Source organism: Carassius auratus, unplaced genomic scaffold, assembly GCF_003368295.1.
Source record: "Carassius auratus strain Wakin unplaced genomic scaffold, ASM336829v1 scaf_tig00014308, whole genome shotgun sequence".
Classification (NCBI taxonomy): Eukaryota; Metazoa; Chordata; class Actinopteri; order Cypriniformes; family Cyprinidae; genus Carassius; species Carassius auratus.
In genome coordinates, this window is record NW_020524488.1 from 683,712 (window position 1) to 805,607 (window position 121,896).

Below are 121,896 nucleotides of genomic sequence, written 5' to 3' on the forward strand. Positions count from 1 at the left end.
ATTGTCCAGATGAACGAGAAGCTCCAGACAAAAACAAGGCCCATCGCTGCGTGCTTGCCCCCCAGCCGGACATTTTTCAGTGGACGACAGATCACAAAATATCGCTCAAATGCCAAGATTGCCAAAGACCACAAAGCCACAATCCCTAGAAACCAAGAAGGTACACCTATCATCACTGCACTTTGTCAGTGATTTAATATGTCCCTGTACTGAAATTTAACAAGAGATGAGAACAGAAGTTCAGCGTAATTTCGACAAATAAACTGAATTAATCAGATTCCAGCTTGCTTTTTAAAAAAATCTGTTATTTTACATTAAAAGCAATGAGCATCATGGGAAACAAGAACTACTAATGGATTTGTTGGATCAATAATGAAGATACAGAGAGTTTGGGGTGGAGATGAAGAGTCTTTTATTACTGTTGCTTACTAGTCCAGTGTCAGATGAGAAGTGGCCCATGAGAAGAGAAGAACTGCAGGGAGCTCAAATAAAACCCTGATTACCTGATTGCAGGTAACTATGGGAGGCATTTAGCCACCACATAATTTTTTTTTTTTTTAAAACATCATGCTTTGGTGAATCACATTCATAAGATAAATGTCAAAATTATGAGATAAAGAGTTGACTTTTCTCATAATGTCACATTTATGATTTACCAAAGTAAGTTTTTTTTTCCTTCTTATGTAGAATAAAAGGGCTGATTAGTCAAACAAAAACAACATGCACAGAATCAGGGCTTTGCAACTTTTCTATCTTGTTTTAAAATTTACTCTGTAAAACCAAATTGTCTTAGATTACTGGTACTCCATAATTACTACACTTATGATGGTGTAGTAATGGATGGATGGATGAAAATTGATGAAAATGTACCAAAATTTACTACAGTACCTATAGTTTAAGTATGTGCTGTGAAACCTCAGTAACCACAGATTTATTATTGTTTTACTGTAGTAACATTATTTTAACAATGATATTTACTGTAAAAAACAAAAACAAAGAACATGCCAATAGAAATGATAAATAATCTGCAGAAAGAAAGAAATCCAATAGTGAATCACATCTATAGAGTTAGTCACTGTAACACATTTTTAACATAGTCTACAAAATTTCCTCTATATTGAACGTTACTAATAAATATACTAGGATAATTCCTACATAAAATATGTAGGCTACTACTTATTTTAAAGTAATACATGTTGCACGTCTTGGTATTGTTATCTAATAACCTACCGAAAAAAGTGACAGCGAATCCTTCCAGCACACACGCCCAGACGCCCAGGAAGAAGTAGCCTCGTGCATTAGTTAGAAAACTTATAGTGCCTCCTGTCAGTGAAACTAGAAAATCAGCAACAGATAAATTAACAATGATGTAATTCAGCGGTTTCCTTAAATGTTTGAATCTAAACGTCACAAGCATAACGGTGAAGTTCTCTGCTAAAGACAGTGAAGTCACTATGAACATCAGACATGCGAGGAAAGTGTAATTCCAGGGCGCAACAGACTTGAGGGGACCCGAGAACGGATCGCCCGGTGTGATGATGTCGGTGGACTCGGTGACAAAAGACCCAAACGATTCCATAACAGCGGTTAGGGTTGGCATTGGTATAAAAAAAGATCAGGAAAAATCATAAAATCATCACTAGGGTGCTTCTTGAAAGTCCAAGACACATGTTTTATACTTACAGACACATAATTTGCGTAATGTAAAAATATGTAAGTTTAAAAATAATTATATCAATTTAAACACTCAAAAAATTTATGTTCTATACGTCTTCTTATTGTTTATTTTCTAAATAAATACTAATAAATAAATAAATAAATATTCCAATCTTTTCTGGTAAAGCAATCCACTTGAGGAAGCAGAAGTCCAAAAGAGCGTCTTTGCGTCACAGGTCCGCTCGCTTTGCGTCCACAGTTGAGCATAAGTATGTTCATGCAGTTCTCCTTTATATATACAGTCGGTCAGCATGGCCATCTCAATCCCTCGAGGTAATGAAATAAGTCTATTTCTAAGTTTACCGAGAGATTTCGGAGGGGCGTCACGCGCTTTGCTCTCTTAAAGGTGCACGCAGTCGTTTTTTGCTAATGAAAAAGTTTGACACAAGTCAAACTCACAGTACCTTTGAAAAACTGTCATTAAAATAATACAAACTCACATGAGATGAAGTCTCAAGGTATATCACTCTTCTAGAAAGAGATAAAACGGGGGGAAAGGCTATTTTTTTAAAATGGAGACGTTGCCTCCTCATGTGTACCTCCATATTTATATCACGTGACCAGTTGTGTCATTACAACCAAAGGTGCATAAATGAAGTATGCAACATATAGACATGTGCACCCAAAAACAAACCAAGAGGGGCATCAGGAGGCAGGTTCCTCTATCTACAAAAACGGTATATGTTTATCCTGTGTGTGTGTGTATAAAATTAAATTAAACAGTTCACTCACCATCAGGCAATCCAAGATGTAGATGAGTTTGTTTATTCATCATTATAAATTTTGAGAAATTTGGCCTTACATCACTTGCTCACCAATGGATTCTCTGCAGTAATTATCGCTAATCAACACGACTTGATGTGTAAAGTCAAATGCTCTGTGTCAGAAACAAATCCATCAATGCGTTTTAACTTTAAAATAAAGTCCATTCTCCATAATAATGCTCCTTCCAGTAAAAAGGTCTATACCATGTTGTCCGCTCACATCAAAATCCACCAGCATTTTTTTAGAATGGTTTAAGCTGTTGTCCCTTTTAAATGGTACTTGCATAAATGGATCTGTGTATATTTCTCTCCTGATTCAGACAAGACCTTTTCACTGGAGATATATTTTTCCCTGCAATATTACTGATTGAAGACTCAGCCAGAAGCAAAGTTTTGAAATGTCTTGATAATGGATTTGTTTCTTACAAACATGTGGCTTTTCACCTCACAAGTCATTCATTGATGGACTGGACATGTGTGGATTACTTGTGGATTATTGTGATGTTTTTTTATCAGCTGTTTGGACTCTCATTCTGACAGCACCCATTCACCGCAGGGGATCCATTAGTGAGCAAGCAATGTAATGCTAAATTTCTCCAAATCTGTTTTGATTTAGAAAGAAATATTTGAATCTCCTAAATATTTTGACATGAGAGATTATTTGATGAAAGCATATCAGAATGATCTTCTCCTATAATTTCTGAAATGTCTCCTTTTCCTGCCTCAAACTGACAAGAAGGGGAAATACCAGGAGTGATTTATCTACTACAAGATTAAACCACATGATTAGCTGTGCAGAATTAATTAAGAAATAATTAAGAAAAGTAGGAAAATGCAAGAAACTGAGATAATATCCAATACACGTGTCTTGTCTATAACATTCCTTACTGCCGTTCCTCTTCAGATACTTAAAAACAATACATTACCACGTCCCTTGTACATTTTAATTTTTGCATCATATGAGGATTGATCATCAGTACAGCATACAAAATTGATTTAGTTCAAGGTCTTAAAATTTAATTGCACAGAACCACAGGCATGACAGAACATAAAAGTGCTCATTTGTTTAGACTAATTGCTACTTTGCTGTAAAGAGAGGGTCAATTGTTTGTGAGCAGGTTTTTAAAGGGGTCATATGATGCGATTTCATGTTTTCCTTTCTCTTTGGAGTGTTATAAGCTGCAAAAACTAAAGTCCCAAACCCAAAGAGACTTTATAAAGTTAAGACTCATCCACATCCTCTTAAAACGTCTCGTTCAAAAACGCCCCCACATGTCTACATCACAATGTGGGAAAATTTGCATGATGTCGCCCAAATGTTCACGCAAAGAAAGAAGGCACAACTTTAATTCTCACTGTAGTATTATTGCTGCTTCCGCCATGTTGTGGAGATTCTGTGTGTTTCGTTGTGAAAGCGAAACTACTATGTTTGGTCATCCCAAAGAGGACACAACTAGAAATCAGTGGTTAAGTTGTATTTACAACACTGTTCCAGAACAGTTTAACCCAAATATTCAGATGCGTGCAGTACATTTTTCAGAGAACTGTGTTCTGTCCTGTGAGAGTAGCCTACAATGACTCAGTGATGTTCTGACTCAAAGTCTGTCAGTATGTTTTCATATTTAAAGAATTTTCCACTGATGATACAAACGCGTTTTGTAAAAAACGACTCGTTTCAGGAAAGGCAAGGCATAGAGGAGAAACAATAATGTACATTATGTGGAAAATAATGTTTTATCTTAAACTGCATAAACACATTTCATTACACCAAATACACATGCTCTCTTTTAGCAACATCATATGACCCCTTTAATTAACTTGAGTAAGGTGCATCTAAGTAGTGCTAGGTTGCTTTGAGGATGGGTCGTTCTCTTTGAGGATAGATTATGTTTGTGTGTGTGTCTGCCTTGGTCATCAACTTTATTGATTTCCAGTAATACTCATTTCAGTCCGTGCATAGTCGCTTAGTGATGTGCCCAATTGAGTCATACGGATCTCTGGACCTTTTAACAGATTTATCATCATGGGATACGTCAAGAAAGCAGTCTGATTTTTTTTTTTTTTTTTTGCACAGCTGCAGATTCTTGGTAGCAGTGGCATTAAAATTACTCTAGTCCCCCTGAGCAGTTAAACATTCTCATTTTCTTTGGATGCTCTTATCAGAATTCTGACTCTGGCTCACCGTTGTAGATGACAGGCTGTCCATCATATAAGCGCAAGCTAATTAATACCAGCACTTTTCAATCGTGGCATTACCGTGGTGCTCTAGTTCATGGATTATTGTGATGTCTGGAAGAGTGATTTATTACTCTCTTATTTTCTTTTATGTGTTTACCTTTTTTGTGGTGGCATTTATTTGACAAGTGGTCTGCTAATTTTATAGCTTTGCAGTTGTCACATAAAAAAAAAAACAAAAAAAAAACAATTGTAGATTAATGCAGTACATTGTACTGCACAAGTCTAATGTAACCTTTATAAATCCAAGAGTCATTTGAGCAAAAGCCATATTGGAGCTGTGAGCGAGCTGAGTGCAAAAATTTCTGTAAACACAGTGATTGTCAGTCAACCTTTTCCACCACAGAAGCATTACACATACAATCCACAGTTGGTTGGCCTTTCTACCATGAAGTTGAAAATGTCAGCCCATCTACCAGGAAGTCAATTGATTTAAATCTTATCTAGTGAATTCCTGTTTATTTAATAAAAGGATGTAAATGCAATGTTTGAAGTAGTTTTTGGGAAAATGTTAAGAGCTCATGTTGTTAAAATTACCATGCTGATCTGGGCAGCCATCCTTTGAGGGACCCCATCTGCCCCCCATGCCCCTATTCTCCCCTTCCCATCTGTCTCATTCTGCCCCCAGGTTTCTTCTGATGACACTCTGACAGTTAGGACCACTTCAGAAATGGCTGAAGCTAGTTTAATCACAATAATATACATGGCCATTTGTGAAACACTTGATTGTGTTGGTTTTTCACATTGGTATGACATGCCTCTGCTTCTACATCTATTTTTAACAGTTTTTATTATTTTTAAGTATTATGCATGCAGATTTATGACCTCATATTATTCTGTCTATTTTCTTTGTATTTATTATATAATAAAAAAAAACTTGCTACATGTACTGTGTTAAGCTAACTGAGACTTTTTATAGCACTTGCATAGTGTTGCTCTCTTGATGATTTTGATTGCTCCATTTGTACTCATTTATATGAAGTGTCTGCTAAATGACTAAATGAAAGTAAATGTAACACATTAAATTACATTCCATTAAAAAAATAAAAAAATAACTAAGTGATGCAATTAGTTCCTTTTTTATGGACTAATGCGATGTTGTAAAGCATTATTTCTAAAAGTAAACTTTGCCCAACACTGACTGTGATAGTGGAAAACTTCAAATATACACTTTTCCTTATTTCTCCCTATAGATTTTAGCCTAAAATTTTGATCAATTTGGATAAAATAAATTTTTGGTTCCTTTTGCTTCAATTAGTTCAGAGTATTGTGGTGTACAAAACATTTGCATTGACTTTTTTAAATTATTTTTATTATTATTATTATTATTATTATTATTTTGTCTTTGTCTGGTTGTTGGAAAAGCAAAGATCAGCAGATTCCAGGACCTCAACATACTTTCGTTCATGCTTTCCCCAATCTCTCTCAACAGCTGTGATTTAGTATTTCTTGTAAATAGTTTATATATTTTTAAATATTTATACCAAAAATGATTTATCATATTTATGTTCATGTATATTTATTAAAACAAAAAAAAAAGTTTTGAGTCTGTCTAAATCGTTTGTGAAATAAACAGAAGTCTAAAACACAGCATCCTTTTAAGAGATTTCGCTTCCTTTATCTGTCACTAGATGGCGCGATATGCTTTTTTATCACATTATTATTTTTTATCAATATTCTACATTTTACATCAAATGGAACGATATACACTTTCAGCATTCTGTACGCATTAGTAATCACAAAATCTGGTCTAAAAATATATTTTTTTAAACTACAGTGCAGATTCACTTCATAGCCATATACACACCCACCACTCAGCCCTTGCATGGTTCATTTTTGGTCACATTTTTAAAATGATTCTCTTACTGTGGTAAATCGCTGCACCATGGTTATCTCAATTTCCTTTTTAAGTGGAATAGCCTAAACGTTAAAGGTTTTTGAAAATATTTGTCATGAAGTACTTTATTTGAACTCTGAAGCAGATAATTATGCACCAACAATGGTTCAATGGTAAAGTGACAAGAAGAGTCAAATCTGCATGATTCATGAAATATTAATCTACACATTTGACCAATTTGATTACTGGTTGATACATATAAAAATAATGATAAAAAGGGATCAAATGCAAAACAGTATTAGAGGGCAACTGTTGAATAGCAGTAAAACAGAGATATATTGTTATTGCTTCATATGGCCACTCATTAAAGAGCCACTGAAATCTTCAGTCATTCCCATTTCTGAAAGAGAAAAATAGTACTTTTACTTGCCAAGAATCACATAAATTTTTTCAGTTTCAAGAAATAAAGGAAACAGATAATTTAAACTATCATGTATGTAATTCACCTTTTAATTGCAGATATGCCAGATGACCTAGCAGTGAGAGAAGATAGGAATCATCTGTGGAAAAAGAAAATAGACTACTTTAGTAAAAAACTATTATTGTTACTTTTTAAAAATACTAGGAAAAATACTAACAAACTGAATAACCAAGAAATAATCATATTTAATAATTGGAACAGATAACAAAATATTAATGTACTAACATTTTGGATTATTCCTGAATATAAATAGAGTTTAGGGTTGTAATGATAACAATAATAATAATAATAATAATAATAATTAGTCATTATAAATGCTTTAAGAACTGACTGTATGAAGAGGCTGGTAAGCTTGAACTCTCATTCCTCTCATCTCTTTTTCCCATAGCTCTGTGTCTTACATTAAGACTTCTGTAAGCATCTGCAAGAGAACCACACAACAGTTGCAATAAAACTAATATTTCATGTACTTGAAATATACTTTTGTGAATGCAATTAACTTACAAGGTCCTAGTAGGTACCCAGCACTGTTCAGAGTCCATCCCTTCTTCTCTGGATACTGTGGGATGAACAGAGAGACCCATGAAAGAGATGATGAAAAAACAAACAACTTGTTGAGCTTCAGAAGAGGCAATAGAAGATGTACCTTGAGGGTCATACCATGGATCCTTGACATATGTGCAGTGAAGACACAGAGTGAGATACAGAGTAAAGCACAACTTGTCTGCATCTGTGAAAAAGACAGTTGAGTCTAGACTACATATAACATACATCTTTATGTATTGTAGAAGAAACAATATTAATTTAAAAATTCATACATTTTTACAATTGCTGTTGTATTTATAGGATTTATATAATTTTTTCAACATTTGTTACAAGGAATTTGATCTTAAAAATAGCACTCTGTTAGCATCCTCCTCTGATTTCAATAATATCAGAAATCAATCAGAAATTACACTCCTAAAAAAAAAAAAAAAAAAAAAAAAAGAGGTTTTTTTTTTTATATCTATGATTCCATGAAGACCATTAAACATACATACAATCTTTCCTTTTCACAAAAGATTATTTATAGCAAAAACAAACTTTTTTTAAAGTGTATGCATATAATTGTTATTATTTAATTTAATCAGTTGTATCTTTGATTTTTTCCCTCAAGCTGTAAATTTCACAGATACAATTCTAAAAAATATTAAAGTAGTTAAAGCATTAAACACAACACAGATAATACTTACCTTATAAGAGGACAGATGCTGTTTATAAATATTTATTAAAAGAAATAAATGAATTCGAGAAAAAAAGAGACAGTCTGTAACCTTCTAATAACAGGTTTGCTGCAGGTGTGTGTCTGAATGAGGGACATTCCGTCTTTTATACACCCCGCGGCATATAGCATATTAACATAATGAAACTCTATTAGTACAACGGTCATTTGTTCATTTCTCATAATTACTGGTGCTGTTTACAGAGACGAGAGAGAGAGGACAGATGGAAAATGATGAGACAGAATTAATAAGAGAGTAAGGTAACACTGTACAGGACAGGAGGAGGAATAGTGCCAAACATATTGAAACAAGCAAACAAACATAGATAGAGTGTAGATCCATCTATCAATCTGTGTGTCTGTCTATCTATCCCTCCACTTGTCTGTCATTCTGTCTGTCTGTCTGTCTATCTATCTATCTATCCCTCCACCTCTCTGTCTGTCTGTCTATATCTATCGGATTGTGTCTCTGATCAAATGAGGCAATACTGAAATCCATTTCATGCCATGATGATTTTCTCCATTTAATAACAGCACTTTGCCCCTAGATATAATTACAGCACCTACTGCTCCTATCCATCCATTAACAGGGAAACCTTAAAACATTCCACCTAATTATCTACAACTAATTGTGCTAAAGCTGCATTTGGGCATGGTAGGGGGAACAGGCTGACCAGGAAGCGTGTTGAAGCAGGGAATGAAAGCTGAAATTTCAGCCTCCTGTGGGAGGTATAATAGTGACCTCAGATGAATGAATCCTGATCTCTGCCTCTGTGTTTCATTTTTATGCACTCATCTTCTGCTAAGAGCAGGTCAGCTCTTATATCTGACATAATTTATTTTGTCCCTTCTCAGGAAGTTCATGCATATAGAAATAGTTGCTAGATGAAATAGATGAAAACAGATGCTTTTTTTTTTTATAAATGTCAAATCTATTAATTGTTGTAAATCTTGCAGCCAGTGGAAAACATGGAAACATCACAAAATGTAATAGCATGACATAATAATTTATATACCTTGTATTTCAAAATAAATGCTGCTAATTCAGAGGAGGAAGAGGGGAGGATATGGATCTAAAATGTGTAAGAGTGTGACAAGGGTTGATATTTTATTTATGGTGGGTGTTCTGTACGTCTGCTTTTTGCTGGAGTTGCAAAGATGCTTTGCTCGCAGACAGGACCTCTCAAGCAATACAACGAATCAGAATTAAGAATTTAGTTTTACATGAAAATTTAGTTTTACATGATCTCATGTGAGGCCATCACATATAATTTACCCTCCGTGTAACATTACTGACTCTGCCCAGTTTATTTAAGGGAAGTTTACATCTTTATTTCTTATGTGAAACATTATTAAAATAGAAATGGCAGTTAGATGCTGATTATTTTAGATAAACACTGTTTATCTAAAACCTTATTTCCTGAGAAACCAGTTATAGAGATTTTATTGCAAAATTTTTTAATATTATCAAAATCAATTCTGGCCACAGTAACATTATAAAAATTGAAAATAACTAAAAACACTGGCTGTTTTCACCATCATACAGGATGTAGACCCTAAAAAATAAAATCAAAATTTACACAACCACTGAAGGATGTATTCTCAAATTGTCATAACAGCAAACAAAGCACTTTTGTCCCATTTGCTAGTGCTTGAATAGGTAATGGCATTCCTGTGTAAAACGATAGCTTTGGTTTTGTTACCATAGGCAAGGAAATACGAGAATACAAGACACTTCCTGTACCCTGTTCTGTTTTTCAACAAAAACGGTCTGATTCAGCTCTCAGGATCACTCCTCTCATCTATGGATACTAATTTTCAGAGAACAGCATTTTCAATTGTTAAATTGTTTTGAGTGCAGAAATCACAATGCTATTTTGATTCTCTCTCTGTTAATTATTATATATTGTAAACTATTAAAGACTTTGCTCCATGTCTTTTACAGTGACCCCTGCTCCATACATTTCCATCTCTCTCTTCTCCTAGTTCCTGATCATCAGTGGATCTGTGACCATGTCATTAGGCTTCTTAGGATGTCTAGGATCTCTGAAGACTGTCAAATGTCTGCTGGAACTGTGAGTCTTCATAGAAACGAAACTTGATGGGACATTTATGTGATGAGACAAACTTTTATCTTGAAACATTTGTTTTTGTTAAGTAGAACTCCTAAAATGTTAAGAGCTTAGTTGTAACCAGCCTCTTGGGAATTGCACATGTTCTTTGTACAGGTTTTTGTAATACAAGAGCACATTTATCTGCTCCACTCAGCTATAACAGTGTGTTAAAATAAGCTTTAATTATCTGCAGTATTTTACATTGCTCACGGTTCTTCTCGCAGCTCAGATAGTGGGTGGGGTTCTTTTCTACACCCAGATGACTGAGGTAACTCAAGCATGAGAATAAGAAGTCCCACCCATTTGGGTGTTTTTGATCTACATGCCTATAAAGCTTTAGATAAAAGCATTAATTGCCAGAGGTGTACCCTTGTATATGCTATTATATCATTAGAACTTTAAAGAAAACTTTGCCAGGTATATTGGGAAGTTTGAAACAAGATATCACCTCCACCATTATATCTCCTCAGGCCAAATGCTGTGGTTGGCATGGAGAAGAAGATTGAGATGACTCTGTACCCCATTCCCGCTACAGCAATGCCACTGTCAATGCAGCATATGAAATCAAATATCCATATAATGGTAACACATTTTTCTTGGATGATATCCTTTCAAATCACACCCGTGAGATTTATGAGCAGGTATAGGGTTTCAGTTTGTACCCAGTGATTATTTTGTAAATTGTGCTCCAACATAACATGAGATAGCTGTAACTGTATTCCAGTTGAGCCTTTTTTTTCTCTCTCTCTCTCAAAGGGTTGCAGTGAGAATATAAAGGAATGGCTGGACAAAAATCTTCTCATAATTTTGGTAGTTATTTTGGCCATTTCTGTGGTGGAGGTAAGCAAGCTGTCACCAAACACTTCAGACCCAACTCAGAAAATCCTAATAACTATAACCCTATACTGTCCAAACTTAAGTTAATGAGAATAAATAAAGTAAAATGGTCACTTCAGTGGATATGCCTCGTATCTTAATGTTGCCTTAATTGCACACACCACTGCTGCCCTAGAGAGTCAAATGACAATCATGTTCAGCTGTCCAGGTCTCGGTTTGTGACTAGTGTAGTGTGTCTGAGTGCTTAATATTTGCATACCGAAATAATGTCAGTCATGTATCACTCTTAAAGTCTGGAATCGACTACACACATTTTAAATCTGAACACATTTTGAAACACTAGTCATCATACACTTGCCAACTTTGTACGGCTACAGACAGGCACACAGCGCCAGCGCTAAGGGGGGGCTAGACCAATGTGTGGGGGTGCTAAGAAAATAAATTATATTGATGACGTCAGAGTTACTTTATAAAGAAATTGGGCTAAACCGGGGCTATTACAAATTCTGATGGGGTTATAGCCCCCGTAGCCCTGGTGTAGCGCCGTCACTGGTTACAGAGAAAAACTGGACATCATTCACTAAACGAATGAGGATCACACACTGCCAGATTAACTGTATTCCAGCCTTTTGTATTTCAGGAGATTATTTTGAAATACTGAGTGAACATGATCCCACTTATAACACGGTTCCTTACCAAAAAATTTATAGGTGGACATAAAATATTGACTCAAATTTATTTTAGAATCTTATCAACTCAATTGGCCTAGTAGTAAGATAAACAACACAACAGCATTACAATCAGTCACTGTGATTTAAGATTGCATTAGTTGCATTTGTAAGAGAGAGCAGTCAAATTAATTTCATGGGCCAAAAGGATCCTTTGTCTGTTGTCAGTAGTGAAGTGATATAGCCTATTAAGCAAAGCTCACAGAGAAGTTACTTTCAAACCCAGCAAAATTCAGATTTTGATTGAATTCCAGCTGGGAAGAATTAGTTAAACAACAGTAGATGTGACGCACCCTATAAATATTTGTTTTGAGTCATTCATATGTGTCTTTTTCATATGATTGTTTTTCTGTACAATATTTGATTGTTTTATACACATTTTCCCCAAAAGGGAAGATTGTTAATGATCCTTGTTATTCAGATGTTAGTAATTTAGAGGATATAGACATTTATTTCATGATTCTCAAAATGCATGTGACTAAGAATGTTCTTGTTTGTTCGGTTTAGCCCTGGGGGAGAAAAAAATATGGGAGGGACAGTATAATATTTCACAATTGTTGTGCACACAAAGCAAATGACCTCAATATTGAGGCAATGTGTGCGATACTGTTCTCACACCATGTCTTTTAGCTGTAAAATATTAAAACTCAATTTGTTTTTAATTCTATGATGTTTAGGTGACAACAAGAGTTACACACTGGCTTTTAAAAATGTTTGAATTTAATTAAATTGTATCATTTTAAGTAAATTGTGTTAGTATAAAAATACACTTAAAAAAAACTGTAATACAACTACTGTTGCTAAATGAAAATAAAACAGTATATTTCTGCATGAAGTTGATTTTATGTCATAACGCCAGGATTTATGGGTTAATTTAAACTGAGGATCTAAATGGTACATGGGACACGTAATACCCCATAGCAAGTTATTGTTAGGGCAGGGAGGAGGACAGCACACTTGTTATCAGGTATCATATATATACATGCTGTATTCATTTCCCTCATTAATTCCAGAGCAACACTGCAGACTAGGAAGGTAAGAAAGATATTGTCAGACTATATTTACAGTAATTTTAGTCTATATCACATACTTAATCATTCATTATACTTCATTACTGTCAGTTTGGTGGAGACATGAAGATGGGATCCCGCACATTAGTTCTGATCTTGCTTTTAGGTGCTTTCTGTGGTAAGTGGGAAACAATTTTGACCTTGTCCGAATCATTTTTCTTATAATTTGTCTATAATACACTTACAGTAAACTGGTTATGCTTTTTAAAGTATTTTAATCATTTTAGATATGATTTTCATGTTAATTATATATATATATATATATATATATATATAAAATGTAAGATCATTAAAGTATAAAGAATTCAGCACACAACAGCATTTTTTTTTTTGTATCAATTATAACAAAGATTTCATATTTTTGATCTTACTAGTTGCACAGGCACTGAAGTGCAACTACTGCCAGAAGATTGACATAGACCATCCCGACTGTGATAAGATAGAGGAGAAAGAGTGCAGCAGTGGTTTTGATAAGTGTATTACCATCAAAATGCATCCTCCAGCCTGTAAGTTGACCGTATTCTTTTCCTCAGATGTTAAAACTGATACAAACCGGATAGATCTTTATTTAATTTATATTGCATGTGTAAACTGAGATACAGGTGCATCTGTTGATGGAGTGCAATGATTCATAGTGAGTATTATTTAATGTGTGCATTTCTTTTCGTAGACGGTGAGGTGCGCAGATGTGCAAACACTAATGAGTGTGATGCTCAGGTGCCTCCTCAGGTGGAGAAGAAGTGCTGCAACACAGACCTTTGCAACTGATCTGCTCTATCCACCAAATGTATTTCACAGTATGGTCTGTGATAATCTTATGCTACTTAAAATGCACCAACCATGCAGCATACTATCATTGTTATTATTTGATTAAAATTGAATATATAGGTAAATGTAAGTAGAGAGTAATATAAAGAAATAAAATCTGGCCAGCAAAACAAAAAACAATTATTCATTTTTTTTTTTTTTATAAAACATTTGTGTGTGTGTGTGTACTATAAGAACTTTGAAATGTAAAATTAAACTGCTCAGTAAGCATTCAGACAAAAATAACTTCTCACCCAGACCAAACATCAACAACAACAAATGCAGACACCAAAGAAAAGATTTCCTTGACTATTTTTGTTCTTGCTTTGTTTGCAAAGTCAATTCAGTTCCTAACATTCATCTGTAATGCAAATATTAATAATAATTATATATATATATATATATATATATATATATATATATATATATATATATATATATATATATATATATATATATATATATACACACACACACACACACATACATATGTATATAAAATACAGATGCCTTAAAGGTACTTAATAGTGCTTTTGTTCAATGGGAACCTTTTCTTAACCATCACAGAGATAGTGGCCTATTTTGTTTAAAGAACAAGAGCCCAACATAGGGAATGAAGGTTTTGTGTTTTTGTCCAGTGTTGAAGTTTTTGTAGTTTTTGAACTTCACTCACAAAATAGCCTGCAGCGGTACGTGTCATCAAAAATGGTTTCTCACATTTATCCACAGTTTTTTTCCCCCTTAACATGGTTAATACAAGGTCTCAAGTAGTTTTGTCCTGTATTTGTCTAAAATATCTATATTAAACTCACTTCAAGTGTGAAATGTTTACTGCTCACTCCTTCTTTTTAGATGATTTTCCAAACTGAATTTAAACATGTTAATTTAATGGCATACTCTACCACTAGTTAACATTTTTGACACTTTTTTTTTTTATAATACTACTTTAATTACAGATTTAACTATTTCCCACATGTATTATAACAAAATAAAGGCTTCTTTCTTTCACTATCTATGCCTACTCATATTTTTAATTGATCATTAAAAAATAATGAATTATAATTTAAAAAAAGAAAACAATTGCAAATATTTTCTAAAGACAGTGATATATTTGTGTCAACAAAACTATCATAGAAAACAAATTTTAAATCAATGTGTCCAAAATCGTGAATGGTGTTATACATCGAACCTTTTTCAAATCATATTACAATTCACCAAACTGTCAAAAATCCATGAAGTACAATGGACCCTTTCCACAAGACTGAAAAACTAGAAAATGTGAAAAAGGTCAATTTTGCTTTAGGACAAAAGAGAAAGAACAACAAGAGACGATATTGTTTAACTGTACAGCATAAAACCATTATATTATGTAATTACAAAAACTTAATTACGGTCATATTTTCCACCACATTTACTGGCTTGTTGCCTTTAAAAAACACTCGTATAATAACAGCTGTTTAAACTTCAGTAGGAGAAAAATTAATTGATTTAAATGGGATTTTCAGGCTTTTTGCAAGATTCTCTTTGTTTTGTGAACAGAACAGCAGTAACCAAAATGTGAACATTGCTCAAATGTTCAAAGCAGCTGACAAAGTCAGCAACAAGTTCAGAGCCCCTCTTCCTTGTCTATATACATATGGGCTGGCATCGTCTGAAATGCCGACACCGGCACGGTCACCGGAACAGTCAGAGAAATTGAGGTGGGCTCGGATCCCGACGGTGACGCCGGCAGGGGTTGGCTGTGCACTATGTCTGTCTGAGGCATGGAGGATGAGGACTCTGTGTCGCGGTGGGTGCGCACATGCTTGCGTAGGTAGGCAGCGAAAAGAAAAGCCTTTCCGCAAATATTGCAGGAATGTGGCCGATTAGTCGAGTGGATGCGCTGGTGTTTACGAAGCCCTGCTTTATTCAGAAAACCCTTACTGCACTGGTCACAGACGTGAGGACGTGGCTTGGGGTGCAGTTTCTCGTGTGCTTGCAGTTCAGCCAGCTGAGCAAACTCTGCCTGGCAGGTCACACAAACATGTGGGCCGACATGCAAAGCTGAAACCACAGAATCAGACGGGGGAGAGACAGTGTGAAGGCTGGTATGGGCTTGCACTTCCTCCCATGTCCCGAATATCATATCACAGTGAGAGCAGGAGAACTGGGGAAGGGTGGGAGGAAACATCTGAGTCGTTTCAGGAGTGACCTGGACCTGTAACGGTCTCTCGGACAAGTGTGTCCTTTCATGTTTGCGCAAACTGGATGACACAACAAATGACTTGAAGCACTGCTGGCATTTGTAAGGACGCTCCCCTGAATGCACCCTTCTGTGTTTGTTCAGACTTGAGCGCTCCGTGAAGGACTTGCCACATTCCGTGCAAGAAAAAGGCCGCAGCCCGGAGTGAACTAGCATGTGGCGCCGCAGATCCCAAGAAGCGACGAAAGCTTTATCGCAACTTGGGCATTTGTAGGGCCGCTGACCTGAGTGCACACGCTGATGCACCGCAAGGTCTGCCGGCTGCCGAAACCTCTTAGTGCACTTGTCACAAGGGTACGGCTTGAATCCTTGATGCGCTCGTTGATGTCGGCGGAAACTCGAGGGATCGGAGAACATCTTGCCGCACTGTGGACACAAGAAGGGTTTTTCACCCGAGTGGGTACGAAGATGGGACTGGTATGAGGACAGCTGAGTAAAACCTTTGCCACACTCTTCACACTGATACGGCTTGCTCTTAGAGTGGATTCGCAAGTGGCATGCCAAAGAGGACGACCGGGAGAAGGCTTTGCCACAGTCCGAACACAGGAAAGGCTTCTCACCTGTGTGCGAACGCTCATGGTTTTTCAAGTCCTTCAGCTCTGTGTATGTTTTACCGCACTGGCCACACGAATACGGCCGGTGGCCTTGGTGATTACGCCGATGCTTGCGGAACACTGAAGGGTCGGCGAAACTCTTCCCACACTCGGAACAAAAGTAAGGCTTCTCCCCGGTGTGTGATCGTTGGTGTACTTTGAGTTTGGATAGTGTGGGATAACTCTTAGAGCAATGAGGGCAAGAATGAGGCCTTTCACCACTGTGCTGTGTCATGTGGATACGCAGGCAAATGGCCTGCATAAATGCCTTGCCACAGTCAGAACAAACAAAAGGTTTCTCCCCTGTGTGTGAACGGCTGTGGTTGCGTAACTCCGTTGGAGTCTTGTAAGCCTTATTGCAGTGGGGGCACTGGAACGGACGCTGAGCAGAGTGGGAGCGCTGATGCTTGGAAAGCTGCGCGCGGCTGGAGAATGTCTTTGTGCACTTACCACAGGTGTATTGCTGCGGTTTGTCTTTACCATGTACCGACAGCTTGTGGCTCTGTAGAGCTGAAGAGCTGGTAAAGACCTCTTGACAGGTCGAGCATTTAAAAGTGTGCAAAGTTTTTGGCGGTCTCCCTTTGCCTCTTCTTCTTGGAGGTTGTTCTGATGAGTTGTCTGGTTCCTTATTGAGCTCGGTCTCAGAAGGCGGTGGTGTATACTGCTCTGTGGTTGGTGGACTACCTGGATGAGGTGAAGCCATCCTGATGATGCTGGAGAGAACAAGATACACAATGAATACCTTTAATTTGTTTTAATTTATAATTAATTTACTTGGTTATTATTCCACTTACATTTGGCGGATTAATTTGTATATACTTATATTTATCATAATTTACATTCTCTGCTGTTAATAATAATAATAATTACATTTAATATTATTATATATGAATTATTAATCTATAATAATACTGTATAATAATTACTATTATTATTTTTGTTGTTATTATTAGCCTATTATTTCTTTTACTTGACCACTGATCAAAAAAATTGTTTTTTGAATATATTTTTTCCCCTGTCATTTAGTATATTTTGTCTTATGACAATTGTGGCAAATTTAAGTTAACACAGATTTATGTAAGAACAAATTTTGCAGTAACTAGCATATTACATTTGGTGTGCTAAAGTATAGAGCACATAAAAAACTAATATGTAGTATTTTGGCAGAAATCATGGTGAATATTTTGTAAAAGAATGTTAAAGGGGTCATTTGACGTTCCTAAAAAAATAACATTGTGTATTTGGTGTAATGAAATATGTTCATGTGGTTTAAGGTTTCTGAAACTTGTCAATTTTCACAAAGCTCATCATTCTGAAAAGCGAGGTTTGCTCCGATTGGTCAGCTATCCAGTGTGTTGTGAATGTGTGTTGTAAATACAACTTAACCACTGATTTCTAGTTGTGTCCTCTTTTGGATGACCAAACAAAGTATTTTGGTTTCGCAACAAAATACACAGCATCTGTTTCCACAACATGGTGGCGGAAGCAACAATATTACACTGAGAATCAATTACGCCTTCTTTTTTTGCGGGTACATTTGGGTGGTGTTATGCAAATCTTCCCACACAGTGACGTAGTCATATGGATGTGTGTTTAAACTAGGTGTTTTAGGGGAGCATGGGCAAGTCTTAACTTTTAAATATAATATCTCTTTGGGTTTGAGACTTTAGTCTTTGCATCATTAGGGATCTTTTCTATTCACGAACAGCTTTAACTCCAAAGAAAAAGGAAAACTTGAAATCACATCCTATGACCCCTTTAATTCGCTGGGATGGGGCAAGCAGCACAAAATGGCGAGCATTAGGACCTCAGGGACAATAGGGGAAAACGCTCTTCTTCTCAAAAGGAAGTTGGCATCTGAGCTGCTTGTGTACAAAACTGAATTACATTTCGATGTTAAAAGAAATTAAACATAACGACCATGACCAACTCGAAGCAATGCAAATGCAACACAGTGGCAATTCAAGGAGCTAATGAACATGTCTTTAACGCATGCAAGTACTCTTTTATTTTGCACTATCACACAAAATGGCTGGCTTTAGGACCGCATGAACACGCGAAGCAATTTGCAGTCGGAAGCTTACTTGGACGCTTGTCACTTCATCATAATCGATGCATTTTTGTGGCCGTTTTTTAATCTCTTTAGTATGCCTACAAAATGTGGATTACGTTACGTACCTTTTGTGCTCTCAGGAGAGAAGGGTGTATGAATTTCAAATCGTTCAATCCCAGGAGGAGGAGAAGAACGGCGGCTTTAGGACCACGACGAAATTATCAAGTGAACGCCGAGATGTGAGCCTTCATGACTTCCTCACTCACCACCTGGGAATGCCTACAAAACTATAGTTTTTCTGTAATTAAGAAGCTTTCAAACCTCTGCTGTGTTGGTGTTCTTGCTTTGTTTCTACGGACTCCAGTGCACGGTGAGTGGGGTGAATGGGGAGGAGAGACTGAGAGCCTGTGGGAGGAGAGATATCTATCGCTTCAATGTACGTGGATGTGCAGTTGTTCTGGGCATATAGAGTTATATAACGAAATCTGAATAGGCTGAAAATTAATGGTGCGGTTACCTGTCTAATAATGTGTAACTGTGTATTTGCAAAGGGTTTATTTTAAGAGTGGACAAATACTGAGCATTTTTTAATAATACAAGCTGTTATTTACATTAATGACAACATTAAAGAATAATAATAATAATAACAATAAGAGGCTTCGAAAATATAATGTTATGGGCCGAACAAATTCCTAAAAGTTCTAATAGCTAAATAATGTTTCATTGTTTAACTTATATTATAAGAGTAGCAATTGCTGTTTGCATTTGTGGCGATATTACAAAACTAGAACATTGTTTGTCACTAGTGAGCAAACTTTTTGCGAAAAGCTGGGACTAAATTAATTCATTAAATTATTCAAATAATTGTAAAGGGGGCTTGAAATTATATAAGTAATGTTTAAACCAGACTGTATAAAAACAGGTTTAAACTAACGTACGGACTATTTTCACCGATGCACATTTCCTGTTTCCTAGCAACAAGAGCAGGAAGTGAGTCGAGTGGGATGGGGGTAAAAGACAATTGGTAGAAAGGAGGACGAACACGCCCGTCCTGAAACTAAAAAAAAGTGAACGGAGTGTCATCATTACTTACACCAACTTCAAACACGGAGACTGCAACATTCAGTATGTATATTACTAGCGTCATTTTTTTTGTATCAGTAGGTTAGTTTTAGCCGCAGGTTCTAGCCGCCAAATGCTAACTAGCTCGCAACGGGATGGGATGCTACAGTCTTTCCCAAATATATATTTTATTCCTTTCATCTCAAGGACAGTTTGTGTACAGTATTAATTTAGACTACGTCTAGAGGACTATTAAAACTATCAAATCAAGATTGTATCTGTGTAGCTAGCTGTTAGGCTAATTTACCGGGGAAGTGTTTACCGTGTCAGCAGAGCTCCATTGTGTGAGGCAGTCTGTCATCTAACTGCTGGAGCCCGTGAGGTGATCCTTCATGTTGTCCACTCATCTGTAGAAATTCTATCTAAAATCCATTATAGTTCAGAGATGCTTTCAGATCCAGACAGATATGCTGTATCAGCATTATTTTATAGAATGGATATAAAATAAAAAAAAGAATAAAATATGTGAGACTGAAGGTTTCATGATTGATGGTAAATAGGTATGAATAGATATAAAAATCAATGTATGGACTTTGTTTTTATATAGCAAGTTGGTTTAATCATTGCTTGTATAAAAACGGGTGTTTTTGTACTATTAATGAAAACTTTTGTTATGTGAACATTAAAAAAGTGTGTATAAAAGGGGCAACTCATCCAGAAAAGAAAAGTCATTATTTATCCTATTAAATCCATCTTATTTTGTCCCAAGTTCTGGTCCCATTTTAATTTTAATTGATTAAAATGGTAACAATAATAGATAATCTGTTTTAACCTTGTCTCAAACTCCTATTTACTCACCCTCAGCCCTGTTTGAGTTTCTTCTGTTCTTCAAACAGCATTAAAGGAGATGTCAGGCACAATGTCTGCTTCAGTCAGCATTTACTTTTATGGCATTTTTAGTCCATACAATAAAAGTGAATGTTGAATGAGATTCAATATGTAAAGAATATCAGAACATGAGGTTAAATGATAGAACCATCAGAATCCTCAGTTCTAGAATAATTTTCTCAACAAACGAGAACAGTGTTTTATTTACAGTAATGTTAGAATACTTCCTTTTATTGATTTCTTCATTGGTTATGTAAACTCAGAGCTTTTTCTGTCTAGACTTAGTCACATTAGAAAGTAATGTTAATGTTAGCTTTTTATCATTTTCTTATGCATCTGCCCAGTGCAAACGTAATGCTAAATAATGTATGGGTTTTCCTGTTACAGATTTCATCCAGTGTCTGCGCTTGCATCATCTTCCCAATGACGTTTTTCCAATGGAATGGAACAGATTGTATTGTCAGCTAATTTTTTGAATGTTGCTTTTACAGTCAGACCTCTCAGAACGGGCCAATTTGATAATAGCGAGGACAGGTGTATCCCTAACACTCCTTCAAACTGGCTCTTGTTGACATTTCTTATTATTATACTATACCACTATAGCTATGCAAGAGCCAGGCCGGACCAAAGGCTTTTTGTGTAGACATTGTGGTGTAGTATGTGCAAGCATGCCCAGTCTTTTGGAGCATACAGAAACTTTTCATCAGTCAGAAGAGGAACGGAAGTTCAAATGTGTTGAATGTGGACGAGGCTATAGGCATGCTGGCAGCTTGGCTAACCACAGAAAAACACACGAGGTTGGCTCCTTTCAGTGTCATATATGCTCCAGGAAGCTCTCTAATGCATTGGCTCTCAAAAGTCACCTGCGCATCCACACATCTAGAAAGAAATATTCTTGCACAGAATGTGGAAAGACTTTTCGCCTTGCAACTCAGCTGGTCACCCATCAAAAGGCTCATCGCAATAAAGAGTCTCAACTCAGGACAAAGGATTCTGCAAATAGTCTTATTGAAAGTAATTATAAAGATGTTGAGATGCTGCAAATAGATGAGATGGATTTTGACATTATACCAGATTTGCAGCCAGACATGAAGCTAAATATTGCTCCAGTGAGCAGCCTTAGTAATGGTGCAGTGTCAGAACACATTTCAAATTCCACCACCGAAAGTGACATGGCAGCTGAAGATGATGCTGGAGACAGACCGTTTAAATGTGACTTGTGTGACAAGACATACAGACATCATGGCAGCCTCATAAATCATAAGAAAACTCATCAAATGGGAGTATTTCAGTGTCCAGTCTGTTTTAAACAGTTCAATAATCTTTCTGCACTTAATAGTCACCAGCGAATCCACAGTAAAACCCACGGTCGTCTCAGTGTGCAGACCTTTAAAGCTGCCCTCACAGACTGCAAGCAAGAACTTGCCCCTCGTGTTATGCCACAGAATGGTGATACTAAAATACATTTTTGTCATCTTTGTCAGGTTGCTTTTGCTAATGATGATGAGTTTCAGAATCATATTCTGTTGCATAACTCCTCCTCTGTGTCATTTGAGCTCCCTACCAACTTGTCAGAGGAGCACAGTTTCGCTTACAATGATAGTGTTACTCATTCTCCAGAGTCTAATCCTTATCCCCCCTCTAGTGACACTCCACCATTGCCTCCGTTACTCGATAAAGCTATTGATTATGACCAATCAGATGGGCCATTGGAAAATGGTCATATTTATCTACCCAACTCTTTAGATGAAAATCCATTGACTCTGCATGCTCAGGGACAGCCAGTGGCTCTACCATCAGAAAACCTCAACCCTGATCATTCAGCACAGGGTACTGATAACATCAAAGTAGAAGATGCTGACAGTTCTGATCGCCGATTCAAGTGCAACATCTGTGGCAAAAGCTACAGGCATGCAGGCAGTCTTATAAATCACAAAAGATCGCATCAAACCGGGATCTTTCAGTGTTCCATCTGCCACAAGAACTACCCACATTTGGCAGCTCTACGGAGCCACCTTCGGATCCATAAGGGGAGACCCACATCTTTGCCTGCTAGTTCTGAGGGTGACTGGCTTTCCTCAGAACCCTTGACACATGAGAACCAACAGAACTGTTTTCCATCAAATGAGGAAGATGTAGGTGGAATATTAGGCCTTTCTCAGGACCTGGTAGATTCTGTGCAGCATGAATCTGATGAGGAGCATGTGAATGAGCTGAATGCTACTGAATTTCATGAGCAGTTTGACAATTCCTTCTCAGATGAGCACCTACCTCAGGATGAACACCTCATGGAGAGGCACATGTGTGCTGACTGTGGTAAGACATTTACTGATATTGCAGGAATCAAGTCACACATGTGTCCCCTCCTGAACCAGCAGTATCAGACCATGATGAATGACTCACCCGGTCACATGGACTTTCACAACACAAAGCATCAACATTTCTTAGGAGAGTCAGGTGAAGATGTTGGTTTTGAAGGACATGACAGCAGTGCAGCGGAGGCCTATTTTAGACAGCAGACCTTTCATGACAACATTCATGGGCTGATGAGTGAGAGTGAAGCTAAAGCTGAATGTGAAGATGATGAAGAAGAGGACGATGGAGAGATGTATCAGTGCTCAGTGTGTGGGAATCACTATACTAGCATGCGTGCACTGCGAAGCCATCTCAGAGGTCATACTCAAACTCATGCGGCACCTTCAGCATGTGGCCCATCATCCTTGTCTTCTCTAGAGGTCAAGAAAGATGAAATTAGTGAAAATCAGCAGGGTGACTGCAGTCTGATTATCTGCAGCACTTGTGGAGAGAGCTTTACAAAGAAACCGGACCTACAAGCACACCAGCTCCTGCATAGCAATATGGAAGGTAATCCACAAGAACAATTTGTATCCAACCACCAGAATGAGGTCAAACCAAAAGTGGAAATCGAAAGTATTATTTGTGGGAAATGTGGCATAAGCTGCAGCGATATTTATTACCTCAGTAACCACAACTGCACAGGACAACGAGATGGACAAGTGGGGGAGAAGTGTGGGGAGAAACCGCTTCTTAGAAGAAGATTTCAACAAGAACTTTTGCAGGAGAGTTCACATGATGGAGAGCGTCAGTACAAGTGTGACCAATGTGGTCGTTCGTACAGACATGCTGGATCATTACTCAATCATAAGAAGTCTCACAAAACTGGAGTGTTTCGCTGCTTTGTTTGCCAAAAGCGTTTTTATAATTTGCTGGCTCTCAAGAATCACCAGAGGACACACTTTGATGTTAAAAAGTAAGTGTTTAAAATATATATTCAAATTAAACCTCAAAATTTGATTGCTTTGAAAACAAAAGTGATTGTATAAGATCATAATTAATCTATAAGTTATTTTTCTTTCTCTACCAGGCATAGATGCACAGAATGTGGGAAAGCATTCAAAATCTATAAACAACTGTTGAACCACCAGAGGGTACATCAGGAAAACAAGGCTAAGATTGAAGAGCTCAACAAACAAATCCAGACGCTCATGCAGATGAGTGGGAATGCATCAGGAAGTGGAATGCAGGCACTTAATTCCAGCAGAAAGAGAATGAGCAGACGCCATAAGCTAAGGCAGACCTCTAACAGTGATCAGTCTAGCCAAGAAAAAGAGTGCCAGATGGGAGATCCCAGGGACCCTCGCCCTTTTGTCTGTGATCAGTGTGGGCGAAGTTATCGGCATGCAGGAAGCTTAGTCAACCACAAAAACTCGCACAAGACCGGTGAATATTATTGTGCTTTGTGCAACAACACTTATTCCAACCAGCTAGCAATGAAGAACCATTTACGAATACACTTTTCTGTCAAAAGACACCGCTGCCAAGACTGTGGAAAGGCCTTCAGGGGAAACAAACAGTTACTCAACCACACTTGTTCAGCCAATAAAAGAAATGCAGCAGCAAGAAGAAAGGTCAAGGGCCAGAAACAAGAAAAGAATTTGACTTGCAAGCAGTGCCATCTTGTATTTCCAGATACTGAACTACTTGAAGGACACACCTGTAGCAAAGAGACTGCCCCTGATTCTGTCCCCCCAAGAGATGTAGATGGTGACGATGATGCAGACCTAGAAAAAGAGGAACGACCATTCAAGTGCAACATTTGTAGTCGCAGTTACCGTCATGCTGGGAGCTTATTGAACCATAAGAACACTCACAAAACCGGCCGTTTCACCTGCTCCTTCTGTGCCAAGCCCTTTTCCAATCCCATGGCTTTACGAAACCACACACGCATTCACACGCAGAAAAAAAAGTATGTCTGTCCTACTTGTGGTAAAGCTTTCCGTCTCTCCAGCATCCTGTACAATCATCAAAAAATCCATGCACGGGATGTAACTCATTACAGCTGCCAAACATGTGGCAAAAGCTTCCAGGGAAAGTCTGGGCTAAAGAGACATCGCTGTTACCTAAATGGCAATCCAAACTCTACTGTAAATCAAGATGGCGTGGACAAATGCTACACGTGAGTCATCTCTTTTCATAAATTGTTTTTTGAACACCTTTCCTTCATCTGATGCCAATCTTTTACTTTGTTACAGGTGTGATCAGTGCGGACGCTCCTATAGACATGCCGGTTCCCTTCTCAACCACAAGAAGTCTCATTCTGCTGACCTCCTTCACTGCACTCTCTGCCTCAAAACATTCATGGACCCTCTGGATTTAGAAAGCCATTCTCAAATGGCTCGCCACTGCTGCCCAGATTGCGGAAAAACCTTCTGTGAGTTTGCACACCTGCAGAGCCACATGGAGGTCCATAGTAAGGGACTCCCCTATTATTGCAACATGTGTCAACAGAACTTCCCAAACCTGGCTAGTTTTCAGCAGCACCAGGAGCTACATGGCAGTTTGCAGGGGCAGTCACACCATGAGCAAGGTATGCAGATGCAGCAGGATTCAGGCTGGGACTCGGCACTAGACCAACAGATAGGAATTCAGAGCCTTCCTAAGATCGATTCAGCCTTCAGCCAAGCGTACGGATTCCCTGAGCCTCAAGACCAACAGGAAAGTAGCAAGGGACATAGTAGGGAAGAGAAAAGTCATGTGTGTGAGCACTGTGGGCGCACTTACCGCCACGCTGGTTCGCTGCTCAACCACAAGAACAGCCACAAGACTGGTTCCTTCTTCTGCTCGGTCTGCCAAAAGGAGTTCACCAATCTCATGGCACTGAAGAATCACCGGCGCATTCACACAGAACCCAAACGCTATCAGTGCCTGGAGTGTGGCAAGGCCTTCCGGGTCTCCACCCAGCTTATCTGCCACAGGCGCATCCACACCAAAGAGAAGCCCTTCTCCTGCCTCCTTTGTGACAAGCGTTTCTCTAGCAAGTCCAACCTTCGGCACCATCAGAAGATGCATCAGAGTACCCAACAGACTTACGAGTCCTCCTTCAACATGGATGATGATGCGTTCGTGGGACTGGGTGTGGACCCTTTCCTCTAAGGCCATGCTCCAGTCTTGCCGCTCCAAGGGAAGATTTCAAAACAATATTATATTGCAAGACTCTTTCTCCGCCTAAGGCCCAAGGCCAATAATCGTACAACATCAGGTTTTCTGCTGTACTTGTCTAGATTGTATCACACACAGATGCTAATCTCGGCATGACTTGCCTCCTTTACTGTTGTGTTTTTAAATATTGTTCTTTAATGGACACTTAAGACTGGCATTGATAAGATACTACCTCTGGCACGGACAGTAATACTCTATAGACATTTTAGAATAAGCGACAGTGCCTGTCAGAGATCATTTTAGATTTTTTATTTTATTTTAAATTGTTTTGTGTCCCCAAACAGTGCACAAATTGTTTGGTATTATGATAGGTCTCAGACTGAGTATTTCTGTCCAGATTCTTACCTAGTGCTGCCTTCAAGAGCCTGACCAACTATTTGGCATAATCGGAGGGGGAACAAAACAAGCTGTTATGATTGTTAAAGGTATTATGGGGATAAAAGGATAGATGCTATCCTTCTAATTATGTTTGTATTAAGTGCTTCCATATTTTCAGGATATCATACTGCTCATGGTAGATGTGCTGTAAGCATTGTCTCATTAAGACCAACATACTCTTTGATGTCCCTGCAGTTTCATAATGGATGACACTGGTAAGGCTGTTAAACAGCAACCTTCACTTTAGGCCTGTCTTGTAGAAAATCATAAATATATTTATTTATTTAAATAGAACTATTTATACCTTATAGTAATATTTTAAATGTAAGCATATTTCTTGTCTTTAATACTATTACATGTGGTACACATTATGCATGGTATTAAATGTGTGATAAATTCTAGATTGGTCGTTTACGTAATTATTGTAGGTAATGAATGTAAACACTTAAGAAATACCTCTTTAAAAGCATCCACAACAGCATTTTTGAAAAGACAACAGAAACGTTTCACTTTTGTCTTAGTGCATACTTTTCTAGTAAATGTTTTATGAAGTGGAAGTATATTCAAGATTTTGGAGCACAAAAAAATTAGACACCCCAACCCCCTCAAAAAAAACCCATAAAAATCCATGATTGGTCAGGCTCTATTAGGCCAGGAATTCACAGACTAAACTCTTCAATGTTTTTTTTTTTAAATGCTCAGGTCTCACTTCTTACTAGATGCAATGTAAGGAAATACATTTAGCTTGATGCTTCGAGCATCAAGGCTTCTGTGTCTGTCTTTGATGCCAGACTAAATTTCAATGTGCCATTTCATATCACCATGTACTTGGATTAAATTATTTGTAAAATGGTATCCTATTAAGGCCTATAGATCGGTGCTTACTGATTATCTAAGAGTAGAAATTGCAAACCTATATGTATTAATGGCTTCAGTGCATTTGACAAAACTTAAACTGACAACTGAGACTCCCTATAATCAGTTGTGTGTATCTTTAATATTAAATATTTATTTTTGTTCACATGATCAATGTTTCTCTTTCTCAAGTAGTGACCTTAATTAGCAGATGATCTTTAATCGTAGGTGTTGATACCCTCACTTTCTTGAACTGAATAAAGACGATATAATAGTGTGTTTTTGCTTTTATTTTTAGCCGCCTTGTATTTTATCTAGCTTTTACACTTTAATTCCTTGCAGTACATTACATGATTATTTTAAAATATGCAAATGAGTAGATGGGTTTATCATTCTGCTGTCCTATTGTTTCTTCAAGTGTGAAGACTACAATTTAGATGCTTTAAGAACACATTTAGGAAAGAAAACGTGAACAGACAAATACAGTACATTGGTTGTCTCTTTAATGCATTAAAATGCATGGTTTCCTCTGCAGTCTGTGGAGTAATTGTGAATGAGTAAAGGCACACAACCATCTTTACTCGAGACTGTGACAGTGCTGTGCTGTGCATGCTTCACAGGTTTATGTTTATCAAGATTCTGGACCAGCTTCTTGATCTTTCTAGATTTCTGACAAACATGGCAGTGGTGAGGTACATAAAGTATTATTGGGAATTGCTGCATAAAAAGTGCTTAGTTTTTTAGAAAAAAAAAAAAAAAATAGGCAATTTCTTTAAGCAAAATATAGTTTCTGGGTTGAAATGGGTCTCAGACCTTTTTCTCACAGGTTCTGTGAGGTACTCTTGCTAAACATGGTTGAAGTCTTTCAAACAAGTTTATTTCATTACTCCTCAGCATCTGCTGCATATAAATATATACATTTCCTAATGCCCATAGCTAGTTAAACAAATCTTAAACATATTTTACTAAGCTGAAAAGATAAAACACGAGAGATTAAATGTATCATGATACATGTATGTAAATATCACACTAATCTATCTAATCTCTTATGCGCATAAAGGTAGGAAAACTAAGATTGAATCTGACACCTGCGGCTCTTTTAAAGAATCTATTAATGTCAGATGGCGACTCTTCAGGTCATCGACTGCTGTGTCTTCGCTGGTCTTCAGTGCCTCCACATCTCCATCAATGCCATAGACAGGTTGCTGAGCCAGTCAGTGCAGAATACTTTTGTACAAAGGGCTACATCTATACAGTGCGTAGTATTCCAACACTATAAAAATAGATAATTAAACTGTACAAAGATAACAAATACATTCAAATGGCTATGTGCCATACTAAGTCTGTTTAGAAGGCATATGTGTAAAAAAGGATAATCTCTAAGTCTGCTATGTTAAACTAGCTCCGGTTATTTGTGTTTATCATGTTCGCAAATCTAACAAGGAATATTCAGGTGGAAATGCATCTACGGTGCACTTTTAAGTGCAACATGAATGGCCACAAATTTGTGCAAAAACCGTGTAACTGTAGCATTTTAGGGGTTCCAGAAAAAAGGAATATAAAATATGCTATCTTGCTGTCTGTAGGATGCAACTTAGCACCTAAGGCTTGCAAACCTATTCTGCACAGTGGGTGACAAGGAATGTCTCAGTGCAGCTTTATGTGCATAACCATTTGCTATGCATGACATAGCCTACTAATGAAATAAATTAGACAAATCCGATGCTACTCATAGAACACTCTGTGGTTGAGGTACCAGCCAGTGTTTCACGATCCGGAGCATTAATTCACTGGAGTAACAGTCCGTTTTCATATGCTGTCAGCTTGAGTTCCATGAGCTGCAAACATTTAAAAGATTGCATTTGAACAAAACTAGATTCCTAAATGCATTTCGAAGCATCCTAAGAAGTGTTGCATTTTTCCAACCCTTACCTTATGAAGAACCTATACTGGATAAAGGGGTCCTGTTGTCTCTTCAATTGGTTCTGAGTTGTGGAAAGAAAAAGTTGAGTTAGTTTTGAGTCCTGCTCTGAAATAAGAGTTTTGTTAAAAAAAGACGCTGTAATGTTAACATCTCACCACGTAAGGTCCTCCTGGACCTGCACTGATGTACTAGAACGCCTATGAGCAAGGCTCCACAAACAATTACAGCTGCCAGGACAGATAAACTGGTAATTGCTGCCACCCTCCACGAATCCGAAGCCTCTGAGGGCGGGCCTTAAAAACACAGGACAATGTTACTGGAAGATCTCCAGCTCTTCACATAATACAGAAAGAATCTGACCACTCCTTTTCTGTACGTAATCTTTGACCTATTGCAAAAGCATCTACTTGCAATGCATTCTCATGAGTGTGTAACCTTAGCAATGGTGATGGGAATATCAGACCATTTTAATGACTTGAATCTTTCAGTCTTGTTCAACAAAATTAACCATTTTTTAAATTCAAGTTATCTTGTTAAAATTTAATTTCCCATTGTCATTCGCAGTCTTTGAAAATAGTAGAAAATAGGAAAAATAAGCTTACTTATAAGCACTAATAGCCTATGTAGGCTGACATTAATTTTAAAGTAGGCAATGCCTCATATGTAAGGATAAGGTATCTACTATTAAGGTGCAAATAAGGTACAAACATGTAGGCCTACCTTTAGTTTTTGTATATTAGGGTTACCGCCTTAGTAACAGGTCTTTGTATTTTTTTTAATGAGTGTTCGTTAACTCTCACTTTTATTCATACCAACTGTTTGACTGAATATACTCACATGTGTCACATGATGGGGTTTTCGGGTACTGTTTGCATATATAACAAGGTACACATTGTGCGACATCTTTGTTCCAGAATTCGGAATTCGAACAAAGGGCTGGACCTGCCAAAATTGAACAAAGAAGCACACACACAAAAAGGTGTCAAATAGCGGTAGCAAATTACAGCCAAAAAGCTGACAAAAACAACTTCCCCGCACGCGTTTCCTGGTAACTTGGGGTGGGTTCGAGATTTTGCACGTTGCTAAATTACTACTGAATAAGAAGATCCAAGAGCTTTCTTCGCCCTGCCTCTTTTTTCATATGAAATGAGATGGGAAATTCCGTTGAAGTGATGCGGTGGTGCTCTCGCGGGGAAACGGTAGGCTATTACTCATGCTCTGTGTGCGTAAGCAAGTCTGAGCTCGATCACGGCCAGACTATGATGCGGACCCTGAGTGCATGCAAAGTGTCCTACTGCGAGAACCGAGGACATGGAAAAGCGACTTCAAGAGAACTAATGGAGTCATCCGTGAAAGCTCAAGCTGCGGGGCTTCCGCACATGCTCGCACTCAGGGGAGATATAAGCTACGTTAAAGGAAATAGCGGTAAGGCAGGTACCACAGACAGTCTTTCGCATAAACAGCTGCGGTCTACATATGATTAACATCTGCAAACTAATCAGCTGCAGTACTCTGTCACGTGACTTCTAGAACACCGGCAGATTCCAGACTTCCTCTTGATTTCTCATCCTTGTGAAGTGCGGCGCTACATGTATGCCTATCAAATGACAATTACTAGTCGGAGCAGCTTAATTAAAATAAATAAAAGTGCAAATTGAATTTCAAATCTATTCTCGACTAGTTGTGTGACGAACAACGTATGGCCCTACTGCTCACGTTGATTTGTAATCTGATATTGGTCAGGCATTATAGCCTAGGCTACTGTATTAAAGAGAAACGTAAAGATCTGCATGTTTATGTCATATACATTAAAGCACATTTAAAAACAGATAACTTCAGGAAGTAGGCTATATTGAATCAGACCTCAGTACATTTTTAAATCATGTGGTGAATGTGGGCAGCTCATCCAAAGGTTAATTCATACATGCTACTGAAATCACAGTCCTCACTGCGCCCTTGAGCAATAATAGTAAAATATCAAAGCCTTGTATGTTTTATCCTGCACACCCTAGCAAGATAAATTATCAGTAAACATCAGCTTGAATTTCAGCCCCCCAGTGTCAGTAGTTCTCAAGCTTTGTAATCCAAGGACCCCTTTTGTCAAAGTTTATATTTGAAGGCCCTCCTTACACAGCCTGGGGTTCCTTTTCTACTTCTACTGAAATGACGAGGTGCCAGGTTTTACGTGCTTTTAAAATGAACATTAATTAGGGTTTCAATAAAATCATGAATTGACAAGGGTTTTATTGATGCGTGAAAAGTTCTTTGTTACGAAAATATTTTTTTAAAGAAAAGAAATATAATCAAATAATTAAAATTTTAATTATTATTAATTATTCTAATGAAAAACGGCACGGTTTTGTTTCCATATGTTGTATGCTGCACACACAAAAATTATACATAGGCTAATATTTTGCAGCCACCTTGGAAGTGTTTGTAAGGCCCCCTAGTGGGCCTGAGGCCCCTAGAGAACTACTACAGTAGGTTATATTGATGATCTAAGCATTTTTGATGTAAATGATTAAATGCATAAGACTTTAAATCTAACTTCCTCGTTATAATGAAACTTTGTGACATGACATGAATCAGTTTTCTTTCTGTATTAAATCACTGCTTAATTAAAGCCAGTGAATACAGGGCATATGGGCACTGTCCAAGACATTGCCTACGACTTTTCCATAACAGACAATGCACTTTTTTCATCCCTGTTAACTGTTCCAACAGTAACGTATGCCAAAGTAACACTACAAAGACACTACATGCTTCATGTTCCTCGTAGAAAGATGAAGCCTCTTGTTCACAGCTGGGCACAATACAACCCATGGAGCGGGCGGGAGTGAAATAAGAGCATTGGAATGCGGAACCGGTGGGAACAGTAACTAGTAAAGGAAGCGATTACGAATGAATCAGTTTAACTCCACTGACTCCACGTCTCTCCATGTTCACAGCAAGAGGACAAATGAGACATAAAGGTTGGGACTTTTCTCACCAGCAGAAAAATACATAACAAACATCACACATACGCTCTGTTATAACATGGGGATATTAAACAAGTAAATGGGAATATTCTTACTTTTATCCGCGTTTATTCCATTAATGAGCGAGGCGATCAATAGAGTAATCCAATAGAGGCAACGCAACATAGCACCGGTATCCATTGAGCTTTATATATATATTGAAATCCCACAGCGATTTCAAAAGATTAAAAGCCACAAATAGGTTTCAAGCATAGCAAAATCGGCGCTTGTGAATGATCCACCCCACACTTTCAGCCTTGTTTTAATAGCGCCCACACCCACGCTTTGGGTTCAACTCCTCTATGAGTCATTTCCTATGTAACGTTACTGTTCTGAGATTCTGTGGCCGTATCTCAAAAGCTTGTGGGCTGTCTGTGTAGACAGCGTTTAGGGCGTCCGCAAGACTTAAAATTGAGTTGAGAACAAACGTCAAGATTTTCCCAGCAAACAAAATACATTCTAACGTTTTACTAACGTCCCATTTAAGCCATGAAACATTATTTCTGAATGTTCTCCTAAGTTCCGTTTTTAAAGTTTCACATTGCATCTTATAATGGTTTTTATTACTGTTCCCATGCAATGCGAATATTAAGTTCAAATTGCGAACATATCCTGAACTAAGACACTCTTCGACCAGTTCATTTTTTTTTTTTTTTTTTTTTGTAAATCAAACACAGCCCGACTGGTACTCTGATATTTCAGTGAGCCGCTTCTTTTTAGTGAGTCATGCGTCCCGTTGCTGAACTAAAGACACATTGCCTATTCATTATAGTGAGTCAAAAACAAAAAGTGACTGATCCGTCTTTTTCATGCAAATGAAACGGTTCTCTTCGTGAATGCAAAACATTTATGAATGTCAGACTGCTGATGGCATCTACTAAGAATTTAGAAATATTTCTAATACTAAAAATATTCTTCCTCAAAAGTAATAAAAGTACTGTTATTGTTGTTACCGTTAAAGATCCGAACTCGTAAAGAGGAAGCGGAATTGTTATTTCTTTATGATGCCCAAAACGATGTCTAAGCAGGCAACTCGCTAGGCTTTGAAACACGGCCCTAGAATCTCTGTATTCACAGCACGAGTGGGAAACCTTGAATGATGGTAAACGCACAAAGCGCCTGTTCACTGACAAGAATTTCGGTTTTACTTTCAAGCACTACATTTACGTGAAAAAGCAAAATTCTCTAGTAATAGGGAATATCCGCTATTATAATATTGATGGTCTTGTCGACGTAAGGAGTTGATGTCAGACCAATCAAGAAAACTCCTTAAATGAATAAACGTTTAAACCAAGTCAATTTGCAAAAAGAAGTACTTTTTGTAAGAGCATGAACTAGAGACCTCAGTCTCCGCACAGAGTATGTTTGAGCAAAATAGGCACATTAAAGTCACCCCACCCAACTACGTAATTCACTGTCTCTGGTCCAAGGGAGCAAACAACAGTTCAGTGTTTGGCAGACACACAACACAGACTGGGAGGAAAAGCAGTGCAACAGTTATTAATACGATCAGAACTGCAAAACCATGGGTGCGGGGAATGACATTAGGTCAATTGCGCAATATAATGAAAAACATTTGCATATATTTTCCGGGCAAGAATTTGCAAGTAAAAAAAAAAACTGGCAGACAACATATATACTGCAATATTACATGTGTAAAGTCCAGTTTCAATTTATCCTTTTGCACCAAGTACAACAATAACATTACAATTAAAATTAAAAGCCAGATTCATCTAGCCAATCAATCTTCAATGCAAAATACATTGCATACATTTTGTCTAGGTTAACATCAAAGCAGAGAGCTAAGTTCACAGATAATTGTATCCAGTTTTTATTTTTTTGTGAAACTGTGCAACAGTTATTGACATACATTGATGATAGATCTGGTATGGGCACTGTATGGTTTGGTATATGGTACCTACTGAGAAATTGTAAAAACTGACTGACTGACTAACTAAATTACTAGATAGTGTTACTTTATGACTCAGATAAGGCCATAATTGTCAAAACAAAACAGTTTCTTTTTAACTTTGAATGTCACTCATTCTGTGGAGTTATGACATTTATGATATATTGAAATCTGAGCAGATACAGATAGATTCCCTCTTTTTTCATGGTCATTCAACAAAATGCATGTAAAAAATTAAATAATAAATCGCAGTACTTTAAAGAACAGACAAAATTTAAGAGACAAAACTCAATGGATTCTTCTGCAATGAAGAAGCACTGCTTGCGTGCTGCAGACCATGAATACTTCACAACTCTTTCCATTCTGTCACTGTCTGTTTGGTCACAAGCACCACCTATAACAGATGGGAGTGAAAGTGGCTCCTCAGAACATTTTAAAATACCATATTATGGTAATATTGTGCTTCAAGACCACTTTCATCCATTCTTTCTCATCCACTTTTTTCAGTCCATCAAAAAGTGCACACTAAATTAGGTGATGTAGATGCGGTGGAAGTCGTTTGCTCCGAATGCAGCATTGCATTTGGGGCACTTCCTCTGGCGAGTGTCGTAGCGCGTCTTCAAGCATTCATAGCAGAAGACGTGGAAACACTTAGTGAGGACAGTCTCCTTATCTCGGGTATTACAACAGGGACAACGTAATTTAGCCTAGAAAAGAGACAACAAATAAGGTCAGCCACAAATGATACAGTATTAAGCTAATCTACAAGGCATTAAATGTGTGAAATTCATTTCATAGACACATTAACTGTGCCTATAAAAAATGTTTTTTTAAAAGGATGAGTTGGACCAAATAGTACAGGAAAAGCAGACAGCTAGCGGCCAGCACACAGGGGAAAAAAAACCCCATCCCAGTTGGATTCCTCAAGATGTTGGCTGGAAGAATAGCCACAGTGTGTAATCTACGCAAAGAGTGGCTACTTTGAAGAAGCTAAAATTATATGACAGTTTAACCTAGTTTGGTCACAAAATGTTTCCCACACTTCCATTTGTGTTTTCATAACTTTGATGACTTCATTATTGTAAAATTGTAAAAAAAAAAAAAATAATAATAATAACGTTCTTCGCACTTAAAAATATAGAAAAAAAAACATATTGTGAAATATTATTACAATTTAAAAAAATGTTTTCTATTTGAATACATTTAAAAATGTTACTTGCTGCTCAATATTTTTGGGGAACCTGAGACACCTTTTTATTCAAGACTATTAGATGAATATAATGTTCAAACAAACATCATTTACTTGAAATGGAAATCTTGTTAAACATTACTGTTTTACGGTCACTGTCGATCAATTAAATTCATTTGCTGAATAAAAGTACTCATGTCCCCAATCTAAAAAATAAAAATAAAACCTGAAATTTTGTCTGACCTTATACTGATTAATTTCTTCTTGCAGAATCTCATCAGCATCTGTGTACACCTCAACTTTCTTCTGTTTCTCCAGCTTACGCCGCAGTCTGGACAAGTCCTCCTGAAAAGAACAGCACAGTAGAAGAGTTTTCACACACATGGTTCTCACTTGTTTCTATCCCAAACTTTTCTACAACGCATGTGCCCATGCACCTGTGCTTTCTTGAGGTTGACGCTCTCCCTCTCACGGGCAGTGCGGTTGTCTAATACTGAGGCTTGGATTTCCCTCAGTTTGGTCTGAGTGTGTTCCAGCTGTACTTTAAGGTCCTCGGCCAACTGGGCCGCCTCCACTGCCTGAGCCATTGTGCAAAAAGACAAGCATTAAAGTCATGGTTGTCATAGACATGAGAACAGAGGTGGGCGTCTGTGATCCGGTTTTACCTTGCGCTTGTTGAGCTCCAGGGCTTGAGTACGCAGTGCCAGCTCCTTCTCCAGTGTGGCCAGTGTGTTCTGCAGGACACCCTCCTTTTCTTCTAGTTTCTGCACTACCAGCAGCTGAGCATCCACCTGGGAGAGAGTTAAAGAGCGGATGACAACTACATCAGTATTTTTGGGAGATAACTTTGTGTGCAAACACTGCCTGCAAAGTCAGCCTAAGCTTTCAGGTGTAGCCCGAGTCATCGCACTGCCATAGAGCCCACTGACTAGCAGATTATAAAAATGTTTGTTTTGCACATTCATAAATTCACATGTGGGTGCATCGTGATTTTTTGACAAATTTCTGTTTTTTTGTTTTTTTGCGAACCTGGGTTTTGAAAGTAAGCACTTGGTCTGCCAATTCCTCTTTCTCCTCCCGCAGAAGCTTGTAAATCTGGTTGGATTTGATTCTTTCACTCATAAGTTTGAAGTTGGCATCGTCTTTCTCTCTGAGCTGCTGCATGAGTCTGCTGTTCTGCTCCTGCATGTCTTCAAATGCCTGTCCTGTCACATCCATCTCACTCAGCAGGGCCTCTTCCTCCTGAAAGGTCAACACGGGAATCAGTTCATCTGCTTTTAACTATCAGTAATCTTCTACAGAGGCTATAATCTAGATTTATTCTAACACAAATGTTGACAATTGTTTTGTTCAACTAAACACCTGTTTAGTAGCAGCCAATTTTTTCTGCAAGTGTTCGATGGTCTCCTCGGCCACACGGATCTTACGGAGAGCATCTTCATCTGCCAGTTTTTTGCTTTCCTTTCTTTCCCTCTCCTCCAGTTCCCGAACTCGCTGCCTCAACTCTTCCACCTGCCAATCAATGTCGATGTTAGCATTAAGACAAGGAGCACCCCAAGTGAATTGCATGTTAATGGTTTCGCCACACAGAGACACAGCAAATCTTAGTGGGTTCACATACTTCTGCTTTGGACTTCTTTTCTGCGGCCATAAGTTGCACTTTATCTCGCTGCTCCTTTGGGGCTGATTTGTACATGTCTAGCAGTAGTTTCATTTCCTTCTGAGATTCCTGAGCTTTTCTGTAGACACGGTGCAAATGATGTGTAGGAGAGGTGACTCAGATGTGAAGTTCATTAAACGCTATACGATATGAGGTGATATTACAGTTGCCCAAAATAGAGAACATTAAAATACAACACAGAAAGTGCTTTCCATCTTCAGGTTTATACTTAGTGTTTGTGTGTGTGTGTGTGTGTGTATACAGTGAAAATATCATCACCTTTTAAAATAATCACATTTTGTCGCTTTGCAGCCTGAAATGAAGACTGTATACACACACACACACACACACACACATTAATTAAATGTCACTTGCTTTGATCTAGGCTGAAAGATGAGACATACTTGAGCTCTCCTCGAAGCATCTTCAGTGTGTCAGAGTCCTTCCTTTTCAGCTCCTCACTCCGCTGTCTCTCCCGCTCTCTCTCTCGCTCCCTCTCTCTCTCTGCCTCCCTCTCTCTCTCCCGTGCCCGTTGCCTTTCCAGCTCTCTCCTCCTCTCTTCCTCTTCCTCCTGGTCATCATCCTCCTCTTTCTTAACTTCCAGTCCTCCGTCACCCACGCTTTCTTCCAACATCAGTGCACCTGCATCTCCACTCTGACACTTCAACTAAATAACAACATGAGTCACTTTACACAGAGAACAATTCAGTTAAACTGTAATTATTCTGAAAACACTAAAAGCCCATATGCAATAACAAATGTGTAGTTAATGGAAGATTAGATAGTAAAAGTTTTGGAGTTATTTATTTTCTTTACAACAATTTAAAAATGATGCTTTTGCTGTTTGAAAACAAGCTATATTCTTTCATAAACATGTATAAATAGATAGATAGATAGATAGATAGATAGATAGATAGATAGATAGATAATCATTGTGATTGAATGTTTCCACCTTAAATTTCTGTTATCGTGGGAAATCAAAAAACAGTCAATGGAGACCAGCATGAGCAATACCTTGTTTATTTCCATCTGTGTCTCACGAAGTTTCCGCTTATATCTCTGCACATCACCTTTCAGCTGATGATTATGGTTTTGAAGACTGCTGATTAAATGTCTCATTTCTCTGTTTATTGGGCCTGAAGTGAATGAGAGAGAAAATATAAAAAAAAAAATAAAAAAAAATACAAACAGTCAAGAGAGAGATAGTGATTCTTATAGTCATTTAAATAACAGTAACAAATGTCTTGGTTTGTGATGCTTAGTAAAACGTAAACCCCAGGCAAAACAATGAAGAGGAGAAGTGATGACAGGATACACCACCCACACAGATTTCCTTGCTACAGCCATGGTTACTGTAAAACAAACGGGCCTTGGGAAATTCACTAAGGAATCCCACCTAACCCTAAACGCGTGACAACCAAAATGAAAATCATTTTTATGAGTGATGCTACCTGCTTGCTCATTGGCTGCAAGATTCTGTTCAAACTCGATCCTTAGCATTTCATATTCCTTGCGCACCTGGGCCAGCGTGTCCTCCAGCTGGATGACCTCAGTGCGTAACTTTTTCTGAAGAGACAGCTCATCACTCTAGAAACAGAGAGAGTGACATTCAAACACTCAGAAAAAAAATCATACTCCGATAGAACTAGAAGATATCTGTCCTGTCTTCTCTCTTACTTCCATGTGCTCGATCTGCCGCAGGTGAGCGTTTTTGGCTGTCAGCAGCAGAGCTCTGGCTTCGTCCAGCTGGGTCTTCACACTTAGAGACTCATTGTACAGCAGAGAGAACTGTGATTGGAGGCACTTGTACTCTGGCGTCTCCTTCAACACATCCTCTGGTATATTCCTCAGATCCATCTAGAGAGATACAGAGGTCAGTAATGCATCATAAAAAAAAAAATCCCTTTGATATGCCCTCACCCAGCTTCCTGCTTCAACAGGAACTCCGTTGAAATGTGAAAGAAAACTATTCTCATCGAATAATGCAACAGGGTCATTACTGGGAAGTTTGAGATGATGTTTTATTATCATTAAACTCGAACACCTTTAATTTCTCGCTCTCCCGAACAGCTTCCTGTAGCTCTTGCTGGAGTTTCTCAAGCTCTGCCATGCGGCTGTTGGCAAGTTCTTGGTTCTGCTCCAGTTCGGCATTCAGAGACTCGAACTGAGAAAAGAGAAATACTTATTGGACAATCTGATGTACAATGAGACTGGAATCAGGTCTACATCATTGCAATAAACAAATTTTATTAAAACTACATATAGACATTTGTAAAAAAAAAAAAAAAAAAAAATGTTTTAGGTTACCATTTTTGAAGTACTTTAAAATATTAAATGGAAATTAAAAATATTGCCTTTGCAACTAACTGAAATAAGTTTAAGTACTACAATTCCTAAAACTTAAAATTAAATGAAAGCTGATGAAAATAGCGCATAAATGACTTTAAAAGAAACATGAAAAAAGCTAATTCAAAATATTAATACTATAGTAGTATGCAAATAATACTAAAATACAGCTGTTTCACAGTTTACCTTCTGTATACTTAGTGTGATTTGACCACCTGGTAATCCACCTGAACTGCCAGTGGCATGGTAACCGGTGTTAAGCTGATTTGGGGAAAAAATAAATAAATGAATACATGTTCAAGAAATCAACAAAACAAAACACATTTAAAAAAAATTATTAATACTCCCCATATTCAAACCACAAAAAGATTAACGTCACTGCATTATAATATGTATTGACTGTATATTTTGCCTGTATGTTGCTTTGCTTTACTGTGTCTACTGTAAATGACAGTTCATGCAGTACAGTTTCCTTTCCAAAGGAAGTACTGATAGACATGCAAACAACACGATTACTAGGAGAATGAACTGCAAAAGAAATACACTGCATGAAAGAAATGAATCTTATTTTCAGTTACGAAGAAAAAGCCGACCTGCTCCAGAGCTTCTGCTAGGTGTTTATTCAGCTTCTGCTCTCTCTTACGAAGTTTTTCAATGTCCCACTGCAGATCCTCCACAGCGGTTTCCATCTCAGACACTTTAGTCTCTGAACTTGTCACTTTGTCAATCAATTCATTATACTGTGGAAGCAAATACACACACACACACACACACATCTTTAAAATTGGAATAGGCAGTTTTATACTGATACTTAAAAAATACGTTTTTATATACACTTCCGTTCAAAAGTTTGGGGTTGGCAAGACTTATTTTAAAAATGTTAAATATCATATGCTTACCAAGCAATTACTTCAGTCTTTAGTTACATGATTTAGTCACATGATGATTTAAATAAGCTGATATTGTTCTTAAGAAACGTTTCTTAGTATGATTCAATGTTGAATATTTTTTATGGAAACCATGACACATTTTTTCATAAGTCTGTGATTAAAAGAACGTTAAAACAAAAACACGATTTATTTGCAACAGAATGTTACGGAAATTTTTTTTTGTACTTTTAATCAATTTAATGTGGATACATTAAAACACTGATCCCAAACTTTTGAACGGTAACATTAACATTTAATCAATATAAATAGAATAAGCTCAAATAAAACTAGGTAAACAGATACCTCCAATGACATTTTGTGGTGTTTCCCTTGAAGGGAGTATGCAAGATCTTGCAGTCGATTATGTTCCTCTAGAAGTGTGTGGTTTGTGGCAATAATCTCTCGCTGACTATCATCCTCACACACTGACAAGAACAAAGTGAAAAACAATTTAGGCAAGCTAAAGCATTTAAAGATGCTTTTTCTATAATAAACAGTTTGTGCTTTGAGAATCACAAAAAATTCATTCTTATTTTACCAGCTGACTGCACTCGGGTACACAGCTCATCAATGGTGGTATGCAGACGGTCAAATATGCAGACCATACAGGCCACAGCACCCTTGCTGAACTGCATCCTGTCCTGTAGATGCAGTGTGAGCTCCTCCTCACTGCTGTTATCCAGAGTGGCCAGGAAAGCCTTTGCACTCTCGCTGAGAGGTGGTGGAGGTGGAGGAACTTACAAAATAATAATAATAAAAATAAATAAATAGACCAAAAACAATATTAATGTGGATTGTAAAAGCTGTTATGAACAGTTTCTGTGTGGCCTAGCAGATAACAAACACAAGATGCATTAATGTTTTACATTTCAATGTTGATCCTTTGTTAACCATGTAAAGCAGGAGTCACCAAACTCGGTCCTGGGGGGTCTGTGTCCTGCAGAGTTTAGCTCCAACTTGCCTCAACAAACCTGCCTGGAAGTTTCAAGTGTAGCTAGTAAAAACTTGATTAGCTGGTTCAGGTGTGTTTGATTAGGGTTGGAGCTAAACTCTCCAGGACACCGGCCCTCTAGGAATGAGTTTGGTGACCCCTGCTGTAAAGGCTGAAATGTGAAATACTAATAGAAAACAAAAAACAAATCATTTCTAAAATAATTAGCATGTGTTGTTTCTTGAGTATCAGATTTGATATGTTAGGATTTTTTATGGCTTATAAAATATGATAATATGTGGATAAAGAATACATACTCGAGGAGGTAAATAATAAAAAAATCAAAAGCAAAAATATGCAATTTGTTGCAGATATAAAAAGATAAGATGGAATTCTGATTTCATCCTTAACGATTACTAATAATATAAAAGTTATTCTAATGTTTAGTTCATAAAAACTTTTACAAATTTCTCAGCGAAAAGACACATCTGCCATGACCTGAAAAGGACATTTTTAGTATTGTATTGTTACTTGCTAAAAAAATGATACATTTTCAATCAGACAACAGAAGCATGCAGTAGATTGAGTACAACTGTTTTTTTTTTTACAGCAAGTTTTGAAAATGTGCATATCAATATGAAACAGTAGGCTTTGCAGGGTTAATATGATTACTAAATAAACTATAAATATCAACATGATATAAAAGCTGTTGTACTCAATCTACAACATGTTTTTGTTGCTTGATTGACAGTATTTTTTAAGCATGGTAACAACCTTTTGTACAATTCTAAAAATGCTTTATTTGACATATTTGTAGATATATATGTACATAGTGTATTGGAGTCTAACTCCTTTCATGTTTACCGGGAATTCCATCCTGCACGGGTTCCTTCTCAGAGTCAGGAAGCTGCTGTTGCTGCTCTTGCTCCTGTGTCTGTTCCTTTTCTTGCACTGGTTGTTTTTCTTCTTCCACTGCCTCAGCTGAAAGTGGAGGCTGGGGGAGACCGTCCTCACTTTCTTTTGGAGCTGGCAAAGGAGCAGAAGGTTCAGGAGCAGATGATGGGGCTGCAGCAGGAACCGGGACGTCTGGAACAGGAGGGGTGGCAAGGGTCTGGACTTGTGTTGGGCCATGCTTAGGCTCCACACGTTGCAGCAGTTCATGGATATTCTCCTCAAGCTGTGGGAACAGAGGGTTCAAATATGCCTGTCTTGCTACTCATTTTAAGTGGTAAAGCAATAGAATAGTGACCAACCTGAGTCCAGCAGCGGTTGACAATAAGCAGTGTGGTGTCATCAGTTGCCTGCCTCTTCTCCAGCTTCTCAATCTTCTCCCTCAACTCATCCTCCAAAGCCTGCCTTTGTTCAAGGCGTTCACAGAGCTTCTTGTTCTTGAACTGAATAACCTTCATGTCCATCTCCTCCTGCAAAAGACAGAAAATGTGGAGAAGTCAATCTTGTTTACAAAGGTTTTCAAGGTTATGAAAGAAACATATACTAATGTTGAAAAGTTTGGGGACTGTAAGATTTGTTTTAAAAGTAATTACACTTTTATTAATTAAGGATGCAATAAATGGATCAAAAGTGACAGTAAAGTCATAATAGCAACATTAAACGAACCGTAGAAGAAACTCCTCCAATGCGGATGGGCTCGATGAGCGTAGTGGTAGTCTTCTCCTCTTTCTTCAGCTTTTTTTCAGGAGGGCCAGGGGGACTATCCCCTCCTGAGGGGCGCTTCCCAGCCCCTGCGCCAGACATGCTTCCCTACAAAATTCACTTAATGTTAGACTCAACTTTAAAGATTATTATAATATCATTAAGACCTTAATCACAGACAAATTATAGGTAGGTAGATAGAATTATTAAACGTCTCTTTTAAAACTGTCATCATATACTCTCACCCTCATGTTGTTCCAAACCTGTATGACTTCCTATCTTTGATGAAATACGAATGGAGGTGTCAGGCACAATGACAGCCTCAGTCATCATTTAGTTTCATTGTGTGGAAATAAATATGCAGTTTAAAGTAAATGATGGCTGACAATGTCACTTCTAAACATTTTTCACAATATTTCCTTTTGGGTTCTACAGAAAAGCAAGTCATACATTGGAATAACATGAGGGTGAGTAAATGATTGAACATTTCATTTTGGGGTGCACTATCACTTTAAGTAAGACAGCTATCAGTTCTGATATTATCAAAAAAGACACTGAAAAGAGATTTTGCATAGATAATATCTACTTAAGTGGCCTAAAATTGGCTTTACATAATCAATATATTACTCTGTTCTCCCAAAACTAAATGGTGAACAATAATGAGATGATTTACACAGAAACAACTGTCACTTAACTCATGAATTTGAGATAGTATGATATTAATGCTGGCTAACGACGGCGAACTAATTTTTACTTATTGGATCTTTTTTTATAATGAAATAAACAATAAAGACGATTTAACAGTCATTTGAACCCTATCACATATTTTAAGTAAAATATTATATTCTTCATTAATTTCAAGCAACCATGGCGCTTTGAATGAAGTTAGCTTCGATGCTAGGTGAAGCCTATCAAGCGAGTTCCAAAAAAACAGCCCTTTTTTACAGTATAAATTACAGTGTGTTATAACTATATGTCATAAGCAATACGACACAGTTTTAGCTACCTCACTGTTAAAAATGTGTATTAAAATATGTCTGTGTTAATGATTTCCTTTGCAACCACAAACAAACCTCCACTCCAGCCGGAAAACAGGAAGGAAGATAGCGTACATGAACACTGACACTACAGGAAAAATATTGTCTATCAAAATAAAAGCGAGCGTGTATAGACCATAGACAGGCCCTCACGTATGTTGAAAGTTTTTGTTTCTAGCACTCATACCTTTTTGGACATTTGTTGTAATCACAGATGTATTTGCTCGATTGTGCGATTTAAATAACGTATGGTTGTGCACTCTTTAGTGGTGGTCTGATACATTATACGTCACTTCCCCTAAATCGCAGGGTGAAAATAAAAGTTATCAAACGTTTTATTTTTAATGAATTAATTATTTACATTAATAATAATAAGTATTATTACTAATATCATTATTAATATAAGTATTGTAATTAATAATTACTACTAATAATTGAAAAAAAAAACTAGCATCAGCTATGAAGATCTGTATAGGATCATCCATTTCAACTCCTGTTTGACAAATTATTCTAAAAGAAATATGTAAATTTAGTTTAAATTTTTTTTTTTAAATCTAACAGGGAGATAATTTAATACTATATGTAATAATTAAAATATTACATTTGAGGGCTATTGTCCACAAAGCACAAAGACAACCAAGAAGAAGAAAAAAATACAATGTTTTTTTTTATTTTTTTTTATTTAAGTAATTTGGAAAACCTGTAAAAATAAGTTGACCAGATTTTTAAAACAGTGATTACATATTGTTTATGCAAGACTGTATGCTCTAATATGTAATACTCACTACATACAACAAATAAAATAAAGGTTTATGTATATATTATGTTTTTTTCCCCCAAAAGGGTCTTCTCTAAATTCTGAGCTAATATGCTAATAGTTTAAAAGGAGATAAAGTGATGCATTTGACCTGTCAGCTACAGCAACGGCTCCAGGACAGTGCTGATCAGCTTTATGATGCCATTACTAAACTGGAGACAAACATTCAAGTGAAGAAGTAAGAAAATATATCCCATGTCTGAAAACCATTCATTTCAAAAGCAAAAACACACAAAATACAGTAATTATATATATATTATTCATATATGTGTACCTGTTTAGAATTAGTACAGTACCTTCATGATGAATGGATAATGTGTAGTCAACTGTGATAAAAGCAACAAGTGGTAAAACATATTTAAAAGATAAAAATGAATAAAACCAGTACACACAACTCTCAGTAGGGTTACACATCTGTAATGCTTTGTTTCAAGTATGTTATCCTTTGAATTGAAAGGCTTAAAGTCCACTCCACATTATTACATCTCCCTTGTCCATTTATGGTTTAGTCTTCAATATCCTGGAATTGTTTTCAAAGCATACGAATGATAATAAATGCAAATACAATCTGCTTTGTGTCAAAACCAATCAAAGGCTAGAGAGCTTGAACAGGAGACGAGCTCCGTTAGGTAATTGTAAATCCAAGTAAATTATTTTATTTATTTATTTTCTTATCTCTTCATATCAAGCTGGTCCATATAATACGCAATATCAGATGATACCACCGATATGTTTGTGATAAAACTTACATTTAAAAAACATAAAATCCACAGTGAGTGGTTAAAATGAGGTCACGTGGCATGGTGCTAAAATTAAAAAGCACTGTAAATGGACAGACGAGGAATATCTTCAGAAACAAAAACATGCCCTTTAGTTTTCAAGGTCTTCAAGGCCCAGTAGAATGATTTTAGCTGTGTTCTGGAATAGAGCAGCTCGGTTCTGTTGCTCCCCTTTCTTGACCCAGTGTCCATATATGCGGAAAGCACAGCCGTCGATCAGCTTGCGCACACCGCGGATGGAATAAGGGTCTCTTGCTAGGAGCTCCTTTGTTAATGGTCTGGCTCGGTAGTAGCGGCTCTGCATTCGTATACAGGCTAACACAGTCAAGATCAGGGCCTGAAAGTGCAAAGAACAGTTTTTAATTACAAGTAATTTTCACAAAAATATATTTTTCAACATTGGTTACAATAAAGAATGTTTCTTGAGCACTGAATACTTTTGAATGGTTGTGTATAAATGAAACACACACACCTTAAATGTCTTCCTAGGGCTAAAGAGCCGCACTTCCTCCTTTTGGTACTGACGGAAGAAAGGATGAGCAAGAGCTTCTTCGGCCGTGAGGCGAAGAGTGGGTTCCAACACTAAAAGCCTTGAGATCTAAGGGAGTTTAATGCACATATAGGTACATTTCTTAATATTAGCAGTTAGTCTGTCTACGCTGTAGGCTGAGAGAATGCTAAGAGAATCTCACCAAGTCTTTGACGGTGTCAGACCGGTCATCCCACTCTGGAGAGCTAAACTGGTACCGGCCTTCCATGATCATTCTCAGCATCAGCAGCTGTTTGCGATGCCAGAATGGTGGAGACCCAGCAAGAAGCGTGAACATGATCACACCACAAGCCCACCTGTGGGAAAACACGGAGCAAAACGAAGAACCCATGTGACACAAAGAAAGGTTTAATAAGGTTTAATAGCAGAACTGAGCTTATTTACTCACAGGTCAACCTCTTTCCCATAACCCTCATGTGTCTCATCCATGGAGCACTTCAGAATCTCTGGTGCCAGATATCCTGGTGTTCCACACAACTCTAACAAGGGAAATTGAAAAAGACCAGTTTACAAACAATGTATGTTTTTAATGAAATAACAAATCTAAAAATCTGTTTTGATTTGCCGCTGTGGGAAGACAGGGTTATTTCTTATTTTTTCTCACCTCTTAGTTTTTCATCAGGCCCCAGTTGGACTGAAAAGCCAAAGTCAGAAAGTTTAATGTGTCCCTGGTCATCTAGCAGAATATTTTCAGGCTTGAGGTCACGGTGTATAATATTTAGTGAGTGTAGATACTGGACAGCCTCCAGAAGAGCACGCATCATGCTCCTAAAAGCGAGAAGAGATTTGCAGGAAATATTTGCGGCAAATTATGGTATGAGGAGAACAGTTTGAACTACCATGGAAACATAGGAATAGAAGCAAGGTCTGAGAATAAATTAAAAACTTACCTGGTTTCCTTTTCACTGAGAGTCACCTTTTCAGTCAAGTAATCAAATAGCTCTCCTCTCCTCATGCTGTATAAAAAGTTGTGTGCAAGATTACAACATATACAGTACTGTTTAAAAGTTGGGGGTTGCTAAGGTACGTTACGTAAATATTATTGTAATTTAAAATAACTGTTTTCTAGTTTAATATATTTTTTTAAATGTTATTTATTCCTGTGATGGCAAAGCTGAATTTTCAGCAGCCATTACTCCAGTCTTCAGTGTCACATGATCCTTCAGATATCTTTCTAATATTCTGATTTGCTGCTAAAGTAAGATTTCTTATAATTTCTTATTTCTTATAATAAATGTTGAAATGTTTGAAGAAAACATGATCACATTTTTTCAGTATTATTTGATTATTAAACAACCAAGAACAACATTAATTTGAAATGCAAATCTTTTGTTAGTTTAAAAAATTATATTTTGTATTGCATCCTTTCCTTCAAAAAAAATAAATAAATAAATAAATTCTTACTGACCCCAAACTTTTCAAAGGTAGTGTATAACAATATAACAATATATATATATATAAGAAGAAAATACATACTTACAGGTCAAATACCAAAAATATGAATGTTGTTGACTCATAAGAATCAATCAGTGTAACTGAAAATGAGCACAAATAAGGTCAGTTACTACTCAGAAAAGATTCAACTGATGTTTAAACATTTGCAGTAAAATTCAGACTTACTGATGGACGGGTGGCCATTCACCAGCTTGAGAACATGGATCTCCTTCAGTGTGGAGCTTTTCACCTCCTCTAACTGCTGTTCTGTCATTTTCTCTGCAGTGATCTCAATGATCTTCACCGCAAACTCCTGCCCCGTCTGTTTGTGTACACATCTGCGCACAACACTGCTCACACCTCTGCATAGGGGACAGTTTAGTTACAGACATCTCAATAAATCACATCAAAACACTTGTTGAAACCAAAAAAATACTCACCTTCCAATCACCTCTTTGGCATCATACTTCTGATAAAACTCTTTTGCCCCGACCCAGTCGGGCAGCTCATCTCCAACAATGATATCGCGAGTCATTCTGATAACCTAAACCAGACACATTTATTTACTTTGAATGAGTGAAGAGAAGGTATGCTATGTTTGCTTCTTCTGTATTAAAAATCTTGATTGCCCAAACAAACACACACACACATGTATACGTATGTATATGTGTTATATATATATATATATGTGTGTGTGTGTGTGTGTGTGTGTGTGTATTAATATTACAAAAATATAACTTCAGTTTCAGTTATATATAACTTCAGTATCTCCAGTCTATATTTTGTGGAGCAAAATAGACATGCAGTAAACTGCACGTACACAAAAGTGCGCGTGTGCGAGCATATGTAGTTGAGGGTTGTGTATGTTTGTGGTGACATTAAGGTTCAGATACGGATACAATCAGCAATATTTTCAGGGATAGTAATTTATTATAGCATGTTATTTTAGTAATAAATATCGTTAACTAATTGTTAGAACGGACACATGCTTTCCTAGTTGCCATTTGTTTTCATTTCAACCCTATTAAATGTAAATATTTCGCATAATTATATCCTTTTGTCTGAAGCAAAAAGAAACTGAAAAGAATTAATGTATAAAAATGTTAGGCAAACTTGCAGTTTGCAGGCTAATCAGCTTAATACGCATGAAATAACAGCAAATTGTAGCAATAACTGAAAACAGTCTAACTGTTCTGGAAAATAAGTGAGCGATCAATGACCTCGTCTGCGCTCTTGTCCCAACCCAGAAAAGCCGAAAGTGTACTTACAAGCACTTCTACAAAATCAACCGAAGTGCACAGCAGTCTGACGGTTCAGTGTTTTCAACTGACCGGCTGAAAACATGCATTTAAAGCTACCGACAATACTGCCATAGCACTGTTGTAAACTTTTATAGAGCTCCCGGGAAATGTCAACAACACCCCCGTCGTCGAGTCGCTCTTCTCTCGCTGCCTTGTAAATGACAGCTGCTATACTGTCGTCATTCATCACTGCCGCCTACAGGATGGAGCATTCTTCTTCTTCTTCTTCTTCTTCTTGTATTTATAATGGCGGGTGGCAACTAATGTTTAAGGATGGAGCATTGTCCTGGCTTTACCATTTAAAAAGATGAGGCAACAGATATAAAACAAAACGGTTTTAAATATAACAAAAATAATAAGCAATATTTAAAATATTTAATCAGACACCAATTATAAATGTAGACTAATAAAAGCTGTTTTATTGTACATAAAGTGGGTTGCCTCATGGGGCCCACCATGCTGAGATCCCATGCTAAATTCTACTTATAGTGTGGAGGAAACATACCAAAGAAAAATAATGGCAAGATATGCCAATCTTCTGAAGGGATGGATAGATTGGGTCCTTGATTTATGTGCTTTTCATTCTCTCATTGAATATTCTGTCACTATGCTGACTTGACCGTCGTTTCCATGGGCACCACACTCACTTCTATGGTCTTGATACAGCCTACATAACATAATCTCTTTATAGTTTTCCAATAAAAATGCAGAGTAAAAGAATAAACCAGTAGACCCCTGGTAGATCTGGACGTATTTATTTATTTGCTTATGACATATCATCTTAACTAAAAAAAAGACTACATATAAGCTAAATATATACCACGTAAAGGTTTATTTAGAAATTCATACATAAATTATGGATATCCCATGATATTGACAACAAGTAGCCTACTGCATCATTCACACAGAAGCAAAGCAGCATCAGAGCCGAATATTTTAGTATGGCTTTTATGCAGCACGTGTAAAGGGTTGCATGGCAGAGTAGGGCTGTTTTAAGTCTGAAGCCCACATTTTCACACATTCCCTTCTGAAATGCATGAAAGGAAGCTAGAATATCTGCAAACGCTGCACAGATGCTGCATCTCAGCCAGATGTCTCATACATCTGCTTCATTGAAGCAATATGGGAGAGAAAGGAATGAGAGGAGAGGAGGATTTCAATGGAGAATGTAGAAGATATTAGGCTGTACGGCTAGTATTGTTCAAACCCAGTCATAATTCCATCCTCCAAAAGATCTAATAAAGCAAATCCACTTTTTTAAGGTTAAAGCAGCTATGGAGATTATTACACCGGAAGTCACCATGTCTCCTCTCTTTTACGGAAGTGGGCGTGAATAACAGCCACATCCAGCAGCATCACATCATCGCAGTATACGTCTGTAATTAATCACTGCAACCTATTTATTTCGGATTTAAATACATGCAGATCAGCTTTTTTCCATCTTTATCTCAGCGAGATACAAGTAAGTGCGTTTGTTTCGCCGTGCCGCCGTTGTACGGGCTCATGCACATAGTGTGTGTTGTGGTAAAATCGCGGCGATCAAACGTTCTGCGGCAAAGATGCAATATGTTTTGACCACAGCAGACTTCGAATAGCATGCTCGCGCACTCTAAAACAACACGGAGGAACATAATACAGTAACATACCGGCCTAACCATCCCATCGAGCACAGCAGTGAAGCATGCAATGTATTTATTCACAATGGGTTTTGTCGCGCGCGCTGGCCTGCAGTTGCAAAGGCATAACAATGTTTGTCATTATGCATGCAGATGCGTACAGCTGCATCCCTTAGGTAAACCAACACACGTTCAGATGAATTGAAATTTTTACATGTAATATTTGTGATCTATAGGCTGTATCTCATAGACAGTATTTTTGTATTTGTTTTATCCGTATTAATAAGGATCTCTGTATATTTCCAGCTGTTGGGAAATATGAGCCAAACGTCAGAGCCTTCAGCTGATGTTGCTGTGACTGAAGGTTTGGATTTTTTATTACTTTACACTGGAAACCATCACATTTCGTCAAAATACAATAGTTACAGATATTATTTGCTAAAAGCATAATATATTTATGTGGCATTTAATCCCAGTATATAAAACGCGTTTCTAATCATTTTGCTTAAAGGGATAGTACACATTTGTTATCAGTGCTGGGTAGATTACTTACAAATTGTAATTCGTTACATTTTGCAAATAACCTGGACGTTGTAAGGTTAGTTAGTAACGTATTCCGATTTCCGTTAGATGACATATTTTAGGTAATGTAGTCTTATCTTGTTTATCACATAGATTTGAATAGGATTATTTTTTGCCATGTTGAAAAAAAAAAACAATATTCCAATTCTTTATTATTAACAACATAAAGTGTATTAAAAATATTTTTTCCCTAAACTGAGATTTGCGATTTGGTATGCTTTTACGATAAAAATGGCACTTGAACATTAAAATTAATAATATTTTTATATTTGGTTGCCCGCATGTCGGTGTGACCATTAACCAACATCAGAGAACTGTGAACATGAAAATGTGTTGTTAAATGATTTAAATATTATTTTTTTTCACAGTCCCTGGGGAACTATTTAAATATTTTAAGACAAGGTGATGTGTGATGTGTAAATAATATATATATATATATATATATATATATATATATATATATATATATATATATTCACACCAATTATAAAAGTAATTGGTAATCTGATTATAAGTATTTTAAATCTTAATGTGAACTAATTGCAAGTACTTCAGATTATCCAGATTACATTTAATCAGTTACTACCCAACAATACCCATTACTTATTCACCCTCATGCTGTTTGAAACCTGTATGGCTTACGTTCTTTTGTGGAACACAAAATGAGTTGATAAGGAGAATGATTTTCAAATGAATGTAAATGATGCTGTAAATCTATCAGCCGCTAACATAATGCACAACATCACATTTTTCTATATAAATGGCTGAAGTTTTGTATTTGAGTGAACTGTCCCTTTAAATATTTCATGGCAGTAGTTGCCGGTATCAAGTTACCACTATTTTGTAGTGGAAACATCTGTAGTATTTTGACATAAACTGTGGTAAATGATTGTATGTTTATGTATTTTTCACCCACTATTCATCTATCCAGCTCCAGTTTCTCAGTCTGAAACCAAGCAATCACCAGCAGGGAAGAAACAAAACAAAAAGAAAGCTGAAGAAGTGGTGGAGGAAGAAGAAGAGGAGTATGTTGTGGAGAAGGTTCTGGATCGGCGTGTGGTGAAGGGAAAAGTGGAGTATCTCCTCAAGTGGAAAGGCTTTTCTGAGTAGGTGGAATTCCTGTGAATTTGATTTTGTGTTGAAAATCCTGGTGTTTATCTACTAATTTTTTTCCTCAGCGAGGACAACACATGGGAACCAGAGGAAAACCTAGACTGTCCTGACCTCATAGCAGAATTCCTCCAGTCACAGAAAACGGCTGAATCTGGAGGCAAGAGGCGGGCAGAGTCAGACGGAGATGGAAAGGAGACTAAAAAGCGCAAGGATGAGGTAAGAGCCATGAAGATCTGAGGATCTGAGATGTCTCCATCATTTCATGTCTATAAGCTGGTCAGGAAGTGTCTTTAAAACAGTAGAAAACCAAAAAAAAAAAAAAAAAACGTTGAATGGCTTAAACAGTTTCTTACATGCCATCTTTCTTAATTTAGCCTGAGAAACTCAGAGGTTTTGCACGTGGTTTGGATCCTGAGAGGATTATTGGTGCTACAGACTCAAGTGGAGAACTCATGTTCCTCATGAAATGGTTTGTATGGAAATTGTTACCCGTAAGAAACAAAACAAGTATTGGATTAGGCCGACAGTTCCTGAGCAGCATTAGGAGAGACTGGGGGCAATTTTAACACTCAACATTTCTTCAAAGTGCATCTATTTAACATAGGCTCTGCATGAGGAAAAGAAGCATAATTGTATCGTTTAGTTTTTTTATTTTGCTATTTAGTGTTTTGATACCTTCAAATTGAAACCATATCGGTCAACTGGTTAAAAGTTAACCAGAATGAAAAATGTTAACTTTTCAACTGGTAGCTACTATGCAACATCACTTATCACTTCTTAGGTCGGGAATACACTAGAGTGAATATTGCAAATGTTTAAGAAACATTACTTTACCATCGTTTAAAAGTTGGGTCAGTAACAATTATTTATTTTTGTTGAAAGAAATTAATAGTTTTATTCAGCAAAGATGAATTAAATGACTAAAAAGACATAATGTTACAAAAGATTACGGTTTCAAATAAATGCAGTTTTTCAGCGTCCTAAAATGTTTTTCATGATTTTCCACAAAACTGTTAAGCAGCACAACCTCTTTGAACACTGATAATAATAAGAAATGTTTCTTGAGCACCAAATCAGCACATTAAGTCACGTGACACTGAAAACTGGAGTAATGACTGTTGAAAATTCACCTTTGGATCACAGAAATAAATTACATGCTCAAAAGAATAAATTATATAATAAAAAAAAATTAAAGAAATTAAAATAGAAAACATAAAATAGAAAATATTTTTAAAACAGAAAATGTAATAATATTTCACAATATTTTTTTTTGTGTGTATATTTTTGATCAAGTAAATGCTGCCTTAGTGTGTATAAGAGACTACTTTTAGAAACATAAAAAAATCTTACTGACCCCAACATTTTGAACAATAGTGTGTCTAGTTTTAGATGAAGTTTTGGCAGATGCTTTTAGCCGAAACAAGCAAGCAAACAGTGTATTTAAGGTATACATGGTTTATGTGATATACTGTACAAGTTTATGCATTCCATAGGAATGGAAGTCATGAACTTGCCATTACTACTTGCTTTATTTTTTGTAAAATGGTTTATTTTAATTTTAATTATAACAATTGCCCCCACTGTTAAAGGGCATTTCATCACTCACCTTCATGTTTCGTGGAACACCAAAAAAGGGTTTTGTGAGACATTGAGACCATTTTTGGAATCTATATTTTTTGTGTTCCTGCAGAAAAAAGAAAATCATTCAGGTTTGGAATGACGACAGATTATGTAAATTATGACCACATTTTCATTTTTAATGTGAACTATACTTTTTAAGTGTGGCCATTTACTTACATTCATACATACTTGAACGCGAGAGAGTGGAAATGCAACCTTCATCTTCACTCTGGATGCTAAAGTTCAAGTTTGGTGAACTCTGACCTGCACATTCATACAGGAAAAAAGACATTTGACCAAACATCACAGATTGATTTCTTGGCTCAATACTAAGAACACAAACTTGCTTTTGAATAAGGTTTTCTTTATTATAAACAGATGTAATCATATCCTGTTGCCAAACTTCATTGCCAGGTCCAAATCAATTTCACATGCTTGAAATGTAATCGTGCCCTTGCAATCACCTCCATTACGGGGACAGTTGTAATGTTATTGACATCAGGTATGGAATTGTAATATTATTATGTTTACATTATAATAATATTAGACTTTTTGGCAGATATGCCAAAAGATGGCTGGTATATATTGAGTTGTCTGTGAGTTGAAGGAAATGTAAATGTTACAGTTGCCCTCAGTTTTCTCTACTCAAGAAATCCATCTCGGATGAGAAGTAGCTGATCAGTATGTTAATGTCGTCTTTTGTATTTTTGTATTACAGGAAAAACTCTGATGAAGCAGATTTAGTACCAGCCAAGGAGGCGAATGTTAAGTGTCCACAAGTGGTCATCTCCTTTTACGAGGAACGCCTCACCTGGCATTCATACCCCACTGAAGAGGAAGAGAAGAAGGATGACAAAAACTAGACAAAAAAAAAAAAACAAGATGTAAGGGACAGTCAATATCAGTCGTGGCCATTGATATGCTTGTTTTGTTCTCCTTTTTTTTTTTTTTTTTAAGATGGTAAAGGAAAGTTGTCAAACAAAATTTGTAAAAAATTGCAAAAGTATAAACTGTAATCTGCATAGGTTTCAGCGTATTTTAGGTTGGGCACCGTTTCCATAGATAAAGCAAATAAAACACTGCTGTCTCAGTGTGCTTGACAGGTGACTTTGCACATTTAATGTACTTTCCATGCTTTCTATTGTCATATTGTCATCTATTTATCATAGATGTGTAGATTCCAGTGTTCAGTCTATCATACTGGGGCGGTTTCATTTAATGCTGTAGCGGTCTCACAAAACGTCTTGATGTATTCCACAAATCTTCATTTTATGTATATATAACTAATGTTAAAATATGACTGCCTTAACAGATTATTAAGAAAAAGATTTTTTTATACATCTGTCAATGCAGGTGGTCATTGAACCTATGACTGTCTCTAGGCCCATGATAAAAGAGGTGTAAGATATAGGCCTTATTTGACGTTTGGAACTGGCTTTGATACGATTGGTTTTATAAAGACATGCCAGCAGCTGTTAATCTTCAGTGTTTGTTTGCCCGTGATGTGTCTGGTCTCACCATAGGTGCTATTTGTGAGTCAGCCCCATTGGATATTAACAGTCTTTCTTGACATTTGTGTTTGTAAATATGTTTGTCATTTCCCAGCACATCAGTATCACTGTGTACAGTCAGTTGACGTTTGGTTTTTACTTTGATATTCTTGTATTATTACTGTCACACAACAAAGTAGAAGAACTGTAACATTTGTTCTCCGGTAGACATTTCAAGTACTTTATGTTCTAAGCTTTAACGATTGTATGCTAGTTTTGTTTAACCATGTTATTATTGCATATTATCAGAGCATTTGCCAATGAAATACCATTTTCAAAAATAAAAACCTTTGTTGTATTTCTGTCAAAACTGGTCAAACTTATTATAACTTATTATGGTCAATGGTCAATACTTTTAATTTTGGTAAATTATATTATCTAAAAATACTGGGATTCCCTTCACAATGCCTGAACTAAGACATTTACACTACTATTTGAATTGGGTTAACAAGATTGTATGTATGCATTTAAGAAGTTAATACTATTATTGAGCAAGGATGAATTAAACGGATTTAGAATGTTACAAAGTATTTGTAGTAAAAAAAAAAATTGCTGTTGAACTTTGTATTCATTGTACTCTTACAAAATATTATGCAGCACAACCACTTTCATCATTGGTAAGAAACGTTTTTTTGAGCACTTCTAAAGGATCACGTGTTAGAAGAAAAAATATTTAAAAAAATCAGTGAACTTATGAAGGGTCATGTGACTGAAATAAATTATATTTAAAAATATATTACAATAAAAAGTTAATTTAAATTCAAATTACTGTTGATTAAATAAATATTATGTTAGTATAACAAACATCTTTAAAAAACATAAAAAAATTATTACTAATCCCAAACTTATGAAAGTTTGTATTTTAAACATTAAACAAATAAACAGATTTTTATTTTATTTATAGTATGCTCATTTATATTAACCTAGATTAATGCTGTAAAATTGCAATGTTAATTTAAAACAAATCACAAATTAAAGTGTTGCCCCACAAATACCATTTTACCAAGAATTGAGAAGTGAGCAGCACACTGAAGCTCATATAAGCAAAAATTGTGTTTCGCTAGCAACAAAGACAAAATAATTCATATTTATATAGATATGAGTTTTTGCAGTATTACAAAAATTGTATTTTGCCTTTTTTTATTATATATATATTAATGCTGTAAATTATATATATATATAAATGAAAATCAAGGAAATGAAACAAATGTTTATTATAATTAATAAAAGAACAATTCCAGATTGCTAGCAAATCTCTCAACATAATTCATATAGGAATACTCTGAACAGGCAAATTCAAAGAAGGTGCAAAAAGGCCTGGCTGAACCAAGCAATTAGGACAGGAGACATACAGAACACAAATAATTTACAAACCGAACAAGACAAACAAAAACAGCAGTGCTTAATGGCAAGTAGTTATGACATTGTAACAGGGATTCAAGGGTCATCTAAGTGAATGAATCGCTCGTCTTTTTTCATTATCTCTACGCCAACGACACAAAGTATTTGTAACCAGTAACATAAAGATTGTCTCTTTTCCATTTCTAAGACAAAAAAAAACTATCATGTCTTGCATATTTATTCATGTCACACCAAAACAGACACTGACTGTGTGTCATGGTGCTATATGAACAGTGTAGATGAAAACAACAGAGAATGACAAAAAGTGGATGAAGATGAACATGTAAATTAGACATTCACACCAGTTTTACTTTTTTTTTTTTTTTTACTCATTCATCGATATGTCAGCGTTTAAGGTCAGCTGTATCCTCAGGCTGCAGTAAAGCACAATCCAGTTGGTTATTGGCACAAGCTTAACCACTTTAATTTGCCAGGAGTCCATTCATGGCTTCACTCAATTGAATGAAGGTACTTTTAATAAAAGTAGTGTATTGGGTAAAAGAAAAAAAAGTCAGGTTCACGTCACATCAAAGCTAAGACACTGGTCCAGCTTATGAAAAGTTGTAGTTTAAATGCAATAATGACCTATTCCTTCTACTATTTGTATATTTTGGTGAGAATTTTATTCCTTTTTCAAATGACAGTACAACTGTAACAAAAGCATCTCTTAAAGTTCCTCCACTGCAACAGACAAAAGCCACTAAGTTGCACTAGCAACAGAGCATTTTGACCTGTAACAAAGGCTAAACATTATGAACTTTAAAAGCAAATGACTCGTTTCAATTAATCCTGTATTCCAAGACACACTGGACTCAATCACATGATTCAGGAACAAATTGCACTGATGCCATTCAGGTGTCCATGTCTGATGACTTATTAAAGTTTATGCACATGGAAGAGAGTTACATTAAAAGCTGTCAGGAAGGCCTGAGAGACCCTTTCTGCAGCAGTAAAGGAAAAAAGCTTATAGGCAAACTACAGTGTTGACTGACAGTGTTGAAAAGGGCACAGAAGCTGATTTATTAGTAATAATGCATCGCGTTTCCATCCTCAGTCTGTACCTCCAATGCTTCTCAACAAGTCAAAGCTAAATTTAAACTCACTCTTTAGTGGTATTTGTTTTGCTGTCCCTAGTTCCTTGGCAAATGGCATTGACTCTCCAGGGAATTTTATCAGGTGAGTTTGCAGTCCAATAAGACTAAAACTTTTGTTTTGTTTTTTAGTGAAACAGGAATTTGGGTCCACGGAGTTATTGGAACAAGACAAGAGCACAACACAACCTTTGGTTAGTATTGGCATGCCTGTAGTTTCTTTTGGCTTCACTTCTAGCATTCAGTAATCTCTTTTTTTTTTACCAGCTCTCAGCTGGAACTTCCTCACCCACCATTGAAATCCAAACACACAGCATGGGCTAATGCTGTATATGTAAAAATGTTTGCATCCTCATGGTCAATGTCATCTTAGTATGGTGTATTATTGTCATCGACTACTTTTTTTGGGAGCATTCCTAAACAGTTCTTTTAATTAAGAACATTTGGTTGGTGTCCCTCATGACCTCACGTTCTTGACAGTTCTTTCAGTTGGCTTCTGAAAGTATCCTGTTCGCTCTGATCTTTTTGTACATCAATGAGAAATCAGTACTACATACAGCACGTCTGCTTTAATGCCACTTTCAGGAGAAAACTTCTGAACCAAAAAGGAACAAAGAAAACCCAATGCAGGAGGAGTAATCAATGATGCAATTTTCTTCTCCTCGCTAGAATCGTTTCAAAGAAAAAGGCGTCCTTTGCCTTTCGAAATACTTTGTATGGTAGTGCCTTTGCGAAAAATAAAAGGGCAACAGTTGGAGTTCCTCACTTCTTTTTGTCCTTCTGCTTCTTGTCAGGCTTGTTGCTTTGTTCTGTGGTCATGTTACGAGGCATGAGGAGAACGCCATCGGTGCCGTACTGCAGAAAGTACTCGCTGGCCGAGTAGGGTCTGCCTTCCTCATCCCGCAGCTGTGCGAACAATTCCTGGGAAAGGCTCTGAACTTTCTGCTTCGTCTGTCTGATGCACTTACAGTATTCCATCTTCTCCTTCAGCAGCTGGGCCTTTTCACGTTGCAGGTCTTGCACGCCCTCCTCGAGCTTGAGGATGGTGTCTAATTTGCGTTTACGGCAGTTTTGTGCCGCCATTTTGTTCTTTCCACGGCGGCGGATGTCACGAATGAGTGAGAGCTGGTCCTCATTGAGATGGTGCTTGGCCAGAAGCTCATTGAACTCCTCGACAGGTAGGTTAATGATCTTTTCATTGGAGAATGGGATGTCCATGGCCCTCGCTCTACGTTCATCACGGCTAGACTGCCTGTCAATGAAGTCTTGTGGTGGCTGGAGCTTTGTCTGCTGCAATTGCTTGTCTCTGCCTTTCTTGCTGGAGGATGTGGACATTTGAGAGCGCTCAGAGTAGGATGATGCCAGTGGTAGATTGTAGGTGTGGTTGTGATTGACACTTTCCAACTGTGGTATGCCATGGAACTGAGAGGGATCTTGGTAGCTCATGCGGCACAGCTTGCTATACTCCGGTTGGTAGCCCCCAACGGCTCCTTCCTCTGCTTCTACTGTGGCCGCCTCTGAATCAGTGCTGTAGCCAACAGCTCCTTCCTCTGAGAATGTAGCAGAGGTGGATGAAGATGATGCGGCTGATGAGCAGGATGTCTCCGAGTTGCTAGGAGAGGCTGGGCTATGGCTGGAGTCCAGTGAAAGACCTGAGTCTGAATCAAGCTCATCCTCGAGCTGAGAAGCCTGGTCTTGGCTGAAACCCTCTTCCATTGCAAGGTCTAGCAGGCTAATTTCATCCAGCATAGACTCTTCCAGCAGGCTGGAAAATGGATCTGGCAGCACCGGAGTGGTGGTTAGATTAGTTGTACTGTTTAGAGGTGGTGGGAGAAAGAGACCGGTCAAGTTAGTAGCTCCAAAGGTTGAATTGATGTTGGAGGAGTTGCTAGAAGAAAGCCTGACTAAGGTAGGCCGCTGTACCATGGTAGAATCCAACTCGGGGTTGAACAATGGGGGAAAGTCCTGGCTGCAGCTGGGAAGCGAAGCCTGGTGGAGACTGACATCCTGGTTAATGAGAGTGGACCGTGGAAGTCCAAAACTTGTGGCTGAGTCGGTGCTGCTGGCATTGTTGTTACTGGGGTCATTATTCATGGTGACATTTACCACAGTACTGTTCACCTCCATGTCCTATAAAAAGAGGTACTAAATGTTAGACTAAGTTTAATGGTGTGATCCTCATGACTATTATCCAATATATTCAATCACTCAAACAATGACTTGGATATATATTAATTTATAAACAGGACTCAAATTGAGGGGGGATGGGGGGCTCCAGCTTGTGGAAAAAAAGACAGAAAAAAGCATCTCCTCTGTAAAACCACAATCGCCCTTTACCATCTAAAAACTAAATTTTTGATTAGTAATATGCATTGCTAAGAATTCATTTGGATAATTTTAAAGGCGACTTTCTCAGTATTTAGATTTGTTTGCTCCCTCAGAGCTCAGTATTAACGAGCTGCGTGCAAGCTCCCGCATGGTTTCATAGTTTTTTTTCACAACTTCTGTCGTTCTTAAATAAAAGACAACATAATAAAGTATGATATTTCTTTGATTAGAGTTTAAAGACATTCCCAAGACATAACCTTAACAGTGCTGCCATACTATGTGTGACTGTGAGGATGAGGGACAAAACTGAGAGAGAGACGAGGCATGTGTTCCATTCAGAAATAATCACCCTGTTCTAATTCACATTAATATGTCAGTGATTTGCAAAAAATTACCTACTGATGGTTTTAGTGTCATACTTATTGATCCATGAGAAGCCAAAACAAGCACAAATACACACTCAGCAAAATATTAACTATATTGTACTATAAAATATATAGATTTCCCAAAACAAATTTATATAACTTTTGTCAATATTGCACACCATGATGTTGAAATGTGCTGTTTTATTTGAACAGTATGCTAATATTTGTTAGACATTTAATTATTTACTGTATTGTTAATTGCAGAAACTACCTTTAATGCATACATTCAAGTGTGTATATGGTGAAACCTTGCACCTAAATAAATGGTGGAAAGACATTAGATGACTCCGACTCCCTGATCAGAGTACTGAAGTGGTTAACACCATCAAAGAACCGGCATTAGTGGGGCAGTCCCCAACAAGTATATTGACGTGTCAGAAAAATCAAGGGAAATGACCCTTTAAAACCAGATGAAATGGCACTGACAAAAAGTATAAACACTGTGCGCAATGATACAGTTCAATCTACAAATCGCCATCGAGCATGGATTTACTGCAGTAACACTAACTGGTAGTAATTAATAAGTATTGGCAGAAAAGTGGAATTTTCATATTAAATATTATTATATTATTAATATAGATAAATATTAAAGGAGTAATGGAAGATAATTACAATATATATATATATATATATATATATATATATATATATATATATATATATATATATATATATATATATATATATTTATTAAGCTATAGCATTTGTGCATTCATACCTAATTTTTTTAGACTACTGTTTTCCATTCTGATACCTAGTAACCAGGTAAAAACAAAAAAAGATGCACAGTATATATAATAATACTAAAGGTACAGGTTGTAGGACCTGCCACGAGAGGGCGCATTACCAAAACAATAACAATCGCGTGATTTGATGACGCTAAAGAGGAGCATGGAATGATGGGATGTATTGTCTTTTCCCCAATCGCTGACGGCCATCAATCATTCGGAAAGATAAATCATGGATTTAACGGGAGTTCAACGATTTGCGCAAGTAGATCACATACAAAGTCAATGCAAAGACGCGATCAGACTATGGATCAGACGTGTCCTCGCACGGGTCTAGAGACACGACGTCCCACATTTGGCGCTCCGAAATACTAATCTTGTTGATCGTTATAATAGCATACGTTTTCTGTAAAGATACAAATCAAAACAACTCACCTGTCGAGTAAAACACAAGCGAGATCGGCATCTCTTTCTAGTTGAAGTTTGTCGCTAAGCTACTTCCGCATTTGTCCATGACACTGTTGTCATGTGGTGTCTACGTCAGTAAAGGCGGTAACAAAGGGTAACTAACGTGTCACTGTCTAGAATGGGACTTTTCTCAAGATTTACAAGTAGTTGAAAACATTAGAGATATTGTTAGTAAACAGCTGGACAAAATATATAACACCAGCCTAGTGGTTTATATTTTACTGCAAAAATCTTACAAATTGTACCTTTAATATTGCAGCCTGCACTACAATCTGTACTGAAGATAAGTGTCATCAAAGTCAGGCAACACAAACCTTTTTCATGATTTGAAACAATCATCACTCATTAGAACAGGCAGAAACTAAGAAATACATTTTTTTTTCTATTAAGATATTTATATTGTTAAAGAAAAAAAGTGTAAAGAATAAAAAAAAAACGTGAAGAGTTTGTCATACGCTGACCATAAAGAGGAGTTTAAAACCATAATTAATGGTTTGGTTTCTACAACTTTCACTTAGGAGTAAAAATCTTAATTTAAAATTATTTATCTGGATAGATATAGAGATGAACTGATATGAAAAACGTTATAGTGATAATTTATTAAGCCATACGGCTCAGCCCTAATTTAAGGTTTAAGGAAAATGGTAATATCCTTTTAAAATTATATTTAATTTGATACTTATTATAACCACTGTCACTGAGCAGAGTATTAGGTGTGTGTATTCCCTTCACTGACTTTGAATGCAATAAATTCACAAACCTGCAGTTCCATTATGGACATTATGTCCTGCCACTGCTGCTCCAGGTCTAGTGGTGTATCAGACTGTGACAGAGGGGCTTGTAGGGGGATCCCTTGTGATGTTGATGGCGTCTCCTCAGTTGGAGCTCTAAGCTGTGAGGTGGATCCAGAGGTCTGGAACTAAAGAAAGAAAAAGACTATATGAAATGACAATCAAATAAAAAAAAAAAGCCAAGTTTTAATTGGTAATGTAGCATGAATTTCAATGTCGCTACCTCTGGCTCTTCTCCAAATGGAAAGGTGGCCTCCAGAAGCCTCAGACATTCCTGCAGGGATAATGAAGTCTGAGCACCAAGACTGGTAAGCTAGGAAATACAACAAGAAATGTCCATGTAATTCCAAGGTGGACTTAAAATCACATAACATCCACAGCTTACCACCTTTTTTGAATAATCTAAAAGCATTATTAACCGAAACCTTGCTGTGCTCCTCACACCTCCCTATATAATCCTAGCACATTACAGCACATACCTCCGTAGGTATTCTCTCTCCTGTCTCTCCATCAATATGAGTTAGGCTCTGCACTGCTTGGAGATTAAGTCCATTTCTCCAGCTTTCCTCTCTTCCACCTGCCTCTTCGTTTTCTTCATTAGGTTTATCAGTCTCACTCTCCTTCTGCCGACTGCTATAGTTAAATACTTCTCGGCCAGCACCAAGGTCAATATCCTGCCTCCAAAGGATGTCTATGAGGTCAATGTCCTAGAAATATATCCGTTAAAGGGGAGTGTCATAAAAGGTCTAAGATTACAGAACATCATTAGATAATTCTAATTAATGAGGGACATGATAAGGATTGCTCAGCTCTTACTTGGCTAATTGTGCCAAGCATGTATTAAAAAATAAATCACAAAGGAACCACTTCGCTATAAAAATATGAAAAGCTACATATTCTATTAGTGACCTCTACTGAAGATACTACAATCTCTGTTTGATTCAGTGTACTATTTCTACCACATGTCAAGCTGTGACATTGCTTGAAAATGTAATATTAACATTACTATTAACATAAAAATATTAACATTAGCACAACTACCAAGTTTTTTTTAAGAGATACACAGCTCTATCGATGAGACCACACCCTTTCCAGCCTCTATTGTAAGGCTCATAATGTAGAGTAAGAATACTATTAGCTCACATACAACACTCTTAATAGCCAGTAGTCACTATGCAATTTGCTTTATCTAATGGCTAGATATAATAGCATAACACAGTTCTCTCTTTAAGGAAATCAGATATGAACCAATGTCAATCTAATTACAGTAGGCTAAGCTAAAAACACACAGCTACTGTACCTCTTTGGAGAGGTCGTCGCTGCTCTCTCTTTCCCCTTGCTCCTGACTGTCCTCAGGGGCCACGGCTCCCAGGCTGTCCTCTCCGCTGAGGCTATAATTGGTCTCAGAAGCACCACCAGCCCCTCTCATGGCCGAGGCTTCGGAGTTGTTCACGTCCTCCAGGCTGCCCCCATTGTCCAGGGCAATGCTGGGGCCGGACTGACTGGTTGCCGAAACCACACTCTCAGGGTCACGATGCACCAGCCAGGCACTCAGCTCGGTGCTGGGCACACGCAGATGATCCAGGGAGTGCACCTGGTTCAGAAGCCGACGAGTGGCGAAAAAATGGTCCAGGTCCACACTTTTAGGATGGATGCCATAGCCGTCCAGGGTGTTACGGAGATTGTGGAACTGCGTCTGGGTGTAGGCCGAACTGGGGCCCAGGATGATCTCATGGAGTGGGGGGAGCTGATTGTTCAAATAAGTGTCCAAGTCCAGCCGTACCCCAATTAGACTCAGGAGGATAGTGAACTGAATAAGACCCTCTGTGAAGTACTTTTTCAAGTAAAGCATTTCTTTGCAAAGGAACAAAAAAGAAAAACCTAAAAAAGGAACTAAAAAGCAAAAACTAAAAATTACACACAAACAAATGTCAAACCCACTTAAGGTAATGTTCAGCCTTGTGTACGATAAAAAAAATCAAAAGCAGACACAAGAAAAAAGGATGCTTGCTTTGTTTTCACAGTCATGTGCTTCTAATAAAGCAGAACTAGGTAAGATAAATCCTCTTTTGTTGTCTTTGAAGAAAGTTTTTTTTTTCACCCAAATTATATCCAGCTTATATATTTGTAAGCATGCACTTTCAAAGTTCACCAAGCCTGCATAGAGAGAGAAGAAAAAATATATAATATATATATAAAACATTACTATATAATAATTAGCAATTTAATTATACATTTCCACTTGCAAGTAAATTGCAAAACTTCAATTAAAGCTTAATCCGTTAAAGAACGTCAAAATGTTTGCATCATAACCTAGTATAATACATAAATTGACTTTCAAAATAATAACGTTAATACGTCCAGATTTATAAAAGAACATCAAAGTGTCTGCAACAGACCCTAATCATAACAATATAGTGACAGTTTTGTATTACTATGAGACTGTTATATTAAACATTAATGACCTCCCACCACATACACCCACCTCACAATCACACCCACCTCGATCCATCCATCCCTGTAACCCTCTAATAACCAAAAGTACCCAAAGAAATCGCGCATATTCGCCACCAATAAATTGCAGATCGGTGACTGAGCTTCGGCCTAATCTCATTCACTGCCTACATTCATCTCCTCCTACTCAAACCCCATCTGAAAACAATTTACTTGTCCAAGCACTGTGAAGTACTGACCTCGTACACTTCCGCTATCATAGCCGAGCAGTCCGTTAGCAACAAGTGGCGCAACAGCCTCTGATTGGCTAAGATACCTGTCACTCATTTTTCTCTGCGCTACAGCCAATAAGGAGGCGGGCCCTGACAAGGCTCTACCGGGGACACTGAATTAATAATAACAACTTTATTAAATACCCAGTTTTTGTCAATTGGTTAAACCCAACTGTTAAAAACGGTTCCTTCAGTTCAAGCAAAGCTGTCTTGTGCATTCGCAACAGCCGCACTGACACACACTGCCATATTCGCAATTTCGAAAGCTAACTTAGCCCGCTAGCATAGCATCTAAATAGTACGTTTTCATACTTACTCAGGAGGAGTTTACTGAAAAATGACTCCGAATGCCTCTAAATGCATACACAGCCACTGTCATCAGTCACTTCTAACTAACTACACACTTATTCCCTTAGATCTCTATATGTTATCACTCCCCTATCGCTATGAATGGCCCACCATGACTTGCAGAATTTCCTCTTGCCGACAACTTGGCCGAAACTGAGGCGCTGAAACATGCTGCCACTACGCATGCGTAGAATATTCTAGCGCACATACGGGATGAGATCATTCATCAAAATCCGCGGTTGTATACAAACTTGTAAATGCAACTTTTGTTTAATAGCATAAAAACTTGTATCTGTCTATTTAACTTCTATTAGTTGTCCCGCCTTTATTTTTCTTCACTTTCTTGATGCTCTCCGTGGGAATACAATATCGGCAAATTTGCAATATTCTACCATACAGAAAGCACTAAAACACTGTGCAGAAATGTTCTAATACCAAGAATAATAAATGGATCATGCTTTATGACAAAAAAAGTAATGTCACACTTTTTAATCAAAGTAAATTTCCCATTGGCACATAAAGTCCAGGCTACATTTCTGCTGACGGCGTTCAGTTTTACATTTTTTGACCTCACCGACTTGATTCTATATTTAAAAAATGTAACTTCTTACATTGCATTAAGTTGTCACATCAAATCGTTTAATAAATAGACTCATCAACTTTTAAAAATTAAAGAAATTATGAAGAACACAAAATAGCAAACAGATAAATGTGACTTATGTTGCAGTGTAAATTGTAGTTATAGTAATAAATTATATCACTTCACTGTAAAATGCGTTGAAATACACTAGATGGCGCTCATTGAACGTGTTTGACAGAGACCAGGGGTCACTTGTGCTCTGTAACAGGGTTCAAGATTGTAACTTCCCTCCTCATAACATTATCTTTTTTACTTGATAAATTTTGAATTACAGCTATTTTGAACTTTAAAGGTGTTTAATGTAAAACTACATCAAACATATTTCTTTGTGTCAGATGCTTGCGTCAGTCAGCCTTGAAAGGGATTGGGAAAAAGAACTGTTGTTCATAAAAATGCTACATGAGTCAGGAGTTACTGAAGAAAATATGAAAGCATAACAGTTGATTACTGAAGAAAAACCTTGAAAATGGAAATGATATTTGTAGGCTGTAAATATTAAACTATTGCCATTCAAGACGTCAAGCTTTTAGTTATCACTGGATCAGTTAGAAAACATTTCATTTACATTTACATTTACATTTAATCATTTAGCAGACGCTTTTATCCAAAGCAACGTACAAATGAGAACAATATAAGCAGTCAGGTCAACAAGAGAACAACAACAGTATACAAGTGCCATGACAAGTTTCAGTCTAGTATAGAACGCATAGCCAGGTAATATTTTTATCTTTTATTTTTTTATTAAATGAAAAAGACAAGAAAAGGAAAAGTGCTGGTGTTAGTTGGTTAAGTGCAGGCGAAAAAGATGAGTCTTTAGATGTTTCTTGAAAATGAGTAAAGACTCAGCTGTACGAATTGAGATTGGGAGGTCATTCCACCAGCTGGGCACAGTCCAGGAAAAGGTCCGTGAGAGTGATTTTGAATTTCTTTGGGATGGCACCACAAGGTGTCGTTCACTTGCAGAGCGCAAACTTCTGGAGGGCACATACGATGCAGTGAGTTTAGGTAAGTTGGTGCCGTGCCAGTGGTCGTCTTGTAGGCCAGCATCAGTACCTTGAATTTGATGTGAGCGGCTATTGGTAGCCAGTGTAACCTGATGAGGAGAGGAGTAACATGAGCTTTTTTTGCTCATTGAAGGCAACCCTCTCTGCTGCATTCTGGATCTGTTGCAGAGGCTTGACAGTACATGCAGGAAGGCCCGCCAGGAGAGTGTTACAATAGTCCAGTCTGGAGAGAACAAGAGCTTGGACAAGAAGTTGGGTTGCTTGCTCTGACAGGAAGGGTCTAATCTTCCTAATGTTGTATAAGGCAAACCTGCAGGACCGGGTCGTTGTAGCAATGTGGTCAGTGAAGCTTAACTGATGATCCATCACAACTCCTAGGTTTCTGGCTGTCCTCGAAGGAGTTATGGTTGACGAGCCCAGCTGTATAGAAAAGTTGTGATGTAGCAACGGGTTAGCTGGAATCACCAGGAGTTTCATTTCAGAGAATGTCTTTATGCTATAAAACTCTGTGATACTTGGAAATGAGACTGTGTGACTAAATTTAACCTAAAAAGTGTCACTGTTTCTTCCATCACCTTATCAATCAATTTATTCACATTTACTTTGAAAACTAATGTGAAGAAACATCCAAGTGTGACTGGAAGGTTTCCTATAAGCAGAAAGCTTTAATTGACCTGATCCTGAAATTGTCACATTTAAGAAAACAAAGTTCAGGAACGAAAATAGTTTTGCTCTTGAAATTAATACAACATAATAAAGGATTTCCTACAAACAGGGTAAGAATCACATCTCCTCGAATCCTTCCTTAAAACTGCATGACGAATCTAATTTTCTCAATTGTCAGACTAAATACTCTAAGCGTGTAAATAAGACAGTAGTTTATGAGCGCATATACAATATTTAACGTATCTAATGAACGGGAAACATGAGTTAAAAGAGCGCCCCTTATAAATATTTACCTCGTTAACCATAGTTTCCGCCGACATACCATAATTTCTGCAGTTACTGTTACTACAATAAAACTATAAATTGGATTCCAGTGCAATCAATAAAAAAACAGTTTGAAAGACGTTATATATACTATAGTTATCAAGATTTAAAAGCAGTAACTAGGGTATTTTGGCGGAAACTAGTGTTACTATGGTAAATGGTTTGCAGAGGATTTCCTGTTGTTGTGAAGATCCGCCGTTAGATTTGCATCTAGACGGGACTCGAGCTCGTGCCACGTTCACGTTACGCTACGGTGCGTTAGCCTCAAATGTGTTCCCTATCATTCCTCGGTGAAGTGCTGTCCCCGCTTGGATTCACTCGAGTATTTGACCTGAAGTAGAATAATCGAAAGGAACATAACGTTAGTTGTCAGCATCTGTAGTAGATCTGCAGCGTCTAAATCTCAGAAAGAGAGAAGGGTAACGTTAGTGTTATTTCAGTCTAATACGGTGCAACTGCATTATGCAGAGTGGAGCCTTTTTTTCTCGCTCGCAAATAAAATAATGGGAGAGAAATGAGAAGGAAAACAAAAGCACAGCGAATTCTTGACTACGAAAATGAAGAGGACGAGGAAGAAGAGGAACAAAAAGCGGACTGCTTCAGCGTAAGATCATCCACGGAGACGTGACTTGAGTTTTTAATGTCTCATTGTTGGTTAGCAACTGTTAATGGCATATGTTTGATCCCAGAAGAATAATCAGTGTCATGTCAACCCTATTGTCTAACAGAACGGTGCACAGAAACGAAGAAAAATGTTTTCCACCAAAGAAAAAGCAGAAGAAAATAGCTCATCCACCGCCAGGCTTCAGAAGTTAACGTTAGACATGAAGGTTTGGGCTTTTTTCTCATTATCAGTGTCTAATCGATGTTTTTTTTTATGCATTTTGACTGAGAAGACGGACAGCAAACCTATCTGTTTTGATTATCACAGTTGTTCCACATCGGTTTTTAGCAGCATCGCACGCTTCAGTATCACCCATGATTGTTACTGATCTTGGGTTACTGCTGCACTTTTCGCACCGTGTAACGGTAGATTTAATTATTTTTATCCTACAGCAGTGGTGTGAGGCAGGGCAGGCGGCCATTCCTGGCCGCTAAGGGAGAACAATAGGGTAAAGCATGGTACAATACACCATTTGATCACACAACTAAAGCCCTGTACTCAATCCCCCCCAAGTACAAGCTCACCAGAGGGCCACAAGTTTTGTAACTCGAAACTTAAGAAAGTTTGAAAGAGTCTCTTATTTTAAATTATTTTGTTTGTACCCTTATAAAAATTCACTTTGGTACTGACCCCCATGGAAATCACCAGTTTTGTGTGGGACGCCCACTGATCTATATATATATATATATATATATATATATATATATATATATATATATATATATATATATATATATATATATATATATATATATATATATATATATATATATATATATATATATATATATATATATTTATTATAGATCAGTGGGGACGCCACAATATGGGCTCATTAGCTTTACTTTTGTATGACAGTAGTGATTACCTTTGCTGACAGCACATCTTGAACTAGCTTAAGATGTTTTGCTGGGCTTATAGTCTCCCATGTTGGTCTTTTGCTGCTTTGGGGGACCTAGTCATGCTTGGAGATCAGCTGAACCATTTAAAATATTATTTTTTAAGGGTTAGGGTTAACAGCTGGTAGGCCACCACAGTTGTATTGTAAAAACATTGATATTTCAGTTGAAGCTGCTTACCGTTATTAGTTTTTGAAAATGTAACAATCAACTTTGTCAATGTAAGCAATATTAAAGTGGCTGATGTTCTAAATATCAGCTCGGTTGTGATTTGGGTGCATTCATATTTGAACAGTTTAACGTACATATCAGAGGAAAACTGGCCCGTTAGTTTATATATTTCTTCTTCACTGACTGCTAGATTATTCCTTTATTTCTCAGTGCTTCAATCTCAGAAGTCATTTCAATCAAGAACGAGGAGTTACCACCCACACAAAGTTCTGTGGTCAAGCTTCCTCAAAGTTTATTGTCCAATCTCCAATTTACTACATACTACTTTAACATACAAAAACAGCATGCAGGGTAACCATCCAATGAGCATAAACATTACATCATATAGGGATATGATGTATATAATGAGAATAATCATTTTTGACAAACAACAGGTGTGTTTTCTGCATCACATCTTATTTTCAGTCTTATATAGACTTGTACGGACTGAGAGCCTATTTCTTACACCAACAAAAATAGTTCAAAGTAATACTTTATTCGTCAGACAAGCAACACAAAATGACAGCTGGTCTGTAACAGCATATGAGAAGAAGAGTGAGATAAACCTCAGTCCAAGCGTTCATGGTGAGAGAAAACACAATCAAATTTCAGGGCTGAAATGAACAGTTGTGTAATTGGCAGTGACAACCGACTGAGTAAATAGAAATGTTAGGACTCTTTCTTGTCATGACAGGTTAATGAGCTGGATTGTTCTTCCGCAGACCTCTATGCTGACAGTCCTCCTGCTTCTGAGTCTGAGGTAGGAAGCGAGTCGGTTGTGTTCAGCATTCGAGACACTGATGTGCTTCTTTGCTTGTGAGACATTTGATTCTAGGCCTGAGCTTGTGTGCTTTTTTCTGATGGCAGGAGGCTCATTTTTTACAGTCCTATTCAAAGAAGGAGCTCATTGCCATAGTCTTATGCATGCAGAGGGAAATGGATGACTTGAAGGAACAACTTAGGTGCCTAACAGGTCAGTAGTGTTTTATTCGGTTAGATATTTTGATTTATTGAATTTTATAAATAAAATCTTCTCATTTGACTTACCTGATACAGCATGTGGAAAGCTAGGAAGAAACCTGGAAATACTAATCGAGAAGACCAAGATGTGGTCAAATGGGAACAACGGTACCTCTCTCGGGACTCAAGGCATGGTACAGGCACCTGCCGAGGTGGATGCTGTGATTCCAGATGTATGTTCTCCTCCAGCTATTATGAATGGGCAATGGCTGAATCAGGGTCCAGGACCACAGAAACCTCACAAGGCCACTCAGAATGCTCTGAGGGATGGGCTCTTCACAGAGGTAGTCTATAAAAGTTAATTAGACCTTACAGTCACAGGTTGCACAATAAATAATCATTATTTGTAATTGGCTCACTATTTGCTCTACTAATTGGGTTGTTCATTTTCTGTCATGCCCTAGTTTTATCCTACTATCCTAAAATGTAATACTTCAATCATTTATTTGTCATTATGAATTTTCCAGCATTTTCTGAGTGTTTAAAAAAAATTAATCCTACAACAGTTGTATAAAAAAATTTTGTGCACAGTTTTTTTTTTTTTTTTTTTTGCCATTTCATCTTAAGGTTTTTCTACGGAAGAGGATTAGGGTCAAGCAATAATAAAAAAATTAAACCATCACAAGATTATAGTCATTATATTGCGGTTTATAGTATTATAAAAAAGTTTGTATTTCTACTTTTTTCCCCAAAAAATTTAACGAGTTTAATCTCGAAACACAATGACTTTATTCTCGATATTTAATGACTTTATTCTCAAGATTGTATTTCGAATTTTTTCTCGAATTTTAACGAGTTTAATCTCGAAACAACTACTTTATTCTCGATATTCAATGAGTTTGTTCTCAAGATTGTATTTCGACTTTTTTTCTCGTAATGTAACGAGTTTAATTTCGAAACACAATGACTTTATTCTCGATATTTAAGGAGTTTATTCTCAAGATTGTATTTCGACTTTTTTTTTCTCGTAATTTAATGAGTTTAATCTCGCAATATAATGACTTTAATCTCGAGATGGTTTTATTTTTTTATTATTGCTTGGCCCTAATCCTCTTCTGTATTTTTCAGTGGTCAATCGTTCTTTTTTTTTTCTCTGTAACATTGTAGTGTTATATTTTTTAAACAAAACAATTAGTTTGGCTGTACTGCTGAGTAATTTGCAAAAAAATTGTAAAAAAAAACAAAACAAAAACAGCTTGATTAAGTTGTTATACAATCGTCATATCGGCCACTCCCTACGTACATAAAATAAGAACTTTGTTTCTTAACAAGCTATTGTGTTTTTTTTTTTTTCTCTCAGTTTATCACTCCTGAACTTTTGGAGAGTTGTAACACAGGCACCACTGCCCAAAAACTGACCAATGACCTTCTCCGTGGACTCTACGAGAGGGAATGCCTGGCTTCCCACTCCATATCTGGAGTTGTGTACAATAAAAGAGGCCAGCCAAAGCCTGCTCTGCCTACCGAAGAGGTCGAGGCAATCCTGAGTAAGATTCTCTCCTGTCATTTTGAATATTGTAAAAATGTAGAATAATTTGAATCTATTATTCTTAATTTTCGGAAATATTCCCATACAGGAACCGTTCACTATTTCTTTCCTGGCAAGACTGATGTAGAGATCAAGGGCTACATCCGACAGAAACTGCAAAACGAAGCCAAGAGACTGAGGAAGAAACCATCACTCTCAGGCCAATACGAGGCTAGTGGTCTCAATGTACCATTAGATATGATCGACCAAAATTGAAACATATGGTTGGTTAGGGGATATCAATTGTATGTTCTCCATGAAGTTAGCCTTATTCGGTGTTACTTACATTTAAGAATCGTGGACTCAAGTGAAGTTGATGTGCATTGACAATAGTCTTTAAAGAAAGTCACAATGATCTCTTGCGGCAACTGTTTGGCTGTTGGCGGTTGTGACGTTACATATGTGAAAATGCAAATGAGCGGTTCCAGATAAGTCCAAGGCCCCGTCCACACGGAGATGCGTTTCTGTGAATATGCACACATTTTTTATCGGATCGGCATTTCGTCCACACTGATCCGGCGTTTTCGCAAGGTGAAACCGCTATTTTTTGAAACCGGGTCCCAAAGTGGATAAATTTGAAAACGCCGTCTTTGCGTTTTTGTCTGGACAGCTAATCCGTATATTTTCTGAAACGATGACGTCATCAGCCCACGTCTCCCCCCTAGTCAGACAGCTCTACGTCATGTAACAGCAACAAAAACATGAACAAACACTGAACGATTGTCTTTTTATTAACTAACACTGATTAATAAATGTATTGTTCCATGTTCGTTTGTGTACCACGCGCAAGGTTTATGAGCATAGTCCAAGTCTTCTTCTCTGTTTTTAGTGTATCTCTGTGGCAGAATTACAGCGCAACATACTGGTCTGGCATGTATACTACATCATTTTGCGGTTTCATGTGGACGCGGATATTTCTTGAGATGAGGAAAAAAAAGATCGGATTGGGGTAAACTCCGTCTCCGTGTGGACGGGGCCCAAATGTTGCATTCATGAATGGCTTTGGCTGAAACGAGCACAGTCGATGCTTAGATATTGAGATGTTTAGATATTTAATGATGTGTCTCTGTGAATGTCTGTTTTTTTGATACTTTGTATTTACCAGATGTAGGACTTCAGGACGTAACATTGTGTGAGGAGTGTAATAGGCTGTGACTATTATTTACGTTGTACATTTTCAATGTATTTCTTATTTGATGATGTTCTTTGGTCTATATGACAACAGCTTTATGTTTGTATTTTTTCGTTATTAAATACTGAAAACACAGGTGTTGTTACTAGTATTAGCTTTTAAGATATTTTTTTTTCTTCAATATGAGATTATGTAGCTAATGCATGATGCAGTGAAATGAATGGTAGAGACTAGAGTTGGCAGGTGTATTATCATGTACAACGCCTTCTCAATGAGGGCCGTTGAGAACAATGCAAGGTACTTTTGGAGAGCTGGTGAGATGGAGAGAATCAATGACTGAGTGGCACAGTCAGAGTGACAACAGCAGGGGTTCTGGGCCAGTTGTCTTGGCAACCTCAGTCTTCTGGGCCACAGCAGTCTGGGTCTCACCCTGGCCATTGCCTCTAAGCATCTGCCTGTTGCAGGGATGAGTGGGCTTTTTGACAAAAAAATAAAAGGCAAAAAGCTTTTATGGCCCAAAAAGAGATTAGGTCTGTCACCAAGTGGCAATTTTAGTCTTTGTTTGATCATCGATAGGATGCTTCAGTGGAATATTTGATAAATGCTTAGACCTTCGTCTTGTCGACTGGGCGGAAAACAAAGTTTTGTAATGGCTGCGTTTTTAAGCTTCCGTTCCACAGTAAATAGGGGCCTGTCTGGCCAGATTGATGGCACAGGCAATGATTGAGCTGAGCGCAACCCTCTACTTATCATAAGCTTCATCAGAGACAGTGGGGGGATAGGCAGAGACTGACGAAAGGATGCGTGTGCATGATTTTGCAAACCAATGTGTGAATGGACCTGAATAATATCTTGGTTAATTGTCATCATGATCGAAGATACAAAGTTTGCAATACCATATCAATATGGTATACAATTTGGATATGACATTGAGCTGTAATGCTTCACTGTTCCTTGCCTTAGTTGTTTTTCAGTATGAGTGTTTTCAGCCTGTTTATTTTTTTTATATAAAAATTCGACATGCAGTTGCATCAAACAATGGTATAAACATCATTCAATGTAAACTGTGATGATCGTAATTAATCGCAATTACAATTTTAAGGGAATAATTGACAATTGTGATGTTTGTCATAAATGTGTAGCCCTAACTATAATGATAAAGATCCACCCAGTGTTTTTTTTTTTTTTTTTTATCTCGTTAAATATTTTCCCCTTTCTCAAATCAAGCCAATCTCAGATGCCTGTCTGTGTGACGTCACAAACAGGCCCCTCCCACGATTGTTTGATTGACCGTAGTGTTTCAGCACTAGTGTATCAACTACTGTGGATACTGAGATAATCTCGCTTGGGCTTGGTTCAAGGCAACCGTGCCGAGTGTGAGTACATCCTAAATGCATCTATCTTCGTGCAAATCATTTATGATCCAGCTTCACCTCCAGAAGAAGGTTTTTTAATGAATCTTTGCAAATTGCCTTTCCTTGTAATGTGCTAGTTAATGAGTTTGATGAATGCGGCTAAAGTTCACAGTCTCCCCGAGAGTGGCTTGGAAGAGAGGGGCGGGGTCATTAGAGCTCATTAGCATTTAAAGCGGAATGCAATAAAACAGCATGCTTTAGACAGAGCTGTTTCGATGGTAAAATCAGTGGTGTTTTACACTACCATTGAGAAATCTTAACCAAACTATGTTACAGACTTTCCAATAAGACATATCAATGATTAATCATATCAACTTGTGGGAAATGGCCTCCGATGACCCCTTTAATATACGTTTACAAAAGAATACATTAAAGCTGCAGTAGGTAACTTTTGTAAAAATTTATTTTTTACATATTTGTTAAACCTGTCATTATGTACTGACAGTAGAATATGAGACAGATAATCTGTGAAAAAATCAAGCTCCTCTGGCTCCTCCCAGTGGTCCTATTGCCATTTACAGAAACTCGCTCCCAGTAAAAAATAACCAATCAGAGGTGCGTTCCGTAACTTTGTTTGTGTTCAAAATGTAGAAAAATGTATATAAGCGAGTACACCATGAATCCATTTTCCAAACCGTGTTTTTAGCTTGTCCTGCCCTTACGAAAATTAACCATGGTTTTACTACAAATAAAACCAAAAAACCATGGTTACTGTAGTTAAACTATGGTAACCACAAATTAACCATGGTTTTGCTATATTAACCATAGTTTAACCATGGTATTTGTAGTAAATCTATGGTTTTACAAATGGCAGTCAATACGCCAAAAAACCATGGGTTACTACAGTTTTACTATAATAAAACCATGGTTATTTTTCGTAAGGGTGAATCACTAGGGTGCACCTATAATAAGTGTTTATATTCTAAATATTTCAGATTGCTTCAGGGGGACCACGGCGGAGTAACCCAGTACCTTTGTGATTCTTCATAGACATAAACAGAGAGAAGTAGTTCCGGCTACGATGTTCTTCCGCAAGACGCAAGCAGTTCTGTTTATTAACCGCTAGGGGTGCTCCGATCACGATCGGCTCTATGTGAAATCACGCACCTGATGGAATTAACCGCTGATTAGAGAACCGGCTTTACTGATGAGATGCGCTTAACGATCGGCCGATCGTGATCGGACCACCCCTATTAACCGCTAGATCGTAAAAAGTTACCTACCGCAGCTTTAATGGCATTAATTTTTAGGTGTACAATACAAGGAAAACATTCTAGGTATGTTCTGTAGTGTTCAAAAGTTTATATAGCCTGTATTTATTTGATCCGAACTATAGTGAAAACAAATCTAATTATTATTTAAAATGACTTTTCTATTTTAAAATTGATTTATTCATGCTAGGCAATGCTGAATTTTCAGCAGCCATTACTCCAGTAGTCTCACATGATCCTTCAGAAATCTTTCTAATATGCTGATTTGGGGTTGCACATTTCATATTATCAATGTTAAAAACAGTGCTACTTAACTTTTGTGGAAACCATGTTACCATGTTCCTTTTTTTCAGGATTTTTTGATGAATAGATTTATTTAAAAAAAAAAAATTATGATGTAAAGTCTTTACTGTTACATTTAATCAGTTTAATGTGTCCTTGCTGAAATGGAAAAAAGTATTTATTTTCCAACAAACTGATCTCTGCTTCATTAGTTTGCACATTTTTTTGTCGCGTACATTAATCTTCCTTCAAAACAGCTGGTAAAAGAGTCGCGCAATAACGTGCGTCATCACTAAAACACTGCATTAGATCTGGCTTTTGTTCACACAGTACTCATCCCGGGACTGAACCCAGAAATGTTACTAGGTCCCCAACCCGGGTTCAATGCATAGACAAAAGAAATGGACACAACGACCCCATTGGATTCAACAGAAAAAAATTAAGTAAATTAGAAGCACTCACTTCCTGGGGGTCGGGCGTACTGCGCCCAGAGTTGCTTCAAAAAAATATGAAACCCTGCCCCCCTGCTTCAATGCCGTAATCAATCCTGGGACATGTTTGCTTTTACACAGAAGGCGACCCAGCAATGTTCCCGGAATTTGCCGGGTCAGACATGCAGTGTGAAAGGGGTTTGTATCGCTTGTATTGTGTTTTTGGAAGAGGTTTGACATTTTATTTCAACTAAAATCATCATGATCTGTTGACATAAGATATCTTTTTTTTTTTTTTGTAAAACATTTTTAAAATCAATTCAAATTCCCCAAAATCTCATATTTAGCTGTTCCCCACATTTGCATGCAACCCTGTTATACTGCATTAATTTAACAATTATTGAGGAACTTTTAGAGTTTTGATAGCCTATTCATGGAAAGTGCCACATGTTTTTCTTTATAAAAAGTAGGGTTAGCAATTGTATATTAAGATGTTGGTTTCTTAAGACGGTTCTCATTTATTGAATTCAGCACTTCAGGCTAATGAGGCCAGCTGTGTAATCACAAGTTATTTACAGCCTTCTTTGAATATTCAAAGTGCTGTGATTGCAACAATTTTATTCCACCATAAAAAGGAATCACCACAAAACAATTAGCCTCCCAATTTTAATGGGAAACATATATTTATGAAAATAATACATTTGTACAGTATGTAAATACTCTTTTTGGTCACACATGAACTCCCAGTAGGTTGATAGGCCGGTTGTTTTATCTTTTTGAGATGTCAGCTTCAATCTGTGTGTGTGTGTGAGAGAGACGAATAGATAAAGAGTAAGCTTTTTTCATATTCTCAGCCAACCCAGGATTTAGTTTTCAATAAATGTTATGTCCACCATTTAAACACATTAGTTTAACTTTGTTTTGCTCTATTAACCTAATTTCCTTTTATATTTAACACTGTCAAACATCTGCTCCTTTTGCATAGTGGGTAATAGTGTGAACCGGGATCTGAAGATTAGCTTAGGTGCCATTTTCACTTTTGCAGAGAAAGGGAAGTAAATGAAAGAGGAAGTATCATATGCTGCTGTAATAGGACAAATATATTATGATAAACCTGTACTAAAACAAATCTGCAAACACACAATTAAAACAAGTTACTGTACCAGTTTCTGGAGCTCATTGGTGCGAGCAGCCAGGAGATCAATGCGGGGCAGCTTGGCCTGTTCCTTCGAAAGACATAAACATACACAGAACACCAGATTTATCAGCTACATCAACAGGAAACTATAGATTTATTTTATTTATTTCTAAATGTGACTAATAGCTTATGTTACGAATAGTTCATTCAAAAATGATGTATGAGATGTAGATCAATTCTTCATCAAAAAAAATATTTGGGGAAATATAGCATTACATCATTTGCTCCCCACTGGATCCTCTAGTCTACAGTTCAGTTCAATTTGGTCAACCATGGTTGTTTTTAAATGTGCTATATAAATAAATTGAACTGAACGGAACTATTTAACTTTAAACCATTGCTTCTGGCCAAAATACAGAGTCCATAAGCCATGCTTCCTCCAGTGAAAAAGTCTATACTTTGTTATCCTCCCCAATCAAAATTTACACACATATTTGCTTATGATCAAATGGTGTTTAATCTGTGCATATTTCTCTCCTGATTCAGAGGAGATGACTTTTTCACAGTAGAAAGCAATATTATGGATACAAGACTTATATTTTAGCCGGAAGCAACAGTTTGAATTTCCTTTACAAGGCTTAAAGGGTTACTTCACCCAAAAATGTAAATTGGCCCATGAATTACTCCCCTTCAAGTCATAGGTGTATATGATTTTCTCCTAAACCTTCAGCAGATCTTTAACATGTGATGTGAATTTAGCCTGTGGGGGAAAACATTGCCTTGGCGACAATTGAAATAAACGGGACAATCACGCCGAAGAGTTGCTGTGTCGTTTTCTGTACCTCCAATAAACTAACAAATTATGAATTGAAGTTCCACATCCTTCCTAATAAACATACAAAGCCGGAAAGGATTACAAAATGGCTACAAGCAATAAATTGTGAGGATGATCAAGGGGAGTTGTGGAATCCCAAGACTAAGCATGTGTGTGTGTGCAGTCGGCATTTCAGTGCACAGGCAGGCTATATTAACATCGTGTTCATTATTAACGCTATCAAAACTGTGTAAGGTTGTTTCAGAAAGTGGAATGCATATATAATTAGCCTTATCATTCTACCTTAAGCAAAACTATTTAACGTTAGCCTTGTGTCGAACATAAACCCACTTAAAAAAGCATGTGGACACGTAACAACTTAGTTTTGTGTCAGAACTTTTATACTTTCATTCATAAATTCACCCCGTCTGTGTTTGCGAAACAATTGAATCGCGGAATCCAGTCAAAAATAGAACTTGTTGTATAAAGCAGAACGTCACAGGATTTGGCTATTTTTGAATTAATACATCTATATTAGGGCTGTAAAATGAATCAAATATCGACATGGACTAGTGTATATGAATATTAAAGTTAAAAGAGACTACAATTGTACTACGTGTCTCTTTGAATGAGTGCTCAATATGTGCATTTTGCCATTCAGATACACAGGATGCTGACAGACAGTGTTTTCCCCCACGCCGGCCACGCCCCCAGCTATGACTAGATGCCGACTGTATCTATTCCATGTAACGTCAAAATAAAAGTCACTTCAAAGCGTTTGTAACAGTTTTACTCTTTTTCTTTCTTTTACAGTCACGTATCTTCCTTGAACCCAAACATTTCTGGAATTTACTGTAAATGTACAACAATTCTAAAAATAAAGAAATTATTTATTTATAAATTGTTTATCATTATTTTTCTTTTTATTATAGGTTTATTAAAATTAATAAATAATAAATGTTTAGATTAGATTAGATTCTAATTTATTTTCATTGCACATGTAAGGTACAAGGCAACGGAATGCAGTTAGCATATAACCAGAAGTGCTATAGCCTAAGCAGTAAATACAGGATATACAGTGTCTAAAATGTTATTACGTGTACTTTATAATTTTATACTTTGCATTTTATCACATTATTTCCATAATGACGAGTCCGGTGTTAAAAAGTTATTTATATCACATCCAAAAAGCTGTATATTCAAACACATTACTAAATTCCTCAAAAAAAAAAAAGTTCTTTCAAATAAAGTGGCAAAAATGTTTTTTTTTTTTTTTTTTTTTCATAAATTGTTTTTATTTGTCTTACTTTGGTAATTTATGTAACAAAAAAAAAAAAAAACATTAATTAGCTCACTTTTAAAAGGTAAACTAATATATTTGGTGTCATCAAATATAAACATATATCAATTATAAATTGATTGATTAACTGAGTGACAAACAGCAGAAGTGGTCTGTCCACTAGATGGAGCGATTTTTCTTTATATTGATACCACTGAGAAAAATAGTGTGGCACTTTACAAAAAAATACACTTTTACAAAAACATTTTTAATACTTATAAGGATGCCTGGCAATAACAACATGAAAATTCGTCCCCATATAATTATAAGGTTCTATCTGACATTATTGCATATTCATATTCTGTGAATTATTTACATCATGTTTTTGTTTTTTTGTGTACATTTTTTCAGACTTTTTATTTAGAAAACAAAAAGGTTCTATCTATAAAGTATATGGAATGCAAAAACGTTGAATCTCAAAAATCTCTCAAAATGCAGACAGAACCTTATTATTCAGAAGTTGTAATTTTAATTTCACCTTTTCTTGCACCATGCATTGCATTTGTGCTTCCTTTCTATTGTATTGCTTGCATAATTCATAAAGTATTTCAACATACGCTTTATGTGGACATACATTTACAGTAAATATCCTGCTCTTTCCTCTGTCTTATTTGAACAAGGTGGTTTTATAAGTTTTTCTGTTTGCCGGTTCACAGCACACCTTATCTAACGTGTCCTCTAAAGGGACTTTAGCTGTAAATATGACTGCAGGTCTCTCAGGTGTTTCCAACAAGAGACTCCTCCAGTATATAGTTGACAGAAATATCTGAGTAATCCTTCTTCTTTTTTATGACAAAGCAGATTAATAAAATCAGCAAAGAAAGCAAGCAGAAATAGTTTTGAAGTTTGAAATAAAGACCTGGCTGTATGACATTATGCAATGTTAACATCAAAGATAGGATTGTAGTTCTGCTTCTTAAAGTTTGGATATCTTGGGCAACATTATAATTAATAACCAACTTACACAGGGGAGGCCATTGAAAAGAAACTTAGGTACATAGTACCAAACAGACCATTTCAGCACCTTGCTGAGAGCAGAAATCAGAATTTTAATCCCAAATCGGTTAAGCTTTTTTATGGTCTTGTGAAGCACGATGGCTGTAACAGTTAAAGGGAACCAAACAGGCAGTGCTTTATTTTCATACATTTTGAATGACATTCAAACCTGCTCCTATCTCAGCTTGGGGATCCAGTATTCATCTGTGATTTCCCCACATTATGCAAATGTGAGCATCATCTGTCTGGTGGCCTTGTGAAATTAAACATCAGAGGCGAAACTGGGAACCTGCTCAGATGGCAAGCATTCTTCTGTTGTTATAAAAGCCCCTATAATACTAAAATATCTCTTATATTTAAAAACCATATTCAAGAATGCAAACAATGTGTGAAAAATAAATAAATAAATAAATACAATAGTTTCTCTGCAATCTGTCTTGATTTGGGCAGGTGAGTATATCTTTTTGGTTGACCATGCAAATGTTAAACCAACTTCACGCTCCCATGAGGTCGTTCACTTGGATTGCCCTCCCTCTTTCGATCACATGTCTGTAACTTTAACTCATGTTGCACTGGGTTGGACCTAATGTTCAACTTGGACTGAAACTGTGTTTGTGTGAGGCTGTATAGGCTGCTGCCTGAGCAGGAGAGGGAGATTAAAAAAGACTGATAGAGAGAGAGAGCGAGTAAGGGAGGGACTGAGAGAGAGGAAGGGGGAAAGAGAGCACCTGCAGCACTCAAAGCAGACATTCAGTAGTGTGGAGGTTAATTAACAGAAGGGGAAGCAAAAAGGTGAGAAGGTATTAACAGCTCTCAGCAGACTGAACTTGAGCGGTAAAGTGAAGTTAGTGAGTGAACATAGGGGGCTGTCAATGCGAGAATGGTTTTATAACTTCTGGACACCTGTTCTTCTGAACCAAAGAGCACTTTTGAACACATCTTTTCAGGTGAGAACTAATCAAATGCTCATTTTTGTGTTTTCAAAGTTAATTTGTTTCTATTTTTTTTTTTTTTTTTTTTTGCATATACAAGAACATTAGAGTTCATTCTTAATTTGGCTGATTTATTTAAAAATGCATGCATTTAAAAAAAAAGTAATGAATAAAGCTAATTCAACTTAACAAAATAAAATGAAACAAAATAAGAAAATACATAAAATAAACTAAAACTAAATATTAAAATCATATAAAGTTAGTATAAAAATATAAAATTGAAGAATCTTTAAATATAGCAAAACTGATTTTATTTTAGTTGGTTGCCAAGGCAGTTTTTCTCACTTTAATTTAGTTTAACTAGATGTACTAAAATAATTAAAACTGAAAGGTCTATGCAAAAAACATATGCATAGACATATTTTTTAAAAACGGTTACTAAAAAAAAATGACAAGAACACACAACAGTATTACTAAACATTACTGAGATTTAAATGAAAACGGAAAATATAAAAATAAACACTAATTCAAAACATTTTATAAAAACTATACTTTCTCAATGATAATAAAAGAATAACAGTGTTCTTAACCATTTCACTATGGACAATGAACTGAACAAACAGTACACAGTAATAGATGAGTGGAATGTGAAATTGTGTTCATGAAGTCTCCTTACAGAGCCTGTTACGAACAAATGATCTAGTGAAGGCCTCTTCTGAGGGGCTGTAGGCTACATGGGAAGCTTGACATGCCATGTTATATGCCCAGATGAGAGAGCAGTAACATTCTGCACACAAACGGCAGCAGTATGATGTCCAGGCAGAGACTTGCAGGCAAACTTGACACCCTCCATGACTGCTCTGAATATGGCAGGGCCTGGCTGCCCTTGAGTTAACCTCTCTTCTCCTCAAACATTTGTATTACCGGGAAGGCTTTGAACTCGGTTAGCGATTTCCTAGGTTTAGATACAGTGTACTCTCCCTGTGATCTCTGGGGTCCTTTACTGCTGCTCAGTCACACAAGGAGGAAAACAAAGTAACTTATTATCTAGCTCTAAGGATATACTCCTTAGTATCAGAGAGTCTTGTAGAAGGTCAGGTGACTTTCAAGAATCCGCTGCAAATTTTTGTAAAAAAAAATAATAAATAATAATATTGTAAAAGTATTTAAGAACAATAAATAAATTGTTAATTTTTAAATTAATTTGTATATTTTACTATGTTTTTGTTGTTGTCATTTTTATCATGCACATTTGTTTAGCTGGTTTGAAATTCTGTAATCCACATCGAGCCTGGCACATTTTAATATGCAAACTGTGGCTCATAATTTGAAATAATCAAGCCATAATCAATAGGCAAGAACAATAAAACCATTAAATGAACCTTCGCCTCCCTATAGCTGAGGAAAGCACCTGACTCTCCTATAGGATTAAACCTTACAGTCATTTTCAGAGTCCAATAGGATATCCTCCACAAAAGTTTACTTGGCCACAATAAACTAAATGCAATTTAGGTGAAAGAGAAGTAGCTGCTTCTAAAAGTGACTGAATCCTGTCATTACATAATTTCAGAGGATCCGTGACAAATCCTGCACAGAGAGACTCTGTTACCCCATAAAATGACTGTATTCCCGTGTGTTGAAAATACCCCCTTATTTTGTATTTGGCAAACATTGTGCCATTACATGAAAATGTTTTATGTGTTGCATTAAGGCTGTTTTTGTTTCTGAGCCTTTATGGTAGGGTTTTTAGACTTTTTTTTATACCAATGACCCCTAAATAAGAAGAACTTCTTTGGCCATCTCTCTAACATGCAGGATATTTTTGCTGTATCTATACTATGTGGAGGAAAAAAACAGTAAGAAATGCACCCACAAGTCAGAAAGAAGCTTTGTCACATTTGCCACAAAAAGTATATACATGTGGCGACACTGCCTTGTTTCTTGCATGAACCCTAGCAATATTCTACCAGAAAGTTTCAAGTATATTGGGTGGCAACCGCCAAGTGAAGGGTGTGTTTATTCGTGCCTTCTAAAGATCACTTCGGATCTGATAATCAAAATCTTATCGCACACCAGTGCTATAAAAACCTGCTGCATTCACTGGACAGACAATCACATTTTCATTGATACATTCAATGATGACCATGACAATGTTGCTAAGGGACACACCTTAGTGTGAAACCAGGCATACACATTATTATCACCAGTATGCAGGTGTGTGAGTCTCCAGGGTATCCATTGCTATGGCTACATCATTGTACATGCTTTGTGATGTGTACAATAGCTATACACGGTCTGTCCAATATTACAAAACAAATGATACGCTATCATTTCGTGGGAAGAAATACAAAGATATCCATCAAGGTGATGTTCAAGTGTCTTGGTTCATGCACTGTTATTTTGGTGCATCTCAGATCTCAGGGGAGTGTCAGGGGATCCAGTGGTGCCGTTCATTAATTAAACAGCTGAGCAGCAGAGTCAGGTGTCCTCTTGTTATTCTAATCTAATCATTGGATGAGGAGACACGCATATGACCTCACAGAGGAATAGTCTTGATGCTTAGAATGTGTAGCCTTTATGATAATGTTTTTTTTTTCCATAAAAGCTCATCCTAGGGCAAAAACCATGTGTTCGTTGGTGTTACGCTGAGAACAGAGAATTAAGGAGCTTGCTGTTAAATTATGATGGCTTGGAAACTATATTTTAAAACATTATTCAGTATCTTTCTTCTCAAGCTACCTAACAAATCTCCATTCGTGTTACAGGTCTACTTTGCTGTCTTCCGTTCGCACCTGTCATGGCCGACCCTGCATGGTGGAAGCTCACCTTCCTGAAGAAAAAGAAGTCAGAGTCGAAGGTCCAGTATGAAATGCCCCCCGATTTCAGCACCAACAATGCAAACAAAGACCTGGGCAACGATGATGCAGACAGCAATTTAGATGCCAGACTGGAAAAAATAGTGGATAAATCGAACACCAAGGGCCGTCACGTCAAAGTCTCCAATTCTGGGCGGTTTAAGGAGAAGAAAAAGATCCGTGCGACCCTGGCAGAAAACCCAAGCCTTTTCCCCGAACCTGCTCTGACTGACAAGAGCCATGTGGAAAAATAACATCCAGACAAAGCACAACGTTAGATGCACAAACTCATTTATACTAATTCTTCTTTGAAAGGCTGCATGTGGATCAGAGTTAAGACTGATGCAGCGAAGATACTGGAACAGAAAATTATTATTTTTGCCAGCAGTACTTTAATTGAAATGCAACCCTGAGATGATTATTAAGGACTGAATGTTTCCTGTGAATCATAAACAGAATATTGTCATGCTCATAAAATGCATTATCATCATTGTGGGAAAAACTTGACAAGAAAGGCACAGAAACTCTTCCAACTCTCATTTATAAATCACACAATCTGTTCACTTTAAAATTTCATGTGGAGAGTTACACTAATCTCAAACCTGTGGGAGACAGACTGTTGCTCAGATTTGCAATTTTATGCGCCCTTTTGATAAGCACTTGATCACGTGTTTTTTCATGTTGCTGTTTTTTGTGGTTGGACAACTCAGTTGTGCGTAGGACTTTATCTCTGATTTTATCATTTACCATAAAAAGGGTTTAAATTAGGGCATGGAGAGTCAAAGTCACAGTGTGTTAGAGATAAGTTCTCCAACTATCACTACAGCTGTAATTTGCCATGTTTAATCTGTACTTGTCAACTGTTTACTGCAGTCTTTAAGGATTATTGTTAAAATATGCAAAATAAAGATTTTTATTGCATTGCTTAGATGTGTTAAATTGTGGAGAAGTGCAAAAAGCTAAGCACAAAAGTTATTTGAATGCCACTGCCATCTACTGGCAAAATAATTTCTAAAAATAAATTATAATTGCTGCAAAATTTAAAGAGTTTATTACTTTGTTTTACATATACAGAAATTCACTAATTCATTGCAGAATTACAGTCAAATATAAAATTACTTTAAGCCCACATTAAGTTTGGCACATTTAGCACAGCAATCTAATTTCAATATTTTTCATCTGTCTTGCTGAATATTTGCTGTATCATGAACACATTTAAAGATGTGCAAAACTTCAAAAAGAGCAACATGCTATTGCTGTTATAGAAGTCCAAAGTCTATGTTCTCTGAAACTACAATTAAGGCTGCAAGTATAACTGTGCTTTTTTAATTATTAATAAACATTAGGCAGTCAACAGACTTTGCACCTACAAGTAATAGATTAAGAATGTGTTGAGGTCAGTTTTGAAGGCTTAGAAATGCTGCACCGAAGCACCATTTGTAAAGCAACATGATTTATATTCCTAAGATCATGTATACAGTTATCTCCAAATAAAATCTCCCTTTTTGTTTTGGTTTAGGATACAGGATGAATATGGAATGATATCTTTACTAGTCAGTTAATGTCCTGGTGGCATTTTTAGTGACAGTCGCTGCTATTTCAGTTAACAAATATTTTTCATAGATCGTGGTGATACTTACTTGTCGGCTCGGTGTTACTGTGCTCTGCCTGCTAACAACAGCACCGATCTGACTGCTTTTGGGTCTTGAGTGGAAATAATCACATTAAATCTCATATGGGATTCTCTCTACAGTGCCTTCAATGCGAATCTAGGATACAAAACAATGAAATACAATGGGCAGCGTGAGATGGAAGCGACCTTGTGTAGCAGGCTTCTCCCAAAATCGGGTAAGATTTTTTCTTTTACTGTCTATGGTAAGATTCTTGTTTGATATTATAGCAAAACATATTATAAGTGAATTACTTAAATAAATAAAAAAAACATCATCTATCAGAGAATACGTGATTCATATTTGAGGTGCTTGGAAAAACATTTTAAACTCTTCTCTGTTTATTTACTGTTGATTAGTTTCATCTCTTCATGTTTAGCATTTTATTATCCATGTATGCATGCCGCCACTTAGGATTTTCGACAACCCGCTGTTTTTATTTTCATGATTAAAACACCACATATGATGCTCTCATGACATTAGTCTATCCTTTGTTGCATCCTTTACATTCCTATTGTACTTTGAATGTTCATATTCTAGCCTTAATGTTATTCTGACCAATATTTACCATATGTCATTGTGTACCTACAGGCCATTAAGCCAGAGTGTTCGTCATTGATCCAAAGCTGTCACTTGTCACAGAAAACCAGTAAACTTCCTCAAGCAGAAGCTGATGGCTGTCACAGAACACATTCCCCCCACACCTGCAGCTCCTCCTGCTGCTCTGGCTCCACGAATCAGACTGACCGAAGAGGTCGATCATTGCTATACTTACAGAACATTATCTCAAGTGTGTCATTTTAATGTCCCATTAACATCTATATCTACTCTCTTTACTTTTAGGAATGTGCTCTGGCAGTTTTGTTGAGAAGAGACCTAGAAACCTTGTTTAAGGGATGTAAGATGATTGCTGTAGTTCAAAGCAATGCAATCAATGCAGAGGACCTCATGGTGCTGAAACACAAACTGAAAAGCCACAATATCAGTGTCAAGTTCTTCCCAAACCAGGTAATACCAAGTTATAGTAATGATTACCACTGTTGAGATGTATGCTACTGCTGTTTGACACATTTTGTTTGTTTCTTTGTAGGGTTGTTTCTCAGTAACAGCATTTACAGTAACATGTTGCCTCTGTTTGTTGGCCAGACTGTGATATTTGCTGGTAAACAGCCAAAAGTTAAAGAGATGCTACAAGCGTTAAAACACAGTTCTCAGATGGTGCTGTTAGGTGAGTGTGTCCTATCAACTTGTAATCTTAAAGTAGTTCACTCAAAAATGAAACCTTTCTGAAAATACACTCACCCACAGGCGTGACAGATGATACAGATGATATGTCAAACAGCAAGGCTCTGGGGACTCCACAAATGCTGTTACAGATAAAGATACAATAAAGGATTAAAGTTGCTGTTTGGTCTTTTTTATGTTAAAGTTGGAGGTAAATTTTCACTGTAGATATGGTGGAGACTGGGGCTACATTTCGCAAAGGCAACATCTCTGCTCTAGCAATGATGTTTGTTTCAAATGATTTGTTCAAAAACTATATCAAATTAGAATAGTAATAGTTCTGTCTTTCAAAGTAAAATTTCATTATATATTTTGTAGTTTTATAAAATTTAAAGGCACAATGTGTAAGTTTTCGCCGCTAGAGGGCGCTTATGCAAAGCAAACAAAGAAACAAAGGCATAGTCTGATGACGCTGTGATTGAGTGTGGAATCATGGGAGTTGTAGTCTTCATCCTGTTCATGGGTGAGCTTATGATTTATAAACGTAGTAGAATGAAGCAGACTGAGGCTGAAAGCTGTTGAAGAAAAACGAGGTTACTGAACGAACGTGACACACGGCTAGAAAGCTGCAGAGCTTTCATTATGCCACAGTCGACTGTTTTCGTGTGTGAGTATTTAGAGTAAAGCAGCTCTGTTTTGTCATACTAGAAACATAAATTAGCAGGCAACACAATGACACTATGGATACTGTACGTGCCACTAGTTAAAATTTATTATTTTTCAGGGTTTAAATATTCTTCTAAACATTTGGGATAATGTATGTACACAAAACTACAAAATATATAAAAGTGTTATAATGTTTTTGGGTATTTTAATAAAAACAATCTTACATATTGTACCTTTTAAGATTAACAATACTTGCTATGTATACTGGTAATAATTGTTGAACTGTTGAATGTTGCTGAAAAACCAATATTAGGCCATTTAACAGCAGGTTCCATTGTGATAACTCACCCCATATCTAGACACAAAATGGCAATGTTTTAGGCAAGGCAAGTTTATTTAAATAGCACATTTCATATGCAATGATAATTCAAAGTGCTTTACATAAAAGAAAAGAAAACAATAATACAAAAAAAATAATCACAACAATAAAATAAGTAATTTAAAACACTGAAAATTATTTACAAGTTGATTTAAAAGGTTTAAAATAAAGTAAAATGAATAGAAAATTATTATACATAAGATATAGCGCAATCAGTTCGGACATTGCACAGTGCTCATTCAAAAAATGCATAGCTAAACAGATGAGTTTTGAGTCTGCATTTAAATGTGACTAATGTTTTCGCACATCTGATCTCTTCTGGAAGCTAAGTTCCAACTGTTTCGGTCCTAGGCCATATAGTGATTTATAAATGAGTAAAAGTACAAAAGTTAAAATAAATCCTAAATGTAACTGGAAGCCAGTGTAAGGACCTGAGGACTGGTGTGATATGTTCAGATTTTCTGGTTCTAGTCGGAATCCTGGCAGCAGCGTTCTGGATGAGCTGCAGCTCTCTAATGTTCTTCTTGGGAGGCCAGTGAGAAGACCATTACAATAGTCCACCCTGCTGGTGATAAAGGCATGAACTAATTCTAATTCTTGCAATGCTTTTTAGATGATAGTATGCTGATTTAGTTACTGCTTTGAAATGACTACTGAAACTACTGTCTCCAGAGTCACACCAAGTTTCCTGACTTGATTTTCGGTTTAGACCCTTGGAGTCAAGGTATGCATTCACCTTGAGAACTTCATCTTTGTTTCCAAATGCAATTTCTTCAGTTTTTTTCCTTGTTTCACTGAAGAAAGTTCTGGTACATCCAACTGTCAATTTCATCAATGCATTGGCAGATGGAGTCAATGGGGCTGTGGTAATTTAGCGATAAGGCTTGGTAAATCTGGGTCACCAACATAGCTGTGATAGGCCATTTGGTTCTTTCTCATTATTTGACTTAGTTGGAGCATATACAGGTACAGTCTAAACAAGAGCGGTGCAAGAGTTGAGCCTTGTGGGACTCTGCATGTCATGGACGTCCACTTAGACTTATGCTCTCCTATACACACGTAATAACCTCTCCCCTCTAAGTATGACCTGGGGCCTGTTCTTCATACGTCGCTTATTACATCCGAGATCAAATGACACATCCAAGATGATATCATCGTGCTGATCATGATCCGGCTAATTGGGTTCTTCGAACACACCCGTTGTGTATGATTAGTATCGCTGGATTGAGTTATCTGAGATAACTGCGCGTTCATGTGTTGGCTTAAAAGGGGATATGTATCGATACTCGAAACCATGATCAGCAGTGCAGCAATTGGCTAGTGGCAAGACGGCCATGTAATGACGTCATATAATTTAAAACGACACCTGACGAAAAACTTGACAAATTTCTGGACTTTTATAAGGAAACAGCCAAGCAAACAAAACTACATAAATGTTATAATAGATACATGAAACAGATAATAGAAACATGTTTTTATTTTATTATAATTTTTTTCATGATTCCCAATTATTTAGATTCGCAATTTATAATAGTTGTGCAGTCTTTACATTTTAATTTTAATGTAGAAATTATCTATTCATTTAATTTTATATTTGGACAGATTTGTTACGTGACAGCATTAATGAAAGTTTCTTAAGGGTCAATATCATGTTATCTGCATCTCCTGCACTCCATCAAGCCACTCTTATAATAGCAGTCATCACTCAAAATAATGCACGACTCTATTATCTGTATAGCATGTGTGTAAGACTCTAATACAATTATGAAGTAATATTTTTATGACAAATAAATATTTCAGTGAGTAAAACTGTCTGTGTCTATAGTAGGCTGTTATGGACTACACAACAATTTTATATTATTTATAAATAATTTTTAAATGATTATTATTTTAAATTATTGTCCCTGGATCAGTATGATACTCTTGTAATAAAGTAGCGGTGGTAGCAGACATATTTTGAGTATCAGTTCTGGTTGAAAAGAAGCGATATAATCCTGTTTACATGAAATAAGCCTGCTCCTGACCAGGTTTAAGCTTACGGACCTGTTGCTATGACAGCAGCTCCAGGATGAGCTTCGAAGAACCAAATGATCCAAGACCGCGCCAAATCGTCAACATTCAAATCCAGCTAACTGAGTTAGCGACGTACGAAGAACAGGCCCCTGGACTGTTTGAGTACCATTCCAGAAAGCCCGACCCAGTCTGTCTAGTAGTATGTTCTGATTGACAGTGTCTAACGCAGCAATGAGATCTAGTAGTATAAGCACTGATATTTTGCCAGAATCAGGAATTAAGCGAATATAATTTATTTTCTTAATGAGTGCTGTCTCTGTGCTGTGATGCGGTCAGAAACCAGATTTAAAATTGTCCAGGTATCCATTTGAGTTTAAGTATTTGTTCAACTGATTAAAGACTAGCTTTTTAATGATCTTGCCTATAAAAAGAAAATTTCATATTGGTCTATAGTTGCTCAATATGGTGTTATCCAGATTGCTCTTTTTCAGAAGGGGTTTAACCACTGCAGTTTTCAGGGAGTTTAGCAAAGTCGCAGAAAGAAGTGAGGCATTCACCACTTCTAAGAGATTTGTTTCTAATTTTTTTCTGCACCCTTTTGAAAAAATATGTGGGAAGTGTGGTAATATAGCAGGTTGACAATTTAAGGTGCTTTAATATTTCTTCCAAGATTTTGCTATCAATTTCTTCAAAAGCAGACATAGTTACTGCTGCAAATTTTGGCTTCAGCATCAGTGGTGGAAATGCAACAGCTTTTTTTCTAGTCTAGACTTTAAAGTACATGCAGAAACTGCCAATTTAAATTAATAAGCACATTGCCAATATTTATACCAGGGGTCTCCAACCCTGCTCCTTTCTCCCAGCGTCTGCTTCCTGCAGACTTAAGTTCCAATCTTGCTCCAACACACCTGCCCTTAATTTTCAGGTAACCCTGAACTCCTTGATTAGCTGGTCCTGGTGTTTAAATAGGGCTGGACTTAAACTCTGCAGGACGGTATAGCTCTCCAGGAGCAGGGCTGGAGACCCTGATTTATGACCTTTTCCATATTTAAACAATTGGAAGTGTGTTTAAACTGATTTAAAAAAGCCATTAGAAAAATGTATTTGTGCTGCTAAAATAAACACCAGCTAGTGGTCACGGATCCTGATTAGTGGTAATCTCTGGATTACTTCATGTTAATCTAGGTCAGTTAGTCCTTTATGGTTATAACTGAGTTCAGTGTAGAAGTTTCTCAGTTCTTCATATTTTGAAACCACTTCACCCTCATTTTAGGCCAGTTTTGCAATTATGTGTGATCTTAAAGGTAATTTGTCAATTTTCAAACCTCACTATAAATAAAACAAATGTTCTCTGTGTTTGGTAATACATGAACCAATAGGGGGTTACCCACTTGAAAATGAGTACATTAGGAGGTTATCCCGTCTCAGTGAACAGGTCATGGCAGAGCAACTCAATAGTTTCAGATTTAATGCATCTGAATGGCTGGCTGTCAGTGAAGTTCCACCTACATGTCTGTAATTCCAACAGCTTTTAAGACAGTAATGCGGATAATGATTTGGCTGCAGCCTTGGGTGGATTTGGAGGATGTTCAGTCACCGGGGAGGATAGTTGGGAGCTGTCTGCCATATATCGTTCTGGTATGCACATGGAATATCTGCATTCTTTCATTTTTAGTAGAAAGTGGTTGAACTGGTTTCATGTTGTGTGAGTAGAGTGACGCATGGTTGTACAAATGGGGCAACATGAAACTCAGGTGCTTGGAGGGAGTCACTCAGAGATACACCACACGCTGGCCAAGAGCAGGAACCTCAGGTAAGACCTTGAGCTACAATACTTAAAGAAACATTGTGGTTTTAAATGCTGGTAGCAGTAGAAGTATGTTTGAAGTGGATTAATATATTTACTGTTTGGAAACAGTGGATATGTATCAAAAACAGCCTTTATTAAGTGCACAGTGAACCTAACTGGAGAAGTAATTCTTAAACACAAGCCCAAATTGACTATAACTATGAAATGTTTTAAATTGTTCAAGCGTGACAGTTTTAAATCAAATCCAAGAGCTAAATGTCTTAGATTGACAATAATTTATTGACATTGGCGGCATGTGATCTTGTAGTGATTTGTAAGAGTTTCAGGCTACACATACAGTTTTCAGTTTTGAGTTCATCATTTATGTCATTTTATATGTTTGCTCTGACTTGGTTACAAAGAACAAGTCACTATTTAGTTTCTCAACACACTTGATGATGCTTCACACAAAGCATTTCACCAAACCTGTTTAACAATTATTATACCTCTTAAAATCATGTTCAGTTCTTATAATTTACAATGAAATCTACAACTAAATAAAATAAAGGACTCTAAACTTCTGATCTTTTTATGTTATAATGATTATTCAAACGTGTACGTCACATTGTTTTCCTGATGCTATAAACCATATTTACTGTGACCTATCAGCATGCTCACGGTGGTGAAAAGCTATTCAAGCTAAGGGCTGCTAAAAAGGGACATTCAAAGCCAATTATCATAATGACGCTAAGCTTCTCCCATAGGGATCGTTACCTTTGTTAGGTTACTAGCCATATGCATGTGCTACAGTGCACATTCTGTCTGCCATATCTAAAATAATTTAAAACTTACATATCAACAGTGATCAGCTTTGGTAATGACTGAATAATTCCAAATACTTTTACTAATTATGTAATCAAATAGTTAATTAGTCAACTGCAAATTAAGCGGTTTACAAAATATCTAATATCTAATTGCCCTCATTCTAGTTTAATGGGCATGTATGAGCTTGTCAGTGTTGTCAAGACAGCAGGAGATTCTAGAAAACATGTTTGGTTTCTGTCACACTCCCTCTGATGACATTCCATTCAGCTTATATGTAGAAAAAGGATTTGTTCGATAATCTTTCAGTATGTGTGGCTATAAAGTACAGCAATAAAGGTGTTCCTTGGTTTTTGCATCATTTAGATTATGTAAATATGAGTGTATTATTTTGGTTTCTTTGCTTTGCATTATGCTCGTGTTTCATATTAAGCCATTTGAAAGGTGTTCATGAGATGATGAACCAATGTGATCTGGTAAAGGGCAGAAGTTAAAGTCCTGCCCAGGAAGTGTTAGTTAAGGCAGGTCCTTAATGTTAGATAACTGAATTAGATTAGTTTTCTCTGGACACTGTATTGCTTCTGTTTTTGTTTACTGTCACTGTGCTAGTTACTTTTGCTATGACTGTGTTTCGGCCTTGGCTTTTAATGGCATTTATTGTACAAAACATTCACAAAGCCAGCTCTGAAATACAAAGGCAACCACTGTTATCAACAATATGGCAGATAGTTTTCCTAACCTTGTTGCATAATATAGTATACAATTAACATGTGCTTGTCTGAATAACCAATAAATGATCTTTGCTTTGCCGACATATCGTTCCTTAGTGAACAATGAGAAGGAGTCTCTAGCAGAGTGTATATTCACACCAATCTCGGCTAATAAGTGCACAAGAGGACATTTTCAAAATGGACTACCACGGGTCTTCGGTGGACCAGGTCCAATCACAGACAAGTGGTGCGGAGAAGGTGTCTAGCAGCTGGCATAAGCCCACTCATTCCAGGAGCAGCAGCACAGCATCCTCACGTCACTCACGGCTGGTTTGTACCATCTGCTTGTCATGAATGCACTCAAACTCTGGTTTCTTCAACTGATATTTGGACACACCTAAATATTTTCCTTAGAAGTGCATAGGTGTAAAGCTAGCATAAAGAGTTCTGCCTTTGGATGTTTGAAACCTGTTGCCCAACACCTAACAAATGTCCCTTATGTCCCAGATAATGTGAAAGCCAAACCAAAGAAATAATGTGTCTTACCGAGCTCAACAGTTGCATTTTGTTTATAGGGGTTATATGTGACACATTTTAAATGGGATACGCCCTGTTGTAAGTGAACTGTGATTGCCTTTTCCCTTTGTTCCTAATAGAACATTAAAGACTGGGAAGTAATGGATGTCTTTCCAGCGGATTTGAACCTCACTGCTGAAAACATGCAGGATGTGAATACTCCAGGAATCTGTGAAGGCTACTTGATGAAGAGGAGAAAGAGGCCTCTTAAAGGGTGGCATAAGGTATGAGAAAAGAAAAATATTAGGCAGTTGTTGGTACAAACATAGAACTGTGAAAATCCAAAGAGATTTAAAGTGATACTATTTTACAGAGATACTTTGTCTTGGATAATGGTATCCTACGATATTCAAAAAACCAACATGATGTAAGTATGCAAATAATTCTTTCTTTACCACCAACTGTAGATTTTGGATCCAGACTCTTAACAATGAGGGATTTACTTTCTCCAACAGTTTTCCAAAGGGAAAATGCACGGTGCACTGGATGTCAGTCTCGCAGTTATGTCAGTAAACAAAAAAGCAAGACGAATAGATCTGGATGCTGGAGACATCCTGTATCACATGAAAGTAAGACATTGTATTGTTTGCAATGAGTGAATGGAACTGATTAATTTTTGTTTTAAAGATATGATTATATGGAAGCTTGGATAAGGTAAGAATTAAATAAAAGGGAACTGTGACTTTGCGTTTATATCTCACAATTCCAATTTTTCTTTTGCAATTTCGTGAGCTATAGATTCAGAATTGCAAGATGGAAACTTGTAATTGTAAGAAAATATAATTGCAAGATGGAAACTCAGAATTCTGAGAAAAAAAAGTCAGAATTGTGAGATATAGAGAACTGAATTGCAGATGTAAAAGAATTGTAAGTAAAAAAGTTGCAATAAAAAATATTTTCCTTAATTGCAATCATATATCTCACAATTCTGAGTTTAAATCTTATTTTTTTTCTGTGACTGTTTTCTTTAAACCATCATCCGGTGGATTATGATATTTATTTATCAAATAATAAACCAAATAAAATTACTGTCAAAAATGTCAGCTGAACCTAATTTACTTTTCTAATTAGGCCAAGACTCCAGATTTATATTACAAATGGGTCACCAAGCTGAGTGCCCACAGGATGTATAAGAAGAACAAGGCTGCGAACGTTCACAATGGCTTCCTCCAGGCCCTGTCCCATGCCAGTCATTTATCTCCCAAAAACAGTCCCATGCAGGACATGGTGAGTAAAATGGTTCCTACATTGACTTCCTGTAGCCCTCTAAATCACCAGGGATTAGGTGAATGTGTCCTCACAGCTTAAGAACAAGAAGAATTAGTGATTAGACTTGGGCTAGTCCCAGATTGTAATTTTATCTGTAAATGCACACTAATGCATGCTACAGTGAGTTAATTATGTGTTTGTCTGATGGAAATTGCAAATGAATGTCTTATGAACAATTCTAGGGCACGTCTTATGTCAGTGAACCTCTGCCGTGTGTCAATCCCGCCATCAATGGGAAAGTGTCAGCTTGGCTACAGACCCAAGAACCTGACATCTGTGCTCAAGGTACAGTGGTTTTTTAAAATACTAGTAAAGCTGTAACAAAAGGATGCATAAGTAGTCAAAGATAAAAAAATAAAATAAAAAAACGCACCTTGGTATTGTTTATAGAGCTCACCCGTTGTCAAATGGAGTTGACTGAGCTGCAACAGCTGGTCCAAAAGTTGCACTCTCTAGAGTCGGGCCAAATGGTCAATAACGGAGACCTCCAGAGGATCATCAGCATGCAAGTTAGTAAAAGGAGCAGGCTTAAGACAGGGCTTTACTATAATGACTTGCAAGTAAGCGCTCACACATGTGTTTGACCCATAGAATCTCCTCCTTGACAAGCCCAAGAAGAAGACTGGCAAAATTTGGGGTCATTCTCGCACTCTGTCTCGAGTTGAGGCTCTTGGAATGGTGAGGCTGCTGAGTTTACACTCTCTTTGACTTTAGGATGTCTTAGATAAAGCCTTGGGAGCAATCACATTTTTCCCCCTCAGGGGTTGCCCTGCCATTGGGATTGTTTCATGTTTTCCACAAAGGTTGGGAAGATATTATGGAAATGATTCCATATTCATGTGCAGTTTCATCCCAAAGATGTATTTTTATTTTAGCTTTGAATACTGTACTCGGGCATTTCTGTTGTGCTAATGTGTAGTAAGCATTAGAATTTCAAAACCCCCAGTAATTTAGTCAACTCCTTTTTTTACATCAAGCCGTTTCGTGGGATTACTAAATCGGTAAGTCAACACAAGACACAATGATTGTAAATTCCTTGATGCTTTCGACACATTGTACCGAGTATCAAATGTTTTACACCATGTGGTGGTCCTGTTCAATTTTTTCACTCAAGTTAGGGCTTGGGAAGTCTCTTATTCTCACAAAGGCTGAATATATTTGATAAAAAAACCCAACAACAACAACAAAAAAACAGTAAAACCTGTACCATTGTTAAGAATCATTGCAATTAAAAAAACTGTTTTCTATTTTAATATAAAAAAAAAAAATAATATATATATATATATATATATATATATATAATTTATTTGTGTGATGGTAAGGCTGAATTTTTACTTTACTTCAGTCTTTAATGTCACATGGTGCACTGGTGCTCAAGAAACAGTGACGCTTTGTTTTCAGTACTCTTTGATAGATAGAAAGCTCAAAAGAATAGCATTTAGTTGAAATATAAATCAAAATTATTTTTGACCCTATAAATATCTTTACTCTCACTTTTAATCAGTTGAATGCATCTCTGATTAGATAACAATAACTCCTACTTCTTATCTACCTACTTTTCTAATGCAGTTATCATCAAGCCACCTGAACAGTTCTTCTCATCTCGGAACCTCAGTCTCGTCCATCCCCGATTATGTCTCCACCCAGGCGACCCCATCAACCCCCACCTCATCAGAAAACAAGAAACTCCACCAAGACATCTGCTCCATGTCCTTGAAAGGTATAAATGGATAAGAGTAACACCTTAATGATTTCATAGTTGAAATTTAAACCCAGTGTATGCTTATTTGCTGTATTAGATGTACTCTATAATGTTGAAGGTCAGCACTGTGTCTTTTTCCGTATAGTCCATGCCTCTCTGCGTACGGCACATGAGACTCTAGCTCAGGAGCGCCAAAGGCTGCAGGAAGCCTGGTCCAGCAGGGAGCTTCAGCAGACCACCTCTGCCCAGATCAACAACCTCTGCAGCCTGGCTGAGGTCACAAGGACTTACTTACTGTATTACTTAGTGAAAAGCTTATAGTGCTTCGCTATTGCCTTAAATTATCGGCATGCTTGCAAAGAATAGATTTATTGTATGCTATCTTGTAATTAAAGAAGCTAAAAGCTCTATACCATAAAGCAAACACCCCTTCTAGTAAATGCTTTGATACAGTGGTTCTCAACCAGGGGTTTCAACAAACTTCTAAAAAAGTCCAAGATGACTTGAAATGATTTAAAATTAGACAAAACAAGCATTAAAATAAGATAATAAATAATTAACAAGTATTTTTCTTTCCATACTATGGAAGTCAGTGGAGACCAACAACTGTTTACCCACATTCTTCAAAATATCTTTATGTCGGACTAAAAAAAGAAACTCGGAAAAGATTTGGATCCACTTGAGGCTGATTTTCATTTTTGGGCGAATTATCGAACAACTGGAGAAGTCATAGGGCCTTTGAATATTGTTGTGGACAATGAGTGGCCTTAGAGACAAAAAGGTTGAGAACTACTGAGTTAATAGTTTATTTTCAGTGCATTACATGTTATGTTTTACTGCATAGATGTATGTGTGTGTATATGTGTATCTTCAGTTAGATGTTAAGTCCCGTCACACCAAAATCCACAATCTCTCGGTGTCCTCCATTTCCTCAGAAGAGTCCTTCCATACTGTGCTACAAAGGAAGGTGTGTCACTGTCTACCCAGAACCTACTCAGCCTGTTCCTATTTTTGTCTCTTTCTTTCCCTCCTCCACCCTTCTTTATTCTGTTTACAGGTGGATGGGTTTCACCTACTTCATAGGCTAACAGGCTCTTTAATCCTCTCATAGTTTTCTCTTTATAGCAGTATGATGCAATCAAGCTCACTTTTTCTGACTAAATGTCTGTCTCTGTTTCACTCAGTCCGGGTCAGGCCGTAGTTTTTCTTTCCGTGCGCCATCGGTGGCTGACTCAGCTGCAGAGTATTTTGACGCATGTGATGAGCTTATGTGTGCAAGCTCTTCTGAGATGTCCGATGAGTCCGGTCTAAGTGACGGATCCAGTAATTCAGAGCCTGATGAGGCTTATGGTTAGTGAAAATTAAATTTGGTGTTTAGATGTCCATATATATGCTACCATTCAAAAGTTTGGGTTCAAGGTTTCAAAGTTTTTTTTTTAATTTTTTTTTAGGAATTACTTTCAGCAAAAATGGTAGTAAAGAAATATGAAATATGTCCATTTCAAAGGGTGTTCTTTTGCAATGCTGAAAAAATGTATCACAGTTTCCACAACAGTTTTTAACTGATATTAAGAGGAAATGTTTCTTAAGCACCAAATTCATGCAAACTAGGAGACTTCTTTCAAAAACTTGTATAAAAAATAATATCGACCCCAAATTTTTGAACTGTAGCCTACTTTTGTTCATGTAATCTAATACACTGTGTTTTTTTACTTTTCCTTATGAACTTATCAGCAATGGCTTCACGCAAGTACCGCGCCAGCCTTTCAAAGGCACCACCAAAGCTGAACACCATAAAGAACACTGGACGTCGTACTACGTTGCCTGCAGTTTGCCCTGACAACAGCCATGTAGGATTGATGACTATCCTCTACAACAACATAGGCAAGGATCTGTCCCGTGTCTCCATGCCAGCAGCTCTGAATGAGCCTGTGTGCCTGCTGCAGAGACTCTGTGAGGAGCTGGAATATTCGGACCTATTGGACACTGCCAATCATACCGATGACCCCTACCAGAGGATGGTAATAGTTACAGACTTCAGCAAAACTGCATATGTCTGAATTATCACAAAAGGAGTAATTCATTTAGAAGAGAATAAATGAAATAATAAATTATGACTACTTCTGTATATATATACCACCATTCAAAACATTGGGACTGGTAAGATTTTTTTATGTTTTTGAAAGAAATCACTTGTGCTCACCAAGGCTACTTTTATTTGATCAAAAATAAAACAGTACAATTGTAAAATATTATTGCAATTTACTGAAAAAATAACATTTAATTTTATATACTGTCAAATAGAATAATATAATAATTTTCTATTTTAATATATTTAAAAATGTAATTTTGGCACAACTGCATTTTCAGCAATCATTACTCCAGTAAACATTCTAATATATTGATTTGATGCAAAAAAACAAAAACAAAACAAAACAAAAAAACATTCAAACAATCTTCTTATGTTGAAAACATTTGTTCTTTGATGAATAGAAAGTTCAATAGAATAGCATTTATTATAATGCCATTTATTTATTTATTGTATTGTACTGTATATTTCTTTAAAAAAAGGTTGGAAATGTGTTTTTTTTTTTTCTCGTCTCTGTAAAGGTTTATATTGCTGCTTTTGCCATATCTGGCTATGCCACGGCTCAGTATCGCAACCGCTACAAACCTTTTAATCCAGTTCTGGGAGAGACATTTGAGTGTATCAGAGAGGACAGAGGCTTCCGTTACATTAGTGAACAGGTAATTAATAATCACATCTGATCATACATCAGATACGTTTGCTGTCAAGCAGTTGTTTACTCTGTGGTTTTGTGTTTGCCATCAGGTTTCCCATCATCCACCAATATCTGCGTGTCATGCAGAATCAGACAATTTCAACTTCTGGCAGGGTACGTTTTAAAGTCTGCGTGGTCTCATTATGAACTGTATGTTTGAATTTGAATCTCATAATTTTTTTTTATCTTACATGCTGAGAGCAGACCAGAGATGGAAGAACAAGTTCTGGGGCAAATCTTTGGAGATCATGCCAACAGGGATGGTGAATGTGACTCTAAAAAAGCAAGTATCTGTTTTTGTATCAGCTGAATTTGAATTCCAATGTTTAAGAAAAAATTCTAAATGTTGCTCTTTTGATAAACCTTACTTGTAGATACGGGGACCACTATGAATGGAACAAAGTGGTGACGTGCATCCACAATGTCCTCAGTCAGCAGCGATACCTCGAGCACTACGGCGAGGTCATTATTCGCAACTTGAAAAGCTCGGTCTGTACTTGTAAGATCACATTTGTGAAGGTGTGTTCAGTTTTGATTGCAAATTTTGTTGTAATTTGATTCATTTTGAGTACATATAGATGAAGTCTTTGTACAAATGCGGAAAATGTTTTCCCCCTCTCTCAGTCACGTTATTGGGGTTCAGATGGTTCCAAAAACGAAGTTCAGGGTCAAGTTCTTGATGAGACCGGGAATGTCGTCCATCGTTTCGGTGGATTTTGGCATGAAGGGATCTTTTGTGACACCCTTCCAAATCCACAGTGCATCTGGAAGCCAAGTGAGTAGTCATCTTTCCTCTATTTTATTGAATATTGTCGTCGTATTTCAAGTCAACATGAAACGCTGTTTGCAATCCCAAATGACTTTTGTAATGATGTATTTCTGCATGAAACAGAATTGATTTTATCCATTGGGAATTATCCAGAACTAATGCATTGGATTAGAAAATGCTAAATGCCTATTTGGATATTGGTCAGCATTATGTAATAACTGTTTTTAATTTTGCCATGTACTGTCTTCACATATTGAGGTGGTTGAAGTCATCGGTAGTTGTGTAAACTTCTATAGTGTTGAGCAGAAACCACAACAAATATAATTTTTTTAATCTCAATTTGCCTCTATAACAAAAGAAAAAAAAAGTGATTTCTATAACTTTCCAAATAAGGAAACAAATATTGAGGGATAGATTATGTTGGTTGGAACAGTAAAAGATGTCAAATTTGTCATCGCTCCCTCAGCCGTTTTGTTGTAAAAACTCACGCAGTGGCATTTGCTGGTTTTCTGAAATGTAATATCATGTATTACATGTATGCAAGCATTGTGTTATTGTAAATAAAAGTCATAGTTAATGGTTAATTAATAGTGAGAATTGGACCCTAAAATAAAGTGTGACCAGGAATGTATTGGGTCTGTATGGGGTCCATTCTGATTTTGTGGCTGAGAGATTTACCTCTGTGTTGGCAGATGTTGTCAGAATGTCTGTGCTTCCTTACAGATCCACAGCCCAAGAACTACATGCTTTACTATGGCTTCTCTAGTTTTGCAATCGAGATGAATGAGCTGACCCCTGACCTCAAGCCCTTGCTGCCCCTTACAGATACACGCTTGCGCCCTGACCAAAGGTGAGACCTTCCTAATAGACAATGAGAAATAGACTCACATTGGAGCCAGAACTATGAAAAAAAAGTCCATGTAACTTTTATTTTCGATCATCTGTTTTAATTTTGCTCTCTGTTGGTGCTGTTAGGCTTCTCGAGGAGGGAAAAATAGAGGAGACCGATAAAAAGAAGGATGAAGTGGAGGAAAATCAAAGAGAAAGGAGGAAGATTCTTGCCAAAAGAGGAGAGGAGCATATCCCTCGCTTTTTCAGGTGAGCTGACATCCATCCCACAACTGATTTATTCATAAGAATTATAGTTGGAATGCTAAAATGATCTCATCTTACAGGAAAACTTTGGATGCTGCCGGAAGGGAAGTTTGGCTTTACAATGGAACGTATTGGAAGATTAGGGAGAATCCTGGGTTTGTCAATGTTAAAAACTTGGAATTATGGTGAAGAAGGCAGACTGGAGCAACACTGTGGACACTTAATGCCTGTGATAAATTCAGCTTGCACACAGTTGAAGAAAGACTGTACAAACTTGGAGCTTTTGGGAGCAATGATAAATTGCCAAGGGCTTTTGTACTAAACCGAATCCATTGAGAAAGGATGATGCTTTTACCAAGCAGCAAGATGAGGGATTCATTTTGAACATTTATATTTGATTCATGGTTGACGACAGAAACTTGGTGGACAGTTTGACCTTTTCTTCCTCTTTGGATAAAATATAAGCCAAAAGGTAAAAGAAGATGTATGCGATGTTCTGGAGATGTTTAGTTTTAACAATTGCACACACACACATTTTTATGGATGATGTTAAATTGCTTTTCATTTTTTCTAAGTACTTATGTGCTGGTGGCAACAACAAGAGTCTGGATAAAGAAGATTGATTATTTGATAATATGTAATATTCAGAGGTTCGTTACCTCATAACCTTTTCTTCCGTTAACTCACAAGTTCATAAAAGGACCATTATTTCTCTTGCAAAGCCATGTCTCATCCTAATCAGGATTGAGCAGTAAATTAATTATCTCTAATTTGGGCCTTCTATGACTTTTTACTGAAAGAGGTTTCTGAAATGTGCCCAAAGCACTCTTACATTGCACATCTTTTTTTATGAACCAAATATCATATTTTGATTTTAGACAATAATGTTATATTTATTGGCATTTAAGTATGAATTAAGCTCACAGTTTAAACCCTATATAAAATGTGACATCAGAAACAACCATTCTGTGTAGGCCTGGATGATAAAAATCATTGTGTACAAATGTTCACATAATAATCGTGACTTGTATAGTTATTTAAAACAGCAATAAACAATTCAATATTATGTACAATATTAAAGAATAGAAAAACAAGAATTTGTATAGTTCAGTCTTTATTACATTTAGAATGAATCAAAAACATCATTTAATATATACAGTATTTTGACAGCTGTGTCTATGGCTCAGTTTGCTTGGCTGAGGAAAATTACTACAGAAGCACCTATTTTATTCTTAGTAAAATTACTTAAATTGTTCTTTTAATTCAACAGACAGACAAGGATGGTGTCAGAGGTAACCTAAATAGGTTCCCGTTGACACGCGAAGATATGAGGAGCATAATGTCCACCAGGGGTCAGCCAAAACATGACAACAACAGACAATTTGTTCATTATTTTCAGTGCATATCAACAGTAACAAACTTGTCAGTGCATTCCAGTGTATAAAAAGAAACCAAACAAGAACAATAATTACATATCTTTTAAATTAACATAGAAACACTTTAATTGCACTTAAATGTTTTTGTTCTGTAACATTGTCTGTCAGTTAAATAATACTGCTGCTTTCTCTTGCAGCCATTTGCTTTTTGTTTATCAGTCAACTTCTTAATAGCTACCATTAAAAAAACCTGTAAGCAAATTAATTAATTCAAATAATTACATTTGTAGAATATTAAAAATTTCCCAACATCTAAATTGCATTGTATATTCTAAACAACTAAGCATCTGGCAACATCTGGAAATGGCTTTCTAATCGAGTTAAAGTAACGCAGTCTTAACCATATTACTCATTTGGTTTTACATCAAAATACATAAATGTAAAATAAACAGAGGCAGTTTGAGTTTGAGTTGAGTTTGCTGACTTGAAAAACAAACAAAAACCTGTGTTCACAGAGTGGCCACAGAATATTGAATAATCATCACTTGAATTAATAGTTCTATTTTACAAGTAATGTGAATAAAGGTGATTTCATGTTAGGACACAGATCATGTGCATATGTCTATGCACACAACTGTGATCTAAAAGATGCAGGAAGCTTCTATAAATTAACAGTTCTGAGCTCAGGGGCTTCCGGTGTTTCCCAGAAGTGGAGTCACCCCCTTATCTGAGGTCATTCTCACCTTTGAATGCCAGCGGTGCCTGACAGGCTTAGATTTTTCCTCTGTGTAACTCAGTCTGAAGCTACTGCCAGGTGTCCATTTTTCCACATTGTCTAACTGTATACCATAGGGGGTTACGCCTCGAGACATGATGCTGTTGGTTTAAGTATGTCCTGTTACAGGTCATCAGATTGACACTAGTGTGTTTGTCCTAACTCGTGGACTTTAGCTTAATGAAACCTGAGGATTACAAGGCCCTGTCTCAAACTATCACCATCACATAAGTTGCCCATTTACTTTTACAGTATGAAAAGTAAAACTATAGAACTATAAACATTTTGAGAGGTCAGGAACGAATTACTATAGCTCTCAAGGCTCAGTTTTGCATTTTAAATGTAAATGTATTAACCTTAACCTGTCTCTCTTTGCCTGTTTGTGTTTATCTGAAGCAGGGCAGTTTTCGTTTAAAGATTTTTGTAATATTTAAAAAAAGAAGTCAGTTTCAAGCAGCCATACTTCTGTCTTGAATGTCTCATAATCCTTTAGAAATCATTCTAATATGCTGATTTGCTGCTCGAGAAACATTTCTTATCATGTTGAAAACAGTTGTGCTGCTTAATCATTTATTGGAAACCACAATAGAATTATTTGATGAATGGAAAGTTGAAAAGAACAACATTTTTTGATGTGACATTGATGCAAAAGTCAAAAAAATCTTTCAGTCCCCAAACTTTTGAATCGATACTTAATATAACAGCATATATAATAACTCATGCATTCTATTAACCATATTATGTCTGTCTATTAAAGGATGGAATTCCAGCTGGTGCATACAGCCATGGTTTGTCAGACATCATGGCTATTTTATTTCCAGCATGTGTTGTCTGAGTGGCCTGGGCTTTAATGTGCTTATTGATTGTGCTCCCTGTAGGGGTGCATTTTGGGATTGACTGGACACGCAAATGTTGTACTGTAATGAAGGCTCGCGTTCAGAAGCAAAAGGTATTAAAGCTGTGTATGCGGCACACAAGTGCATGCAACATTAATCTGTTTAAATATAATTCTTCTGCTTAATATGTCAATTTCTGGTGTTATTTCCAATGAGATCACTCATCAGATAACAACTCGATGAGATCATCCATCAAGTAACAACAGAATGTTAATTGTGTACAATAGCTTTGGGTGAGAAAAAGACATTTCCTTTGGTGGGTCCATGAAAGAAGAAGCGATGTCAGATGATTGTCAGAATCAGATGATGTCAGAGTTAAATTCCATGTCTTTTCTCATCCAAAGCTATCAAATGAATAGCGTTTGAAATGATCATAACATGAGGGACTTTTTCTTTTTTCTGTGAAATATACCTCTAAGTCCACATTTTAAAGACCCATGTGAATGTGATTTGATTGTTTGTTTGAGCGTGCATGTGGCGTGTGGGTTTTTGTGAGATGTTTTTTTGTCTGTGGCTGACGAGGGGAACAGAGACAGTTCATTTGGGGGAGTGGACAGCAGGTGTGCTGTGAAATCTTCAGCTGCTAAAGTCACACGGGTCTGTTTGTCTGTGTGTCTCCAGGCCATTGTCTCAGCGCAGTCACATCGTCTTCAGTATTTGTGTGACAGTGACCTTCAGAACACCTCCACATGACCCCCAAACATCTAACACAGGGAACACGAAGCATAGAGGGTCCACCTAACACCTGGCACTGTAGCTACTATCACAGAGAGCTTGATCCCTGTGTCTCAGGCCATGAAGACAGACGGTGGGTGGAAGACAGCGGGAGCACAGTCTGAGTGCTGGTCTTCAGTGGGTGTAGAAGCCATAGTAGCCTGCATCACTGCAATTGTCCTTTTCGCAAACCTCTGCACTGCGGTTGGGAGGGGAATTTTCTGTGCTGGACGTGTAAGGCGACACGCGCCTCTTCTTACTCTCTCCTCCCTCAAACAAACCTGAGTCAGCTGAGTCCACCGATTTAACTGAGGGGGCTTCTATCCAGGCGTCCTCCCCAGACTCTTTGGACTTGTCTTGGAGCTGAGGCTGGCGCTGGGGATCCAGGAGCAATGGGGGGGAATGGAAACGTGAGTTCACTGCTGAGGGAGATGAAGATGTAGCCTGGGACGAGATTGCTCGGAACCATCCGAGGCTGGACCCTGGTTTACTGTGGTGTGGGTGGTTAAGGTACTGCGGTGAGGGCCGTCCTGAGCTCCATGCTCCTGTGTTGGCACCAGAAACCGGCCCGGAAGCAAAGGGGCTTTCAGAGTAGTAGCCTAGAGGGTGGTGTGGGGACGTCTGAATTGGAAACGGCTTGTAGATGCTGCTGGAAGTGTATTCGCTTTCGTACGCATTAAAGTCAAGGCGGTTCGGCGGCACCCCCTGCTGGCTGGGCAGGTAAAAGCGGCTGTGAGGGCTGGCTGCAGGGTCTTTGGGGCACTGCTGGGTCATGCTAACCGGCTCGCGGCTGTAGAAACGACTCTGAGGCAGGGGGCTCATGTACTGATCAGACAGGTACGGCTGGTGAGGGTAACAACTGCCTGGAAGGAGCTGCTGGCTCTCGGTTGGGGAAGGCGTAAAGCGGTCTGAGTCAGGAAGTGCGTACAGCCTACATGAGAAAATAGATGGTCAAAGGTCAACTGACAAAACCCCTTCCGAAATGTTAACATGTTAATGTTAAGAATATTGCACTATTAATTAAACTGAGAACGCAGTTCCTGAAACTTCATTGAATTTTTTAATTTAGGAGGCAAATGGGGTTGAATGTTGGAAGAAGATGATTGAATGATGTCTTGAAGTTTGAAGGCTCATAGGCTTATAGATAAATAGACAAATTCTGTAGATAGATAGATAGATAGATAGATAGATAGATAGATAGATAGATAGATAGATAGATAGATAGATAGATAGATAGATAGATAGATAGATAGATTACTTACGCATCATAATTGTCCCGAAAACCTTTAGCAAAAGGGTTGTGATCTATTTTCAGCTGAGTTATCTGTGAAAGAAATGGCAGGGGAAGAGGTTGGAGAAAAGGCAGAGAGAGGGGGTAAGAGTAAAGCCACATGGGCACAGGAAACCTAGATAGACTGATAGATCAATGCCATTACGAAATCATTTATGAATTACACTCATACTCTTTCCTACAATCAGACTTAACATCTTCAGCACATAAACAACACTTTACAGACATCACAGACTCTAATTGCAGACATAAAACATCCCACACTGTGATTACATGAATCTTTGTTCATTGTAAGCCGTGGTTATGTGGCAGTTGCAATCTGATTAACAAGAAAATAACCCACTGTATGATGCGTTCAGACGACATGACTTACATCTGCATTCTGGTAGGCAGTGACGGCAATGAACTGAGTCTCAGGGAAGACAAACGTCTGGGTTTTTGAGGTCAGAAAGGTGTCCTCCGTTCCGTCCTCTTTCACCTCCACTATGTGAAGACGTGGTTGGTATTTATGAAGCGACTGCAGCACTATCATCTGTTTTCCAAGCAATGCAATTGTCAGAGAAATAGTGCAGATATGCTATAGTGTTATAAATTCAACCTGAATGGTAAGCGTAATCTCTAATGTCAACACGGATGAGTCTGGTCTGATGCAGTAAGACTGCTTTACTGTAGGAGTTTATTAGTAAAATACCTGTGCTACATTGTTAGAGCTGCCTTTGTTGTTGGTAAGTTTCAGTTTGCCAAAGGAAACTTCCTGTCTCATCCAGTGATTCCCAGTGTTGGGAGAGTCTGGGTGCATATACATTCTGTTTCCTGTAAAAAAAGAAAAAGAAAAAAGAAGCACTTAAGCATAAATATATAGGTGCTGAATGCAAATTATATATTCAATGACAAAGTATTTTATTGATATGCACCATTTAAAATACAGTTTATGCTTGGGGTCATTTTTAAAAGAAGTCTATTATGCTCATCAAGGCTGCATTAAAAAAAACAGTAATACAGTAAAAAAAAAAAAAAAATGTTGTTTCTTTTTTGTTTTATTGTTTATTTTAATATATTTTAAAATGTAATTAATTCCTGAAGCCAAATAATTATCTGTCACATGATCCATCAGAAATCATTCTAATATACTGATTTGGGGCTCAGGAAATATTTCTTATTATTAAAGCTGCTTAATATTTTTGTGGATGCTTTTATAATTTTTTTAGGGTTCTTTGGTGAATGGAACATTCAAAAGAACAGCATTTATTATATACATCTACTTATTAGGAGTCTTTACTGTCACTTTTGATCAGTTTAATGCATCCTTGCTTAATAAAAATATTAATTCAAAACTCTTACTGACCACAAAATTTTTCATGGTAGTCTATATTTTATATGTTTTCTTTAATTATTATCGTCATTATTATTTTTACATTTTCTTATTTTTTGTTCATATTTTTCTAAAAAATAATTATCATATTATTTAATTATTATAATTATAAAAGTTCAAATTTTAGGCAAGGAAATGTAAGGAGTTTTGGAAACACTTGGTTAAAACAGGCAGAAGTATGTGCATTTCCAATTAAAATGCTTGTGCTTTGTAAATTGACTGGTATAAGCCAATTAAGAGTGCACTGTCAAATGCACACTCACACTACTATGCATTCACCCTTGAACAGCAGTTGCAGTGCAGAGCTGTTGTGGTGGGCCGCATGCTTATAGGTTCCTCTGATTGTGGCATACAGTGGTATCAGAAACACTCATGCACTTCTAGCCACAAAAAGACAGAGCTATTGGTATGTGAAACTTTTTGCACAGCTCAGAAAAGACTCACACTGCTAAAACCACAATGGAGATAAAGATATTTATCTTGTTTGTAAAAGTAGGTAGTGTGCAGAAAGATGCACCATGTGACTGTCGGGTACCTGGCATGTTGCCTTCTGTCTTGCCGCACTGGACCCATTTGCCTCCTTGGTACCTCCAGTGATGCTGGTCAGCAAGAACCACGTCCACGTATACGTTATAATGAGCTGAGGGCTCCAGTGAGTTGATGTTAAAGCTGAGGAAAGGGAACATCCTCCTGTTAACAGACAGATCAGAAAACACAAGATAAGATTGTTTATATTTGTATACTTTCTTTTCATATGCAAATGTATACTTTTTTATTTATTTACATTTTGTCTAAAACAAATAAATACGTTTATACAAATATAAATTAAAACATAATTATATGTAAAATAACTATAATAAATACTTTTTTGTCAAAGTCAAGTTAGTTTTTTATATATTCACTATATATATATATATATATATATATATATATATATATATATATATATATATATATATATATATATATATATTATAATATTTATATTGATGTTTGTGAAAGGAAATGTTTACTTTAAAAATATTTCTTATTATAATGAAAGTGACAAATAATCTTTTTTTTATTTCATAAATAATACATTAATGTCTTGAAAAGGAAAAAAATCTGACAAATGGCACTGTCAATTCTAAATATGTCATTTATTTGTAGTATTTGTTTAATTTTTATTTATATTTGTATATTTTGTATTGTATTATATTTTATTGAACTATATTTTAATAATTTAAGAGCAATATTTAGGAAATGAAAGGTGGGGTTTAGATAAAGAACGACTAGGCTAGAATAGGATTTTTTTATATTTTATATAACTTAGTATATAAATGAAAATATAACTATATAAAAACTACAGTATATAACTATACTATGTATTAATTAATGCAATGTATTTTTTTTTTTTTGGTCAAATATTCATTCTGAAAGTTTGTGAAAGGAAATGATGTCACAATTGGGTGACACTCTTCTCTTTCAGAAATAGTTGTCTTAAAAAGAAATAAACATATGCCACAATCTTACACTATCCTTTATGCTAAGGTCATGCTAGATGATAACAATCTCAAAATATGCAGAAATGGTCCAAATCACCCAGTACAATAAATGAAATTAATTCATATTTGATATGCTCCCCATATAACATGCATCTCGACATGCTTATTTGAATTTGTTGTTTATATGGGTGTTATTTGGTGGTAAACAATAGTTATAGACATTAAAAGGCAACTGGGAGCATGCTGTGTGTGAATCTTTAATATGACAGTTAATAAAACACGTTGGGAGATGTATGCTTGTTTACTGTAATTTTCCTTGCTAGACAGATTTTGATCACAGTACAGAGATGGAGTGGAGGTAACTGGGAGGTCAGTGTGTCCCACGGCAGTGTGAAGTTTCCAGAAACTCAGTAGACCCAGTTTGAAATGTGCTGCTTCTGTTATTCTGTGCCTTTCTGCCTTGGCACCACTTGTGATAAAACAAACCTTTGACATCAGCCATGCTGGCTTTAATTCAACCTCACCCAATACTATGATGCTTTCAGTCTCACTAATACACTCTAGAGATGACGTCTATGCTACATGGCTGCCTCTCATTCAGTATATTCAACAGTTGCGGGCTACTGCTCATGCTTGTATGTTTCCCCTCGGCCGGATGCTCTTGTTAGGTGACACTCAAGTGCAGTTGTCTGCTCATATCTGTGTCTGTATCAGTTCCATGAATTGGATACACACCAAATAATTTGTATATGGCTCAGAATGGATTTAGTTTGTAAGTATGTTTATAAAAATCTCTCACTCTCTCTTGCTCTGTCTCCTATGGCTGTATGCTTGATGTGTGAAACTCTACATCTTTTTCCAATTGAGAAGAGCATATGGGGGTCAGATTGTTTTAATGATTATTTTTTTAATAAATACATTTTATTTAATGACACTGTGACCAAAATTGACAGTAAAGCCTTTTACACTGATACAAAAATTGTATATTTATAGAGTAGGTTATATGGGTTTAATATATAGGCTATATATATGTATGTATATATATTGCAGTTTACAATGTAGCTATCCTTAAATGAAAAGAATCTGAAAAGTTGTTAATCATTAAAAAGTGTGTGATGAATAACGATATTGTCTCTCAAAAAAGAGAGTCGGTTATGAATATTTTCAAATCTTTTGCCTGTTACCATTACTTATACATCACTAGGTACATCACTATACATTTGCATAATCTCCGCCTGCCCGCAAAATATGAACACTCTGACCTGCCCACAAACATGTCCACTAGTTAGTGTATTTACATAATGTCGAGAAGAAATACAATTCAAAGTTATTGTTGTGTGCATGTAAGTTTACTGTGGACTGCTTCTCTAATCTTGGCTTTTATTATCTTCCTTGGTTTCTAATCTTCATTTGGACTAACAAACTCTCAGAACCACAAGCTGTAAGTATGATTGATACGTTATGTGTACGTTTTCAACTGAGTGCCCAAAATATCACGTTTTTGTGCCAATATGTGATATATATCTAATGCAGCTTTAGGTTTCCAAGTAAAGCACGATATTAATGTCTTACTGAAGTAGATCTCATAATTCACTGTGAACCCACTATTTCCTAAGAATGTGTCAATTATTGTAGATTAATGTTGTTCTAATTACTTTCATTTTAAAATAATGTAGTGTAATACAAAGACTTTAAAATCATAGTAAAATTGCTGATTATTTTGCTGCACAGGCAGTTATAGGGTTAATGTGGGAGAGGTTAGGTTAGGCTGGTGCTCCAGTGATACAGCTGTTCTGAATTTTGATTAAAAGTTAAATCAGAGCAAATTTTGTCTGTCATTTATACACATTACAGCAAGCATATTTTGGTTTACAAACTGTATTGTTTCATCAGTTATTCACGTTAGCACTTGGATAACATATCCACCATTATTGTTTTAAGTGTTCCCAGTTTAACAGCTAACCATTAGCTGTGGACACGGTTCACTTCCATAAGTGCTTTTATATTTTTTATGTCATTATTATAAGAATGGATTGGAGCACTATATTATTGTTTTATGTAAGTGCTTTGTCAATGGTAGTGTTGGCTCAAGGACTCCTCTAAGTGACAGTCACAACAGACTTGGTCACCTGACCAATCAGAGCAGAGAAGGCTTATGGAAGGGAGGGGTTTGCTCCGAACTTGCTTGGAACGAATCGTTTCCAAATCATTGGCAAATGACTCTAATATTAAATGTATATTCTGAGAAAATGACAATGTTTTCTGACCTTAACTGCATTTAAACCTGTTGTAGGGGACTACAACACAATATTAGAACACTTTAAAATATCAGTTCAGGTCAGTTCAGTTCAATTTAGTTATATAGCACATTTAAAAACAACCATGGTTGAGCAAAGTGCTTAACAATGTCGAGAAAAGAAAAATAGAGAGTCACACACAAATAAGACAAATACAGTTAAAACATCACAATGTCACAGCTCAGCTCGATATAAAAGCCAAGGAATACAAGTGTGTCTTAAGAAATGACTTAAAAATTCCAACAGTCTGAGCAGTTCTTATGTGTAAAGGTAAACTATTCCACAAATAAGGTGCCACCACTGAAAAAGCTTGGCCACCTTTATTTTTTAACCTAGTTCTTGGAACATCTCGGAGCACCTGATTGGATGACCTCAATGCTTATATCATATAACCAACTCTTTAAATAAATATAAAATGCTGGTCTTTTGAACTTTTCATTCATTAACGAACACACAAAATTATTAAGCATCACGGCTTTCAACATTGATAATAAGAAATGTTTCTTATCACCAAATCAGCACATTAGGAAGATTTCTTAAGGATCATGTGACACTGAAGGCCAGAGTAATGGCTGCTAAAAATTCAGCTTTGTCATCAGAGGAATAAATCGCATCTTAAAATATAATAAAATACAAAACAGTTAATTTAAATTGTAGTTATATTTCACAATATTACTATTTTATTCAATTTTTTATTAAAAATAAATTCATTGTTGGTGATTATAAGAAGCTTATTTCAAAAGCATTCTTATTACAGACGCCTTTTTTTTTTTACACTGTCCTGTAAGTTTGTGTAAGTAACAAAACTAGCAAATCTGTCCCTAAAACCATGTGAAAACAACTATTTATGATTAAAACAAACATTAAGGTTAAAGTTTGGCAATTATGTATATCATTTAAAGAAATAGTGCACCCAAAAATGCTAATTATGCACATGTGATGCGGATGTAAAAGTGTAAGATGTCTGAACTACAATTGAGGGAAAGTTTTTTAAAACCATATCTGTACATTGTTATTTGTCTGAACCTTTTTATCATTTTTGACATTTGACAGCTCATAGCCACAGTCTCCTTTTGTTTCAGGCAAAAGCGCATCTTGCACATTCTGCTAAATATTTAATTTTGTGTTTCCAAGAAGTTACACTTGCTTCACAAAGTGGAAAGGGATGATAAAGGAGACCGCTTTGAAAGAGAATTAAGAGATACTAAGAGATACTGAAATAAGTTCAGTTTCACAATTTCTCTTTTCAAGTAGGGTAAAGGACACCTATCGAGGATCAGAGCATGAGGACGATGACACTCATTTGTAACAGGGTAGCATGACACAAGAGGATGGACTGCCCACCCATGGGCAGCTGTAATCAATCATCATTCTCAGATGTAGCCCTGGCATTGTGGGGCCTTGTGGTGGTGAAGAGACCGAGCAGGTGAAGGGTTTCTTCTTCCACATCAGTTGTCAATATAAGTGAAAACAGAAACCAAAATCGTCTCTGTATCATTCAACGCTCATGCGTTACCCCCTCACTCTGAGTTATAACTATACCGCCTGTGGCAGTCACTTTCCTAATCTGACTGAGCCTCAGAAATTGTCATGCTTATTTAAAATGAGACATTTATAAGAAATCAGTACCTGGAGAGGGGGAAACCAGTGGGTTTGCCACTGAGAGGAATGTTTTGCATGAGTGGGTGGTTAAGGTTTACGACAAAAAAGTTAGTGGTTAACCTTTGGAAACTTATCTGCCACTCCTTGACTCAGTGATGGAGCCGTGAACACGGTAGTAGGTGGTTGCCAAAACAAAAATGCCTCCTCTGCTGTCTAGGACTTTAGGAAGGTACAGTTTTCCATACATATACGTGTTTCCCCTTAGCAGAAGAACTGCTTAATGAGATCAGGGCAAAAAAGACAGGAAGGGACATTAGAAAAAACAGGATGGATATCGACTGCTGAAGGGCTTCCTGCCACTAATTCACCAGGACAGAAGTTCAGGTCCAGTTTATGTCATCCTCTTAGTCTTGATACTGAAAACGCGCTGGTCTAGCTGTTTTTGTGTTCACTTTTTTATACATAAATGTAAAATATCAAACTTCAGAAGCAGACTGACATGTACAGTATGCATGGAATGTTAAGGTATTATGTGAATGTGGTTACATTCAGAAACCACAATATATTTGCTGATGTTGGAGAACCATCATAGTGATGAGCTTGTATCAAGGATGCTAAAAAACAGTGGCTGGAAATGGAGCAGGCAGCAACCACAGCTACATGCGATCCCTTTGATCTTGACGATGTTCTACTGATGTGCTACTGTCACAACTTATCTGTTTTTGTCAAAGCTGCTTGATGGGATTCTGCTGGAATTACATACACAGCCTCAGTCTGTCATGCACTGAGCGAAGGCGATTCAACAAGTTGTTGATTCTGAGGTCTGACTTTTTGCAGCAAGGCTGCATACTCCATATACAGCTGAACAGGAAGTTATTGTTAGTTGAAAAATGAAAGAAAGAAAGCTCAAATGCTACAGGCAGAAAGGCCTTGAGTGGTGCAGGGGGATAGACTGCATTTTATGCAGAGCCTGGACTAAGTCAAATGAAGCACTGATATTACATGGGTTACTCTTGCTGTAAACCTTCATACATGCCTATACAGTAGCCCCAGAAAGTATATGTAGAACATATAAAAATTTATTATTATGTAATAAAATATTAAACACTTTATCTTTCTACATCCACTAAAATCACCTCGACATCTTTAAGTAATTGAAAAACTGGGTCAGTAAAAAACCTAGTTAGAGGGTTTACAGATGCCACTTGGTTTGCTATTTTATTATACAATAAAAAAATATTATTTTAATGTGGTAAGAATTAAATTTGAAATAATTTTCACTCAGAAACTGCTAGTAAATTTCACAAATAATTACTAAGCAATTGCAATTAACTAAATGTTGAAGTAGGACTAAAATATAATTTTCTCGCAAAATGTACTCCAATAATATATATATATATATATATATATATATATATATATATATATATTAGGGGTGTAACGATACGCGTATTCGTATTGAACCGTTCGGTACGACGCTTTCGGTTCGGTACGCGGTACGCATTATGCATACCGAACGGTTCGTTGGACTAATTAATTATATTTGAAAAAAAAAAAGAGAAATATAATGATATGCGTTCAACAAGGTAGCCCAATAACCCAAACGACGTAACAGGCAACGCCCCTGACACTCCCGAAGAAGAAAAAAACACCAACTTATGTTTATGTTATGTTATGACTCAGTCAGGCGCTCGCTCACTCAGTACGCGCTGAAGGCTCGTTGCAAAATGGCCAATGCGTTTAACAGACTAGAAAAAGAAGATGACTCTCAAACATATTGTTTGAGATGCATGATTCCATCTATGAGCTGCTCGATCAGAGTGACATGAGAGCCCCTCCTTAGAACATTATTTGTAAATCCATGTTATGGTAAGTGTGCACGTGAAGTCTTTGCACACTTTCTGAAATCCACACTGTGGTAAGTTTGCACACTACACTAGTGCTCTACATTCTTTCTAAAATCCTATATAGTGAGGGCTTCGCGCGGTTGCTTCATTGCTTTAAAAAAAAAAAAAACACCAGCGTGAATACTTGAAACATGTCAACTCATTTACGCCGACATCACCTTATTGTGTCAGTATCTGGGAAAAGACGAAAAAAAGGAGAAACATGCACGCAACAAACTATGCCTGCAGCATTTAGACACCAGTATTATAGCTTACAGGGAATCCAAAGTGCACCCAAACACCAGACCTGTTGGTTATTTTAGGATCTTATATTTCTGGTCTGTTAAATGCATTAGACATTTTGCAATGAGCCTTCAGCGCGTGCTGAGTGAGCGAGCGCCTTAGGGTCCGTTCACATATCGCTCCTAAAAACGCGTGGAAAACGCTAAGCACGTCTTTCTCCTCCTTTCCAAAGCGCTCGGGCAGAAGTGCTCATGAGGCGTCTGTCTTTGCTAAGCAACAATGACGTGCTCTCTCCATGAGACGCGGAAATTTCAGCGAAGGATAAATGGATTTGCAGCTCTAAAAATCGCTTGCAGTAGCTCTGCTACTAAATTTATTTCAAAATTGCAATCCATATACAACTATAATCAGCTGTTCCTTCATCTTGGCTGAGTTTTCAACGTTGTTATGGGAAAGGATGAAGCTGATTGGTTAGTTCTTGGCACATGACCCGCGGTGCGCTTGCGGCATTCTGAAAAGTTGAGATGTTTTTACATTTTGCTGTATCTAAAACGTACCGAACCGAACCGAACCGAACCGTGACATCAGTGTATCGTATCGAACCGAACCGTGAATTTTGTGAACCGTTACACCCCTAATATATATATATATATATATATATATATATATATATATATATATATATATATATATATATATATATATTATTATTTATTTTATTTATTTTTTACAGTGTATGCAATGCAATTCATGGAATTCATGCATTCTTAAAAGGATAGTTCACTCATTCATCATCGTTTACTTTATACCTTCTGCAAAATGGAAAAAATAAGATATTTTGAAGAATGTAGGTAACCAAGCAGCTTTTGTGAAAAAAACTAAACACAAACAAACAAACATAGAGACATTTCTCAAAATATTTGTTATGCTCCACAAGAGACGGGTTAGTCATACAAGTTTGGAACAACGTGAGGGAGGGTGACAGAACTTTCATTTTTGGGGGCACTGTTTATAACTGCTGTCTTCACTGTTTATAACTGCTGTCTTTATGATCTAACCTATAATGCTGCAATTTAAGGGAGGACAGATGAAGGCCAGATAAATGATTCATGTACTGCATGGTTTGTAGTCATTGTATAGTATATTTCACTATATCATGAGGTGATAATGCTTTATGTAAGTATCGAAAGTGTTAAGAAGGTTCTAAAAGTTTCACTAATCATTTTTAGACCTCACTAGTATAAGCAAATGCTTGGAAAATGTTAAGCTTTTTTTGGTGTTAAATATGAGACATGTGAATCCACTGAAGCAGAAAGCCATCTTTATTTACACACAATGCACAAACCCATGACTCCTCCACCAAACCTACGAAGAACCTACTGATTCACATCTCCTATGCAAGCACCTGAGGCCCGAATATCTCTTAGAACTTTATATACTGACTTTTATAATGACTGTGAAAAACCCTAGTTCCTCTTTTTTTTAGGCATGTTGTAGATGTGTTTGACAAGACCTTTTTCTCTCACTCTAGTATCGATCAGCCACTGAACATGCAGTGGAATGGATTATCTGTGGTTTCATATCCCTCCCACTGATGTTCTGTGATGAAACATGTTCAGTCCATTCATTAGTCTGGCACTCGCTCGCTGCCTTATTTGGATCTCAGACTAGCATATTAGCAAAACAACGCTCACCTACACCAATCTATGTTTAGAGCTGGTGGCCTCATGCCTGTTTAAGTTTGTGAAACCTGGTGGCAGGGGTGAGGCTAGGGGCCAGTTTTAAAGTTTGACTTGAAAAGGGCCGAAGACCTCTGCTCTCGTCTCAGGCTATGGGCCTCACAGTGCATTTCAAAGCCTTGACTCGGACTGCACCTCAGCTTCTGAGGAAATGTGCATCACTGCGCTCACAAGGTACCAGACCAGAGGAGAGAAAGCAAAGAAAAAGCGAGAGAGAGAGATAGAGAGATAGATAGAGATAGAGATAGAGAGAGAGAGGAAGAAAGTGCCTTCCTTCATTTCCTGCACTTCAAAGCTACCACCACTGAAGTGTATGGCCATCAGAGTCTCAGTGGTGCTCAACCAACTTTACCCCCAAATGCACCACCCCCTCCTCATTGCTTTTACACTTCCCGTCTTGGGCAGAATTACCTGAGCTCTGACACTCACTGGCAGTGAGAACCAATAAAAATAACCATAAAAACCAGAATGTAATAATAATTCACAAAAAAAATAGTGCGTATTTAAATAAACCGACTCAGTCTCCAGTGTGTGAAAAGATAACTTTACTAGATTAGATACCTACAGGATTCAGAGCCAAAAAACGAAATCATCGATTTGCGGAATTAAAACGAACAATGTTTTCTTGCTTAAGTTAAATATTAAATAATCAAGCTATTCTCTTCTCACAACAGTCTGTTTAATTATCATTCGCACATACAAGGGTGATTTAAAGTATTATATATGTAACATCTTTATAATGTATACCATTAACAAACTAGATAATATACACCATTTATTTTCTAACTTGAGCAAAGCAATAAAGTTGGTTTGCAAAAGATTTCAAGGGACCTGCTAGTAGGTTACAGGTTACAAAGGCATGCCTTCACACACTAACACCATCACAAACAATCGTACTGTACACACAGATGAACGCATATCAGCGTAAAAGCTACCAAACTACAAATAATAATATTAAGAAAAAATAAATGCACATTTCTATTTCAATTTTTTTTACTTATTACGAAGGATTCGTTTTTATGTGGTGCATACAGTACGGTACATTACTGTACAAAATAAAATACTGAAAGTTATAAGTGTCAACTATGACATCAGTGTGAAATTCTTTAAGCAATATCATGCTCAGGATTTTACTGCTATAATATAATATTGGTGTAGCAGTAGTATGTGAAATTCAGTCGGTGGTAAAAACATTGAGAGAACAGAGAACAATGTCACCTTTCCATTTCAAGGTTTGACCTGCTTTCAGTACCATATTTAAAAAGCATATTATTTCTTAAAGTCTAATATAATAAATATTTCATGTATTAAATGCATACTTAAAATGCTGAGTAAATTTCAGACTACAAGTGTTCATTTTTTGTCTTCTGAATATATTATATATATATATATTAAATAACTCTTTCTATGGATTAAGTGTAAGTTTTTCGCATGCTGTCAATTCTCATACATTTTAACAGGAATACTTTTTATGGTGACAGGTATGATCAGTGTTTATTATTCATTTTTCACGTTTTTTTTTATCATATGCAAGAATCTGCATAAATAATTTTTAGATGTAATATTTTTTTTTATTAAACTGACATATAAGGGCCTACCAAGAAACAATTATGTAGTTTTATCAGTCAACATTATAAATCTGTATTATGCCATGACTATATAGTTTATGCCTTAAAAGCAGCTGTAAAATAGACATCTGTAGATTATTATGATCAGGGACATATTTAGATATTAATGCTCGGTGACCTGTCAAACGTCCCCACAAGCACTTTCCTCCCTCCCTGGGGTCTCCAGGGAACAACACCAGTGGTTTATAAATCACAATATTTTCAATTAACAGTGTGTTTTGTGTTATTTTTTTTTAATCAGTATTATCACTCACACTAAACATGATAACTATAATTTTGATCATCACGTTCTTTCAGAACACTGCCGTCATTATTCTCAGTAGGCTACTTAAAAATAACGTACCCAAAATATCATCAGTTTTTGGAAACTCCTGTCAATGAGGCAATTCACTTTTTTTTTCATTTTGACAGATATGTTTCAAAGTGTGAAAATTTGACAAATTACAGTATTTGTTTACTTTTGGCAATAACTGAAACCAGGTCGCGGTCTGACGAAAAAAAGATCAGATCAACAGATCTCTTTAATTAGGATTCTAAATTTAAGACACATATGTCAAGGACTCGATTTCATGCCCTGGCTGACACAGCTGGTATTTAGATAAGTACATAAGTAAGATGAATAAACATTCATTCACTATGGCGTTTGACCAGTTTCTTATTATGATCCATGCTGTTATCGCGTACAAAATGTTTGCCTTGATAATGACTTTTATACTAATGATATATTAAATATGGGCAATCCATAAGTATTCTTACCGTCCCTGTTTCGTTATGATCATCTCTGTCTGGTACTTGTGGAACTTTGCCCACAGCGGGTAGTTGTTGAGGAGCACTTGAGTCTTCCCGGACACCTGTAGACCAGGTAAAGAGTACATAGGTGCTCGAGGGAACCCGTGCTGAAAAGTCGCCGGGTAGCAGTCTGCGCCGCTCGGGTACACGTCTTTACCGTTGGCTGAAGAATACGCATCGGCTGCGCCTGGAACGTAAGTATGTCCCGTCCCGCTCCGGCTGGTGAAGTGACAGCTGCTGAGCTGAGCCGGTGCGTAAAACCTCCCCGTCTGCGCTCCGGCGCTTTGGTGATGTTCAGCGTGGAACGGCAACGTCAAACTGTCCTGTCCACTTGGAATGGAGTCCTGGTAGTAAAACCTCGCGTCTTGGATGCCCATTTTGAAGTCCGGGAAGTCGCGGTGTCGGTGCAAGTGGCTGTTCAGTTCTGCGTCTTTGGCGAAACTTTGCGCGTCTGTTCCATTCAACATATTGAGAAATAAATTCCTGCCTATGCCGCCCATCTGCAGCACCGGACCGAGCTCACTTGATGTGTCATAGGTTTACCGTCCGTATGCTTTATGATTTAAAATAAGACTACAACACAACTCTCTATAGCCAGCAAGTTGTGGAGCTTGTCTGCAAAGCGCAGCGTGTAATCTACTTCTAAACTTCTTGGGAAGTCTTCATTTTGGTTAACTTAATATGTTGAAGTCATTGCAACTATGTATTTGGAATAGGAATCGAACTTGAAACACATGATAAGAATCTATGGTATATCCATATCTCGAATGGTAATTGGTCCGGAGGTGGGCTTAACATCTCAGTCTGGGCGTGATAGGCTTGATGCGCGAGGACGGGCCTTCCCCTGTTTACGGGGGCTTCAGTTTGATACTCACATAGAACTTTACAATCTTTATAATGTAAATTCACTGAGTGTGTAACGATTAAAATAAGGTCATTCTTTACGCGCATCAAGGTATGTGTGTGTATTCAATAATCTATTTTGTATTAGTTTTTAATAAAAATCAATTCGCTTTCAACTAAAAAAAAAAAAACAAACAAACTAAATTATGACTAAATTCATATAACTCATTAGATGTGTTGATGAATAATTTCTGGAAGACCTAATTAAATAAAAATCTCAGTGAGTAATC

General features: G+C 37.0%; 12 protein-coding genes, 1 long non-coding RNA gene and 1 pseudogene across 27 annotated transcripts in view; 7 read left to right on the plus strand and 7 right to left on the minus strand.

Annotated features, from left to right (window-relative positions):
* LOC113074322 (vertebrate ancient opsin) overlaps positions 1-2,123 on the minus strand; it is a 7,315-nt gene extending 5,192 nt beyond the window's left edge. Inside the window, exons 1-2 of one of the 2 annotated variants that reach the window (XM_026247132.1) lie at positions 1,231-2,116; positions 1-145 (exon numbers count right to left, since the gene is read on the minus strand). The exon at positions 1-145 is cut by the window's left edge and continues 66 nt beyond it. In XM_026247132.1, the coding sequence (XP_026102917.1) occupies positions 1-145; positions 1,231-1,600 (515 nt within the window). In that variant the 5' untranslated portion in view covers positions 1,601-2,116. Of the gene's footprint in view, positions 146-1,230 lie in introns of both variants that reach the window. The other variant, XM_026247133.1, reaches the window with a different exon arrangement.
* A 4,553-nt stretch (positions 2,124-6,676) lies between these two features.
* LOC113074350 (galanin peptides-like) lies at positions 6,677-7,763 on the minus strand. The gene is made up of 5 exons (XM_026247173.1): positions 7,680-7,763; positions 7,538-7,592; positions 7,365-7,454; positions 7,059-7,112; positions 6,677-6,952 (listed from the first exon to the last, which is right to left on the minus strand). The coding sequence occupies exons 1-5, from the start codon at positions 7,761-7,763 to the stop codon at positions 6,894-6,896; spliced, it is 342 nt and encodes a 113-aa protein (XP_026102958.1). The 3' UTR covers positions 6,677-6,893.
* Positions 7,764-8,270: 507 nt separating this feature from the next.
* LOC113074344 (CD82 antigen-like) lies at positions 8,271-12,618 on the plus strand (annotated as a pseudogene).
* Positions 12,619-14,939: 2,321 nt separating this feature from the next.
* On the minus strand, positions 14,940-19,001 carry znf668 (zinc finger protein 668). The gene is made up of 2 exons (XM_026247136.1): positions 18,864-19,001; positions 14,940-17,398 (listed from the first exon to the last, which is right to left on the minus strand). Exon 2 carries the CDS (start codon positions 17,386-17,388, stop codon positions 15,457-15,459), a length of 1,932 nt encoding a protein of 643 aa, XP_026102921.1. The 5' UTR covers positions 17,389-17,398; positions 18,864-19,001; the 3' UTR covers positions 14,940-15,456.
* LOC113074323 (zinc finger protein 646-like) lies at positions 18,970-28,231 on the plus strand. Of its 2 annotated transcripts, XM_026247134.1 has the most exons (5): positions 18,970-19,108; positions 19,714-19,863; positions 21,076-23,959; positions 24,074-25,165; positions 25,242-28,231. In XM_026247134.1, the coding sequence occupies exons 3-5, from the start codon at positions 21,294-21,296 to the stop codon at positions 26,140-26,142; spliced, it is 4,659 nt and encodes a 1,552-aa protein (XP_026102919.1). In that variant the 5' UTR covers positions 18,970-19,108; positions 19,714-19,863; positions 21,076-21,293; the 3' UTR covers positions 26,143-28,231. The 2 variants fall into 2 exon arrangements, with proteins under 2 accessions (XP_026102919.1, XP_026102920.1); XM_026247135.1 differs by lacking the exon at positions 19,714-19,863.
* Positions 28,232-34,019: 5,788 nt separating this feature from the next.
* On the minus strand, positions 34,020-44,320 carry LOC113074326 (E3 ubiquitin-protein ligase BRE1B-like). Of its 2 annotated transcripts, none has more exons than XM_026247137.1 (20): positions 44,224-44,320; positions 42,964-43,107; positions 42,600-42,767; positions 42,211-42,523; positions 40,954-41,151; positions 40,719-40,840; positions 40,080-40,226; positions 39,673-39,747; positions 39,185-39,304; positions 38,818-38,997; positions 38,592-38,727; positions 38,155-38,276; positions 37,545-37,807; positions 37,102-37,219; positions 36,843-36,992; positions 36,510-36,722; positions 36,146-36,271; positions 35,918-36,058; positions 35,724-35,825; positions 34,020-34,998 (listed from the first exon to the last, which is right to left on the minus strand). In XM_026247137.1, the coding sequence occupies exons 1-20, from the start codon at positions 44,233-44,235 to the stop codon at positions 34,822-34,824; spliced, it is 3,027 nt and encodes a 1,008-aa protein (XP_026102922.1). In that variant the 5' UTR covers positions 44,236-44,320; the 3' UTR covers positions 34,020-34,821. The 2 variants fall into 2 exon arrangements, with proteins under 2 accessions (XP_026102922.1, XP_026102923.1); XM_026247138.1 differs by lacking the exon at positions 44,224-44,320 and adding an exon at positions 44,073-44,171 and having other exon boundaries at positions 34,816-34,998.
* Positions 44,321-45,046: 726 nt separating this feature from the next.
* On the minus strand, positions 45,047-49,117 carry LOC113074328 (phosphorylase b kinase gamma catalytic chain, liver/testis isoform-like). The gene is made up of 10 exons (XM_026247145.1): positions 48,885-49,117; positions 48,057-48,160; positions 47,803-47,978; positions 47,663-47,717; positions 47,073-47,138; positions 46,787-46,950; positions 46,571-46,661; positions 46,325-46,478; positions 46,105-46,230; positions 45,047-45,969 (listed from the first exon to the last, which is right to left on the minus strand). The coding sequence occupies exons 2-10, from the start codon at positions 48,149-48,151 to the stop codon at positions 45,724-45,726; spliced, it is 1,173 nt and encodes a 390-aa protein (XP_026102930.1). The 5' UTR covers positions 48,152-48,160; positions 48,885-49,117; the 3' UTR covers positions 45,047-45,723.
* Positions 49,118-49,816: 699 nt separating this feature from the next.
* On the plus strand, positions 49,817-55,696 carry LOC113074329 (chromobox protein homolog 1-like). Of its 3 annotated transcripts, none has more exons than XM_026247146.1 (6): positions 49,836-50,379; positions 50,840-50,897; positions 52,047-52,221; positions 52,294-52,444; positions 52,603-52,697; positions 54,567-55,696. In XM_026247146.1, exons 2-6 carry the CDS (start codon positions 50,852-50,854, stop codon positions 54,709-54,711), a joined length of 612 nt encoding a protein of 203 aa, XP_026102931.1. In that variant the 5' UTR covers positions 49,836-50,379; positions 50,840-50,851; the 3' UTR covers positions 54,712-55,696. The 3 variants fall into 3 exon arrangements, with proteins under 3 accessions (XP_026102933.1, XP_026102931.1, XP_026102932.1); XM_026247147.1 differs by lacking the exon at positions 49,836-50,379 and adding an exon at positions 50,386-50,709; XM_026247148.1 differs by lacking the exon at positions 50,840-50,897 and having other exon boundaries at positions 49,817-50,379.
* An 897-nt stretch (positions 55,697-56,593) lies between these two features.
* LOC113074327 (endoplasmic reticulum membrane sensor NFE2L1-like) lies at positions 56,594-65,871 on the minus strand. 6 transcript variants are annotated; one of them, XM_026247139.1, is made up of 6 exons: positions 65,673-65,871; positions 63,931-64,787; positions 63,110-63,337; positions 62,854-62,943; positions 62,600-62,758; positions 56,594-60,020 (listed from the first exon to the last, which is right to left on the minus strand). In XM_026247139.1, exons 2-6 carry the CDS (start codon positions 64,480-64,482, stop codon positions 58,653-58,655), a joined length of 2,397 nt encoding a protein of 798 aa, XP_026102924.1. In that variant the 5' UTR covers positions 64,483-64,787; positions 65,673-65,871; the 3' UTR covers positions 56,594-58,652. The 6 variants fall into 6 exon arrangements, with proteins under 6 accessions (XP_026102924.1, XP_026102927.1, XP_026102926.1 ...); XM_026247142.1 differs by having other exon boundaries at positions 65,324-65,871; XM_026247141.1 differs by having other exon boundaries at positions 65,133-65,871.
* Positions 65,872-68,496: 2,625 nt separating this feature from the next.
* LOC113074331 (uncharacterized) lies at positions 68,497-73,306 on the plus strand. Its single transcript, XM_026247149.1, has 7 exons — positions 68,497-68,942; positions 69,067-69,168; positions 70,806-70,871; positions 70,979-71,084; positions 71,168-71,415; positions 72,432-72,618; positions 72,709-73,306. The coding sequence occupies exons 1-7, from the start codon at positions 68,853-68,855 to the stop codon at positions 72,873-72,875; spliced, it is 966 nt and encodes a 321-aa protein (XP_026102934.1). The 5' UTR covers positions 68,497-68,852; the 3' UTR covers positions 72,876-73,306.
* An 11,840-nt stretch (positions 73,307-85,146) lies between these two features.
* On the plus strand, positions 85,147-85,458 carry LOC113074345 (proline-rich protein 15-like protein B). The gene has a single exon (XM_026247167.1). The coding sequence runs from the start codon at positions 85,147-85,149 to the stop codon at positions 85,456-85,458; it is 312 nt and encodes a 103-aa protein (XP_026102952.1).
* A 1,153-nt stretch (positions 85,459-86,611) lies between these two features.
* LOC113074347 (uncharacterized) lies at positions 86,612-89,194 on the plus strand. The gene is made up of 5 exons (XR_003280633.1): positions 86,612-87,052; positions 87,466-87,628; positions 87,718-87,882; positions 87,965-88,102; positions 88,183-89,194. It is a non-coding gene; the product is annotated as an uncharacterized LOC113074347 (long non-coding RNA).
* Positions 89,195-91,567: 2,373 nt separating this feature from the next.
* LOC113074332 (oxysterol-binding protein-related protein 6) lies at positions 91,568-103,733 on the plus strand. 5 transcript variants are annotated; one of them, XM_026247152.1, is made up of 24 exons: positions 91,568-92,794; positions 92,870-92,969; positions 94,595-94,807; positions 95,134-95,277; positions 95,367-95,420; positions 95,509-95,622; positions 96,125-96,280; positions 96,505-96,607; positions 96,713-96,831; positions 96,914-97,000; positions 97,300-97,323; positions 97,892-98,042; positions 98,170-98,300; positions 98,899-98,991; positions 99,209-99,374; positions 99,759-100,045; positions 100,635-100,772; positions 100,858-100,921; positions 101,012-101,090; positions 101,182-101,326; positions 101,432-101,582; positions 102,300-102,426; positions 102,552-102,674; positions 102,752-103,733. In XM_026247152.1, exons 3-24 carry the CDS (start codon positions 94,676-94,678, stop codon positions 102,858-102,860), a joined length of 2,697 nt encoding a protein of 898 aa, XP_026102937.1. In that variant the 5' UTR covers positions 91,568-92,794; positions 92,870-92,969; positions 94,595-94,675; the 3' UTR covers positions 102,861-103,733. The 5 variants fall into 5 exon arrangements, with proteins under 5 accessions (XP_026102937.1, XP_026102935.1, XP_026102940.1 ...); XM_026247150.1 differs by having other exon boundaries at positions 91,568-92,969; XM_026247155.1 differs by lacking the exon at positions 98,899-98,991 and having other exon boundaries at positions 91,568-92,969.
* A 69-nt stretch (positions 103,734-103,802) lies between these two features.
* Positions 103,803-121,539, minus strand: LOC113074333 (eomesodermin-like). The gene is made up of 6 exons (XM_026247156.1): positions 120,731-121,539; positions 109,631-109,785; positions 108,415-108,536; positions 108,097-108,255; positions 107,695-107,756; positions 103,803-107,363 (listed from the first exon to the last, which is right to left on the minus strand). The coding sequence occupies exons 1-6, from the start codon at positions 121,261-121,263 to the stop codon at positions 106,568-106,570; spliced, it is 1,827 nt and encodes a 608-aa protein (XP_026102941.1). The 5' UTR covers positions 121,264-121,539; the 3' UTR covers positions 103,803-106,567.
* Positions 121,540-121,896: the final 357 nt, after the last annotated feature.

What these genes read in the sequence shown, in the direction of transcription:
- LOC113074333 (XM_026247156.1), bottom strand. Translation starts at nt 121,263, where the DNA reads ATGGGCGGCATAGGCAGGAATTTATTTCTCAATATGTTGAATGGAACA. An exon ending in GACAGAAGGCAACATGCCAG is followed by an intron (nt 108,537 to 109,630) that starts GTACCCGACAGT and finishes CTTTTTTTACAG; the next exon opens with GAAACAGAATGTATATGCAC. An exon ending in TTTCGGGACAATTATGATGC is followed by an intron (nt 107,364 to 107,694) that starts GTAAGTAATCTA and finishes TTTCTCATGTAG; the next exon opens with GCTGTACGCACTTCCTGACT.
- LOC113074331 (XM_026247149.1), top strand. Translation starts at nt 68,853, where the DNA reads ATGAGAAGGAAAACAAAAGCACAGCGAATTCTTGACTACGAAAATGAA. An exon ending in CTCCTGCTTCTGAGTCTGAG is followed by an intron (nt 70,872 to 70,978) that starts GTAGGAAGCGAG and finishes TTCTGATGGCAG; the next exon opens with GAGGCTCATTTTTTACAGTC. An exon ending in GGGATGGGCTCTTCACAGAG is followed by an intron (nt 71,416 to 72,431) that starts GTAGTCTATAAA and finishes TTTTTCTCTCAG; the next exon opens with TTTATCACTCCTGAACTTTT.
- LOC113074329 (XM_026247146.1), top strand. Translation starts at nt 50,852, where the DNA reads ATGAGCCAAACGTCAGAGCCTTCAGCTGATGTTGCTGTGACTGAAG. An exon ending in TGATGTTGCTGTGACTGAAG is followed by an intron (nt 50,898 to 52,046) that starts GTTTGGATTTTT and finishes TCATCTATCCAG; the next exon opens with CTCCAGTTTCTCAGTCTGAA. An exon ending in CTCATGTTCCTCATGAAATG is followed by an intron (nt 52,698 to 54,566) that starts GTTTGTATGGAA and finishes TTTGTATTACAG; the next exon opens with GAAAAACTCTGATGAAGCAG.
- LOC113074332 (XM_026247150.1), top strand. Translation starts at nt 94,676, where the DNA reads ATGGACTACCACGGGTCTTCGGTGGACCAGGTCCAATCACAGACAAGT. An exon ending in CTCTTAAAGGGTGGCATAAG is followed by an intron (nt 95,278 to 95,366) that starts GTATGAGAAAAG and finishes ACTATTTTACAG; the next exon opens with AGATACTTTGTCTTGGATAA. An exon ending in ATGACCCCTACCAGAGGATG is followed by an intron (nt 100,046 to 100,634) that starts GTAATAGTTACA and finishes GTCTCTGTAAAG; the next exon opens with GTTTATATTGCTGCTTTTGC.
- LOC113074345 (XM_026247167.1), top strand. Translation starts at nt 85,147, where the DNA reads ATGGCCGACCCTGCATGGTGGAAGCTCACCTTCCTGAAGAAAAAGAAG.
- LOC113074326 (XM_026247137.1), bottom strand. An exon ending in CACAGATGGAAATAAACAAG is followed by an intron (nt 37,808 to 38,154) that starts GTATTGCTCATG and finishes GTTGTTATTTAG; the next exon opens with TTGAAGTGTCAGAGTGGAGA. An exon ending in AAAAGAAGTCCAAAGCAGAA is followed by an intron (nt 36,993 to 37,101) that starts GTATGTGAACCC and finishes ATTGATTGGCAG; the next exon opens with GTGGAAGAGTTGAGGCAGCG.
- LOC113074350 (XM_026247173.1), bottom strand. Translation starts at nt 7,763, where the DNA reads ATGCAGACAAGTTGTGCTTTACTCTGTATCTCACTCTGTGTCTTCACT. An exon ending in CTTACCAGCCTCTTCATACA is followed by an intron (nt 7,113 to 7,364) that starts GTCAGTTCTTAA and finishes CTTTTTCCACAG; the next exon opens with ATGATTCCTATCTTCTCTCA. An exon ending in GGCATATCTGCAATTAAAAG is followed by an intron (nt 6,953 to 7,058) that starts GTGAATTACATA and finishes TTTCTCTTTCAG; the next exon opens with AAATGGGAATGACTGAAGAT.
- znf668 (XM_026247136.1), bottom strand. Translation starts at nt 17,388, where the DNA reads ATGGCTTCACCTCATCCAGGTAGTCCACCAACCACAGAGCAGTATACA.
- LOC113074323 (XM_026247134.1), top strand. Translation starts at nt 21,294, where the DNA reads ATGCAAGAGCCAGGCCGGACCAAAGGCTTTTTGTGTAGACATTGTGGT. An exon ending in ACACACTTTGATGTTAAAAA is followed by an intron (nt 23,960 to 24,073) that starts GTAAGTGTTTAA and finishes TTTCTCTACCAG; the next exon opens with GCATAGATGCACAGAATGTG. An exon ending in GGCGTGGACAAATGCTACAC is followed by an intron (nt 25,166 to 25,241) that starts GTGAGTCATCTC and finishes ACTTTGTTACAG; the next exon opens with GTGTGATCAGTGCGGACGCT.
- LOC113074327 (XM_026247139.1), bottom strand. Translation starts at nt 64,482, where the DNA reads ATGCTTTACTTGAAAAAGTACTTCACAGAGGGTCTTATTCAGTTCACT. An exon ending in CATTTGGAGAAGAGCCAGAG is followed by an intron (nt 62,759 to 62,853) that starts GTAGCGACATTG and finishes TTCTTTCTTTAG; the next exon opens with TTCCAGACCTCTGGATCCAC. An exon ending in TGTCCATAATGGAACTGCAG is followed by an intron (nt 60,021 to 62,599) that starts GTTTGTGAATTT and finishes CTCTTTTTATAG; the next exon opens with GACATGGAGGTGAACAGTAC.
- LOC113074328 (XM_026247145.1), bottom strand. Translation starts at nt 48,151, where the DNA reads ATGACTCGCGATATCATTGTTGGAGATGAGCTGCCCGACTGGGTCGGG. An exon ending in GAATGGCCACCCGTCCATCA is followed by an intron (nt 47,718 to 47,802) that starts GTAAGTCTGAAT and finishes GCTCATTTTCAG; the next exon opens with TTACACTGATTGATTCTTAT. An exon ending in CTCAGTGAAAAGGAAACCAG is followed by an intron (nt 46,951 to 47,072) that starts GTAAGTTTTTAA and finishes TCTCGCTTTTAG; the next exon opens with GAGCATGATGCGTGCTCTTC.